The sequence below is a fragment of the Lytechinus variegatus genome, chromosome 2 (genome assembly GCF_018143015.1).
Source record: "Lytechinus variegatus isolate NC3 chromosome 2, Lvar_3.0, whole genome shotgun sequence".
Taxonomy (NCBI): Eukaryota; Metazoa; Echinodermata; class Echinoidea; order Temnopleuroida; family Toxopneustidae; genus Lytechinus; species Lytechinus variegatus.
In genome coordinates this window covers 14,850,834-14,995,012 of record NC_054741.1, presented here as the reverse complement: position 1 = coordinate 14,995,012, position 144,179 = coordinate 14,850,834, and the positions used below count along the sequence as shown (strand labels likewise).

Sequence of the window (144,179 nt, the reverse complement as noted above, 5' to 3'; positions counted from 1 at the left end):
CAATCTCAAGTTCTATTATAAGATAATCGTTTTTAATTTCACTCTGACGTAAAGTTGATTTCAATGAAAGCAAAGAAAAAGGTTATTACAAATGGTCGGGGAAAATTTACACAGAATTACAGCTCCCCCATGTGTCATGATACAAATTCCATAAAATTCCTTAAATGCCATACAATTTGAAATATTACTTGCGCAATAAATATTGTAATTAAAAATATTCTAAACTCGCTTCGTTAGAAAATTATTTTTTATCATCTTGAACCATATAAAAATAAAATAAAAATCTGTATTTCTTACAACGTCACATGTGACACTATATGATACAGTGGTTCGCATGTGACGTCACAAAATCAGAACTATGAAAATCCATAATTCTGCCAATCTTCGATTGATTTCGCCCAACTGTTATGGATATATATCTCTTTTCTACATTAATCGAAACCAACTTGACGTCAAGGTGGATTTTAACGAGAAATAAATCGTAGTTACCTTGATGGAAATTGTCCCTGATGTGTTATCACTTCCGGTGTCCGTCTTCATCCACTGGTCAAGAGCATTTGCTTCAATCACGTGCTTGCAATCTTCTAACTCCACGAATCTGAACAAGGTATAATGATTTGGACACAGTTACCAATAGATAATGATTCCCTACTTTCAAACACTCCGGAACATCTTTCTAAAAAGAAACGTTTATTGACTCTTTCAAAGGGGGGGGGGGGACTAGGTGGAATGTTTTCGAAATGTATAGTAAACAGGAGAACATTTTAGACGAAATACATGTAGAAGTAATTGATAGTTTAAAAGGTGACAACCAATATTTGGGGGTTTACCAACGTACCCGAGAGCACCTAACGGGTAGATCCCATGGGTAGCCATGCAGAGTAGTATGTGACACACGGAAACGATGCCCATAAGAAGAGCAGACGAGTTTTAGTACCATGATTATTATCTTATTTTTATTTTCCACTCATGAACATTTCAGTAAGCATGATAATCTACAACCACGTTGAAGTATGTATCCCCTTTTCTTCATTAATTATCTGTACCTATGACAACTGGGCATTCTTATTATTTTTCTCTTTAGGAGATATTAACAGAAAAAAAATCGAATCTCACCGAGCATCATCGTCATCTTCGTCGCCAAACAGGATCCTTGTCACTTCATCCTTATCACAGATTCTGCACTTCTTGGGGCAGGGTTCGCCACAGAGTCCAATGCAAGGATGGCCACACTTTAACTTGACTGTGCAAGGTTCATTACACGGTTGTCTATCGCAAGGTTGTCCACACTCTGCCCGACAGCGGAAATGTTGGCACCACCAGGTGCACTTCTCTGCACAGGGGACACATGGTTCTCCACATTTCTTCTTGCATTTACTATGTTGACATCTGTTATCGCACTTTCTTGTACATGGTGGGCAATCTGCAGCACATGTCGACAGGCATGGATGTCCGCAAACAAGTGTGCGATCGCATTTTTCTCTGCAGAATGCATGAAGACGTCCTTGATGGCACTTTCCGCACGTACCCCTGCACTGATGCTCGCAGCTCAGCATCTTTGAGCAAGGTGCTGGACAAGACTCGGGACCATCAGAGCACTTGACTTTGACATTATGACCACAGGGCCAGTTAGATTGACGAACCATTTCCTCACATTTCTCTGTACATTTCTTTCCACATGGCTCCTTGCATCGATGCCCGCAATCCAATATCCTACGGCATTGCGATTCGCAGATAACATTTGATGCATTTTTGGAGCAGGGCACTTTCTGGGAGTGGCCACAAGGCAGTTCCTTGTTGACCATTCGTTGGCATTGAGTATCACAAGGCTGGTAGCACAGCTTCATACATCTATGACCCGACGTACAGATAATCTTCGTACACTTTTGACGACACTTGTAGTTTTCATGGTTCATGTCCGAAGGGTGGCATGGCATTCGACAAACATGACCACAGATAAGACGCGCCTCACATGGTAGAGAACATCCGCCTTCCGGGACTTTCGCGAAATCATCTTCATTTGATACCTCATTCTGTGTCCCAGGATGGTTTCTGCACTGGAGTTTCAAGGTCTTCCCAATGTTGCCATACACCTCAGCATCCTTTACGATTTCTCTCCACAAGCTTTGCCCTGTAATGTTCTGTTCTGCAAGGAGTTTAAAATTTCCAATGCAGTAGAGCCCTTTTCTTGCTCTTGAGAGCGCTACACAGATTCTGTTGTCGATCTTCAAGAAACCAGCGCTTCCCTCCTTGTTGCTGCGAACGAGAGAGAGTAGAATTATGTCGTTTTCTTCTCCTTGAAAGTTGTCAACAGTAGCAACCCTGATGCCTTCAAAGTCGGTCTTTTTCATCCTCCTCTTGAAGGCAAAGAGTTGACCAGAATATGTCGTCAAGATGGTGATCTGCTCTGGTAGGTATCCTTGCTGCAAAAAATACCTACAAAGCCCTACTAAGAATTTGGCCTCGTGAATGTTTGAGTGACTCTTCATTTCATCCACAGAGTCTTCTTCCTTTTCATGGTGAAGAAAGAAGATGTTCTTTGTAACACCTAGGATATCGTCGAATCTCTTCACAGAATTCGCATCTTTAAGATATGGGTACAATCGTTCCATCCTCATGAGGCGGGAAATTTCAGGTCTCATTCTATGTTGTAGGATCAGTTGCTGGTGAGGAACTCCATTATTTATCATACGTTCAAATAAAGATATGTCCAGGTGATACTGCGTAGCTAACTTGAAGACAGTAGGACTTGGCCGAAGTTGTTGGTGATCTCCGATCAGAACGAGATGTTGGCATGACTCGGTCAATGCAGTCACGATGTGGGCTTCTAATACCTCTGCAGCTTCCTCGACTACAGTTATTCTCGGTTGGATTCTTTGAAGAAGCATATGGAACTTTGCAGCTCCAGTTGTTGTCATACCTATGACTGAAGCATTTTTAAGTATCTCAAAATCTTCTTGGCTGCGAGCCTCGCGGAGTTCCTGACAAACTTTCGTGAAACGTCGTTGCATTTCCACGAGCTGATAGTGAGATTCATTGCGGTGTAAGTGGGCCCAATATCGGTACAGTCTCCATCGCCCTGCTTCTTCAAGACGCCAAATGTTCCTAACTGCTCGCGCCTCTTGGTCGTCCATTCTTTCATTGCTCCTCAGCTTTCTCTCTAAGTTGCGCTTTCTGTTTTTTAATTGCCTTCTGTCCTGGTGCCACTCTCCGGCTTCCAGGTTGTCAATATCGTTAAGTCTGAATGCCAAAGTATCATCATCGAAGTTGACATTGGTATCTCCTGTGAATATTCTATTTCGTAAGTCGTCAACATCTAGGCGTCTCATCTCTTCAAGAATATCTGCATCTTCTAAGATATCCAGCTGTTCTCCTTCATCATCTCCTTCTTCATCTTGCGCTTCCTGATATTCACGAATATCGAGGTCACCAGTTACAAATCCCATCTGTACATCACCAAGGAGCCAATGTACCAAAAGGGACTGGCCTTTTATCATAGAGAAGTTACCTTGACTGAGACTTTGTTCTTGTGCGTCGGTCATGTGCTTCTTGAGGACTCTTTCATGAAGAAGACCTTTCCTTGTTTGGTTAATCTTGTCTTGAAGGCCTTTGACTTCTCTCCCTAGACTTTCGATTTCTCCACGAACCTCACCGATCCTTCGTCTCACATGTCGAGGTGTCTCTTCCCGAAGCTTTGAGCTCCTGAGTGAATTTAAGTTGAATCGCTTCAGAGCCTCACTGGAACTTCGACCTCCAACTCTAACTATTCCGTCACTATTATACGATGCAACCCCTTCCAGAAATTGATCTAAAGCGTGGTTTGTGTAGCAAACGAGAAGGATTGGTTTGTTCGTTCGCCGTGTAGTTCCGGCAAGTGCAAAATCTCGATCTTCCTTCCAAATATGCTTGTTTTGGAGAAGAGTGTGTACTATCTTTAACCCAATGTAAGTTTTCCCAGTGCCAGGTGGGCCTTGTACGACTGTCATTTCTTGAGTCAGCGCTGCTTTTACGGCGCGAAGCTGAGATTCGTCAAGGCCAGTGTTTCCTAGCCTTTTCCATTCGCGATCATCAAGAATCCTCACGTTCTTCATACGCATTGCAGTTTGCTTTGCGTGAGGAACGTCATCAGAGACGAGGGGTGATAGGTCGTATTCGATGGACACGTTGTTCCGTATGTAAGCAGGTGCATGTACCATTGGTGATGCCGATATAATGTAATCAGTTAGGGGTAGTGACTGCTCAGTGACATATTGTATGCGGCTCAGGACATGTCTGTAAGCTTCGAAGTAAGCGGAAGACTCTGCCATTATGAATGTCTTTTCAGTGAATATCTCTGCAATTTCCTCGTCCCTTTCCAGTTTAATTTCTATGAAACCTTTTGCCAAATCATCAGGCTTTCGGTTTGCAACTGTACCGAAGACGAGGGTCTTAAAATCATCAGGTGACAAGATGACGAGTGAACCATAGATCAATCGCTTCGATGATTGCCAACGAACACCTTTAAGCTTTGTCTCATCAAAGTGAATTCTGAATGTAACTCCGCTTTGGGAATAGAGTGGTTCATCTAATGTTACATCGTAGTACAGACGAATGTCTTGAAAGCGTTTGTCTCGCTTCCCTGGACGAGCTGTGGATATCTTGTACTCACTTATGCCTTCTCTTAGTGGAAGGACAAAGTCTTCGCGAAGAAGACGGAATTGAACGTCGAGATAATGCTCAACGCTCTCGTATTTCCCCTTTATTATGTTTGCTCGAAGGTAAGTACGAAGAGAATTATCTGTCAATTCGTCGGAGGTTGGAAACACACTGAGTTCACGGAAGTTATCGGGCGGGGGTTCTTTGGGTTCGGTGTCGGTACGTTGCTTCTTCAGCTTTTCTTGTTGAATTGCATCATGAAATCTTATAAGTTGCCGTACCTCTTCTTGGACTGTGTCATCGACAATTATGTTCCTTTTCTCTGCATATTTGACAGCGTCTTCAAGGAGTGTTGCAGCAACTTCCACATCTGTAAGGTAACTCGGTAGACGTTGCTGCAGCTCTGACAAGACTCGAGCAATGTCCTTAATGGATCGGGGCATGACCCGTAGTTTGGTGCTACTCCTTTCTGTACGCATCGCGATAAGATGGAGAGTGAGATGTCTGCTAATGAAGCCATTTCTTCCGAGCATATCTAAAAGCATATTGATAGTTTCATTGGACACCTGTGCCTGGCAGACATGGTGATAGACCTGAAGCAATAGTGATATCAGGTCATAACGTATATCCGACATATCTAGAAGCTTGCCAAGACCTTGTTTCAGAGAACCTAGTTCTTGAGCTGCCTCATCTGGGTCTTTTGAAAGGAGCGATTCCAATGCTTTGTAGCCTAGTGGATGCACTGTACGAGGTCTCCTTTGTTGGTCTTGGTGAGATACACCACGACGGTTCCTTGTTTATAAAACAAACAAAAAGAGCAAGAACATATTATTTTAAATCATTAATATTAATACAAGAATGAGAAATAAAAAGAAACATGAGTTTTTTTCTGTAAAAGAAATGTTGGGTTTGTTCAATCTATATTCATCATTTTGCAATCACACATGTATACTGGAGGTTGGATTGTGTTTGTTGTTATCAGAGGTTCATTTATATATGAATTCTATCCGATTGGCATATATCTCGTGATTTTGTGTTACTTTTCATAAATAATCAACTCTTCAACAATACACTCGATGACTCATATAAAATTGCAAAAGGGGCAGGAAAGTGGCACACCATGTGAAAATGTGATTGTGTTATGTTCATGGTCTACTGGGGAGCGGTATATCATTTCTGTTTCTGTTTATGGTAACTACCGTAAGAACTCGGCAGGACAGCGTTCTGCTGGTATCTAACCATTTAGCCAGGAAACATTTTATGTCCAAATTAATCAGTCATTGTGGCTGACCTTATAGACAACAGATATTACTCTCGGGCCTTTTTATCAAAGTGGAGATAGTGGCAGAGTGACGATTATGAGTAAAATGATCTAACCACTGGACCACACGACCCACATTGAAATGTCAACAAGTCTTTACAGATTCATAGTCTGGCTCATTCGTTTTACCTTATTCTTGGATCATTTCTGACACGAAAAGTATCTTCTGATCCCTTCAGAATCATTCTAATGGAGCACAACCTGGCTTGACTTTTTGGAATAGCTGACTTGTGAACTCATTTGAAACTTTATCTCACCCATTTTCGTCATCTCCGCCATCGTTGTGTTCACGATCTTCTCCTCGTGGACGGTTGCCTCTCCATCCACCACCACCTCCTCCTCCTCTTCCTGCTCCTCTTCCTGCTCCTCTTCCCCTTCTCCAATCTCCTCCGTCTTCATTTCTTCCCCTTCTCCAATCTCCTCCATCTTCATCTCTATCCCTTCTCCCTTCTCCTCTGTCATTTCCTCTCCCTCCACCCCTTCCTCGTCCCCCTCGGTGGCCTTCTCGCCCCCTTCTATCCCTCCAACCTTGATAGCCGCCCCTCTGTCCGCCACGTTCCATCTTTCAAGAAGGGTTTTCCTGTTCACAGTTTCTAGAGTAAAATACAACCAGCAGCATCATCAAATTTAGGGATATTGGTTGTTGTTGGTGGGGTGCGAGTTTAAATTTGTATTTCAGTAAAACTAAAGAACGTTGTTGTGACAGTCCATTAGATAACAATAACATCATGTATTGCCCCATACCTCTCTGTTTTATGTACTGTTTTAGCCAGAAGACGCTAAAACCCTTGGAGTTTGTAAGGAAAAATTATAAAAAAGTAACTTCAATGTGAAGAAAATGGACAAACATTAAGAACATTATGAGCATTACCTTTAATGTAAAGAGCGCCTATTGTATGGGAATGAGACAAATTAATATGTCACTTATCAACACATCCCCCCTCCCCTTTGACAGAAAATATCCTCAAAACTTCTTATTATTATTATTTATTTTTTTGCTAACGATGCATGGGGCATAACCTGATCGTCCATCATATATTTTGTAAAATCTGTGTTGCATATCTCGCAATAAAGCAACCTAGGACAAAGAGACAAGTGGCACATATACCAGAGTAATCAGTGGATTGGGCACGTGCCCCCCAATCGGCTGGCAAAAAAAAAACGGGGAAAAGGAGAAAAAGAGGGAGAAAGGGAGAGAAGAGAAACGTCGGGGGGGAAGGAGAAATTATTGTTCATTAAAATGTTATATTATGTTATGTTATATTATATAAGAAGCATTTTTTCATACCTTTATAAAACATTATTTGCTCAGAGCCTATCTTCATTGTTCCTGGTGCTAGCATAGACCGTTTAACGAGATGTACAATCCTGTTAATCGTGCTGTACTACAACCTCCCGTTTTCAAATCAATATACACCAAATATATTTCCTCGCAATTCGAGTTATTATTGTTTTATGTAGTGACATTTGCTTCTTTTTCATGACCACTTAAAGTGATTACCCTATTTTAAGGTCTTAATATAAAACAATTCCTGTCCGTGCTAACGTTCACATTAGTTGATTGGTGAGATGTCTCTCTTCATGAATTCCTAAAATCAGTCCTTAAAATATCAATTTTTCTGATTTCAATATCAAAAAATTTCTGTTCGCGGTTCGCGCTCGCATCATTTTGGTTAGTGAAATTCGCACGGTCTTAGTGAATTTCTGCAAACAAGCCTTAGAATGTCCCTCTTCAGTTCTGAATTTCCTAAATTTTCAGCTCGCGCTTCGCGCCCGCAGTATTTGATTCGTGAGATGCGTATGACTATGACAACAAAATGTGCTTCATGTGTTTAGATGCAATTCTAACATAATCAGAAAGTGCTTGACACTCGCATTAGATGACAATGGTGAGATACTCTTAATGGATCCCCCCCAAAAAAAAATAGTCCTTAAAATATCCAGGTTTGGGTCAATATGTACAAAAAAAAAATTAGCTGGCGCTTTGCGCTCGCATCATTTGGTTAGTGAAATAGTACGGTCTAAGTGAATTCCTAGAAACGAGCCTTTTAGTGCCCCTCTTCAGGTCTAAATTTTCAGCTCGCGCTTCGCGCTCGCATTATTTGATTAGTGAGATGCGTATGATTATCATGATTACAATGACGACAAAAAGTGTTTAATGTGTTATGTAATTCTATGAAAAGCAGCAAAGGATGGCACTTAGATGACTACGCTAAGATATGTATACTCTTAATGGATTCCTAAAATATTGGCTTAAAATGTCCCTGTTTGGGGTCAATTTATACAAAAATTTCAGCTCGCGCTTCGCGCTCGTATTGTTTGCTTAGCAAGACATGTACGTATCATTGCTACAAAAAATTTGCTTATAATGTCCCTTTTTAGGTCTCAATATCAAAAATTTCAAGCTCGCGCTTCGCGCTCGCATTATTTAATCAGTGAGATACATATCCGTTTAAAAAACAAACTAAAGACCTATTTATTTTCTTTGTAATATCCATTTGATTAATATTGTTAGCACTTGGAGAGCAGAATATTCAACTTAATTATAATATGATACTGTAAAGCGCTTTGAGCATGTTTACATGGAAAAGCGCTAAATAAATATTAAATGTATGTATGTATGTAATGGCACTGCATGTCCTTAAAATGTCTCCAATAGGTCAGTATAGCTGGCAACTGAGCGCGCTTTGCGCGCTCTCTAAGGGACTCAAATTTTTTGCTGGTGCCCCCCCAATGCCGTGACCCACGGTACGCCACTGAGAGTAATGGTGAAGTTTTTCCTGTGTGACATCACCACCGATCTGCATTTTAATATGTTTGTTGATATACAGTTAAGTCAGTGTCACATATCCTAGTTCAATGCCGGTGGGAGGATTTCCAGGGCATTTTTATCTTAACTTTCAAATGCTCATATAACATTCTTATCTATTCAATTTCATCGTCTTTTCATTGATATTCTTTTATCTTATGTTTTATACAATTCAACTTCTTTTTCATTTAAGCTACACATAAAAATCCGAGACTGCATAAACTGGATAATTGTTTTCTCCAAGAAAAAAAATAGTAATAGAAACATATATACTGGGGAGTAGACATTCTACAATATGATATTGTATGATGGTGATTTATAGCAAAGGTTCTATTCTGAAAATTATCTATCATCTCAATAAAGAAAGATAAATCAATCATTTTAGCCTAGAGGGAAGGGTTGCATCTTGGTCTAAGATACCCACCCTCATCATCCCAATGTCTATATATTGTTGGATCTGAGTAGGTGGCAATTGTTATCTAAATAAAAGTAATTGGAAATTTATTAAATCAATATGAACAATTCTAATTCTCCAGTATTCATCATGAGAAGAAAGGATATAAGAACATTTTAACATGTTAAAAGAGGGGTACGAGTTACTGGCGCGCACATTATGGGAGGCTTGGTGGCAATGGCCCCTTAAAGTTTCACGACGAAGAAAAGGGAGAACGGGAAAGAAAAGGAAAGGGAAAAGGGTGAAATATTATATAATTTTCTCAATAATTTGACAAACTCAAAAAAAATATTATATTTTTTTTTTTTTGAAAATATTTGCTCGTTCGCTATGCTTGTTCCGCTCTCTCGCACATTTTCTTATTTATTTCTGCTGCGCCATGTCTGGCACCCCCAATTTTTTGGGCTAATAATTAACGCTACTGGTAAAAGTAATATTTTGTTGAAAGATTGCGATTATGATATAATTCCTTCCTAAAAATGCGGTATTGTTTGAGAATTGCTTGAAATGTTCAGATCGCATACCATGCATATGGGACATCACATGTTGCCAGATTACATTTTACCTTGAATCTGTTATATTTCAATATTCTGACCCGGATGCAATCGGGGGTGCGGGGCGGAAGACCTGCCGGTTATGATAAAGTTACATTTTTCCAAACAAAATTTTGACAGCTTTTCTCATTCTTATCCCAGTGTTATTTTCCTTATAGAATGCACCGTCCTGTAGTTATTGTTTCCCTCTTTAATCTGATTATGCAGATACTAGTGTTTTAGTGTTTATAAATGTCAAATTAAATTTAAAAAAATAGAAAAAATAGGAATAATAATGATAATGGTAATGGTTACAACGATAGTTAACAACAATAGTAATACTAATAACAATAACAATCATGATGACAATAATAAGAGAAAAGTTAACAAAATCATGAAAGTTAAACTTAACGGGCATGCAATGCATTATAGCGTTTATAAGTGCCAAATGAAATTCAAAAAATAGGAATGAAGATGATAATGAATATAATCATAACGATAAAAATGATAACAATAACACAATTATAATAATGACAACATTACGAGTAAAGTTAACAAAATCTTGACTGTTAGAATTAACGGGGCGTGCAATGTCATTTAAAAAGCACATGACATGAGTGTTGATCCGTCTTGATCAGATATCATAGTTTTTTTTTTATTTGTTTAGGTGATAACGGGTTTTCCCAGGTTTTAAAGGGAGTATCAATATCATTAATCCAGCTATCTAGTATCTTTCGATGTCACCCACTCACCATCTCTTTGGGTTTTATTTACTGTTTAATCTATACAGTATTGAAAATAATGTTTACAGATTTGACGATAAAAACCCTTATGATTGAAACAAAGATATTAAAGCAATGGCAATTCCACATGATCAGGGAAGAACATAAACCTTTGTTTTACATCACAATGAGAAGAAAATCAAAATATTTCATTTTTCAAAAATTATAGGATGTACATATAACCGTTTTGTGAAATCAACCAAAACTTTAAAATGTCATAACTTTCTGATTTCACGTTTTATTTTTATGATTTTTCAGTGTTATCGGTGTTGGGTTTTTCTCTTTTTATTCAAAATATATTTGTTTTTGCTGGGGTGGACTTGTCCTTTGAATATTGATTAAATAATGTGTAAACTGACCCAGAATGTAAAAAGGTTGGTGTTAGATTCCATACTCCTGGTATTAAATATGACACAAAACCGGTGTCATTGTTGATAAAGGACTAAACCGACACGAATAGAAACTAATGCGTGTTCGTAAGAAGTGTTCATGTGGTTTTTATTGGTGTTAATTTGACACTAATCTGGAGTTATACGAGGAGGATGACGAGTGAATAAAACAAGATGAGGGGAGACTTACAAAATAATTATTAAAAAATCTCATGTCACTATATAAAATTTTCGCTCGCGCTTCGCGCTCGCATTGCCTTTTGGGTGATTTACATATCTTGCTCAATATGAGCTTAAAATATCAAATTTTGAAGTCAACACACCAAACATATTTCAGCTCTGAAATCGAACTTTTATTATTTTTTTTTATTTACAAGTGGATTTTTTTGTTAAAATGTATATGTTTTAAGGTCTTGATATTAACATTTCTGCTCGCGCTGCGCGCACGCAAAATTAGATTTGTCAGGTACCTATTATTTTCCTGTATTCCATATAGTTCTTAAAGTATCCCTATTCAGGTCAGATTGTCAAAACGTATCAGCGAGGGCTGCACGCTCGCATTTTGATTGGTGAGTGATGTATATCTCAACACTAATGATTCTATAACAAACTAATTAAAATTCCTATTTCATGACAGTTTATAAAAAAATTCGGCTTGCGATTTGCGCTCGCATTGATTGTTGAAAATATATTAACCAATGCATCTTATTCATAATTACAAAAGTGCTTTAAATGTCCAGTTTTCAGGCAATGATATTAACAGATTTCGCGCTCTCATTAGGCATACTAGATTGATAAAAAAGATATTAATTTAATAATCAAATTTTCCCTTTTCCAGATTAGAATATCGACAAGTTTCAACTCGCGCTTAGGAAGGGAAATGGGAAGATATTCATCAGTTTTGTAATTATGACATAATGTCCTTTGAATGTCCCGGTCCTATATGACAGAAACTCAAAGTAATAATAATGAAACGTATCAGCTCTTTTTTTACTGTGATCCATGTCTACCTCACAATTTTCCTAAAAAGTGCTTGAAATACAGAGCTTAAATTGACCCCTTTTCAGACATGTCAGATCGGAATATCATATAGTTTAAGCTCGCACTTCGCGCTCGCTTTATTGATTTTTCATGACAAAAATAGTATTTAGAATGCCCAGATTTTAGGTCGAAATCTGAAACACGCGCGCGCATGTTTATTCAGATACAAAGCTTGTTCTCTATTCAATCATTATCCAATTTCAGATCAAAAGTTTTCTGCTCGCGCTTTACGCTCGCATTAATGTAGGAAGATTTCCAAATACTCATACTTTTCATGATTTAAAAACATGAATAGAGTGTCCGATTTTCATGTAAATCTCGATTTTTTCCGCTCTTCCTTCCGCGCTTCGCTCTCGAATCATTATTGTTTATTAATATACTTATCCTTTTCACGGTTACAAAAAGTGCTAAGAATTTCTATTCTTCAGGTATAGAAATATCTAAAATTCTAACTCGCGCTTCGAACTCGCATTATTTGAGTGTTGATATATGTAACCTCTTCATGGCTAACTGCAAGCAGCCGTTAACAGATCTTTTTTTGATCAGATCAAAGCATATATAAAAAATGTTTTGTTTAGTTGGTTTCATATTTCGTTAAGGATCACAAACATTGCCCAGAATGTTTTAATATTAGGGCAAAATACATGACAAAAAAGGTCGCGCTTCGCACTCACACTATTTACATAGATATGTGATTACTGCTTTAAATATTCATGTTCTGAATAAAGCTTAGAAGTGACCAAGAATTTTTGCTCTGATACTAACTTGAAAAAAAAACGAAGTCCTTTGATATTTCTTAAGATAACAACAAAAATGAAACTGAAAATATAGTCACCTCCGAGCTAGATATTTTCCCTATTGAGATTACTCATAAAAATGTATTACATGTATACCCATAAACAACTTAAAGGTTTAATTGAAAGTTTTGACAAATCAAAGGCGTTGAAATATTAATTCAGGAGTCACGATACACCAAAAGTTGACGTTTGAATGTTTCTATTTTAATTCTCTGAAACCAAACAAATGAGGTGTCATTGTTCGCCCAGTCGGATGATGTTTGCTGATATTCATTTTAATGCACCTTATTTGCATATCATCTCCTTGAAATTGTATATCTCAGTGCTTTATGTTGTCATTTTCATTTCATGTACTCATCAATTCCTCATCTAAAGTGACCTTTGACCTTGATCATGTGACAGAGACATGTGCAAAACAATCATTCATACTTGACTAGTCTATGGTTCATGAAAAAGATCCATAAAATTTCTGTTTCTGTTTCTTTCAAAGTTGTGACACACCAACTCAACAAATACCCCCAACATGATCAAAGTTAATTGACCCTAAATGACCTTTGATCTAGGTCATGTGACGTGAATCCTGCACAGGATGTTCAAGGATACATGGCTGCTCATAATATGTCCAAGTTTCATGAACTAGATCCATAAACTTTTAACATTATGACAATTCCACAAATACCCCCAACAAAAGCTCGTTGAAATAGATCCATAAACTTTTGTTTCTGTTTCTTTCAAAGTTATGACGCCAACACAACAAAGACCCCCAACAAGTTCCAAGTTAATTGACCTTAAATGACCTTTGATCTAGGTCATGTGACCTGAAACTCATACAGGATATACCTACTTGATTGCTCTTATATCCAAGTTTCATGAACTAGATCCATAAAATTTAAAAGTTTTGATGACAATTCCACAAATACCCCCAACATGACCAAAGTTCATTGACCCTAAATGACATTTGACCTTGATCATGTGGCCTAAAACTCAGGCAGTTTTTCAGTGATACACCATTACCCTAAAGTGTTATGGACTCATTAGATAAATAAACTTTTAAAGTTATGATGACATCTAAAAAACTTAACCTTGTTTAAGATTTCGATAATGATTACCCCACATGGCCTCAGTTCATTGACCATAAATGACCTTTGACCTGGGTCATGTGACCTGACACTTGAGTAGGATGATTGGTAATACATGATTACCCTTCTGTCCACGTTTCATGAACGAGGTCCTGTACTAAGTTATGATGGCATTTCAAAAAATTAACCTTAATTGTTTACGATTTCAATGTGGACGAGGCCGCCAACGCCGCCGCGCGCCGTCGCCACCGTCGGAAAAGCGGCGCCTATATACAGTTTCGCTATGCTATACAGGCGAGACAAAAACTGACCCTGACAGAAACTCATCAAAACACTCAACCAATCCTATCCTTGGTAAATAGGGCCTACTGATAAAATTTTACCTAAGTTGAATTGGTGATCGATAAAGCTGTTTTATGTCTAAATTAAACAATGCTCTTGTGTAATAACAAACGCATAACCCACGACTCAAAAGTTGTCAAGACACATTGACACCCAACTGTCCTCAACAGGTGAACATAATTTCATGGTTTCAATAACTAATTTACAAGCTCAGCCTAATTACATGGTTTTAATAACTAATTTACACGCTCATTTGAAAGGTATTCCACCAATGGTGGACCACGTGAATTTGGTCTACACTCACTTCGTCTACTTTCTATTTGGTGTCTTCTCGAATAGTTCGGCTACAACCAGTTCGTCTAAATATTTTTGTGAAATCCCTATTCAGCCTATTTACCATTTTGTTCCATTTCAAGTTGTACTGTATGAACCAGGTCCACGACTTATATGTTGGAAAATATTTATTACAATGCCTGTTTTAAAGGGGAATTAAACATGTGGAACAAGGAACAAAGAACAAAGAATAGGAACAACTAAGCAATGGAGATCCTCCCATTGGCAATGTGACACGGATGTCTGATGTCACATGTGAACAACTTTCCCTTTGATTGACTAAAAATACCCTAAAAATGTATTTTTTATGTAGATACAAACTTTTTATCCATGATGTATTCTTTAAAAATCTGTATTACATGCCCTCCTACAGAAAGAACACAATGACCTACTGATAGATGTGATAAAAGAGGCAATTTAAGTGTGATATATACAATATAGTAATGGGAAGAGTTGTTGACAAGTGAGTGGACATCACACATCTTTGTCGCATTGCCAATTTAAGGATGTCGTTAGCATTAGTGATCGCAATATTCAAATGCTCATAACTTTCTCATTATTTGTCCGATTTTCCTCAAACTTTCGTTGATCTGTTTCTTTGCTTTTTCTGTTTTCACACATTCAAGCTATCTTGTTCCAAAGGTTTCATTCTCCTTTAAACTCACCTGATTGGTTATCATTTGACCAGTTGTCAAATACCAAACATGACTCAGCACTTGGAGGAAAATATGAATAATCATACGATGCGTACAATATGTTTTAAGCGGATAAATAACCAGATTGCAGTGTTGTAGTCAAGGCATAAACCACCAAGGCCAAGGCTTTAATACCCAAGGCCAAGGCTTCAATACCTAAGGCTGAGGCCAAGGCATGGAAACCCAAGGCCAAGACCAAGGCCTGAAAACTTCAAGGTATTTCATTTTAAAAGGGCATATTTCATTTGGAAAAAAAGAGCATTTTCGATTTTGGAAAAGGGGCATTTTTTCCAACAAGTATTTTTTCGGGGGGGAGGCAAGAGAGCACAAGTTGAAATTTTCAAATGATGACCTGAAAATGAGTCACTTTTAGGACTCGTGTCCATTTTCATGTTGTTTTCCTGCACACAACCCCTTTTAGATTTTAATTCTCATTTCTTCTACATGTATCTTCTACACTTATTTTAGCTAAAAAAATCGGAATAAAGAATACTAACAAAATCGAGTTATATTCCCACTTTCTCACCTGTTTACAAATATCAGAACCCCCTCCCCCCCCCCCCCAAAAAAAAGAGAGAGAAGTTCCACCACCAAGAATAATCTTAGAAAAGGAAAAAATGAAAGGTAAAGGAGTAAGTGTGATATTACTTTCTTTACATATTGTCACAATCTATCACAAAATTAGCTTTTCTTATAGTAAGAAAGTGAAAAAACTTTGCTCACTCGCTCACTTCAATTGCTTTAAACTTTTTGGCAGAAATTTTGCTCTATATATATATATGCCATGCTTGGCCCCTCAAAACTTTTGGTTCATCATGCCATTGACATAGCCCATTTGGATATGACAAAATTGAAGATTGTGTTCAAGTTTACCAAATCTTTTCAAAATATCATTAAGACTTAAAAAACATTCTTCTTGGCCAAAGAAAATATAATACTAGGAAAATCCTTGTTATCATTCTTTATGAAAATTGTTGTCAAAATTAGCTGTCAGATCTGTCAGAATTAATCCTGCCATCAAATCACTCTAATCTTTATCAAAATGATTATTACTATCATTATTATCATCATTAGTCATGATTACAATACGTTACCAATAAATAATGTTATTTTTCATCATATACTGTTTTCTTTGTCACATAAATGAATGTGATGATGATAATTCTTGATGATGGTGATAATCACAATTTATGGCACTGCTAGTACACTTACTACTGCTGACTGCATGGAAGTAGTGCCATTGAATATACAGAACAATTACTCATTAAATAATAACATTTATAATTACTTATATAAAAATAAATGAAAGTACAAAAAATGCCTTGAAAAAGCCTTGAAAATGCCTTGAAATTTCAAGGCTCAAAATCCTCAAGGCCAAGGCCAAGGCTTGAATGTTCAAGGCCAAGGCTTTGAAAAAGTAGGCCTTAAGGCGCCTTAAGGCCAAGGCCGAGCATCAAGGGCAAGGCACTACAACACAGCTGCCAGATTGTAATCATCATTCTCATACATTTCTCACTTAAGGGATGGCCCGGGCTGAAAGTATTTATAGCTTAATAGATAGAGTAGAATTAACTAAGCAAAATGCCCAAAATTTCATCAAAATCGGATAACAAATAACAAAGTTATTGAGTTTTAAATGTTGGCAATATTTTGTGAAAACAGTCGTCATGAATATTCATTAGGTTGGCTGATGGTGTCACATCTCCACTTGTTATTTTGCATTTTATTATATGAAATTAGTATTATTTTAACTTTTTTCTTCAAGATCTAGAAAAACTGGATTGATAACTGAGTTTGTGATGCATTAGATATTTATTGCAGCAACTTATTTCATCATAAGGGAAACATATTATTCTGAAATAATGAAAAAAAATATGATTTTATGTAATAACATACGAAAACGAAAAGTGGGAATGTGACATTATCAGCCCACCTAATTAATAATCATGACGACTGTTTTCACAAAATATTGCTAAACTTTAAACTCTATTATTTGTTATCCGATTTTGATGAAATTTTCGGAATTCTACTCTATGGATTAAGATATAAATATTTTCAGCCCGGACCATCCCTGTAAGAACATACACACACATTATTGCATCTGACTGTATCAGAAACATAAACCTTGCATTTCCAAGTGAAAAAAATGCTTTAATTGATTAACTTACCATGTAAAACACGACGCAAACCGCACCCTTCCCGTCGAGCCTGGTGTAGATTTAGGATTAACGTTGAAATGGAACATGAGATCTTTGCTCTGAGACAACGCTGACACTAAAACAGTAGATTAGAATTCTGTCTGGAGATAACTAAGACAAACCTGTAAGATGACTGCAGTTTTAATTTACTCGCTTACAAAGTCCTGATTTAGGCGTAATATGTTTCAGACAAAATTCAATGTTCCCATTGCATTGTTCGTTTTTAATAGAAGTGCTCTCCGATCCGCGGGGATCACTCCTCATCACACAGTACATGCATGAGATGTCACTCGAGCGCCGCCGTCGCGCGCGCGCGCGAGGTGACATCATCGCACTTCGAGCTGGGGATTCCCAGAGGCTGGGTTTTCCCAGTTTCTACATAATGATGATAATTTGTCCGTTGCAACAAGGCCGAAATGTATATTATTTCAACAGAAAGTTCAAAGTTCCCATGTTTCAATCCAGGCGCGGAACCAGGGCAGGCGCCCCCACCCTGACCGGTTTGTGTGCATGTGTGTGTGTATTTTGTTTTGTTTTGTTATACGAGGAAAGGGTCAACATGAATGGTGATTCTATTTTTATATTATTTGTTATTATCATCAGCTCTTCGACCACGACAGGTTAAATTGCCGGCCTATACCAGTCGCAGATCCAAGGAATTCCTGTCAGGCCTACACGAATTGCCCCCACTGTTTTTCTACAGTGAGGCAATCAGTACTAAGATCCTCCTCCCAGGGGCGGATCTAGCATTTTCGCAAAGGGGGCGGGGCAAATTTGAAATTGTCAGAGCAGACTTTTTGTTGGTGTATATAGGCCTGCCAGGTATAACGTGTAAGGAAAGTTAGACTGATGATAAGCAAGTATACACGTAGGGGCGGATCAGCAAATGGAAACAGGGAGCTGGAAATTTAATCCATATTTCGCCGCTCGGAGAGCAAATTTTCTATTTCTATATTTTTTGAGGGGGTATTCCTCGATCATTTAACTTTAATTTTACAAGCAAGATAATGTATCCCGTGGAGCCTAATAATGTACTCGCGAAGCGCGAGCTGAAAATAAAACAGGACATTCACATTTTAGACACGTTTTATGATTTTAAAAAATGCGTGTGAAAACATATCGTGAACTATTTTTCAATCGTCCCTAAAATTGAGTTTTTATAAGCACCATAACTTTTTTTATATGACTGACGGAAATGGTTAACAACATTATTGGTATCTCATTGCTAGTGCGAAGCACGAGCTGAAGATTTCATTCATAATAGTTTATACCTGAAGCAATTTTTGCATTTATGAGCAGGATGTTGGTGAATATATAAACACACAATAATGCAAGCGTGAAGCGAGAGTGGAATATATATATATATGTGTGTGTGTGCGTGTGTGTGTGTGTGTGAGGGTGTGTGTGTGTATATATATATATATACATATATATTTTCCTGATGAAGCCCTATGGGCGAAAATTCGATCTAACTTTTCTCGCCATCCTCCCCTCTCCGAGAAAAGTTTATATATATACATATACATGTATATATATATATATATATATATATATATAGTTATTTTCCTCATAGGCGCCGGAAGCGGGGGACAGGGTTGCACCCCTCCCCCCCCCCTTAAAGTAGAAAAGTTATAAATTATTTTACACGGACCCGATATCACTTTAACGCGCCTGAACGCAGGCTATAGTTACTCGAGCGAAATATGGAATCTATGTCATAACTGTCAAGCCCAGAAACCATAACATCTAGAGGTCGTCAACTCTAGGACATACTCTCAATCATCCAATATCTAGCCTATCAATTTTACTTCTTCCGAAGAAGCAAAATTGATATGCGAGAAATTGGAAGATAAACATTGAGAGTAGGTCCTAGAGTAATATTTCTTAAAAATGTGTGTAGTTCTGAAAATGACTGTAAAACAGAAAAGGTTACCGAGTTAGAGAGGCTTGAGTAGTTGGATTATTGGATAAATGAGAAGGTGCTAGTTTGAGTTGGCGAATGGAGTGCAGACCAGGAGTACTCATTTATCAACTACTCAAGCCTCTTCAACTCTTCAACCTTTTCTGGTTTACTGTCATTTTTAGGACTATGCTCATTTAAACAAAAAATTACTCGACTATCAATTTCACGTCTTCCTCTATCCAGTTTTTCGAATACTCCACATGGTGTACCGTCAACCACATCCGCTATTGGAATGTAATATTGTTTTCTTCTAAATAATGTTACATAATGTACATTATGAATTGTGGTAGTTTGTTAATCAGTTCATAAATATTTTTTTTTTATTGATGTGCTACTCTTTTAGGACCCCATTTGAAATAAGCCTTTGGGCTTACATGGGCTATCCTGTCAAGGTATTCTTCAATTCATTGTAAATCTTGTGATATTCTTGACGAATAAAATCAATCAATCAAAAATCAATCAATCTGTTTACTAGTGAATACTTCCTGGAATTTGATATTCATCATTTCCTAGTTATGGTCACATTTTCCCCAGAAAATATGTAAAGAAAAAAGAAGATTTTGAAGGAGTCATCCAAAAGTGCTTCCCAGCCATCCAAAACATGCAAAAGGAAACACATAAATCGAGAAATGTATTAAACTTTAATGATTTTCAGAAAAATTTTACATTGTTAGACAATTAAGCTTGTCAAATTTCTTTCCCCTCTATTTACAAAATATGAAACGTATTGCCAATGCATGGATAATCAGGGACTATCTCCAATGCTGATGTCAGAAATTATTTGCATAGAATGGAGATTTAAGTGCTTATCGACGTCTGCCACCTCAGAACAGTGTGACATTTTGAATTTGAAAATACATTCATTAGAATTTCTCTTGTTTCTGTTGTTACGCTCATTCAACTTAATACACTCCTTGTGACAGGAATTACTTGAAACTTATGATGATTGTGCTCTCTCGCGTCGTCCGTGTATGTAAATGTACATAAATAAATGTTTCTGAAAGGATATTGCATGAATAATGTAATTTCTGTCATTTTGAGTCAGTATAAGCGTATACTACGTAATTGATCAGACATGAAAACCACATTTCGAAGCGATTGTTTTGCGCGTAGATTTCATAGGTTCTCATAAATTATTGATATAGTCTTTCGCAGTGAATTCTATGTTTAATTCTCAAGAAATTTATTTTTTAATGCTCTTGGAAACGCAACTTTTATACTCCATTTTTACACAAAGTCCTTGCCATGGGGGCGCCACACCCTCTCGCGCTCGATCGCTTTGGTACCTCACGCTGTCAAAAATATTGTGCCCCCTTCGGGATTTTGCCCCCCCCCCAAAAAAAAAAAAAAAACTGAAAGTGTTCCGGCGCACCTGATTATCCTTCTCTCATAATTAATTTTTTTTTTATTTTGCTGGGGGAGGTTTTCATTACGCATAAAAGCACAGCACCTGCACTTGTAATGCATCCACTTGGCCAGTAAATATCAATCTTAGTCACGAATCTTTTATGAGGCCGCCATCAATTCAAGCCTAACCGCTCACGATGGCGGTCTCCTGCGTTCATTTATTACATTATTTATATATATATGTTTACATTTATAAAAGATTATTTATACTCACATCCTTATTTGTATTTATTATGTAATATGACCACATTGTTTATATTGTGAATTATTTTGTATATTGTAATTATAAATAATTTTGTATTGTGTTTTTGAACGCAGAAATAAATGCAAACAAACAAACAAAAATGAGACTTATCCGGTTAATTTTCGTGACATAGATGTGCCTGTAGGCCTAAAAGTTTATTTATTCATGATACCTGGTAGTACACATGAAATTATCAGACTCAATATTTAGCTCATAAAAATAATGTTGCATAACAATGAATTCCAGGAAATTTTAGATTCCGGATTGAAAAAATAATAGGCCTTTATTTGCTGTGGAGACTGCCATATGGAAACGTAACAGTCATGCTAAAAAAAAACAATGCGAATACTGTATTTTAGCTTACCATAGACTGCGAAGTTTGGTCTGACTCTGAGAAGGGAGTTGTTGGAGGTAAGAATAAGATACTGGTGTTAAATATTGTAAATTTCAATATTTTCGTTGATTTACCTTGACTATGATATAGCTTGAACCTTTCTTTCGTATGAGTAATTTCGGGAGCAAATTTCTTACTTGAAATATGAATCGTAAAATTATTAGATCTAGTCCGTTACCGGTAGCGTATTCTACCGTGCCCGCACTCAGGCGGCCATACCTCATCACCTGCATGTGCAGGTTATATTGCACACAAGTCAATTGGTGATCTCACGAATCCCTGATAGATGTGTTCAATTGGCACGTGAGCAAAGTCACCGGCGGCAGTGGGCTGGTAAAACGCGACCATTAATTTTGAATTAGTAAAATTATTGAATCAATAAAGATTCTGCCACATCAGGCTATCCATAACTGGATTTGTTTTTTACTTTTTTTGTCTTCAGACCCATAGGCATAAATTAAAAACATTTTGATATTCTGTTTCTAAACTTTTGCATAATGCATTAGTCAAATTGTATGTTCCGGGCCTTGGGGCACATGCCCCCCCCCCCCCAGAAAAAAAATTGGCAGAGCAAAAAAAAGAAGGTGAAAGATAGAAGGGAAAAAAAGAAGAGGAAGGTTAGAGGAGGAAGAAGAGTGAATGAAATAAACTGAGTGAAGGGGAAAACTTGCAAAAAAAACTTTCATGTCACTAGCACCCATGGGTTCATATCGTCTCGCGAGTGAAGGATTATCAGTCATACGCACGCGACACACCACTACACTTCGAAAATACAGTGGGCTTTTGCCCACATAAAATATTATGTTTAAATACATATTCCACATCCTGCTATGACACTTACCGAATCATTTAGATCCTTCCGTGACTTCTCCTTGAAGTTTCTTTCTAAAAATATGTATATTTTCTTGATCTTTAGTGAAGATTTTACGGAGATAGAAATCAGTCAGCGTTGATATCAATTTTCTCCTGAAGAGGGCGCGCGATTTATATTCATATCAAAGACACGACAAGGGAAAGAATAGGCACCTACACTATTTTACACGCATATCGACGCAAGGCATTACGCAAAGTCCGTGAAGTGTCCAATCTTTTCATTGTATAGACTTTGGTATACCGTATACGTATTATTGACGTTCGTCAAAGCTTGTACTGCTGGTTTCTTTCCAGGCACGTATATTATTTTCATTTTTTTTTTATCAGTCATCTTTTTAAATTAATGCAAATGAGTGTTATCATCACCAATAATAATCATTAATTATGTTTTTTGAAGGCATTTCATTAATTGGTGCCCATAATTAGTAAATTAATCATGAGGATTGCGCATTCAAAGAATTTAGATACAGTTATAAAATTACCGAGGAGCTGAATCAAGGTTGTGAAATTATTAGCGCCACCAACGGGCTTCCTTGTATTTCCGTGGAAGAGACAAGCGAAGTCACTTTCGAGCCGAGGTAAGCAAAATGTGCTTTTTTTATCGGATTATTATTTTATTATTATTTTTACATTCAACAAACTCTTGCTACTTACCGGCAAGAGCCCCGGTGCGTAGCGAGAAGGAGCTTCGGCAAATATTACTTCAGCAATGAAGCGATGTTTGCCGACTACTTCGAAATCCAGGGTCAAACACGGTCTATTGTACGAGGTTAGTACATACTAACCTCGTACAATGTGTGAGTGATGTCACTAGTAGAGATCTGTATAAAAGTTTTGCTCTCGCATTTCCTGTTCGATGAGATTCATGTATCTTGCTCAATAGGCTGATATGGAACTTAAGATATCAAGTTTTGAAGTGAACATACATTTCAGCTCAGACATTGAGCTTTCATGTTTCTTTTCTTGAGCTTACATTATTTTTTATATACCAATTGATCTTTATAAGTGAACGTGCCTTCCCCCCCCCAGCTGAGATTTGGTGTGCCCCCCTCCTGAAAAAAAAATGGGGAGCAAAAGAAAGAAAGGAAAAAAGAAGAGGAAAGTTAGAGGAGGAAGACGAGTGAATACAATAAAGCTGAGGGGAAGAATTGCAAAAAAAAAACTTGCAAACTTTCATGTCATTATATAAAATTTTTGGTCATGCTTTAGGCTGATATGGATCTTAAAACATTAAGTTCTGCTATATATTTAGCGAAAAACAAGAAATTCATAAAACAATAAAAATAAATACATGAATTTATTTTCAAACAAGGATCTTTTTCATTTGTAATTGTTAGCAATGTAAAGAATATTTACACCAAAATTGACATTCTAAGTGAATTATAGTGAATTAAAAAGTATGATTAACACAAAATTAGCACAATTAATTCATATTAAAATATGTTGGAAAAATTAACCATACGGCCTTGTTTTACATGTCACACTATCATGCCAATCTACACAGCGATCACGTGATGAGCAGCCAAGATCTCAAGGGGAGGGGGGGTTGATTCAACAATTTATATTACGGTAAAATATTTTGTAAAACTGAACCATACAGCATTGTGCAGACATGCCAACCATTTCCTTTTTAGAGTATTTTTTCCTCTCTTTGCTATGAATACGCCAATACTTTTTTTTTTGCATGATTTGTTACTTTTTTTTAATTTCCTATCATGGAGTATGTATTATACACAGCGCGCGACACTAGCGACGGTCCCAGACCAGTAATAATCACTGTAGGGCCAGTAACTTGTTGCATTCAAAGAACAAGTAAATTCTACGAGCACATGTTTAAAATGGTGAATTATCAAGTTTTCAAGTAGAGTTATTTCACACGTTTTTTCACTGATCTCATTACAACAGGCTGGCGAATGTTATATTGAGAAAAAAAAATTAATACTCTTTTTTTTTGTCAAAAAATACTTTTTTTCTTCTAAGAATACTTGTTTTTGTTGTAGATTGTTGGCAGTTCTGCTTGTGGATTACATAATGCAGGGCTCGACACTAGCGGTGGTCCGACGCTCCCAGACCAGTAAAAATCGCTGTCAGGCCGGTAGATTTTCAGAAATGGGAAGATTTACTGGTCCTACATGACCAGTAAAAAATATCATTGTCGGGCCAGTAATTTTTCCAAAAATAGCGAGATGTTAAGGGTCCGACATGACCAGTAATAAAAACCATTGTTGGGCAATTAACTTTTCCAGAAATGGTCAAATTCACTGCAAACCATTTCCCCCCGATAAATTCTGTCATTCACACACAGAATATACACAGAATGTATTGCACATAGTCTAGAGCAGATACATGTAGCTAGCCAGCCACACAACTCATGGGGTAAATTCTTTACTGGCTGCGCGAACGAAGCTTGGCTAAACTCTGGCAGAAATCTCTCACAGCTCACAGAACTGTCAAAATTCACGGTTCATACTCATGAAAGGCTCTTATAATGTCCATATTTCCTAAAAATTGGAGTAACTCTGTCATTTGTAAGCAGTAAAAGGATAAATTTTCACTTCTGTTTGGTTCAAACAGATCGGGTTTCGGGTGATATCGTCTGAATACATATTAGCACCACATATGCATTTATGTGTGTGTTGATACACTTGGTTTCTGACTTTCTTTCGTAGCTACTAGTATTTTAATTGAGCCAAAAAGAAATTGATAAATTATTTATGATAGTTTTAGCTTTCTTCCTCTGTTTTCTTCCTATCTTTCTTTCCTTCTTTCTTTTCAGTCTTTCTTTGTTTCTTCCCTCTCTTCTTTCATTTTTTTGGTTAATGTCTTTCTTTTTTATTTTCCCTTTTTTTCTTTAATTCGTTCTTTCATTCTTTCTATCCTTTTAAAAGATATTTTTCTCAATTTCTTTTTTTTTTCTCTTTCTTTCTTTCTTCCTTCCTTCCTTCATTCCCTCCTTCCTTCCTTCCTTTCTTTCTTTTTGATGTTTTTCTTTCTTTAATTCTTGAGTCCATCCATCCTATATTCATATCTTCTTTTCTTCCTTTTACCCTTTTCATTCCTTCATTCTTTGTTTCTTTCTTTCTTCCTTTCTTTCTTCCTTCCTTCTTCCTTTCTTCCCTCCCTTTCTTTCTTTTTGATGTTTTCTTTCTTTAATTCTTGAGTCCATCCATCCTATATTCATCTCTTCTCTTCTCTTCTTCCTTTCCTTCCTTTTACCCTTTTCTTTCCTTCATTTATTTACCTCTTTTATTTCTTCTTTCTTTGTCTCTCAGTCTTTCTTTTTTTCTTCCTTTCATCTATTTTACCTTTTCTTTTTTTATATTGCCTGCATCTTTCCTTCCTTCCCTTCCTTCATTTATTTCTTTCCTTCTATCATTTTACCTTTCCTTTCTTCCTTCTTTCAATTCTTCCTCTCTTTCTTTTGTCCTTCTTTCCATCTCTCCATTAACTCTTTCTTTTTTATTGCTTCTTCTTTCTTTCCTTTACTACTTTCTGGATTTGTTCTTTCTTTCTGTATTGCTTGCTTCATTTCTTTCCTTCAATTCTTTTTTCTTTTCTTTCTTTCTCTCTCTCTCTTCCTCTCTCTTTCTTTCTTTCTTTCTTTCTTATATCTGTTCATTCTTTATTCCTTCCTTCCTTAGTTCTTTCTTTTTTCCTTCCTTCACATCTATCCTTTCTTTACCTTTTCTTCTTTTCCTTCCTTCCTTCCTTTTTTATTCTGTCTTTTCCTCCCTTTCCTTCCTTTCTCTTATTCTTTCTTTTCCGTCCTTTTCTATCTTTCTTTCTTCTTTCCTTTTTCGTTTCTGTCTTGCTTTCTTTTTGTCCTTCATTTCAGGGGGGGGGAGGGTAACAAAAGGCTACAAAAATAAACTTGCGCCTTTTTTTAATGTTTTTATTTTTCGGGACCAGTAGATTTTAGGTTCGGACCAGTAAAAATTTGAAAAAATAGGTATCTTCTGGTCCGACATGAATAGGTTGGACCAGAAGAAAAAATGGGTTAGTGTGGAGCCCTGCATAATGACACTATTATCATGCCAAATTTCACGGCGATTAACAACCGAGATCTCAAGGGAGTTGATCCAACCGCTCCCCCATCATAACACCCCAAACTCCTGGCTTGTTGGGGTTAATATTAGCCAAAGGTAAAATTTAGGCGGAAAATGCAATTAAAACAATGAAGAGAACACCAGATGCTAATGTTGTATTACTGTTTTCTTGAATTTCAGAGCATGCTCTTTACATCAAGTGATATCTACTGAGCTACACTGTGCAACTATGGGTGATAAAGACTCATCAGGTGAGTTTTCAAAAAAAGTCAAAGACTTTAGATTTAGACCCTGGACTGTTCAAATTTTTTGGCATACCCATAGTAGGTATGCCTTAATTTGTGTTACTATCACTGAATTATCCAACGATTCCTTATGAATAATATGTGTGTAATATATTCTAGATTTGCGCTTGTTCTCCATGCATTCTTTTTAGTACAATATGCCCAAACCTGCATTTGCTAATGGTTAAAGAAAGACATAACAACGAGCATAAATGTACATGTAGTGCATGTAATCAAAAGCATTCTTGGATTCTTCTCAATTCTTATAGTGAACACTAAATTGAATGTACTCATGCCACAAAATTTTAATGGTCCACGGTATTGAATCCACCTTTGGAATTCTACACGAAGTGTCCATACTGAATGAAAAAAAAAAGAATCGGGAGAAAGCAATTTCGGAGTCACACTGAAGAACTGTCATCTTAAAAATGTTCTGAGTCAAGAGAAAATTTTGCTTCATCTGAGAATTGTGACTAGAATTTTCATGATGATATCTCTTGTTATAGATCGAATAAGTAAGAGCATTATTTTTATTATCATTATTATCAATAGTAGTTGTAGTAATGTTTTTGTTATCGTCATCATAACTATTATTACCATATTGTTATTATCATTATAGATGAGGAGGATGTTTTCGAATGTGGGAGGTGCAAGGAAAAGTTCACCGATATGACCATTTTCATGCACCATAAGAAGGAGAAAACCTGCAACAAGGTGAAGAAACAGAAGGAAATGACTGCAAAGGAAAGAGCCCAAGAATTAGGTAAGATGATTCACCTATTTGTTGGAAGGCAGTTATGTAAGCAATTACTTGATGCAGAAATGAAAATGTTGAACTGCAAGTATTATTGATGGTGAGACTTTAAATGATGATGTCCAGACTCTTTTTTGGGGTACCAAGTGTGACATCCAAAATGGTCATTTTCAGTTGAAGATATCTAATCAAAAGATAAACTTAGTCAAATTCAAATGGCCATGGTTGATAAAGCAACATTTGTTTAATAACTAAACAGTAATGGGATAGCAAATGAAAAGAGACGTCATATCATAAATCATTCCTACAACTCGGCATACCACCGTTACATGCGATGTCCGCTTTATCATTTGAATAGAATATTTACCTTCTGTTGCATCCCATACAACTTAACAACAAAGGAGTGATAAAAGGTCTGCTGGAGGATATTGGAAGATGCAAATTTTACAAAACAATTTTCTCATATCAACACAGTTAAAAAACAGATATGCACACCTATATAATACATAAATGTTGATATGTCATAAGGTATTTGAGATAGAGTTAGGAAAATTTGAGGATTTGCTTACTGGTATTATAAGATTTTCTCACAACATGCATGCCAACTTGCCAAGTTTCAAAAGTTTTATTCCCTCCGTGGCTGGAGGTTTACACCTATTGGACAGGTACCTAGTTAAATATATTCTTTAGTGATAGGTTAAAGTCAAGATTTGAAGCCTCGGTCGTCTATTTACATGGAATGGGTGATATGGTTTGGAAGTGTCTGAATAAGAAGGAATTTAGAATACCTCTTTTTCAAGAAAAAAAATGGGAAATCCACTAATTTCTTCTTTCTTGTAAAGTCATGAAAGTATTTAACATTTGGTCTTTGTTAGAATTACACAGAATTATAACTCCAAAATTCCAAATTCTGTGACAGGTCTCACAGACATCTAAAAAAGTTGACACAAACTTCTACCACTGGTACTCAGAACTAAATATTTTGAAGTCAACGGCACTTTTGTACAGAGCACATTTTTATATCGCAGCACAAATGTGGGGAATTCAAAGGGGCACAAAAAGTATTCAATGCTAATGATAGGGGCACTGAGGCCAAACCCTCTCTCGCCAGTCTAATTTCATGGTCAATTAATATCCGGGTGGAGAGTGGTAATTGTGGATAAGTGCTTTGGTAAAAGACATTAGTCCCAGGCAAGATTCGAACCCCAGCCTTTATTAAAGTAAAAGATTAAATATTTTTAGTATTTCAATACAAGTCTTCAAAAACTACTGCATGTGTACATGCTAGGAGTATATTTAAACACTCTGTTATATTCCATCTGAAAATATTCTGTATATTATTCTAATGATTTTGGGGTTGTCACATTCTTGAATCTCCAGGTGAAGTTCTCACCAGCATCCTGAACAGCAGTACAAATCCAATGACTGGCGAAGGTGAGGCTAACACTACTGTGGCAAGTATCTCCCCAACTATAGGTGACTTTTTCACAAAAGGGGGGGACAAGGAGATTGATCAAGGTCACATTAGCCTGGACATCTTAACTTCACTAGAACATCCCGTCAAGCAGGAGCAAATATCCACAAGTGCTTCCTGTGATCCATGTCAGGAATGGTTTCCGGACCAACCGGTCCTTGACAATAGCTTGCAGGAAAAGTCCACCATTGACACCAGCCAGTTAGATCAGGTCGAGATTGAAGCCACAGTAGAGTCAAAGACACAAGATGTTAATATTAAGCCTCCACTGGATAGCCCAGTTGCTTCTAGTGATTCGCCAGTTGAGAAGTCATCAAGGAGGACGCGTCAGCAGCATTCGTGTAGTGTATGTAATTTGAAGTTCCTCAGCAGATTCAAGCTTGAACAACACTGTGCTGGTAGGAAGCATCGTAATACAGTCAGAAAATTGAAAACCAACACGGGGCAGGAAGAAGTTCCAAAACGCAGACCAGGTCGTCCATCCAAGAAGAGGGTGTGTAAGGTTTGTGGCATTTCAACAGATTCTGTTAAGGACTTACAGAATCATTTAAAAGAGCAACACAAGGGTGCAACTGGAAAAGAAAATGGTGATAAGGGTGCTCAGTCTGATGAGACGACAAATCTTTGCAGGGAGTGTGGCGCCTTGGTACCAAGAAGATCACTCAGAAGACACGAGAGAAGATGTGCCAATAAGAAAAAATTTGAATGTCCATTATGCGGACACCAGTCTAGGGAAAGAACTGACTATAAATCTCATATTGACAACCATAAAGTGTGGATTGAAGTTGATAAATCTGTAGTGCCTTGGGATGGTCAATCTACCAATACCAGTTCTCGAAACGAGGATGCAACAATATCAAGTACTGAACAAGAGAAGATAGCTGATGTAAGTGATGATGCTGACAAAGACGAAGGTGTTATCTTATCCACATCTGATTTAGCCGTCTTGGGTCTCATGCCAAAACCCAAATTTTCAACTGTACAGGAGTGTTTAGACGCATTGACATCAGGTCTGAAGGGAACATACGATGAGCAAATTACTTCTGATAAAGAAACTCAGGGTGAGAGTGAAGTTATGAATCTTGATAACGGAGCCGAGCCAAGCTCTGTAAAAATGAATTCCAAACAATTGAAATGTAAAGCGTGTAAGAAGTGGTTTCCACGCAGGAGCCTTTCCAAGCACATGTATGATGTTCACAGTATGACCAAGCAGTTTCAATGTCGTGATGTGGAGTGCCTGCAAGCTTTTATTGATATGGAAAGCTTTAGAAGTCATATCACATCTCACTCTGATAAACTAATGTTCCAGTGTGGGTGCCGTCTTTGCTTCTCAAACAAGACTGCAGTGGAAGAGGAGTATGCAGATGAGATTCGGAAGTGGAAGATGAGGAAGTATTATTCCCAGTTGTCTTACAAGTGCAAGCTGTGTTGGATGAAGTTCCCATCGGAGAGTAGTTTGAGCAAGCACCAGCAGTCTGATTCTCACAACCATAGATGTGAACAGTGTGGGAAGGTGTCGGTCAGCAAGCGTCAGCTGCGGTTGCATCAAGAGACCCATCAAGAGGAGAGGGGTTATCTCTGTGACATCTGTGGCAGTGGGTTCAAGACAGACAGAGACCTCAGGAGACACATTGCTTCACATAGTTCCAACAAACCCTTCGCATGCAAGGAGTGTGATAAAGCTTTTCATTTCAAGAACAAACTAACCAGGCATATAAACACTGTCCATGCAACTTACAAACCGTTTGCCTGTAACTATGAGGGCTGTAGGAAGTCATTTGCACGGAGAGATAAACTAACTGATCATGAGAACACCCACAAAGCTCCAATTTATGCCTGTCAGTACTGCTCAAAAACCTTCTATCGTAAGGATGTCATGAGGGAGCATGAAATTGCCAACCACACCAAGGAGTTTCCGTATAATTGCAAGATGTGTAAGAAGGGGTTCTTGAGGCCAAAGGCTCTCCTGAATCACCAAGCAGCTGAGCATAACACCTCAGTCAGTCCATCCACTTTGGACAAGCTTCTGAAGGCATCGGCTGCTGTCCAACAGCGGGCTCAGAACACACCGTTATCTGCTGCAGCCTGTCTTGCTGGTTATGTCATTTATGATCAGAGCATATCATCCGTCTTGCAAGGCACCACAGATAATGATCCTCAGTCATTACCAATCCAACCTATGAACTTGCCACCATCAGCATCCTCCAGTAGTGACCTTTCCTACCAAATGACAGATATTACTGGTGCAGGAGGGACAAATCTTACCTATCAGGTGTCGGGAGGCAGCCTGCCTGTTGGTTCTAATGCTCTCCATGTCTCCCTTTCTCAGCCTCTGGTCGAGCATGATGTTTGATATCAGATGCAAAGATGAAATAAAGTGGTTTCTTGATGCTGATGACATTGGTTACATGTACATCATAAGACAACAGAATAAATATTACATGTAAATGCAAATTAAATTCCTGCACACACACTGCGCTTATTCACAGAGTGGAACAAATTATCACTTTAAGCCTCGGATGTCCAGGGTTTATTCAATTTAATATTTTACATGCTTTTTTAGATATAATCAGCACTACATTGGTTTTTTGTCAAACCCTCAAATGTGATGGTAGGACCTATCAGTGATTGATGAGGTACTGTCTTGGTTACAGTCACACTCTTAGCCATAGGGCTGAAAAAAAATCAAAGTGAAGGGTAGGGCATCAACCTACATAAAATTTACAAATTTGATGGGCATGTCACACACAATGTTAAACATACTTGGAAAAAAAAGTAGGGGACTGAATAAAACTTCACAGGTAGTCTCAGTATACAATTCAAATTTATCAATTTATTTTTGCACAAGTTGAAAGCTATTTTGTCATTACATTCACATTGGGTGAATGAGTTTTCGTGTTAAATGATATTTTCATGATTTTATTCACCTTGGTTTTCAGAATTTCAGGTAATATTGATATGTAGTATTGATCACACAGAATTGGGTTATTTTTTTCCTCATAATTTTTCTCACTTATATGTAATTTTTCTCACGTATGACTCATGGGAATTACACGACATGCGATTTCACCCTCATGACAACCCAGATCGCCCCTATAATTTCCCCAAAATAGATGGATTCTTTGGGGCAACCATTCTTACTAGAATCGCCCCAAGATCTGTCACAACATTCAAGATTATTTAGAAAATCACTTTTTGAAATATGGCAGAATAATGATTTTTTGCATTCACTGCGTAATTTCTTGTTGCCCTTATAAAATTAGCCCTTCAAAAGAAAGAATAAGCACCCAAAATTCTGCAGTCACCCCTTGTGTAAAAAAAGGCGCTTAAAAAGAAAGAAATTGCCTACCCTGGTATGACTTAGATGTAGGGCCTTTGAAAAAATGAAAATGTTGCAATTAATGAAAATATGAATGTTGCCACTATCAACAAGAATATTGAACAAAATTTGTGACGAATAATACCTTGACACAGATAAGTAAATCAGTTTTTACTGTAATTGTAAACTTTTTGAATTATTTTATTCCTGTTGCATGTCTTTGGTTTGTATGGATAGTCCATATGCTTGATAAAGTGAACCATTGTTTGAAGGTTCAGTAAACTATTGCAAAGGACTTATTTGTAGTCTTTGGTCATTTTTCTTTTTCATAATTGTGTTGCATTGTTGTGTAGTAGCAGCTCGCAGTAAACCCTTCTATGTGGTTATAATATTCTCTGATATTTAGAGGGCTATAACTTTCATTTAAACGTTTTGAAAGGAAATGTGTGGTAAACTTGTAGTGTTTTATGGGCTCTCTTGTCATGTGTAAATTAATTGGATAACTGATGTAATAATGCATAGTAAATTTAAAGTCATGTGTATTAAATGCAAAGGCACATACCGTATTTTAAGAAGTAGTTTGATTGGTTGACTGTTCAATTGGGCATGTCCCCAATGCATGATATGACCAATGGAATGATGTGTCAAATAATACACACAAGTATGTGTAGTATTTCATATGTACAGATACAGGCAAGGGCATTGGTCCCATCCCACAATGTTTAATCCTATTTCTTCTACAACCGGTTTGTCTACTAACCATTTGGTCTCATTGTCATTTAGCTCATATACCAATTTTGTCCTACCTTCAGTATTAAAGACTATACCAGTTTCTTCTACTAACCACTAGGTCTAACATAAAAGACTTGCAACTGTTGTAAGTTTGCCATAATGGCAACTGCCATGGTAACAGGGCTCAGCAGCCAATCAAAATCAAGTTTCCATGGTAGTTGCCATAATGGCAAAGTTAATAGAACAGTCGCAAGTCCTTTATGAAACGGGCCCCTGGTCTGTAGGATTAAATGGACTGTTTATGAACCAAATTTTCATTTTACAAAATGAAAAATATTACGAGTGGAGATTAAAATCACTGGGCATTAGACTGGATGTGAATTAGACCAAGTGGCTATTAGTCTATTAGACCAAGTATAGCAGACCAAGACAGAGGCAAGTATACTTTATCAATAGTAGACCAAATTGGTTTAGACCAAGTGGTATTTTAAGTAAATATAAAGTAAATCCAACTAATTGCAACTAAATCCCCTCTTTCTATTTGTGAAACGCTCGTCCATTTCTCCAATAGACCCACACCAATCCTTTTATGACTTATTTCAGAGAAGTAAATGTGTATATTGTGATATATCTGTGGAGACATTAACATATTGTCTCTCTTTTTGTGGTTTTATCAAAGAAGGTTTTAGATATGTTGCGGTGAGCATGAAGACATGCTGTATTCCTATTTTGTAATAGTATTGTAAATATGTATGAACTCTGTTCAGGGTTTCATTTTCTATTTCATTGAACTTTACCAGGCAAGTGCAATTTTTCTTCAAGAGCAATGCTGCTTGCTTTTTCATGAAGGTTGGTTGGTTTGTTTTTGTTTGTAAGTCGTTTTCATTTTACCCACATTGAATTTGCTTCAATTTACATATTTACAACTCCATTGTTGATAGCCATTGTATGCCCACTAATTGATGTCTCGTTGGAAATGAAATTAATAAAGTGTACAAAAAAATCAACTAAAATCTATTTATCCAGTCCACTTTTTGGTCCAAAAAATGGGACAACCCTGGTATACTGTATATTTATATGCAGTTTAGGGGCCCATTGCAGAAAGAGTTGCAATCAATCGCGACTCTATAAATCATGCGAAACGTGATTTTCAACCAATCAACAGCGTGCATTTGGGACTTGCGATTGATTTTTTTTTACTTGCGTTTAAACAAAACTCTTTCTGCAACGTACCCCTGGTCAAGTTGATACAAATTTCCCTTGAAAAGTCCCAAGTTTTCAGCAAGCATAACACTGAAAATTTCATTGAAATCGAATGTAAAATAAGAAAGTTATGACATTTTAAAGTTTCGCTTCATTCCACAAAACATTTATATGCACATCTCTGTCGGTATGCAAATGAGGGAACTGATGACATCACTCACTATTTATTTTGTATTTTATTATATGAAATATGAAATATTTTTATTTTCTTGTCATTGTCATGTGAAATTAAGTTTCATTCCTCCCTGAACATGTGGAATTCCATTGCTTTAACATTCTGTGCTTCAGGCAAGGAGGTCCTAATCATCAAATCGTAAAAATTGAAATATTGTATAATTCAAACAATAAAAAACAAAAGAAATATTGAGTGAGTGACATCATCGACTCTCTCATTTGGATGTAACTGGCTCATTCATATAACTATTTTGTTAAAAATAAGCGAAACTTTGAAATGTCATAACTTTCTTATTTTACGTCCGATTTTGATGAAATTTTCAGCATTGTGCTTGTCTGATTTTTCTCTATTGATTCAAATCAACATTTTTCTGAGGTGGACTTGACCTTTAAACGCAAATTACATCTCCTTTGGTGTTATAAACATCAAATTACATATGTTTTTCAGTGACATGTTAAAAAAAAATTCATAAATTTACTTTTAACTTTTCATGTATGCACGATCATTTCATAGCTTTAATATTAAAATGTTAAATAAGCTTTTCATGCAAAACAACAGGTCACAACTTGCTCATTAAGTTGTTTGTAACTTACAGACAGCTTTATGAAACAGTCCCCAGGGGCCTGTTTCATAAAGCTCTTTATGTTGGCTTTGCCCTGGTAACTAATATAACATGGTAACACTGGCAGGGCTCAACAGCCAGTGAAAATAAAACTTTCCATGAGAAAGTAACTTTTGGCTAAGTTACCATTATCTTGAATATTATGATTATTAAGAGTAGCGTCATTCATGATTTCACACCAAAATCAGTGTAATTAAATAAAAATTGAAAATTTCAACAATTAATTTCAGAAGGCACTCTGTGAAAGTGATGCACAATGGTGCTCAATAGTTAGTGCATCCCACCAGAAAATTAACATTAAAATATTTTCCAAGTTCTGCAATGTTTTGGATATTTCATTGCGAATTCAGGTGATAAAATATTACATTCAATAAAGTTTGTTTCTTTGGGCTCACTGAACATTGTTGTGTTTTCTGCGTTCATCACTCGGCATGAAGGAGTGCATTTTGTGAAGGGGTCCATCACTAACTTTTGAGCACAACTATGTTGATGATATATAATGCACATGTAGCACTGGATAAACCAAGTGAGTGAGTGGGATCCTGTTTCATAGAGACTTACAACTAATTTAACTTCATCAGTCATCACCATGGCAACAGGGCTCAGGAGCCAATCATAAAGTTTCCGTGGAAGTTACAATGATGGTAAATTTACACGAGTCTTGTCATGAAAAAGAATGTTGATATTATGATTCCCAATTTTATTTCCAGTTTATGATTATTTGAAATTACTGTTACCTGTATATGTTCAGTATTTTTCAGTCATTTCTATTGGTTCTGGAAAATAATGCAAAGCAGTTTTTAATCATCAACCAATTATAATTACATCTTTGACATTTTCACTAAATTGTCAATTTAATGACCCTATAATTCTTGAAGTCAACTTAAAATTTGGGTGACCATGGACATTACTTCTTGAGATGACAATGATAGCCCTTTAAAAATGCAGATAACTTGTTTTTTTCCTCTCTCTCATTACATCTATCTTTTTTTTCATGCCATCTCCATGATAGCCCTTTAGAAATGCAGATAACTTGTTTTCTTCCTCTGCCCTTTCTTTCCTCCCTCTCTTTTTCCTCTCTTTCTCATTACATCTATCTTTTTTTTCTTTCATACCATCTTCTCCATCTTTTTCTCATTCGCCTCCATCTCTCCCCTTCATGTCATCCCTTCTTTTCTCTCGAAACAAAGCAAACCTGCCGGATAACAAAAATTATTTCAACTTGAAAAATGAATTCTTGACTAGGCAACATTTTTAATTCATTTATATACAAAATTAATTGTACATGAGGACACATAAAGTGAGGAATATTAAATTCCCAACTCACGCAAAATAAATATATATAATTCTCTATTCCAAAAATAGAAATGTAATAAATTGAAACATAAGTATCTGCAAAATAGGTGTTAATAGCATAACCAGCCAATTAGAAAACGAAGAACAGACGACTGAAATGTGATGTTTGTCGGCTCCATTTTAACATTATGAAATTAATTTAACAGTCTCTGTTATAAGCAGTATTAACACTACTATTTCCCCGGTTCTAGGCTGATAATATAAAGAGGCAGTGGTTTCATTAAACTATTAATACAGTTACACATTACCAGGGATGGAGTCAAGGCCACATTTTGCCAGCCTTGGCATCAACAGCGTTAACTTTAGCGACCATGTGACTCCCAGCCACGACTACATCACTGCATATCTTGTTACAAATAAGCGGAGTATTGCAAGTCAGATGTATGCTGTGAATTATTCTAATTGCATTTCTTTAAGTTGAAATATCATTTATTATTCATTTGGCACTTCTACAAAAAAAATCTTGATATTGAATTTACTAAAATAATCAAATCATGAAATTCAAGTTTTGTAGCAGTCTACCTAGTACGTCAGGGTCCCGTAACACAAAGGTTTGCGATTAATAGCTAAATGAAATAACTTATCAAGATCATCTTTGCATGAGCGTTTTGCTCAGTAGACTGATGAGGAACCAATCAGAATTGCTCTTTCAACTTGGCGAGTAATACGAAGAAATCAATAATCAACATTTTGACACTGGCAAAACATTTTGACTATCATGAAATTATACACAGTAAAAGTTTGCAATAAATTAGTCAAGGGGATGTTAAACTGGTCAAATCTTAAATTTGTCTGTCCCAAAGTCATGCTTAAGTGCCAATATGCACATGATAATTGACATGTGATATCACTGATGATACAGTCCCCCCCCCAAAAGCACATGATCCGACTAATAACATGATGCATATCCCACATGCAACTGGAATTTTAATTGTGATTTCAAGTTAGACCGATATCTTTATGAAACACCCACAGAAAACACATGTTGGCACTTCATGTTTGCCAAGGTACACAGGCAATGGTCCTGCAGAAATTCAGGGGAAATCCCCGTAAGCTCTCAAGCTTCGGTCATTTTGATCCTTGAATGTGACCATCATGACATGACATTGGCAAGCATATATGTGGACATCATACACATATGCCATTGCAAATCTTAGTAACGATGGAGTCGGAGGGTAAACATCCTCATGAGTTAGAACCCTTAGGCCTGTATTCTGAAGTCAGGTTTAACTTAGACCATGGTCTAACTCTGTGCTAATATTATGTAAAGCCAAAAGTGTCATCATTTTTTCATAAAAGTTGCACATTTCTTATGTTTATTGTGCTCTTTCCTGATTCATCGATGGTGAAGACAATCATCTATTTATACTTCCTAGACAATAATGAATGATTTGAGAGCCAAATGAACTGAAATAGTATATCTCTACTGTTACTGATTTATGTCACGGTTGGCTATCCATAGTTAAACCACAACTTTTATACTGATTTTAAGTTAAACCAGACTTCAGAATACGAGCCTTAGAGTTACAGTGACAGAGCCTTGATATCGGTGGCCCCAGATGTTCTTGGCATCTCAGTGTTTGTAACCAATTTTGTGTGTAAAATTGAAGACAGTTGCCTCTATGTTATACATCATGTTAGCCAGTGGTGTAATGGGAAAAAATTCTGAGGGGCACACCATGACTTGATACAGGAATGTAGGAAAGATTCTGAAATGTTGCAAGCCAGCTAGGAGAGCAAGAAAAGGATAGTTTGATTCTAACTTCATTCTACCCTTATTCTCTCCCTTTCCCTTACCCATTGCCATTACAGTATGCCTTCCTTAGTTTATTCCCTCCTCTCTCCCTCACACCTTAGAATTCATAGATGTTCCTTTCCCATATTGTTATATACTTCTATCTTCTTTCTTTCCCTTTCCTTGTACCGTTTCCTGTTATGGCTCCATTTTATTTTTTTTCATTTTCTTCCTCCTGTTTTTCTTCTTTATTATACCTTTTCCTTCCTTTTTCCTTTCCCCTTTTCCTATACTCATTTTTAATTTTCCCTCCTTTTCCTCTGTTTGTCCTCTCCTTTCATTTTTCCAGTTTAATTTCCTCACAAAACCCTCCATCCTCCAGAGCAATGTATTTTTCATCCCCCTCTGGGGCCCATTTCATAAAACTAGCTAGAACGCTTTCCAATGAGTTAAAATCTACTGAAATCCTCCAGTCTGATTGGCTGATAGGGCATAATAACAAGTCTTTATGAAACTGAGCCTGATCTCTTTCCAAGTGATTCATTCCTTGGCCACTTCAAGTTGGACTTCTCTGATTTCCAGCTCTCCTGACTGAGATATGGCAATGGTATGGCCATTTGAAAGATGAATCTCACTGTCTTTGCCAGCTTGGGCTATTACCTGGGTGTAAAAGAAAGTATAGACTATAGAGAGAAAACAAAATTGTTCAGATAATTATTCAGTTGGTACGTGGAGCATTGTAGCCCAGTGGATTAGTCTTCGGACTTTGAAACAGAGGGTCATGGGTTCCAATCCCAGCCATGGTGTACTTTCCTTCACCACAATGTGCTGCACTCAGCCAAGGTGAGGTAAATGGGTACCGGTAGAAGTAAGTAATTCCTTGAAAAGCTGTGTGCGCTATGAATGCCTAGCTTAGCCGGGTAATATAGGAGCGCCTTGAGCACCTAACAAGGTGGATATGTGCGCAATATAAATACCCTATATTATTATTATTACTTGGGTTCATGTCTATTTCATCTGTTCATCTGATTCACTTTCTCACCTCTCTCTATCCATATCTTTTTCTCCCAATCAATTTCAGTCCCTGTGATATTACCCATCACTCTTTATTTCAAACTTTCCAAAACACATTCTATTTATTTCTTCTGTCTTTAATTTCTTCACTGTCCTTCCTCTCATCCCCTTCTATCTCTCTACATACTATCCTTATTTTTTCATGTCTGTTTAGTTTTTTTTCTAAAATTCATAAATCTGAATAGCTCTTGCAACAATTCCTGAAAATACTTTTTCCAAAACACACTCCAGAAATATAGCTGTAACTTCTTCCAAGAATGCAGGACAGGATCTACAGGAGAGCCTGTAAAGCCTGGCGCACAAAATGCGATGCAATTGCACTATTAAAGATCCGATTGGTTCAAATTGCTAATTAAAATAATGTAAGTGCAATTGCATTGCAGGCCAGTGCACACATTGCAACAGTCCTGCAATCGCACTGCAAAATGGTCATGACATCATCGTATACGCCAAATCTGATTTTTTTTTAACAAATCTGATCTTGGTGCAATCTCGTCGGATAGTGTGTGGGCTTAAGAGAGAAGGGTGACAGGGGAGGTGATGTACCTGTTTCAATTGATAAGGATGGATTTTGCCCCTATCTGAGTTGAATATGTAATCTACTAATGATGAGGATGAGACATCAATCTATTGGGGAATCTGCTTAAAGGTAAATGATAGTTTTGGTAACGATATCAAAATGAGTTTGTACAGAATCCAATGAAATGACCACCAAAGTGTCTGTTTGTATAAATGAAATGCATGTGCCAAAGGATTCTGGAAGAAATTGTGTAATTGCTGAGAAATCAGCAAATAAGCACAGGATTCAGGTAGGGTGTCAGGCCCGACGCTCTAAGCAATAATTATACATTGTCCCACGTGCGCTTATCTGTGTTGGGTACTTTCGGTGTGAATATTTTTCAGCGTAGATTTCAAGATTCACAAAGTTCAGTTAATGTAACTGTACCAGATCTAGATCCTCGATGATATACTGACAATTAAGCTTTATTTTACAGACTTTCTCATGAAATCAGTGTTTACTGCAACTACTGGAATTTCTCTTTAATGGGGAGGGGGTCGTAACGTACCTCTTTCAGCAGATCGTGTTGGATTTCACTCCTATATGGATTGAGGATGTACCCTCAAGAGAATGAGGCAATCTATTTGGGAGTCTGCTTTATACAGGAGGGGGACATAATGTACCTCTTTGATCTGATCATGTTGGATTATGCCCCCTTATAGATTGAGGATGTGTCCTATGAAGAATAAGGATGAGACAATCTATTAAGGAGTCTGCTCAATAGGGGAAGGGGACCTAACGTACCTCTTTCAACTGGTCGTGATTGATTTCACCCCAGTTGAGAATGAGGATACCTCCGACCAGTGATAAGGATGAGACAATCTATAGGGGAAGAAGGGAGCGGGAAGGGGGAAAGAACATACCTCTTTAAGCTGGTCAGGTTGTATTTCGCCCCCGTCTGGATTCAGGATGTGTCCTACCAATGAGGGTGTGGAGGTTGTTTCTATGGTGCTCCCATCAGGTTGTTCCTGGATGATGGTGATGCCTGTCAAGCCTTCTTCTGTTGGTACATGTATGGTCTGTAGCTCATTTACAACCTGCTGGAGGTGCTGTACACTTTGGCTCTGCTGATACGCCTATACATGAAGCAATTTATCAATAATAGTAGAACAGGTCCTCGACCATTTTGAGATTTGATATTTGAATAGGCAGTAAAACACCTACAGATTCTGAAAATCAGAAAACTTGAACTCGAGGATATTTTGTTCAAAAGGCATCTGAAAATACTTCTAGATATCTATAAATATGAACTTACTACATGCCTGAAGCATTGCTTTGTATCCTCTAGAAAACATGCTATATACAAAATCCAATTATCATTATTATTGCAATAAAACAGACAGCAATGTTTACAACCTTCTTGCTATAAGGGAGGTGATCACTGCCATTTTAATGTAGGCATCATGCTTATACACAAAAAAGCATAGAAAAGAGTTATTTCCCCGGCCGCACAGTCATAAGGGTATCAAATTGCCAAAATAAGAAGGGGAAAAAAAGGATGCATTCAACACCCTGGATTAGTGTATGTGATAAATATTTTTCACCCTGTCATGAAAATAAAATATTTTAGGAATCATTTAGAGTGGAGAAATCATTTCAAATTACTTGTTTAGGATAGTACGAGAATGATTACCGGTACTTATTTTGGGTCAATTTTATAAGTCCATGAATAAACATGGTGTCCAAATTGATATGATAGGGGGGAGGGATTATTGAATTAATTGATTAATTAATTAATTGATTGATTAAAGAATGAAAAGAAACCTTGTATTACCTGTGTTGTGTATATACTACTCGAACAAACTCTTTCCTTCTTGATCTGTTTGGGGTAGAGTTCCAGACCCTTTTGTTTACGTCTAAATGCTGTGCGGCACTTGGAATCTATGTTTAGTCTGATCCGATACCAGTCTTCATTTGTAATCCCACAATGCTTCACTAGATGACCTGTACAAGAATATAATTGTTTTTCAAATGCACTATTAGCAATCACATGTTTTAATGTGATTCATACCTGTACATGTAAGTCATTGGTCGAATGTACACATGGAAGACTTAGAGGGTGATACAATAATCTTATTATTTGCAATCATCAATTGCGACTTCTTCTTTATAATCAATACATCACTTGAACCTATCAAGTAAATTAAATTCCACACGCACACCAGTGAGTAAGTGTAAATTTGCAAACAATTGAGAGACTGATGGTTAAATTTGTAAAAAAAATATGAATGGAAGTTGATAAAATCCTTTTAAAAGCTCCCTACTCCCCCCCCAAAAAAAAAAAAGATCAAAGCTTTGCCCACACTCACAGTGAATGCCATAGATGAGTAATGGATCAAGTTTCTTCTTTTTATGTTTGCCGGTACCAGAGAGATTCGAGACTGCCTGGGTCTCCTTGTCAAACAGGAAATCCAACAACTTGAGAGCAAGCTTGTCAGCTGACTTGTACATGTTCATAATGTGAACCATCTCACTGTAAAGAATGAGAAAATATCACCTCCATTATTAAATTTATTGGATTTAACTAAAATGAGGAAATACCTGTTATTTTGTTTGTTTGTTTTTTTCCATTAAAATAGTAACATGCTTATTCAACCCTATATGGCTCATTTGGTAAAGAAATGGGGAAAATATTTCCTCAGTAACTTATTTTGGATTTAAATAAAATGAGGAAAGAATTTTCTTTTTTCCTTCAAATTAGAATGGTAATATGTTTACGTACCCGTACATGCAGTAGTTCATATCAACAATATAAATAATACCTTTTTCTAACCAACCCTGGTATATGAAATATTGTTTTGACTTTGAACAAATGTTTCTATTAAACCAAATACACTGACAAGAACCAAATGAGGAAAAGGTTGTTTCATATTCAGCTTCAGAGAATTTTACTTACTTCCCACATTTGGTAATTGGATATCAAGAAGCTACATAAAAAGACTATATCCTGAAAGTTTCAACGAATTCCATACTTGAAGAGCATCATATGAACAAGATAAAATACACAGATATTTCATTTTGACTGGGCGCCCAATAAAAATACATTTTGATGTAATTGTAAAATGTGTAAATTAATACAATAAAACTCATTTGTGCTTTATATTCTTAATTATTTCAGGTCATAAACATTATACATTAAATCTAGTAATGAATAGGAATAGCGGCAAACCTAAATATAGGTTGTATACTCACGTTGGGTTTATTTTACACCTGACTCTCATCGCTGGACTGTTCACATCACCTAACCAACTTCCATTTGGATAATCCTCTGTTCAAAATAATCCAATATGGAAATGATATGAACAACTCTAATCTATTTCATTAGTTTTCAAATGGAAGAGATGTCTTATGGCATGAATCATCGCATAAGTGGGACACCATCAGTATGTTTTGTCATCAAGTTCTCAGATCTGACAACTTACCATGGTTTTGATGGGTCCATGAAATTTACTCCGGCGACAATTGCTCTGCTGTAAATTCCATACATTAATAGAATAATCAACTTCAACCCTGGATTTAACACTATACCCTAAACCCAACATAAAACCCTTTCGCAACCCTAACCTCAAACAAGATAAAGCCTGGAGAAATTGTCGCCGGAGCAAATGTCGTGTCACCGATTTTGATTGGCTGAGAAGCACTATTACCATGGGAACTGTAGGATAAAACAGGACTTGATCAGGTAAAATATCTGACATGTAAAAAACAACATGAGCATGAGTATTTACTTGTTATCTATAAAGTGTAGAGTAGGATAAGCTTTGCCTGGCTAGAAAGAGACTCAAACTTTTTAGTGTAAATTTTATAACAAGGCAGTGTCTACTGTTATTTGGGAGAAAATATCAGGCACTTAAAGCAACATCAACAATAAATAATTGGGAGACTATCATAAAGGTGTTTGGAAAATGCCGATACTGCAAATGTTAAAACTACATTGCAGGTTGTGAAGAGGGGGGGGGTCAACCATTTTTGTAATGGGGATAAAAAAGAATAGGAATTAATAAAGGAAAATCTAAATTATTGTACATTTCCCAATTGATCTTACTAATCAAATATTTTGAAAATCCATACTTTTTATTTTATTGTTAAAAACAGAAATATAAAATGGAAATATTCTGAAAATTGATTTTGCCTAATTGATTGTGGGCCTGGCTGCCCCGCTGTGCAGCACCAGATCGACATTGCTATATCCCTTCAATTGTTGAATGCCAAACATGGTAGCATCCACTCCCATCTTTAAATGTCTTTTTGTACTGACCCAACTGGGGCTCTAAATCCGAACTCTCACTTGTGAGAGGGACGCTCTCCAAACTGAGAAAAATCATTATAGAAATATGATCACCATCATCATCCTCATAAAATAATAATAATAATGTCATATTTTACTTGAGGTAGCCACTTCAGTTCCGAAAACTGTTCTCCCAGTGGGTCTTGCTGAACATCATTATGTTATTACTACACCGGCTTTAGCATGGCTACCTTGATTGGGCGCTCAAGCATCCAAGTAATTTCTTCCTACCGGTACCCACTCACCTCACCTGGGTTGAGTGCAGCACAATGAGGGTAAATTTCTTGCTGAAGGAAAACATGCCATGGCCTAGGAATCGAACCTACATCCATTAGATTGACAGACGAGTCGTAACCATTAAGACCACAATGCCCCCACATCATCATAGTCATCACCTCCACCATCATCATCACCACTATCATCTCCATCATCATGAAAAAACAAAATTTTGATGATAATCATCAAAAGGTTGGACACTAACCTTCAGAATTGAGAGTGATGAAAGTGAAGTTTCCATCCGTGTTGTGTGTTTGCTTAGGCTCCACCTCAAAATTCTCTTCCTTATGATCAACGGTCAACTCATCTTGCACTTCTGGAAAGATAACAATACAAATTTCATGACAAATCTTTATTACAGGTGAACATCAAAGCAAATCCCAAACATGGCAAATCATCATGCAGGACATTCATCTATCATCATCTTAACCAATGGAAGCTATGACATTAGGTTTAGAAATACCTCTAAGAATGCTTCAAACTTGGAATGGATAAATTAATCACTCAACAAAAAAGATATATAAATACAAATATAAATAAATTTGTCAATGGATAGATTTATAAAGTAAATAGATAAACTACAAATAAATCAATCAAATGAATGAATGATGGGATGGACAGACGGATGCACAGACAAACAAACAAATGAATGAATGTATACAAGAATAACATATTGTACCCATTTCATTCTGCTTCACATCAGCTTGAATCTCCACAGTATTCTGAGCATCACATTCCTTCTGAACTTCAGCTTTCAATGTCCTTAGCTGATCATCTAGCTGTTCATCTGGTAACGTCACAATGACAGTGTGAGGTCTGGGACCCTTGACATGATTAGCAGGTCTGTCAGATTGACTCTTCTTCTTTGGTCTATATAGGCAAGAAATTGGTGGAAGTGGTAACACATGCGAGCTCACACTAACGAACTACCATCGGTGAATGGGGATTATAGTGAAATGTCAGAAATTGTTAAGGAAATCTCCAGAAATGATGGATTTTTCCTATCTACCATATACTATAGGACTAGCAACTGCTTACCGTGGTGTCCTCTTCTGTCCAAGATCTCTTTTAAGTTCTTCTATCTCCTTTTCAAGCCTCTTGTTTGATCTCTGACAGGCATGCAATTTAGATATCACTGTCTTGAAGTGTGAGTCCAATGATTTCTTCAAAGCGGCCATAGATTCCTGTGAGGTTCAATTTTAATTTTAAAAAACATATTTTATTCCAACAAAAAATCTGCCAATAAACTGTGTTCTGTACACCATCAATAGTATCAGGACAAAAATATTATACTTCTGAATATGAATATGATTCCTATCTGAAAATATAAACTCTTGGTAATTGGAATTTCGAACATGGTTACATCAATATTACAACATAAACATACAGCGATACATGTGGAAGGAGGAAATAAGACATAAAAGAGAGTATTACAGAAACATTTGAGACAGAGAGAGGGGGAGAGAATTGGATTTGTGTTTTAAAATACATACAGTGGTTTAATGAGCAAAATATATTAAGGGGGCCAGATATGGCATATTGTGGGGGAAATTATATTTAAAAAGTTGTAAGAAAGCAAAGCAAGTGAGCAAAAATTTCAACATTTTTATTACAAAAATCGAAATTTGTGACAGATTTTGACATAATAGTCACCCTTCTCTCTTTCCTATTTCATCTTTTTTTTCTTGGCCGTTCAATTTTTTTCCATCTGTACACCACTAAATACAAGCATTCAAGTTGCATCCTTATTGCAATGTCATTCGTCCCTGAGAGATTGGACAGCCAAATGAATTCAACATCATACTCTGATGAACCAGGGCCTACTGCATAAAAGTTACCATTATGGTGACTTTGCTATCCAATGGCAACTACCATGGAATCCTTGATTCTGATTGGCTGTTGATCGTTACCATGGTAGTTACCATTGGATGACAAAGTTACCATAATAGTGATTTTATGCAACAGGGCCCTGTTTTGACATCGAAAGGATTCAAAACACCTAGAATTCAAACCCTACACTTGGCCTGGGATCACAGTAGTTCTCATCATATATATGTATACCTTGTGCTAGGGATACATAATTCAGTTAAATATTCCTCTGATTTTTTTTCTCAATTCTCACTAGCAGTGTGCTATAATAAGCCTATCAGGAAAAGTAATGTCGGCCAGGCCTATCATAAAAATGAACATTGGTGTTGCATGTATTATGAAAAGCACAAATTTGTGTGACAGTGAGCCACACACATACAGCTACAGGGCGATTCCACACTAGAACTTCAAAAATATCATAAATTTTTTCAACATGCTTTCAATAAGTCATAAGTAGTGTAGTATTTTACTATGATACCTAAATTTTATGAAAATTATGAGTTTTAACCAAAAGTGAAGACAGATATTGTTTTTGGGGGGGAGAACAATGGAATTTTAAATTTTCAATAATTTTGCTTATTGAATAGTCAAGTACAAATTCCGCCTGAAACAATTATTTGCAAAGCATGAGAAGATTGAAAATATTGCAGGTCAATAGAATAATATATCAATGATGGTTCCAAATAATATCTACAACATTTTCATGATCCATAATAGGGGCAGCCCTGATTTTTCCGAACCTATTTTTGGCAATGTCCCGTACGACACATGACAATGCAAAAGTTTTTCCTACAATTTTATTTTTGATGATGCAATTTCATAAAATCAGTTTCTCTTTGTTTGACCCATGGGGGATCGATTTATTCCATAAGGATCTAATTACTGCCCTTCATTTTTCAATTATTGTCCTATTAAAAGTTGTCCCGTACGACACACGCTGTGTCGTACGGGACATGTCCCGTACGACACACAATATAATAATGCATTTAATTGCAGGATTTGGATTCAGAAACCATAAATAGTAGGCATATTTAAATTCATTTAATTGATTTAACATAAAGTGAACTGAAAAAGGACTTTATTTATCTCCATAGAACATGAAATAGGTGATTCTAAACATTTTAATTGATTTCATGTAGGCTTATTCTTTTGTGAATCCCTTCAGCTAAACTGGTGATTTTCACTGATCAGAGCAAGGTTAATTTCTTTTCATTGAGCATGAAAAGAAAACTTTTATAATCATTTCAACCTAGCCTGGAAGATGACTTCCTCTTGCATGCTAATGTGGAATTATTATAAGATGTAAAAAATACACATCAATCATCATGATCATCTATTTGGACTTCCCTTGATGATCACTATTTTTTTAATACAGTATTGAAACTCCTTACTTTTTTCAAGTTGTAAAAAAAAATTTGGAAACTAAGACAAACCATATGGTTTCATGAAATGCAGATGGGTTTGAAAAAGTAGAACCGCATTTCTTTAGAAAAAAAATTGTGACTAAAAAAAGCAAAAAAAGTGACAGTTGTGACATATATCATGTAGATATACATTTTATTAAAAAAATTATAACATTTTAGCCCCATAATTTACACAAAGTTTCATTCATTCATTGTTTAGTGTTTGGAAATCATCAATTAATTCCCTAAAATATAACTTCACACAAAACCTGAAGTTTTTCGGCTCGTAAAATGCTGTGAACACTTGTACATTTCCCATCATGAAAAAATTATAACATATTGTTCCCAATTGTATATATTGAGGTTACTTAATTGTATTGTCCTGAATGACTACTTATTAAAAGATTTTTTCATAAATAAGCAAGAATTTAGGGGCAATGCTCCTTCTGATTGATAAAAAGTTCATGTTTATTTATTCAGGCTGCCCAGTACAACACGCAAGTGCCTGTACAACACACAAGTGTCCCGTACGACACACAAGTGTCCCGTACGACACAGAAGTGTCCTGTACGACACACAATTGTCCCGTACGACACATTATTTTGTTTATGATATATTGACAGAAATATTCACCTAATAGCGGTTTCTAACCTAATGAATGTCTTAGTTTGATAGGATTATCATTACCATCAGCCAAATAATGTGATTGAAGAAGTCAAAGTGACATAAAGTAAGAAAGTTTGGCTTCAATTTAGAGATGTCCCGTACGACACATTTTGAATGTCCCGTACGCCACAATGTTCTCGAAAATTATAATTTGCTTTATTTATTCATGAATGTTTATTTTGCTTTCTTTTATAAATGTGTTTGTTCTTGGGTAATTGAGTGTCAATTTGAGTTCAGTTTCTATGAAATTTATCTGCCCAACTCACAGACTTTTGAGTACAAACTTGAGGTTTCTAAAAAAGCCACTTTTTCTGCGTCCGTACGACACATTACTATTTTTAATCTGTATTATACAGGATGTGAATTCAAGTCATGTTAAGTCTTGGTTTTTCTTACACTCTGGTAGTAGTTGATGACCACCTATAGTTACTGGAATATTTTTTGTTTTTTCTTGTCAAAAACTGTCAAATGTTCTCTAAATGTCCCGTACGACACGTATGGAATCACCCTATTGTATTTTTGTGGATGATTTGGTATAGTTAAAGATACCTTCATAGTAGAAGTACTACGCCTTTGTCTGATCGATTCATTTAACCTTCTCCGTGCATCTTTAGAACGTTTTTCAATCTCTGAAAAACTGGATCTGAAGTTACCTGGTGATGTAAAAAAAAGAAATAGGGGACAAGAGAATGTTTGAAAAGGAAGGGTACAGTGTAGTCAAACACAATTAGTCTTCATACTATGTACTCTTATCTGCAAATGTAACACTCCTTTTCTTGTCAGTGTGAATATCATTTTGCATTGCGAAAATCATGTGCAAACTGTAAAATAGCATCATTCAGAATTTCTAACAGAGAAATATTTACATGTATTCGCTCTACATAGATTGCAGACTTTGCTGTACTTACTCGGTTCTGTTTGTGTGCTCTCATCAGTTCGCTCACGCATCTAAGATTTAAGTAATAAATACATATGAAACAAATTAAAATGAATTCAAACTGATACATGACATAAGCCTTAAGTATAAAGAAAAATGTGTGCCTCTGCTGATGCCTCCGTCGTTACCAGAATATACTGCTGGTATACAACTTAAAGTTACTTCTAAAATTATCAAATAATGGCCTCAAAATACACTCAGATCATCTCAAACAGTCTAAAAGACATATGAAGCAAGATTGAGGCTGATCCCTCAAAAGGTAAGAGGTAATGTCATGTTTGACTTTTGACCTCATGACCCCACACCTAATGGATGAATCAAGTTTTAAGTTAAACCCTGACACAATTCTATTTTGTAATCAGAGGCTACACTGCACAATGCATTAAAGGGGAATCCAGCCTTGGTCATAATAATATGTTGTGTTTAAAAGGGGAAAATATAAAACAGAATGGCGAAAGTTTGTAAGAAATCGGACAGGCAATAAGAAAGTTATGGCTGTTTTAAAAAATGAGATCTCTGTTAAGACTATGTAGATTTCAAATTGGCAACTGGATAATTATGACAAGGGACAAGGACAAATTTGCCCTATAGGCCATGTAATTTATTATCAGTGATTTGCGGTTTTCTCCTAAGTACCCATTCCCCTTGGGCTGTAACCTAGATATAGCCCAGGTATACTAGTATGTTGTTTTATGTCCTCATGGAAGAAAAATATAATTTGAAGCGAAACTTTTGAAAAAAAATATGTAATTTTAGCCATTTTAATGTATTGGAGTACATGGAAACGTGGTAGTCCTTGCCTTACATCACTATGACATCATATTAGTGGCCAATTTGAAGTCTCCATGGGTATAGTGATTACCAAAATTAATTCACAACTTTTAAAAATTTCATAACTTTCTTATTGTTTGTCCGATATTGTTCAAACTTTCACCAATCAATTTGTCTGATTTTCCTTAAGGTTGGATTCCCCTTTCAAAGGGGGGAAAAAACTTTAGACCAATAGACTGGTCTGACACGTGTACATTAATAACACTACTAACATTTGATTGGGAAGAAATATAAATCAAAATAAAAAGTAAATGTACTATAGTGCAACATCTATAATTTTAATCCATCTATTAAGACTTAATATTCACTTGACAAACATGCGAAGTTGCCAAGTCCTCTCCAGACTTCTTTCTACCCTTCTTAATCTTTGCTGGGGGCTCGTCAGGTTTACCAGATGTTGCAAGGTCTTCATCAGCATTCCCGCGTTTCTGACCAGCGCTTAACCTGAGGGTCCTCAATGTGCGCAAAGACATTCTTGCAATTCAGTCCACCTACTTACAAGAAATACAACAAATAAAATCATCAGTGGGACCAGATGTTTCATTGTGTGATTTCACAAAAGAATTTTATGAATATCTATCCAACAAGTTTCCATTTGATGACACTATCACAGAAAATTTCAGACAAATTAAAGTCTTAACTTTGACAACAGATTTCATGTAATCTGTCAGATTTCCTTCTCCTGCAGACAGATGTAATTTCATCAAACAAATTCATTATAGATCACTATTGACACACAGCTCTTAGAGTGGCCCACCACCATGCATAGTACCTGAATTGTGCCCCCTCAACAAATGATAGCTGGAATATGAATCAGAAGGGGGGTGATATGATATAACCTTGAAAAGATTGTCAGAATGTCTTTGAAGATAATTGACGAAACTGAATTCACTCTTTTTATATTCACGTTATTTGTGGGTATTTCATAAGTTGCGCCCTTTATTAAAATGATGTCGCTCATACATGCTAATCCCAAAAATCTAGGCTAATAAATTCAAAGTAAGACTAGCAACTTTTAAAAATGAACTAAAAATTATATTAAAGTCAAGAGAAAAAAGAGAATGGAGTTGGAAAGAAAATCAGAATGATCATCACTCGTATAGGCCTACTATTAAAGCAAAAACAGCCAAAATTGTGGTTTTGGGAACCACTCGTAGATTTGTGTACGCGCACTTGTGTACAAAGTGAATGGAGGTGGAAATAGGCACTTGTTCACTGCCACCCTGCCTGTGAGGAATCTAGAGGTAGGACTATCTATGGTATGCCAATGTTGTACAGAGCACACACTTTAAAAATCATTAAATATCACTTTTGTGACCAAAATTACTAATTTCCATACAGTTGCAATTTATTTTTCAATAGTAACTTGGGAATAATTTTTTCCATTCACTAGATTGCAGAGCGCTCAAAAACTTGAATTTTGGGCATATATTTGTGTACGCCCTCTATTGGTGGAAAGTTATATGGCAAGAAAATTTTCATTTTTTGATCTCCATTTTTAAGAAAAAAATGATTTAAAGAAGCAAATTTAAATAAGTGCCAAGTTGTATGAATAATAGGTGTAATGGAAACTGTCAGTGTAAAAAAATCAAGCATTTTCCCCAAAGAAAAAGAGAAAATAAGCCAAACATTGCCACCCTTATTTCGCCACACATGGAAATAAAACTGAGAACAAGGTTATATTATAACCTTGTTCATTGAATGAGTGGAAATAGGGAAGTGCGTGTGACTGAATTAACTAAGCGCTGCTGTGTGAAGTGAACGGTAGTTCCATAGGCAATATCACGATAATGCCACAAAAACAAATTTAAAAAAAAAATGGGTGCAAGAGTAAGACTGCAAGTGAAAGAGATAGTATTGGAACTTGTTGTTATATCTCTGTCTGACTGTACTAACAAGAGTTGCACCGCACCGTGCACCACACAGTCAGGGGGTTGAAGCCGGTGACTGGGCCGACGCAGCCGGGCGATGGGGTCACAGAAGCCGAGAACAGAGAACACTTCGCACCTTAGCAGCCGCTACGAAATTACACAAACCGTTACAGCGCGCGTCTCCTACATCGACAGCCTCACAATGCATTGGCATCTGTTGGGAAAACGTTAAACTTAATGAATATATCAAGCTATCCCGAATTTATCAAACTACAAATATCAAAAACATTGAAATAACATAAATTTCGACATTGATTTGGTAGGGAGACTTACTATTTTTCGCGAAAACAACGAGAATAAGAACAGTGTGCGAGAATTTTGGAAACAAGAACAACGCGGATCCCGATAAAATGGCGACGTGATGGGAATGCGAAGATGACGTCATAATGTCAGAAGTGCAAATCGATGAGGCGCCCAGCTCCCAGAGGTCGAGGTCGAGGGAGGGGCACGATATGACACTAGTGAAATTTTTCTCTTTTTCATATTTTGAGAAATATATATAAGAAAAATGAAGGATACCGTACTGAATATTTGGATGCTGCATCTCATTTATTACGCCTTGATAAAAATTTTCATCCCTTTCAAATCCGGGGGGGGGGGCCACTTCCATTCACGAGTGGATACCATGCGCGACCATTGGGTCTCGAAAAGCACCCTAAACACGTAATTTCCATATTCTGAAAATGCACCCCTTAACAAGTATTGGAAACAAATTAAACGATACTCTTGGCAAATATTCCCTGAAATGAACCCCTAAACAAGTACAGGAATGTTTTATTGTTGGTCCTTCGTTCGTTGGCTTATACCTTATTTGGTTTAGTACGACCCCACCTTCTATACCTCGCGCAAATCGGACTCTAAACACGAAGTTTTGGGGCAAAAAGGACATCCTTTATAAAACATTTTAATTTTGTTCTATCATCCCCGCAAATTTGACCCTAAACACGTAATTTTCCTAGCGAAATATAGATACCCTTTTTTTCATTATTTTTGTGTTTTTGACACCCTTATCACGTTACGTACGTAACGTGCCCTATCGTGAAAAGACATCCTTTTTACGTGCTTTTTGGTCGCGCATGGTATCCACTCGTCAATGTAAGTGCCCCCCCCCCCCGGGTTTCAAATGCAGAGAAGAACTAGAAGAACTGCGTCCTCGTTAACTTTAGGTCCCTCCAGAGTATATGTTGATCATAAGTAACAATTTGTCTGAAGGCCGGCAGTGGGGTAGTGGGGCAGTCATGATGTCATTATTAAGGCCAAAAACTTGAAATTGAAACATTTTTACTGTCTTATTTAGATACTGGGACTGTGTATGGGCAGTTTTTATATGATACCACAATTGAGCAAAGTTTTGATATCTTTGGGGGAATAATTAAGTTTTCTATCATATGACTTGCATGGAGCCCTGAATGTTAAAATAGGCCTATTACTAGTAAATAAGCAGCATTTTTGTTCACATGAAGATTGAAAAATTATTACATTTGTACTGAAACGTATGTTTCTATGTCGGGCTGTGCCTGCTGTCCCTATGGTAAAATTAATGGAGTGACAACGAAATATAAATGAAATCACGTGCTGTACTTTAACCTTTGTGGCGACTTGATGGCTAGTTTCTTAAAGGGGAATCCAACCAAAATAAAAACGTGTGTCTATAGAGGGAAAAGAATATCAGACAAGTTGATTGGTGAAAGTTTGAAAAATATATTATCTGGGTTATGTTAAGATTAAAAACACACTAAAAAATCCCTGATAATTAAGTACATGGCCTATGGGAAAGTTGTCCTTGACCTTTGTCATAATTTACTTACCCAGTTGCCAATTTGAAATCTACATAGTCTTGGATCTCAATTTTAAAACAGCCATTACCATTGTTTGTCCGATTTCTTTCAAGCTTTCACCATTCTGTCCTTTTTCCCCCATTCCAACACAATACATGACCAAGGCTGGATTCCCTTTAAGAAAACCGAAAAAAGTGATTTGTGTTGCAAATACTATAACTCGGACTGTCATTTTATTTGACAAAACTAATGCTAAAAAACAGTCATGGCAAAATATAATTCAAAGCCTCATTGTGTCCTGATATTGGGCGAAATATTATATGATAATAGTTTCAAAATGTGAAAACCCCTTAAAATTTTTAAATCAACATTTAACAAATTTCCACACACTTCCACATTATATACAAAAAAATAACACTAGCTATATGAGGGATTATATATTTTTGATGTTATTGTCGCAGTCGCGGCCACATGCATGCTGCCAGTCAAGCAATTTGAAATCCTATTTTAATAAATCTTGCAACATCTATATTTGTTGCTTCCCGGGGGCACTTACATTGACAAGTGGATACCGTGCGCCACCAAAAAACACATAAAAAGGATGTCTTTTGAAGATAGGGCACGTTACGTACCCGGGGGCCACTTCCAATCACGAGTGGATACCATGCGCGACCATGCATGGGGTCTCGAAAAGCACCCTAAACACATAATTTTCATATTCTGAAAATACACTCCTTAACAAGTATTGGCGTGTGAAACCCTACCCTTAACAAGTATTAGATACAAAACGATACTCTTGGCAAATATTCCCTGAAATGAAACCCCGGGGGGGGCACTCGACCAGAAAAGTGATAGGGTGTGCCGCGGGAGAGACAAAATACGGGGCCTTGGAGCGGGCTTATTGTAAAAAGGAGGGTCCTCGGAACGGGCTTCGGAACTACAATTTTGTGAAAACGGGGGTCCCTGGAACGGATCGTCAGCGTGTGAGTACGTGCACATGCACCCCTATGGAACGGGCAAGCGTGCATGATGCAGCTAGCGCGGCCTCCGCCGGGTGCGCTCTCGCAGAGACGATGGTTGGACAGCGCTCTGCGGCCGCTTTTCACCAAACTTGCAGAAGATGATCAATGCGACCGGAACGGCGTAACGAAAAATATGCGAAGCCTTGGAGCGGATTTCTTTCTTCTTTTTTCTCGTTAAGAACAAAATGCTATGCCTTGGAGCGGCTTTCTTTGTTTTTTTTCTCAATAACACAAAAATGCTATGCCTTGGAACGGAAATTTGGGTGTGAAAATGGGGGTCCCCTCCGCGGCACATACCCACTATGCATTATATACTGAGTGCCCCCCCCCCGGAATGAACCCCTATAAGTAGAGGAATGTTTTATTGTAACGGTCCTTCGGTCGTCGGCTTTACCTAATTTGGTTTAGTACGACCCCATCGTCTACACCTCGCGCAAATCGGACTCTAAACACGAAGTGTTGGGGCAAAAAGGATATCCTTTATAAAACATTTTAATTTTGTTTTATCCTAGACTTATTTTATTTTACCCTAGACCTGTAATTTGATGAAGTGTCAAATATGAGTCTGTGCTTGCAGACTAGTTCGAGCGAATGCAGTACTAACAATTGCATAGAGTGAAATTCTATGAAGCTTTTCCGGAAACTCGATATAGCGCCATCTTTTGGTTGTTCCTTTCAAAATAATTGGGGCGTAGGGTAACTTTCTGAAGTCCAATGATTTGTTTGGCATTTGCTTTTGATATAGGGTTTACCCCGGGGTTATCCAGGGGCGATTGCAAGATATATTAAAGGATAAAAGACGTGTGCCCCCCCCCCCCTCCCAATGAAAATCATGTGGGTATACATACGGCTTAGCCTTAAACCTTCCCTTTTTGGTACGTTCTATCTTCATTCCCCCCTTTTCTCTCTCATTTTCATTTTTTTTCTCTGTTTCCTCTCCATGTTTTCCCCTTATTGCTTGAAAATCATAGCTAGGGTTGATCCCCCCCCCCCCCCGACTTCATACTAACCCTGTATATCGCAGCGCAAGTATTATCTACCCCCAGTGACGTAACTACGGGGGGTATGGGGGGCACGTGCCCCCCCCCCCCCCCCTCCAATCGGGTGGCAAAAAAGGGAAAGGGAGAAAAAGAGGGAGAAAGGAAGAGAAACGTAGTGGAAAGAAGAAATATTAATTTCATATTATATTATAATTATGTTATATTACTGTATATTACATAAATACATTTTTTTGTAATAACTTAACATGCTTAATGAAACATAATTTGCCCAGGGCCTATGTCTTCATTGTTCTTGGTGCTCGCATTGTCTGTTTAACTATAATAGATCAAATACTTTTTTCGGAATACTATAGTTTTCAAGTATATTTGAGAGACGTGACGTAATCAAATCAAGTCAATATACACCAAATATATTTCCTCGCACCTCGAGCTATTATTGTTTTATGTAGTGACATATGCTTCTCTTTCATGACTACTTAAAGAGATCGCCCCATTTTAAGGTCTTAATATCAAACATTTCCTTCCGTGTTTATGTTCGCATTAAAGGATTGGTGAGATATGTGTGCTCTTTCATGAATTCCTAAAATCAGTCCTTAAAAGTCCCTTTTTCTTATCTGAATATCAAAAATTTTCAGCCCGCGCTTCTTTCCACCAATTATTGGTTAGTGAAATACGTATAGTCTTAGTGAATTTTCTACAAACAGGCCTTAGAATGCCCCTCTTCAGGTCTGAATTTCCTATATTTTCAGCTCGTGCTTCGCGCTCGCAATATTCATTAGTGAGATGCGTATGATAATCATGATTACAATGACTACAAAGAGTGAATCATGTGTTTAGATGTAATTCTAACCAAATCAGCAAGCACTTGGCCCTCGCATTAGATGACTATGGTGAGATATGTATACTCTTAATGGATTCCTTGAAAAATAGTTCTCAAAATATCCTTATCCAGGTCTGAATTTCCTAAATTTCAGCTCGCGCTCGCAATTTGATTAGTGCGATGCGTAATCATGATTACAATGACTACAAGAGTGCTTCCTGTGTTTAGATATAATTCTAACAAAATCAACAAGCGCTTGGCACTAGCATTAGATGAATATGGTGAAATATGTTAATTGATTACTGAACCAAATTCCTTAAAATGTCCATGTTTGGGGTCAATATATACAAAAAAAATCAGCTTGTGCTCGATCGCGCTCGTAAGTTTGTTTAGCGAGACAGGATTGTAACATGATAACAAAAATGTGCTTATAATGCCCCTTCCTAGGTCTGAATGTCAAAAATGTTCAGCTCGCTCTTCACGCTCGCATTATCAGTGAGATACATATCCGTTTAATGGCACTGTCCTTAAAATATATCTTTTAGGTCAGTGTACCTAGCAACTGAGCGCGCTTCGCGCGCACACTAGGTGACTCAAAATTTTTGATGGTGCCCCCCAATGCCGTGACCAACGGTACGCCACTGTCTACCCCCACTCCCATAATATTTGGAGCTATTATTGCTCCATGATTATATTCGTGTACAGTGTGAAAAGGGGCAGCAGTTAAATAACTTAGTTGGAGTTAAAGATTTTTACTTAATACTTTTATTTAAAAAATGACAGATTTCCAATGAAACAAAGCAGTGATTTCGAAATCAATTAGCAAGTGCATAAATGCGGCAACTAACGATTTAACAAAATCATTAGTTCAGGCCAGAATTATGATCAATGCAGATGTATTTCCTCGTACATACAAGTAATTTGTAATCTCCTTTAATTTGCCGGCACAAAATATTGTTTACCAGTTTTATTTTTGTTTAAGGTCAATGTCCAAACCTCTCCGCATACCAGAGAGAATTAGAAAGCACACGCCAGGCATGTGGCTACATAACCTGCGTAGAATTTTATTTTTTTAATTGGAACACAATCGTAAAATATTTTATCGTTGTTTTTGTTGATGAAGTTATCTTATGAGGAAACAGTGGCTTGGTCAGTCAGCCCATATTATGCAAGTGGTCAGGGGTCGCGGAAGCGGGGGGGGGGGGAGGGCTTCAGCCTCCTAATTTTTTCCAAAACCTAATACGTAAAAATGACCATAATTATGATTGTGATTTTTTGCACGGTCATCCCTCCCCCCCCCCCCTTGAAAACTGTTCTGCGGCCCCTGGTGATGTTATGAGCTCCATTTAAAACGAAAACGTTGTTTTTGGTTTCATTTTGCACATTTTCCTTCAAATTGCCAAATCAAAAAATGAAACTTTACACGATTTCTGTTTAAAGAGTGTAAATAAAATATGAATGTAAGATCAAGATTAGGCTAATATTCAAAGTAGAAATGTAATTTCCTCTGTGATTTAAAGAAAAAAAGAATGCAAGAAACAATATATATATTTCATCATGTTTCGTCACTCGAGTCTGGAGAGTTAATTCATTACGTCAGTTCTCGTACAAAGAGAAACTTTGCACATTAACTGTAGGCCTATAAGTCTAATCTTTAAACGGTTGTAGTTTCAGAAAAATTAACAAAAAATAAGATACGTATATTTTGCCCAAATAAGATTTTTTCCGATAAGGGTATCACTGGCGGCTCTAGGGGGGGGGGGCACAAACGGCCCGTGCCCTGATTTGAGAAACAAAATTAAAACTGAAGTGTGCCCCCTAGAAAGTGAAATCTCTTTCTTTTTTTTTTTTGCTTGTCAAATTTTTCCTCGGAAAAATGTGCCCCCCCCTTTGGAAAACCCTGGATCCGCCCCTGTAGGGTACAGGTTACAATAAAATTTTCAATCTTATCTGTTAATTTGAAATAATTTAATATCCATTTAGCTAGCTTGATGATCTATTCATGCAAACAAATTGTCAATATTTGACAATGTGGGAGGCTGGAAGCGAACCCTGGAAAAGGGAACATTAATTTTCACGATTTTTTCTTTTATTTTCAAAATGTTGTCCTAGATGAATATGGTAGATTGTCTGTTGCATTTTGTTATTCATAGGACCGAGAAAAATACTTTGTTCTATAGTTTACGTGTAAGTTTTCATTAAATTTCAAATTGTTCCTTTTTAAACTATAAGTATCGCGTCAAACAGTAAGATAGTGATCTAGACATTTTGAGGGGCCATATAGGACAACAAAATAAATAAATGAATATAAAAAGATAAGAAGTCGTCAGACAGCGAAGCGAGCGAAAATAAAAATTACTAGCCATTTCAAAATGATTTTTTTTTAACCTAATCTTTAAAAAAACACACACAATACATTCCCCTTGTTTCCTACCCTTTCCTGTCTGTTTTGCTTTTTCCTTTTACATCTCTTCATCGTGAAACTTTTCAGGTTGGGGAAAACCCCCCCTCCCTCTCCCGGGCCAGAGGCGGCAGACCTGCGTAATGTCAATCATGTATCTAAGGGTCCCACCCTGCCTATGCCAATGAACAAAATAATTATAATTTAGTCCTATATTTTTTTCTTTTGGTGATTAATGCGGGAACAAGACAAACTTCATTTGATTTTCAAGCGAAATGTCAACGCTTGAAATTTCAAGAATGATAGCTAAAGATGGTCACTGACCATTCGCGTGACCCTTCTTTTATTGTGACGTCGCAAATCAATAAACATTTGCTACGGGAAGTCCCTTTTTACCACTACCAATAGTTTTCCCCTCCTTCGATTGATTCGTGCGTAAACGCATGCGGAGTTTACTGAGAACGCCGTCATAATACATGTATGTTTGTCGATTGAGTCGCAGTGTGCGAACAATTTTTTACCAGCATAGGCTCCAATGTCGTTGCAGACGACGCCAGGCCGGAGTTAATCGACGAATGTTTTGGAAAATCTACTGGTGGAAATACAATTATACCATATCGCTTTGACGATCACTGAGGATTCATGTAGCCGTGATTATACCTAATTTAGGTTTGGAGTTGAAGGTCGCAGTTTATAACTCTATGTTTAGGAGGCTTCATAGAACTGTAGCGCATAGACTGATAACTCGAGCGATCATCCCACTTTCTCAGCAGCGGAAGGAGCCAAGGCTAAGCGAGGGGAATTTGTTTCATTCTTTTCTGATCCTTTAAGAGGTCCCAAAATGAATCGACGTGGCAAAACAAAGGAAGGTTTTCTGTATGTGAAGCAACCATCACGTTTTGGAAAGGTGAGTACATTGTGAGAATGATTCTGGTTTTCAGGGAGTGACGGTATAATAATTGGTAGACAAAAACTGACAACTTTTATTCCAGCGGAGAATACACGTATGCCGTACGAGAGACGTACAGACTTTGGGTGTGTCGTCGGGGCATCCCGCCGGTCCGGTTTGGTGTATTTCGAACAGCTACCTGTACCTGTCGATATCATGGATTATTAGAATGAATGGATCGTAATCGAAGTGGGAGGCATAGGGAGAGGACATTCCTGGAATTGTTTGGGGCATCAGTCGTCTGGTAGTCCCTTTCATTCGCTTTTTCTTTTGCATTTGAATGGTTTAAGCTGCATCGTTTTATTTGTTAGCCGAAATCCATGAAAATGAAGGTATGTTTTGACGGTCATCACAACTTCGCACAATCACAAACTGCAATCAACAATTCACAATTCATAATTTTATTGTGTGATACTCGACGTGTGTTGAGTGCTGAGCACATATACTACTATGGGAATTAAAACCAGTCGGTGGAGCTGGAGGACGGCTGGTTGCCATGGCGAATCGCCCATGATCCATCCATGAAAATTGTACGTGGTAGATTTTAGCAGTAAAGCCTTGCACCTGTTGTATACCAGCGGGAAGGGCCTTTACGGGTGACATTTTATAATTTGGCAAATCTGAGCAGGTTAAAAAAAACTAATGATTGTAGTATTTACCATCTTTCCTCTCTGTGATCGCATTGTCAGATCGTGATTATGTGGGGCTTTATGAGAGGTATATTGTGTAATTTGTTCATTAGGGCCAGCAAGCCTCCCCCCCCCACACACAAACATTCCCGTGTGATGAAATTATAGCAACAGAGAGAGATAAAAAAAATAGAGAGTAGTAATATTCTAAAAAAAATATTTCAGTAGAAGAAAATCCCGTTTTTCAATTAATTTCCAGGGAGATGTAGAAAAGATATTTTGGGGAACAATTTATTCATTTCTCCAAAGTGGTATTTGGGGAAACGGGGGGGGGGGGGGACAGGACGGGGTAATGATAGCCATATTGTAAATGATAGCCATATTGTAAATCTTGCGACACTACGTACATCTAATCAATATGGAGTATGGATTGAATTATGACCCAAATGTGTACATTTATTTTCCAGGATATAAAGTAAACCTGTTTTGTTTCCATGGTAACATGGATGGACTGGTATCATTAACAGTAATTGCCTGGATCTCCCTCTTGCGTCCCTCTGAATAATGTCAACAGACAGTATGCCTGTTGCATACACAGAATCGGTTATGATAATGATGATCAATTAAATGACACCTGGGAACCCCAATGCATTCATACTAACATGGGCAGTGTTGGTGCTGGTGTCAGCAAAAATAATTATCTATTGTATACCTATTCATTTAATTCATCATTTTGTCAGCCTCGGATGATAAAAATGAGGAGGACGGCTGGTTGCCATGGCGAATCGCCCATGATCCATCCGTGAAAATTGTACGTAGGTTTTTCATGATGAAAGACAATGAAATAGACTGAAATCGCGATAATCTACCAGTATTAACCACAGGCAGTTCATGAAAAGTTTAAGCTTTGGGGGGATGGGGGCGGTTAAAAAAAGTAGTCTTGAAATTCTATTTACTATTTTTTTTAAGATTCCTTTCGAGATCAGTGATGAAAGGCCTGGCGAGTATATAAATAGGTCCACATCGAATGGGTGAATTGAGTATACAGTACACCATGTATGTGAAGCTTTCAGTGCATGGGTAATTGGATGTTATGTAATACACTAAGGACTTTCTATGCCTCTTGAGCGAATATAAAATGATATTGGATTAATACAGGGTATTACTCTGTGCAAGGAGATATCTCCTTGCTCTGTGTAACTGTATTCGTGCAGCTTTGAGCGAAGAAAGACAAGTAAAAAATTATATAGGCCTATGTAACCATATTCACTGGTGCGTTATTACAATAATTATCTATATTACTTCTTTTCTAATGATCTAAGCAGTCTCCCGCTTAAACAAGATTGCTGTTTCACAATCCGGAAAGATGGCATAGTCTGGGATTTTTTCTGGATTACACAATCTGTTATTTACAAGTGGGAATCCCAATACAGAGACTTTCCTGTTTTATGAAGTCATTTAATACTGCCTTGCCTTGTTCGACGTCCGTGACGAAACTCTACACCCTATTTTATTTCATTGTTTTGTCAGTATGGGTGGAGTGTGTTATGAAAGTCATTTCTATGATGATGGGCTTAGAGGGTGAAAGTCCAAAATTAGAATCATGCTGCATGCCTGCAGTTTATTTTGCACTGCCTTTGGCCTACTAGGCCTACTGATCAAAGTATATATCCCTGTCCATAATCCCAGCTCTAACTAAAAAGATTTGTCACTTAAATGTCAATCAGAAAATTCACATTTTCTTGGTTGTTGTATCCTCTCTCTTGTCAATATAGTGGAAATATCTTTTTGGAAACAAAACCTATTTTATTGTGAACGTTGTGAATGAGAATTAATGGCATTGATAACCCTTCTTGCAATTAAAGCCTAAGTTCGTGTAGTGGTTTCTTTGAAGAGTTATTTTTGCTGGGGGAGGGTGAAATAAAAAAAAACATTTGAATGCTTTTGTAACATTGATAAAATCATAACAGTTGAATTGATAATTGGTAAAAAAATCCCACTTTTTTAATAAATGACGATTTAGAGTTGTTTGCCTTTCCGTTGCGTCATTTTTTTCTGTCTGTTTCTGTCATTATGAAATAAAAAAAAATGATATAAGCCTAATGTGATTGCAGAAAAAAAGAGACCTTGAATTATTAGTATTACTTCTGGTAATCCTAGCATGAGTCTGTCATTTTCCTCAATATCGTTGGTCAAGTCATTGTATAGAACAATAACAACAAAATGGCAGCGTAACTATGATCTTAAAGAATCAGACGCAATATCGGTCACTAACCTATCCAAAATCCGGTTTTATAACTAAAGAAAAAACCTTGATGAAACCCTAAGTCAATTCCAATGTTGTAAAATAAAAATACAGTGAACTTTTGACCATGACTGAGCATGAAACTGGACAAGTATTTAGGGTCGGCTATATTGCTTTCTTGCACGAGAGAATGGACTAGCTCATAAACAAAACTTTGCATGTGAATATCTAATATGAAAATGCCAGCATAAATCGGAAAGAAAATGTCCGGGTCATTCATCTCCGCAGCGGCCCCTTCCATAGTATAGGGCGATGACACGCCCCTCGAAACGAATTATTACCCACATCATGTTCTATTACATTTGGTGCAGGGGCAGTGAAACAGGGGGCTACCCCCCCCCCCCACCTGTTTTTCAATACACGTGTACAACACCATCTGGTTGTGATTTTTATATGGTCACCCCCACTCCACCCTTCCCTTCCACTTTTCAAATCGCGCCGAGGGTCCCCTGTGATAAAACCGAATCATGCGTGTACCATGGAGCAATAGCTCTATGCATGTACCCTACTCCATTTTGGTTTTAAAAAAAATAGTGCACTTCTGTGCCTAAATTCTTTTCTTTATATGCCTATATACTGCGGGTCAAAATGGGAGTTTGGCATATGGTTAAAATTGTATAAATGAAATGATCATTGGAAATATTCTCATGGAAAATCACCTGTAGGCCTATATGCTCTGCAAGCTGAATTGTCTTTGGTGCGCACACACGTACAGTCATCGTATTATGGGATGTTTCAATGCATGCTGCAGTTGAGTTTTAACACCGAGATGGTTCCAGCTCGATACATTCATTGTATATTGAGCGGCTATAACATATTTTCAAGGTCATATATTGGATATTATAGGAGAGAAATTATCAATATCTAAGCCTATATGAAAGTGCATGAACCTATTCAACGCGTGATGTATAGATAGAGAAGCAGTATATAGTAGGGAGTCGATAGGTGATCAGGGGTGTGGTCCTAAGCTATCCCCCCATAATACATCATCAGTTAAATGACTGGCTGTCCATTGCCCCCTTGTAGAGAATCGAATGTATACCCTCTTGAATTAATATTAATGAATAAACCAACCAACCAAAATAAAACAAAAACAAGAATGACGAATTTTTCACCCCCCCCCCCCCCTCTCCCCCTCTCTCTCTCTCTCCGCGTTTCTAATTTATGCCCACACAATAATTACAGAAAGGTAGTAGTAGTTGGCCTTGGAATATCCACTTCGAACAAAGTGAAAGTCTTGTATATGGTTGTCATTACCGAAGATTATCATGATTGGGGACATTTTCATTGCGGCAATCATTTTGAATTTTCTCTATTTAAAAGTGTGTTTGTCACCATCAGAGCTTTGTGCCGAAACGGCCCATACTTTCTATTCATCACGGGTATTGTTATGAATTATGTTGAGTCCAATAATGCGGGGCTGACTCATAGATTATGTTTCAATGGATCAAGGAACTTCATTTTAGAAATACTTCTTTGTTCAGAATAAAGTTTCGAATCCCTTGTGATATGCAAATTCAAGTATGTTTCAGATTATTTTGATTACCCGACATAGCACCATTAGTGAAAGGTGTATGTGTATTTTTTTTCGTGGGGAAAGCTCAAGGGAGCGTTTAATCAACATTTGACTTGTCAGATTTCACAACTTTATTTGGTTCTGATTGGTTGAGAGGCACACGTGACTGTGACTGACTGTTGCTATGGTAACTACCCGACAAAAGATACTTTGTCAGATAAAACATCCCGCAGGCGACAAGTGCTTTTATGAAATATTCTCCACCCAGGGCTTTGCATGATTATCAACGAATGTGAAGAGAATTTAGTGATTAGGGCCTACATAATTCTATCTTACCATACACTTTAAGACAGCGGTGATCCATTACAGAAGTTTTTTTCTTGTGCCCTTATACTTCTAGCCTATGATATTCCCCCGAAAGGCGAAATGATGTCAGAATACGACTTATATCGATCAGTTTGGTATGACACGACATATCCTTTTCATCGCGACTCCAAATCGGATTTGTTTAACCCGATTTCAGAATTTCCGCTGGATCCACCCCTACTTTCTATCTCCCCCATCGTTCGTGGAAGACGATGAAAGCTGCATGAATTCTTTTGACATGTTTAGAGCGAGAATCATGGAGAGTGGAATGATGGCATCATGGTATAGAAGAACAGTCCATTCATAAACATAAGTTTTAAAAAAAAGGTAATCGGCATGTCTCTTAACTTCTGGAAAGTAAAAGTTTCATATACTTCCTATAAACTTTGGCTAAAGTCATATTTGCCGGGTGAAAATAATACAATTTCTTCATGAAAGCACCGAACGTGGGTGTGTATGCTGAACATTTAGAATGAGAAGCATGACTCATCTTTGAATTTGAAAATACAGTCATGTATACACTTGCATGCCAGCATAAGTATATTCTTCGAGACTTCGACACTTATGTTTAATTGACCACAAAATAATTATATCAGTTATGGTTATACAATATGGCTGTCAGTGTGGTAATTAATGATGATCATGGAGCCAAAAAAACATATAGCCCTGTCCAAAATGGTTATGAATTCACTTAAATCCAAATAATCAAGGTTTGTAAATTGGGCGGGGTATTATATCAAGATGTTGTTTCGCCATAAAAATTCTTCTGAAATATCTAATCATGCATCATATACAATAAACATCTGTTGCCTTGTGTCTTGGGTACCCAATACATATATTTGAATTAATAATCAAAATATTTCATTTGAAATTAAGTGATTACTCCAAGCTGAAAACAGTATGTTTTGGACAGATAAAGTAAAATCAGACAAAAAAAAAGCACTGGAAATGTCATCAAAATCGGACTAGAAATAACTAAGTTATGTTATTTTAAAGTTTTTATAATATTTTGGTGAAATATTCTGCTCATGAATATACATTGAGAAAGTTGATGTTATATCCCATTTTGTTCTTCTGTATTTTATTTTATGAAATAATATGTATTCAAATTTAATCAGTTGAATGAAATAATGGAATAACTACTTATTTTAATAATAATGATAAAGATAATTGTCGATGCAGGTTATTTTGTTACAAGGGAGACATCTGTTATCATATTCATGACTGCGTGCATAACTATTTGTACAAAACATTGCTAAAATTACAAATTCAATAACTTTTTGATTTATCAGATTCTGATATTTTCAGGGTTTTGTTCAATTTATTTATTGATTCATATAATTATTATCAGTCCGGAGTTCCCCTTTAATATTTCACATAGTGCACATACAGGAACTTCTGAAAACTTTTTTCTTTTATATTTTGCCTTGTTGTAAACACATATTATTGCTGACTTTACATGGACGTGTATATTGCTGCCAACGTGCATTTGTAGGTAGGCTCGATGTATAAATTGCGGTTGGTTTTGACAATTAATTTGCTTGCTTTGGATTTCGACATTCCTAATATCTTTGGAAAATTATTTGAGTGGAACCCCCTTTCTCCATGACAATTGTGTATCCCGAGCCCAGTTGAATAGTGTAGTCTGAAGCCGAAACCTCGACTTTGACCCGCAGTTTAAATCGAAGACCTGGATAATAACTACACAAATGAAACTAAGAATATTTTCATTATTCTATCGACACTGAGTTTAGATTTACATTCAGTGGGAACATTTCGCTGAGATCATAGTAAATCAACCGTAAACTTCATGATCCTAAATGAATTGTTGAGCAATCTAAATGATAATAATATAGGTCTATTTTGGCAGACTATGAACGAGTTGAAAAAGTAAACTGTGCAGTATTTCTGTATGTTTCTGTGGTAGCTCCATGGTGTATGGGTTCTCGCGTATAGAGATTAAAAGTTAGTTTGTTTAATATTAACGCTTTTAGAAATTATATTATTTGGATGTAGATGATAGATCTGGGTTATACAATACTGGCCGATGAGAGTTATCGGCACAATTAACGTACATAATGTAAATTTCTGACCCCCCCCCCCCCTGTACTGTGCGACTGTTTGACCTCTGAGTTTTATTTTTAATATTAGTACAAAAATAGCCTACATCATTTTTAACACTAATGAGAATTTGGTCAGATGGAAGGAGATTAGATGAAATTAAACCCTAAAAAAAACTCACGCTTCGCATTTGCAATAATTGTTTATTCGATATACTAGTAAAATATCTTGTTCTTTATTTAAAACTGTCATATTTTCAGCTGGAAATATCACCGGAACTGATCATACTGGAAAGGACTCTTCATTAGTCGGAACCACCTCATAGGAAATCCCGGTTACGGGTCTGCTTGCAGAAAATTGGGTTCCCATCGAGGGAAATAATAGTAAATGACGCAAAGCGATTTATGCCAATTACATGTTAAAGAACACCTTACATTGTTAAAGCAATAATAGTTTTAAAAATGATGTTTAAAATCGTGTTAATAGAAATATCCTTGAATAGTGTCGGAAGAATGAAAACTAAAACTTTTTTCCCTCTGTAAGGCTCTATAGTCGGTGTATTATATTTGTTGATGGATGAATAATCATTTTTTTGCTAGGTTTAGTATAACCACACGCAGGGCAAACGGCATTGTATGGTTCAATAGTGCTTTGGTACCTCTCGTAGATTATTGGACACCCCCCCCCCTTCCCACACACACTTTTTTTTTTTTTAATAATATTTTATTTTCTTCCTCTTTCAAAACAATAAGTTGACAATCACAATATAAATAAAGATTCTTTGCAAGTATACAATCAATAAACAAACAAATAAATGTATCAATATCAAGGAGATTACAAATATTTTTGAAATGATTACAAAAAAAATTTAACTGCCAAATTTCTCTTCTATAACAATGTGAAACATTTTTTTTGTGAAAGAAAAAAAATTACCTCAATCACACACACACACATTTTCATTTCATGGGGCTCCTCCACTCTCATCCTCCCTCGCTTTAAAGGGATGCCCCGGGCTGAAAATGATATGATTTAAACAGATAAAGTAAACTCAGACAAAAAACACTGAAAATTTTGATCTAAATCGAACAAGGAATAACAAAGTTACAGCATTTTAAAGATTTGCATTATTCCTGTGAAATGGTTCTTGGCATGTCTTCATGAATATTCAATGAGCAAATTGATGATGTCATATCACCACTTGTCCTTTTGTGTTTTATTATATGAATTTAGGTGTATTCAAATTATTTCTCCCCAGAACTGAAAAAATTGGATTGATAACTAATTATTTGCTGCAACTTATTTCATTATAAATGAGACACATTATCACACATGTATGAAAAAAATGAAACAATTATGATCTTATGTAATAACATCAGAAAAGGAAAGTGAGGATGTGACATCATCAGCCCACCTAATGAATATTCATGAGGATGTGCATATAACTATTTAAAAAAAACATTGCTAAACTTTGAAATTCAATATTTTTGTTAGTTGTTATACGATTTTGATGGAAATTTTCATTATTTTGTTCTGTGAAAATTACTATATTTATTTAGATATAAATATTTTCAGCCCGGAGTACCCCTTTTAAAAGGGTATCGTAATGCAATTAAAGGAAGTACCATATTTGCATTGAAGTATCGGTCTGTTAAAACGAGGTAAAGCCTTCAATTTCAACAAGCCACCCCCCCCCCTTCCAAAAAGGGGAGATAAATCGATAAAAACACCAAAAGAAATTCCTCTCCATCATGCACCGTGCCTAACAGGGCTCGAAGCTATACAAAATCAGCGTAGTATTATTGTTGTATTGTTGTTCATAATCAAAAGAGAACACAGACTCCGTGTACCTATGAGCTGGAACACGAATATCCCAAAGAGTATAATACAATTACACTTTGCACTTAGTGGACCATACATTCCATGACAAAATTAGAACTAAAAAGTTATTGTTGTTATTCCGAGATGAGTAACAAATTTCAGGCACATTTTCTGAAGTATGTACCCTTATAACCCATCTTTCTCCTTGAATAATAATTAAATTATAAAATCAACAGTAGGAGATGAGAATATATTAAAAAAACAACATTGGAAGAGAACGGAAAACAAAGAGAATGAAAACAAGATAAGAAATATAGCATAGAAGTTACAGAACAGGGGATCAGAAAAAGAATTGGAGATTAAAAAAATAAGAAAATTAATAGAAAAGAATTACATTGAATAGGAAATTGTGGGATAGAAGAGGAGAGCATTAGAAAATAGAGCTAAATATTCAATGGACAATTTTGCAAATGAATAAAACAAACTTGAATAAAGTAAAACAAAATTAAATAGTTAATTGCAGTCGTTTCACGCCTAGATTCAAGATTAAGGTAAATTCTCAAGGGCTTGGCTTTTTGCCTGTAGCGTACCAGTATTTATCCCGATACCATCATCACACGAGATCCTGTTTCTAAATAAATTTGTTTTTTCTGTACAGTATGATGTAAAATGTTGTATATTTGATTACATACAAATGAATAAACCACAGACACTACTATGTTTTACCATGGACCTACTAGCAAATGGTTTTACTCAGGTCAGTGGGATTACCGTGGGTCACGGCATTGAGGGGGCACCAGCAAAAATTTTGAATCACTTACTGGGCGCACAAAGCGCTCTCAATTGCCATTTATACTGGCCTAATAGAAGCATTTTAAAGGTCAAGTCCACCCCAGAAAAATGTGTATTTGAATAGATATAGAAAACAAAAAGAGCATAACGCTGAAAATTTCATCCAAATCGGATGTAAAATAAGAAAGTTATGACATTTAAAAGTTTCGCTTATTTTTCGCAAAACAGTGATATGCACAACTCAGTGACATGAGACAGTCTACTATGTCCCTCACTCACTATTTCTTTTTTGTGTGTGTTATTGTTTGAATTATACATTATTTAATTTCTTACAGATATAACAATACGGGCCAACGTAACTGAACCAAATAGTATTTTACAGTGCTATTTCCACATGTTCAGGGAGGAATTTATAGTTGTTTCACTTGACAATGAGGAGAAAATTAGAATATTTAATATTACATATACAAGAGAAATAGTGAGTGGATGACGTCATCAATTTCCTCATTTGCATACCAACCAGGATATGCAAACTATTTCATGAAATTAAGCGAAACTTTATAATGTCATAACTTTCTTATTTTACATCCGATTACGATGAATTTTTCAGTTTTATGCTAGTTGGATTTTTTCTTTTTATTCAAATCAACTTTTTGTTGGGGTGGACTTGTCCTTTAAGGACTGTGCCATTAAACAGATATGTATAGCACTCATTGAATAATGCGATCGCGAAGGGTAAGCTGAAAATTTTTGACATTCAGACCTAAAAAAGGGACATTATAATCAATTTTTTGTAATCACGATATGTGCTTGTCTCACTAAACAAACGATGCGAGCGCGAAGCGCAAGCTGGAATTGTATCTATTGACCCCAACAGGGACAAATGACTAGTTTTTTTTTTAATTAATGAAGAGCATAAATATCTAACCGGTCATTTAATGCGTGCGCTTCCTGTTTTTTTTTAAGAATTACACCTAAACACATGAAGCACTTTTTATATTTATTGTAATCATGAACATTATATGTATCTCACTAATCAAGTACTGCGAGCGCGAAGCGCGAGCTGACCATTCGTATTTCATACGTATTTCGTATATATACGTATTCGTATTTCACTTACTAAATCGCGCGAGTTGAAATTTTTTGATAGAGTATGTATTAAGATCAGTAAAGGGGAAATTTTATGCCACTACATAAAACAATAATTCGAAGTGCGAGCAAATATTATATCGACTTGAAAGCTGGATGTTTTTAGTACAACAGGATTATATATTTCATTAAACAAAAAATACGAGCACTAGGAATGATGAACACATAGGCCCTCAGCAAAATATGTTTCATAATGTTATGAAAAATATATTTGTATACTATATATAAGTTGATATAATAGAATATACACTAGTCTCTTAAATACGCCTCTCCCTCTTTTTCACCTTTTCCCCCGGTTTTTTTTTCTTTTGCCAGCCGACGATGGTGGGGGGGCACGCCTCCCCCCCCCCCGTAGTCACGCCACTGACTCCGGAAGAGATAAACGATTATCTGTATCTGTTTTAAGACCCCGGTTTAAGACATAAAAATTATCGAGTATACTACGAAAAGTAAAACGCAATCTTAACATTTGTTTTACACTTTTACCATTGCTGTTTCATACGACTCGACACTTGTCACATTATCCCTCTGGCAAGAAAATTCTTGACGGACCATGTATGCTAATTTTTTGATTCGTGACAGATCAAGTTGTCTTGAACATGTCACATTATCTTGGGCTAATACGTAGAGAACCTTGATGGAAATACACAATCGAATATCCTCCACTTACATCAAATTGAAAACGATTTGGCCAAACAATTCTGGCTGAACTTCAAGCGAGAGAACAATTTGAACCATGGAGCTACTTTAATAACTATATGATCCGAACATTTCGTGGGAACCTGAATAAAAGTACATGGTTTATAGGCCTACATCCTAAAAAGAGAAAGAATAACTTTGTTATGTTTGATGTGATTGTCATGTTGATGTCTGCGCGGAAATGTGAACCGATGTCAGACAACGATAAGAATTATCAACGTTTATACATCGCTCTACACAATTTATATTAAATTTCAATCACGACTTGCCCTCCCAAAGGCCAATCCGAGAATTTTCTTGCCATTGTATTTGTCAACTTTTTGGGGGTTGGTGCATGTACTCTGGCTCTTGTTCAAGGCGAACTAATCGGACGCACGTAGGCAGCGAATCAGCATGTTGTCTTTGAGTAAGCAGAATTAATTTAAGAATTTCCTCCAACTAAGACAAATTTAAATTGATGCCTCAAATAATGCCTTTTGCCTAATTATAATCGCTTTTGAAATGACCCAAAGTTTACAAACAATAATGTTGTTGACTTTAATATGCAAGCGAGGGTGATGCGATCGAGTGGTGTTTTTGCATAAATTACAGTTGAAACTGAAGGATTTTATTTTGGTGTACTTTTTATTTGGGGGGGTGGCGGTGCTGGAAAAAGATTGGTTTGACAATGCATGGGGATGACTGCCCTTCCCCCCCCCCTGATAGTTACTACCTGATACTCTTGTCTAGATATAACCTTTCATATTGGTATATTGATCTATAATTGGACCTATTCGTTCCTCATTACCGTCATTCTGATACCACATCCTTGCCAAGGTTGCACACAGCGTCGATGCAGGGGATCAGTCCCCCCCCCCCCACCAAAAAAATATTAAAAAAAACACCCTATTAGGGCACAAAAAATAATGCACCATAAGTGCCCAAGAAATGCGATAATATCGGCCTCTTTGCTCCCTCGCTATATTTTGAAAGATTTTTTACGTATGCTTACCATGTAATAGGTCCATGTTCTTACCCACCCCACATAATGAAAATGCGTACGTTTTAACGCTTCTTGGACTTGAAGCCCTATGCCCACTGACAGATCCAGGTAGGGGCAGGGGCGCGCACCCCTTTATATTTTGACAATTGTCCATTGAACACACATATTGTCGTAGCGTACCTCATTGAATAAGCCATTATGCTGAGTGTTTCATCTGTTCGTGAGTTAAGAACGACTTTAAGAACGACTGCATGGTGAACCTTTCATACGCGCTAAACCATCGCCAATGAACAGTTTGGTGTATACCATTTACCACAAGAAAGGATTTTGTTCTTAAAGTCGCTCTTAACTTGCAAACAGCTTTATAAAACGGCCCCTCCCCCCCCCCCCCCAACCATTCCAACCATCACACCACCACCACAATCTCTGCTGTGGCTCCTCGTTCAAACCTTGTGAAAATGACTCATCTTTTGTTCTTCAATTTATTCTTCATCCACTTCTTGCTCGTACATTCTTCCATTAATTATGATATCCTATCTTCAGAATATTCCCACATTTCCGGTTTGACAGCGAATTGTAATTTTGTGTTCTTTTGTATACAATTTGTGGTTGCCCTTTGGTACTACTGTGTATAGAAAATACATGTATAAACTATCCTAATCAGTAGATCCTTTTTAGTATATTGGACAAGAGAAATTTGGGGAGGGGGTTCTCAAAGGAATGTATGATTTTGCCGTTTTCTATATGAAATAACAAATATTACTCAGAAAAAGTAAAACTTTCACTTTTCTCGCGATTGTTTTGGACCACACCCAGATTTATCATATACGTCATAACTTTCCATGCATTGTTTATATACCGCAACTGTTCAAAGTCTTGTCTCTGCTTTCTTCCAATGTTTGCAGGCGTTGTCATTTTGGTATACTTCCAATGGAGAGCCCCCCCCCCCCCCCGTCAAATGAGATTTTACACGGATGTTATTTTATCTTCTCTGATATCGCTTTCCGAAAATTGATCTTACTGAACTTTCCGATTTGAGAATTCTCAGGAAAAAACAATTGCTTCCCCATTAATATTGCTACAAAAATGCAAGCCATCTTATTACACTGTTTATATCTACTTTGTCTCCACAGACACACCAAACAAGTATTTCAAAATCGGGGTAATTATTTGCTGACTCGCGCAATAGAAGTAAATATTATTATTATTATCATGGTATTTTTTCTTCGTGCGTGATGATAGTCCAAAATTAGAAAGCAAAGCAAGGGGGAAAGTATTGTAATGATTTCGGAGTGATCATCTGGGATTACTTTTGTCAATACTTGCCTACGAACATGGGCAATGGTGGGTTATTCACTTGTTTTGATTGGGACACGAATATAGTTATGGAATGTGTGGTGTCATATTGGGGTAGGCGCTACATTCATATGTGTATCTCCTGTGGGACCAAGTTCTCCAACAAGTAAAGGGGAGAATGAAAGGGACCCGGTCACGACCTCAAACATTGTACCCCGTCGAGTCATTTCAGTTATGGGATTTGACAAAAGACGGTGGGGTGTATTGTTACCGGGTCAAGTAGGTTTGTTTATCCGTTGGGTTTGGGAGTTTGTGAATAGTTTTTGCGCTATGCGAGTCAATGCATGAATATTGTGCCTACAGTGCTGGTATTGTGGAAGTCTGGTTTTGAATTGTACACAGGTTGTTGTAGTATTGTAAACATGGGTTTTACTCTGGTATCCCCGAGTCGTATGACTTTACAGGCTAAATCAACAGATTTCTCACACTGCTCTATAGGTTTGGGCAGGGAGTGTATATAGTATGCATGCATGGGGCAAATTGGCCGCCACCATTTGTGTTTCCCCCCAAGTAGGGGACCCCACCCCCCCCCAAAAAAAAAAAATAAAGAGTAGGCCTCTATCACAAAGAGAGATTCGGGTCGTACATCTAACTGGATCGGGAACTTTATCAAGAGGATTGACATCACCCTTAAGTCGCCCCCCCCCGCATGATAATATCCTGGCGTGGCGCCTATAGCCCTTAGGTGGACGGTAATGAGTTGAAAATTACTTGTATCGTATTTCCAAACTTCGGATCCTTCCCATTCTTCTCCTCCTCACCCCTCCCCCCCCCCGTCCCCCTTCAACCAACTCATTTCTCGATTCATTAATGATATAGAAATATCCCCATCAATGAATATTCTCCTGTTCCCTTCGGCCCGACAACGATACGAATTTCATAATATAACCTTTCCATTACTTTGATTGTTGTTGTCTTTGTTTTCGTTAATTGGCTTGATAATCTAATGGGGCGTTTCAAGATTCTTGCGATCACAATATATATGCGAGACTTTTGGGGATCCTAAAATCAACGGGTCCAAATTCGCTATATGATCACTTACGAAGTTTTTGTAACCTCCTAAAGCAATAAAGCGTGCAATAAGAGTAATTTCTGTTTCATGATAAAAGTAGATGCAGTGCATCTAGTGTCTTTTGCTCTTGAGAAATCTGTCCTTCCGCGCAGTTTCTATTCATACGTGAAGTTATCCTGACAAATTAATTAATTGAATTGAATTTGGCAAGTAATTTGTAACATCATTATTCTACAAGAATTCACTTTGTCCTCACTACACTTACACGTATTCAAATGACACTTTCATCCACCCATTGTATGTATTTACCCCTATTACTCATGCTGTTTGTACTTTGTAGGCATATTCAAACAATAGTAAACAAATTGAAAATCCACTGCCATGCATATAAACAAATTCAAGGGAACAAACCTATGTACAACTACATTGACCTATATTTACATTTTACAACCACGTCATTGACCGCAAGTAGCTTCTAGTCAATATTTCGAATCTCTGAAAAGTAATTTTAATCACCAACTCAATTAATTTCTTTATTTTTGTGATCCAAATGGTCAAGGTAGCAGTCCTCGTCATTGTGGACACTTTAAACAATGGTATCAATCAGTATAAATAAAGTAGAAATACCAGCGAGATATAGCCGTATGTAAATAAGCAGTGGCGTATTAAACTGTACAAGGACGGTGGGGGGGGGGGCTTGAGAACACGTGCCCAACCCCAAACGGTTGGCAACGAAAAAGGGGGTTAGAAGAAGAGAGGAAGATTAAAAAGAATAATGAAAATGTCGATTGCATGCAGGTAAAAATAATTGTATCATCAATATCTTTCTTGAAAGTGTCATGCGAAGTTCTCTCGCAATTTAGATGTAATCGAAATTGATTGAAATTTGCATCACTCCATCCAGTTCTCACTCCAGTGTATTAAGAAAATAATCTTATATTTGGACACAGCATGTTATTTCCTCCCTTTCTTATATAGCATCTCTAGTAGGTCCATGATTATAGGATGGCATAAGCTAGATGTTGGAGGCAAACTAATCTGGTGATGGCTCGAATATCTATTTTTCCGGAAGCAAGGGGTTCCCCAAACTAGAAAATTTATAGTCGTACACACTCTAAAAGAGGGCTGGTCAAAATGACCAATACGTCGAGGAATATGTGCCCGACCGACAGAAATTGTCAAAAATTAACATTTATTGATTATAATCTACCATAATTTTGGTTGATATTAACCATTTTTATCACAAATTCACCAAACATGCCAACATATTGTACATTATTGCCCCCTGTAATACCGTGTTCTCACCCCTGTAGGCTAACATAATGCATGAATGAAACAAAATAAGGCTTATGCTAATTTCTATTTTCAATAACAATGACTTCTTGTATAGGCCTATATACATCTTGGCCCATAAAGTCCCTACAAGTGAAAGTGATACTCATTCAGAAAGCACTATACCCAGATATACCCTCGTACTTCCGTAATATCTAACCCGTAAATAAGGGTGGAGGTGGGGTCCGGTTTCACGGTCGGGGTCATTTTCTAATGGTATTACCGAGGGGCTTATCCGTGTATTGTTTTATACAGGCCTAGGCGTTCTTCAATATTTTGACTTGATTGCGGGCTGTATAGTTTCTTTGATCAATGATTTGTCATAGATTTGCCTTGCTAATTTCAAGCTCGGTTTTTCAATGGTATCTTCAAAACCGTTTTTATTCACACGTCATTGACTAAAATTATATAGTCAACATGTAACAGAAGGCCTACTTGTAATTAGTTTGAGAGGATTTCGATTGTGAACCACAAACGAAAATATATATTTTGGCCTTTTTAAAATAAAAATAATTATAATGTTGTGATATGCCTTATGGTTCGACATTATTAATATTAATACCATCATATTTCAACCCTTCTCCTTTCCGTTAAATTCTATAATTTTCTCACATTATCTGTTTTTTATGGAACTTTTTTTTTTTTGGGGGGGGCAGTCACGCATCCCCAACCCCCTCATCTATTACGACAGTGGATGAAATATAGATCCAGGCTCTTTTCAGCCAACTGTAATCTGTAATGAACCAGATACTGACATGTATAGTTTAGGACAAACACTAGTATATATTATACATTCCATTGAAAACCACAAAGATAAATACCGATACGAGAATCCCTGACGATTGTTAAAAGTAACTAATTTTGGTTTTATTTCTCCCTTTTTGTGTGTGTTTACATGCTTGATGACGCGTGAAGGGAAGTGGTAAAATTTAGGATTTTCGTGGGACGTATTTCAACAAACAATATGTTTTTCTAAATGTACAAATGTATATATGGACTATTAAGTGCCAAGTGTGAACTATACTTGTCTTATATAGATTGTAGCTAATGATTTTGTATTTCCGTTTCGCATCGTATTATGAATTCTTCTTGTTTCACATCTCTGTATTAAGTTGATTGTTCACCATTAATGTTCTATTGATTTTGTTTTTATAGGGGTACTTTTCATTACTCAATGTTCGTATGGTTTATATTTTTCTATCTAATGAGACTTATGATTAGAATTCATTTCGAGAATACTCTTTAAAAGTTTCATTATAGTACAGCTTTAAGCCGATCATTTCCTTGTTATTGGTTTCTATTATCATGCGATTATAAGATTTAGGAACAAATTTGTAAATTCATTTTCAGACATCCTAGTAATTCGCTGAAATGTTATTTAATAGAAAATATCATTGATACGTATACGCTCTTCCGAATAAAAAAATATTGATTTGCATGTGGATTAAAACGACTTTATCATTATCATTATCAGTGGAATTGCAGTCGACTTGTTTTATCCTCTTTTTTTTCTCAGATATCACTAATTACTGGATGATTCACGTTGATATTCAGCGTTTAATTTGATTAAAATTCCATTGTAAAATAAACAGCTACCAATTGTTTGTTGTCAAATATGTGCGACCCTTAATTCGTCTTATCTTTGTTTGGTATTGCGCTAAATACCATGAATCCAGTCTTGTAAAGGCATGCAGTGATTTAAAGGTTTCGCATATCTGACTCCTTTAACTTCATGTGCAGGTCTAAAACATAGAACTACAATACCATGAATATTACAGGATGATACCCATTCCGTTCCCAACTATAGGGGTGTAGCGGCAGATCTGGTTCATCCGGCGGATACGGTATCCGCCGGCAGAGGTCGTTCTTTACTCGGAATCATGTCTGCCCGGTTGACGCATTTTTATTTTCCTATTAAGTAGTAAATAAAAATGATAGGTCCTGTGTGATTTTGAAGGAATGGTTACCGTGTGCATGTAGATCAAGAAACGATAGCAAGAACGATATCTGCCGAAGAGAAATCGGTCCTGAATCCGCCGGAGTTGGAACACGATTCGTCGGCAGATAGTGTTCCTAGAACCGTATATTCCCAGCACGGGATCCGCCGGTACACCGTAATAGGGAGGGGCTGTGCCAGGGTGTCTTGATGAAGGGGGGGGGGGCAATGACGTCTTATTGTTTTCAAGTGCAGTCGAATACAGCAACGTAAAGTTTCATGACTCTGATTTCTCATTTGTATGCTCTACATCCTTATTTTACATTTTCTCCCCTTTTCCACTTTTTTCTGCATCCCTTTGCACTACCTGAAAACTCATAGAGGGGTGGTCGCCTCCCTACCCCCCCCCCTCCTCCTTCATGTATGTAGAACCACGTTGCATCTGTGCCAGCACCTAACAAACTGCTGTGTGTGAATTACATTGTAGTGGGCCAATATAAAAATAGACAGGGACGACTTCATATTCCTTCTCACTAGGAATTCGAAATCGGTCATAAAATTGAAGAAGCATTGCCGTTCTTCAGATAATTCCAAAATTTACAAACAGTTGACTTCATGTTGGATTGATTAAATTAGAATATGCAGCTGCTGTATATTTTTTTTTTTCATCAATAACGATTTCAAAATATTTCTAATGCCAACAATACCCCTTCTCATCCTGTCTTTCAAGGTTTCTGCCTTCCTCCACCCTCCTCTCTCTCTCTCTCTCTCTTTTTCTGTCCATCTCATCACTCCACCCCTCAATATTTCCCAATCTCCCCAGCTCCAACGTCGGTGCTCGCTACCCTCGTAGTATTAATGCTCTACATGATAATTTAATGTGTTTGATTACAGCGATGCCAGCCCCCAATTTCAAATTTCACTTCACTCGGGTGTATGCATTACGTACAATGCAGGATATCTTTTATAAGACTGTAAAAATGTGAAACTCTCTTCGTAATAAAGTACTTTGGCCTCCCTTTGGCCTCTCCACGATATAAGGTTGTGACTATGATATGACCCGACTGTTCGAGTTAGAACATAGATAATCAAATGCCACCATTTCACATACTTACTGTGACGTGATGAGATAACGAATTATCAAAATGTCTGATCAGCTGTATAAGCACCCAGTGATTATATTACAGTTTTGTTGATTTCCTCTAACTGGTTTCACAGTGATATTACCATTTACAATAAAAATACTGATTATCGGAATAAGATAGAAATAAAGGATTTAGAAAAGTGATCTGTACTTTTCTTACGGTTTTCCAATTACAATATCTGTTGGTATCTGAATATATACATATAACACCCTTTGCTTACATTGTCATGTTAAAGGTATGAATCGTCAAAATGATGATGATGACGAAGGTGGACGAAAATGATAATGATTGATGATGATGATGATTGATGATGATGATGATGGTGATGGTGATGATGATGATGATGATGACGATGATGATGAAGATGAAGATGATGATATTCGTCATTCACTTGCGAAGACGATCACAATTTCTTTTTATCACAAATTTTTATGGGTTTGAAGATTGTATTTTTGGTTTGTTTTTTTTCGCTCGCCCCATCTATTATCTCTGGTTATATCAATGCCGTATTTCAATCCAAAAGGGTGAGTCCCTGGTAGTCAGTTATGATAATATCCTTCCGAATTGCTGAATTAATTTTTAACATCGGCATACCACTCAGCAACATGAACAGCTTCGCTACGATGAATTTAAATTCACCATATTTCATTATTGAATCATAGAGCTACAATTGTGAAACCTGTAAACGCTGTGATTAAAAAAAAACACCGACGGTACCGTAACAACACGATATCTGTTTTATTTTCTATTTTGCTGTAAGGCATGGAAACGGAAATGGGTTGTGATTCGACCGAATACCACCAAGGGCTCGGAACAATCCTCAGTCCTCCTGGAACTGTACCTAGAGAAAGGTGCCTACAACAAGACCGTGACCAGTCTCCTGCTCGAAGGCATCACCCAGATCAAGAGGGTCATCTCCAAGAGTCAGCCCAGGGCTTTCGAGTTCGTCAAGGGTTCGACTGTGTCCTTGACGCTGGCTGGTGATAGCGAGACAGATACGCAGGAATGGATCGAGATCTTCAAGAAACTGTTGCTTCCTGCTTCAGAGCAGAAGGAACTAGACGCCATCCAAGGCTACGGTAAAGGTCGGTAGATGAATCCATGCGAATTTCCATGAACACTTGAATAATGATAGACAATCATCAATTCGTGTCCCTTGCTCTGAAAACAAATGTTCTAAAAATTCTCAAAATCGCAAATAATACATTGATCCCTTTGTCAAGATATGCTTTTTTGCTCTTTCAATATATTTAAAAGTATATGGATAAGCTCACAACACGACTTACTCATCAAAAGAAAATTAGTCAAGACAATCTTTTGAAGGGTATGACTTGAAAATTTTCACCCTCATGACTTTTTAGTGTGATACCATAGATGGATATACCAAAAAGCTAATGATATGTTTGCTTTTTTATATTCCCTAGATGTAATACGCGTCACGGTGGTGCCCAACAAGGATTCTGAAAGGCTGAAGTTGTGTGGGACGTATCTGGCCGGAGTGTCCCGTCTTCAGGTGACTCTACACAATGTCCACACCGGGGAGAAAGCAATTGAGTGGGACCTCAGACACATGAAGAGGTTCATGCTGCCTAGCAAAGGACCCCAGCAAGACCTAGAAAAGATCGCCTGTTTGCAGATCAGCAAGTGGGTATATTTGTTACATGTATACTTTTTGCTCAGCCTCTACCTCCTCATCCCTCACTCATTTCACCATCTCCAGTCTTTTCCTTATTCACCACCGTCACCAAAAGATAACTGGGATTTGATAAACAGTCTCACCAAGTGATTATTATTACTTTATATTAAATTACTTTACTTTATACTTTATTATATTGATTTTACGTATAATCCATTGTAAAAGACAAATTATTTGATCGATTTGATATGCAAGTCTGTGAGAGTAATACAAGCTTTATCCAATGAGAAAACGTGCGACGATTATGCCATCATACTTCAGATCACAGAAACGTTGTATTAAGCACTCTAATAAAATATTGCATGTTGATGTTATTCTCATTATTTTAATCCGTCTATATATTATTATAGTTTATTTGTGTGTTTTTTTTTCAGTCGGAGTCCGCAAGGAGAAGGCGAGTACCTGTTTCACAGTCCGAATGCCAAACCGCTTGTAGAGGCGATCTACGACCGTCTGAGCTCGGCTATCACCGTCAAGGAGCGACGATCAAGAACGTCCTCAATGCTCTTCGAGATCCCACCTAAAGAACTGGAGCAGCTAGCCAAGGCGATCCAAGAGGGTGGCGATCCAGGGTTCGTCATGGTCAACGCCGACGGCAGCCTCGAAGATGAAACGTTCGAGAGCGAAGGAGAGAAGAAGGAAAACGGCGAAGCTAGTACTAACGGGAAAGCGAGTACTAATGGAGATGTAGAAGTAAAGGCAAATAGAGAAAGCACGGAAATTCATGTCGATAATTCGTCTGCAGAGGAAGCTAAATTGGAAAATGGAGAAATAAATGAGGCAAAGCTAGAAAATGGACAGAGTGAAGAATTAAAGACTGATGCAGAGGCTCTTCCAAAGGAAAGTATGGTAGATGAGACTCCCATTGGCGGTGGCACAACAGAGGCTGCACAAGAGAATAGGCTGACAGCGAATGGCGACGATAACTCGCCAAAGGTTGCCACAAATGAATCGCCCGTAGCAAATAGTGCAGATGTCACTGCGGATAACAATGCTGTGTCCGCCGACAATGTCACCGAAGAAGTCGCTCAAAGTGAAAAGACTGGTGACGAGCAAATCGGAAATTCAGAAGATGCAAAGGATAAGGGGAGTGAACAACCAGAACCTGAAAGTTTACCCACCAATAATGCAAGCGCTGATGATTCATCAAGTACAGCACCGGTAGAGACACAGGACTTTGCCGCTGGTCCTATCGATGCAGAAGATGAGACGGAAGAACTTGGAGAGGGCACAGCAGAGGTTCAACCACGAATGCCTCCAAGTTCTGATGAACCGGAAGAACTTGAGGCAAGTGAAAAAACGGCATCTAACGATGTTAGCGAAGTAATTGATGAAAGAACAGTTGAGACAGTAGACAGTGTAGTATCAGCTGAGAGAAATAGCGAAGAGGTAGCAGAAGAACCACAAACGCAGTCCTTGACTGAGGATAATAATCAGGTTGAAATAAGCACAGACACTCAAGACATTGAAACGGAAAGTGCCGCTATTGATGAATCAAGTGCATTAAATGAGCAGTCGGTCACAACCTTGGAAAATAACCAACAAGAAGTAGTCCCTGCAGAAGAACCGGAAGGTTCAGAGCCGAGTGAGGAAACCAGTACAGAGTCTCCACGACAAGTCGAGGAGACGACAGCAGAGGCTGCCTTGACGCCATCTGAATCCGGAAAGACCGAGATTGCCGACGCGGAGGAATCGCCAGCATCGAAAGAAACGTCGAAAAGTGAAAACGAGTCACAAGAGCAGAATGAGAAGGTTGCCGATGGGGAGAACATCCCAACAGAGCAGACACAAGATAGTCCGTCACAACAAGTCGACATAGCTCCTGACAGCTCGACAACGACGTCCGATGAAGTAGCGCAAGATGCAAAACCTGCGATTCCGGTAGTCGAAACCGTGGAATCGGTTGTCGTAGCTGAACCTGTTGTTTCAAAACCTGCGACTCCGGTAGTCGAAACCGCGGAATCGGTTGTCGTAGCTGAACCTGTTGTTTCAAAACCTGCGACTCCGGTAGTCGAAACCGTGGAATCGGTTGTCGTAGCTGAACCTGTTGTAGATGCCCAAGAGAAACATGAAGAGCCCACCGGCGAAAATGCTAATGATGAAGATACTGCAATGTGAAGTAATCGATTTGGAATACATTGTAAGTTTCCATCCCGTTAGATGTGCCAAGAAAGACGGTTCAAATGAAAGCATTTTAAACCTTGATCGCTAGATATTGAATCCTTCACGTAATGGGCATAAAGACGAATGACAGATATAAATAAGGTTTATTTAATCTATTCAATAGAAACAGTGAAAGTATTTTCAAATTGAGTCCATGATGGTTGAAAGAAACTTAAATCATCGCCGTAAACTTGCATTGCAATCAGCATCATCCATTGTGATTTTGCTCAAGGCATTGAAAATTCTCCTTGTTTTCAGGCTATTCCTGAGTGTATGACATGGTAGAGTCGTAGCTAACGATTTATAAAGTGTACGGCATATGACATCCCATATGAATTGATATCATGACTATTGAATCAATATCGTCAATATCAACGCTCTAATTAGCAGCACAATTGCTGCAAACACGTGCGCCGTTAAGACCGCAGCAACTTTCTTGCATAATATTGTAGAGCATTTGTATTGAGATTTGCGATGAAGTAAGTGTCAAGCGCAATACAAACAAGTATAATTGTTATTCTTATACCAAACGAGATGGACCTGTTATGAAGTCGTTTGAGTCACGACGAGATCTCTCTTTCAACAAGAGGTTGATGGCATGGATGAAAGACATTGTGAGCTATAAGAATAACTGTCATCTTAGGTGTAAACCCTTTGCGGATATTGCTCCTAATACGTTCCGGTAAAGGCGCATGCCGGAAAGCACAATTTGCCAAATGAATTGCATCATAGAGAACAATCACACCCTACTTGCGATAGAGAGAGGTATGAGTGTGAAGCTTGGCGTGACGATCGTATCATGAGGCCTCATTCAGTTTACTTTTTAAAGGAAAGTAGTTTGTTAATCTCGCTTCCTAATCTTTGAAATCATGAACACGTGCGTTATTATTTTGGGGGGTTGCTTTCTTACGATATTCGAAAAAATGTTCAAATTTTGGTTTTGGTTTGGTATTTTATTACAAATAATTCCCTTTACCAGTCGTGTAATGCAAACGAATCCATTTGAGATGAGCTTCTACTTTTGTAATCATGCCAACAATTAAATTGTTATTTTATAACATGATCTCTTTAATATGATGAATTTACAATAGATGTTTTATTAACAGCATGTAACAGAATGGCATCTGACGAAGATGAGGAAGAAGTTGATGTTCCCTTTAACCTACATGTATCTCCGACATTATGGTGCCACATTAATAGGCAACATTAGTTGGCGAGGTCTCATGGAAAGTGCCAGCTATCATTGATAACAGATTACCAAAATGCAATTCACAGTGAATCATTCAAATCTCTTGTATAAACACTAATCTACAGCAAGCCGCATGTAATATCATTTATATACCATCAGTGAATTAAAGATTAGACTTTAATCCCTCACTTTTCTAGTTTTCTTCCATCCACCCCTCCCTCTTCCGCGATATTATGGACCTTACATCATGTTACAGGACAGAAAAGTTACGTAGAAAGCCAAAGTAAATTTCATTAATATTGTTGTTTTTTCTCCAGAGAACATGACTTTCAGTTTATGCAGAGACGTGAGATGTAATCTGTTTGCAAATATGAACCTGTTGACAAAAAAATGACGTTGCTGTCTCTGTCAAACCTCAGACAAACTGCCGAGATATCGTAAATAGTTTCCAAAGTCTGCAAAGATTTTGAATAGGCCTATGTCAGTAAAAGGTCATTTATAGTTGGTCTAAAACAAAGTTTGTTTAAAAAAAAAAAGACTGGTATTAGTATATAAAGTTGAATCAGTATCGGATCCAGGTATAAGGGCACATCCGGTCCGTGCCCCCCCCCCCCCCCCTTTTGTGAGTCCCCGAATTTTTTTAGGGGAATATATCATGCATATGCAAATAAGGACCTTTCCCCCCTCTTTTTCTTTATTTTTATTTTGTTTATTCATTTTTTTTTCTGCTTGTCAAAATTCTCATGGAACAAAATGACCTCCATTAAGTATTGAAATTTTTTTTGCTTGTTATTTTTTTCCTGTACAAAATGCCCCCTTTTAAAAAAAATATTGGACCCGCCCGCGCATGGGTTGAATGTCTATCTCATAACGTATGTTACAGTCTCATCAACGGACTCGACTCCAGCCCGATCATTGCTACAACGTTATTTCAAATGGTATACCATCGATCAGTTAGGAGTCTGTAACTTTAGCGACACTTCCTTTCTGTTCTTATTTACCCTTCGAGATTTTCTGAAGTAACATTCTGCGGGACAAAATGCCACAAAAAGACCAAAAAGGGCTATAATTACAAATATGCACGAAAAACTTTATGTAAGGGCTGCTTTGCTTCTCTCTGTGCTGCTGTAAAGGTAAACATATTGTTTCGTTTCAGCATTGTCGCTCTTCGAGAATGATGAATTGTTCGAATACCCTTTTGAGTGGCAAAACAAAAGTACGTACTCGAGCATAACTAATGTTGTATGCTGCTCATGCATTATGGTTTCTTCGCTGGTTATGATTAGTTTAGAGTGCCTATTATGAAAAATACACAATAGTTTTTATGCAGCGCGATGACGAGTGTTGTCATTGGCTTGTGTGTATCTATTTGCCATATAGAATTTGTTATATAAATTCAACAGATTGCAAACATTTAGTGATTACTATATTAGTTATTCCATGTTATTATTTAGACGATATACTCGTAATACTGTACTGTAGTTCATCTAGATACTGTTTTCATTGTACATTGATGACGGCATGTACGATGATTAGAATACTAATTCCTGCCACCTTTTTCAAGAACCGTCACAAAAGCTAGGGTTTCATGTGCAGATCGAAATACTTTTACGTTAAGCTTCTTGTCGGGCCACAAATACATGACATAACTTACATTTTTATTATAATAAGATATGCTAGTATTCGGATGAGACCATTTAAGACTCCGAAACTTTATTATTATTATCTGGTTCAAAATATTCAAAATACCAAGAGTTTGTTATATTTCGTCGATATAGGCTGTTTGTCTGTACCCTTGCTGAAAATGTAGACCAGTTCAGATTTTAATAAAGGGGACCTTGCTGGATATATGACTGAAAACTTCGGTGACATATATTCAATATATGGGGGGAAAACATTGTTAGACTGAGATATCAAAATCCTGATTTATATTTCGTTAAAAAAGTAATCATACAATAATCTGTTATATTTAGATCAATATCTAGTTTATATGTTATGGTTAATTGTTATCGCATTCTATTATATTTATATTTTACGTTTATTCACTATTATTTCATTTGTAATTTCATCTTGTACAAACTGTTAGTATCAGTATACTTCTGTACATTATAATACAGTTTAACTGCGGCATTTTTCTTTGTGTATGTAAAGTAGTAAATCGTCAGCAAATGTGTACGAATTGTAAACTGAAAGATTTAACTTCAATTCGGTAATTGCCGATTCAGGTTCAATTTCCAGATAAGACCAGTCCTCTACGAAACGTTTCGTAATGACAGACTTGATAACTTTATTCTACTAATTTTTGAATGAAATGCTGTAACTTTGAGTGGCAGTTGGTAAATTATCTGCGCATTTTTAATGTTCAAAAACAAGGCTTCTTCATATTCCATGAACACGGAATACGTTAATGCACAAACTTTTACTCCTCGACATTTCTCACATTTACATTTGCTTATTTCCGATAAACATTTTGTGTACATTTGATGTATTTTTACGCTGCATGTTATTCTTGCCCTTGATTTGTTTATCAACTCGTTATTATTTTTTATGACGTCGAGCTCGAGAAAAATGTGCTACCTGTGTACATTTCAAGATGACCATACGCACTGCAGTTTAATGTTTATTTCAGTATGTTGTGTGCTCTATGATTAATCTTTTTCACACTGATGTGAAGGGGGGCGGGGGGCTCTTGACTCTATTTTTTCCTTTCTCGCTCTCTTTCCTCTCTCCCTCACTTCCCTCTCTTCTCCCTTATAGATTTGGCATGGTGTGCTTTATTTATTCCCCTTCGCGTTTTTCAATATATGACTTTTTTAATTGACCTCGTCACACAGTTGCACAAGAATATTTAGGATTGGCATTGATGCAGATTATTTCTCTTCTGTTTTTACGTTTTCATTATCCACATGGTGGACTGTGATGAACATATTGTTGTGCATTTTCATATTGAAGTTCGTTATCATGTTTGTGTAATAATTGGCATTGGTTTGGGGATTTGCTTTTATTTGAAAATACTCTTTAATTTTTCTTATTCTTAATCCCTGCAATGCACACTGGATCAAGGACCTGTACTGCACAGAATGCTTTAAAACCTTTTTTTCCTGAAGAAAAAAAAATAATGATAATGTGCACATGGGGAAGGTTTCTTTTTACCATTTATTCCTACCTTGTGTTGAAATGTCGGCAAAATAATTAATCTTATTTAGAAATGGTTATATCTATACGCATTCTTATTACATTCTGTGAATCATATTTATGTTCTTGAATAGACAAAAGTAACCTTAACAAGTTTACAATTTTATCATTATTTACTTAAGCAAGCTATAATTGCCCATTATAGCAGCATAAGTTCCTTTGTATATTTATTAATAATGGCTGATATAGTCATTTTAAGTTGATTTTTGTTGGAAAGACATTAAATAAATTTCTTTGACATCTTTTCCAAACTTTGCTTTAAATTTCGTTTAATGGAATGTGCTATCATGGTGTGATTCATGAGCTTGTGCTGTTTGAGTGAAATATACATTACTTCACCGATGACTGGAATAGGCCTAGTATGGCAAGCCATTGGGGTGCCAACTTCACATGTTCGTTATTGAGTAGTTTCAATCAAATAGTAAGAAAGTACTGGCCTGCTTTGCTCTAAAATCATTTAACAAAAATGAATTTCAACATCAACAATGTTCATCATCACACATCTATATATTTCAACATTACTTGATGCGAATGTGATAAGAAATATGGAATTCCATTCTGCAAAAGTTGTTGATGAAATCATGCTGAAATGTACAAACATCTAAATGAAACACCCAAATTCCACTTAATCTATCATTAACAAGGTATTTTATTTTACTATGATTTTTCTTTCCATGTATTCGAACCGGTTTTTCGCGAGTGAATATATTGTTCTTGTCGATTATTGGCATTTATATGAAAAGAGATCTTATATTGCATTAAATAATACAGATATATCTGTGAATAGCATTTTCTTGTCGTGTTTTTTGTGGTGTTTTAGATTTTCTATTATGCACCTTAATTTCCTTTTTCTACCATGGTCCACCACAATTTATCATTGCCTCTCTCTCCCCCCCCCCCCCCCCTCTCACTCTCTGTCTCTATCTCACTGTCTATCTCACTTTCTACATCTTCCTCTCTGCATAACTCCCATCCTGAAACCTATGAAAGTGGGGCAAATGTGAAGACAGAGGCTGAAAATAGGGATATTACTGAGTTTTCAATAGTACAGACAAGTTTGTCAAAGAAATATGGACCTGGTTGTTTCTCACCCCCCCCCCAAAAAAAAAAAATGGGGCTCTGTCCCTCTTTATTAAAGAGAAAAATATTATTAATCTTTTTCACTTTCTTCCACACAAAAACAGATAAGCCAAGTCGGAAATCATAAATCTAATAAGCGAAGGGAGTGCTTGATAATTGAAAACAAGATTTTTATCTTCATTTATTTTATCATCTTAGCTTGTAATTCCAGCTTTTTCTTTATCAATGTACTGACACTGTCACTCTTGAAAAGTACAGTAATGATTACATATCACTTTCTGTCTTGCACAGTAACATAAACACGTGGATCTCGAATGTACTATGTAAACATAGATAATATCTGAAACTGTTAAATCAATAACTGCTGCACTAAAAGATTGTTAGCAAGAAGGCTACTTCAAACACCAATGGCAGGTGTACTAAGATGAAGAAAACACTGAATGAATCAAATCAAAGCTCACAATCGTGAATCACATGCTTTTACAAGACACACTTAAATCAAAACCTTGAAATCAAGACATCCGAATGACAATGCTGGTTTGAAAAAGAAACAAAAACAGACTTTCTAGCTAACAATTTCTATTAATTCTTCATAATTTCTCTCATCTAACTATACACCATCTTTAGAATTTCTTGTATGTAGAAAGCATTGCAAGTTTGGAAGAACTATACAAAAAGAGACCATCAAGTAGTTTAAAATTATCAGTTTGTCCTTCTTTGTACATAAATTTACGTTCTCTGAATCCAACACACTTCATTACATTCCTCTATTTTCATGTCAATTTCTGCTTTATTGTCATCTCAAAAAATATAACAAAAATTAGCTACAGTACTTAGCTAAAAGTAATATAAATTAAATAATGAATATGTTACATAAGCTTTCCAACAGAAACATTTTTCTACATACAGATGTAATATCTACAATGAATCATAGCACATTTCTTAAAACATATTTACTAAATACAGAAGATCCTTCGCATGACCACGTTACTTTACCTGCGGATGAACTATAGAGCATGAGGGCTTATCTGTTAATACATTATTAATGCCTTTTTAGTTTAAGCAGTTGTCACACTCCAAGTTTTAAACAGTCAAGATTAGAATTAGTACACATTTATACTGCCAAGGAACAAAATGGTGTGACTTTCCTCATTCATGATTTGATTAGATCAAACAACCTAGATTGATATTTTGATTTCAAATGACCCTTTGAGCACTTAACTTAAAATGTTAGTAAATGAACATCAGAGAGCTACTGACAAAGATATATACTAAAATGTTCAGTTCCTTCTATGCTAAGAAGTAGTTTTATATCGAAAAGGAAACCAAACTAACCTGATATATTGACTTTGATCAGGCACCCATGCAAAAGTAATCATGCAAAATCACACATTTATCCAATAAAACATTGAGGGCATCAACATTCATATAATCTACTAATGAATTTGAATAGCAACATTCACTTTTAGATGGACTTACCAACATTACAATAAAAAAAAGGTTCAGAAGGGTTGCTGTCCTGTTGCCAAAGAGATGAATTTTTCATTTCTTCATATTTGTATTCTTTGTTTAATTAGCATTAATCAGTATGAATTCATAAGTTAATGAAGGATATTTTGAACATAATTCTTTGTTTTCTTCCTATTGACACCTCAAAAGCATTGATAAATGAAAGCCTTCAACAAGCAAAGTACCACTCTCGATGCAAGAGTGCTGACTTTCTTTGCATAAATCTGTCTAGAAACTTCACAGCTAACAATGCCCTTTCCAAATGACAAGAAGATTTACCTCACATTATAAGATTACGTCCATAGGGTGTTTTCAGACCGCATCGGATTTTCAAGAAACTATGTATTCTCCGATTAGAAAATATACCCTGATGAAATGGAAATGCTTACAAAAGCATCAACTTCATTAAACAAGATCTAATGCATCAGCTATACAGCAATGCACATTTCATCAACCCATGTGTGCTAATATCTGAACAAGGCTATTTTAACTAATCAGTGATTTAATTAAATCCTTCATGCAAAAAATGGAATGCACTGAACGAACATGAACTTGAAAAACTGACCCTGTGAGCAATCTACTTTGAGTAATAACAAATTTTGGTCATAGTGGGTGGAAAACAAGGAATTTCCAGTAGCTAATTCACCAAATTTATTTTGTCCTATGCATTTTTCTCGATGCAACCAAGGAACTGTCCGTGGTGCAACATTCATGCATTATCTAAAAGCATACTCGTACTACATGCACAAGCGAAATGTTAATGGCAACAACTACTGCTACTGAATATTGTTTTGAGCTTGAGAGAATAGCAATGGGCAGGCAGTTTATGATGTGATAAATAATGATGACTACAAAAGTACAACTGTGCAGGAAACAAAAATGTGAATGATTTGGGGGGAAATATAACGAATTGGCCGACCCTCACATCCAGAACAGTATACATGTAAATGGGTTAGATATCTGTCAATGAAAAGTAAAGTTTTATGTGCAGGAAGTTTTGTGAGTGGCTTCATCTATTAGGGCAGCTTTGTTTTAGTATATTGGGGAATGTAGCATTCTTGTGAATACACCTGATAATGGATACAAATTAAATTCAAGCACTTCTCATTATTGTGGGATATTAGAAGATATAGAATCCTGTTTATACATTTAATTGAACATTATTTCTTGGTTATTTATCTTAAGAAATTGTCATGCTCTATATTGCCCAAACTAACCCCCTCCCAAAAGCCAACAAGGCATGTGTCATGTTGTAACTGGCAGTCAAGTGGAGGTTATATATCTATATAGCAATAAAAAAATTTAGTCCCATTCACATTGAAAGGGCAGTCACAGGCTCAATATTAATCATCACAAAATTAGTCGAATCTATATAATAAATAAATATGAACAGAATGAAAATAACATTTTATTTTTGCCGTTAAAAACTCAAATTAGTTAATAATTGGTTATTTTAAAAAATGAAGTCACAATCATCAAAACACAGAAAAATCAATTTATTACATCCAATCGTACATAGTTTTGAGTGATGACAGACTTGTTATTTCATGGAAAATTTTACATTTAAGGATGAGATGATTGCCTCATGCAAAAGAAAAAGAAAATGCAGACATAAATGGCAGCAATTAGACATAAGTCTGGTTTGTTTGTTTATGATGGGCTCAAATGAAAAAAAAAAAAATAAACATCCATATCATTTTCAATTAGTCTCTCTTGAATACTGATCAAATTTCAGTTTATTGCTTCCATACTAGCAAAGTATATCTTATCTACAAGTTAGTGCTCCACGCCACATGTAATGGCCAGGCTCTTCAAAGCAATGATCTTAAAATACTAGATGGTGTAAAGACCCCGCTCATCAAATTCATGGTTTTCAAACCACATGGTGTCAGAACCCTGCTGGTCTAAGCAACTGAAGTGTTAAAGTGTTAAAATCCAGCTCATAAAAACCATAGTCCTAACACCACAATAAGACCCAGCATTTATAAAGCCATGGATGCTTAAATCCAGGACGTGTACACCACAGCCTTAAAATCACTTGGGTGTTAAAACTTGGCTTAACTTGTAGTCCTAACAACACCTGGTGCTAAGACCCAGCTCATCCAAACCAGTCCTAAAATCCCAAAGTGCTATAAGACCAAGCTCATTCACACCATAGTCCCAAAGCCACATGGTGTTAAGTCCCAGTTTATTTCAACAATAGCCTCAAATATGTATTTCCTTAAAAACTTTTGGGGGTTAATACCAGATGAGGAGCAACACCAACACCCCTCCAGTTTCAGACTTGCCCAACAGATAAAATGGCTTCCATTCCATTCAAATACATCCAACGTTTTTCCTATAAAGCAGTTTAAAAGACTGCGACTCCATTGCACTGTACATACAAAATATATCATCACACAAAACCTGCCTCCTTCTAAGACCTCCTTTCACAAAATAAATACCATTTCTTCTTCTAAATATTATCATACATACACTCCTCCATACCATTCCCCTATCCAACCAATGCCTATCGCTCTCATTTATACAATATTATACATTTTTCAGCATTCACCTACTCTTGCCACCAAAATATCTTGCACATCCATCTTACTGGCCAGTGCTACATGTACGTGATGATTATCATCGTCAACATGATCGATAGTCACAGGAAATATATTGACAGAGGTAATATTCACTGTTTAGAACTTAAGAGGCATATGATAATCAGGGTTTTTTACACATGAAAAAAAACTGAAAAACAAGCAATCAGGATTGTTCTTTCCATTGATTGTGAACATTCATATTTTGTTATGCGGTCAATATACAATATATCAACCCTGCTTTCTATCTCAGCATGGTTTTGTTACAATGGCGGCAATGTGTTCTTCAATAGAAACACTATAAGATCATTTTCCCTTCCCCTAATTCCACACTCCCTTTCATATGATTATCTACAGCATGCTATATTGTCTACAATTTGCTCTTGCAAGGAATGATGATAAATAAATAGAAGAGTACATACATGTACAAGAGCGACACTGCACTGTTAGGCAAGACTTTCAGACTCTTAGGGGGTTTTGCAAGAAAATATTTGCAATCAAATTCCTGTTGTAATTTTGCAATTAATATCAGCTATAGCAAATGATTTAATACTCCTTGATGGAGAAGCAGATCAGCGATATTTGCAATTAATTGTAAGATATATCATTGATTTGGGAGCCTAAACAGACTTGTAATAGATTTTAAGTTTCTTTCAATGCCCCATTAATTTTCTATGAGTTAAAAAGTGAATATAACATAAAAAAGTGATTGGGTTTAATTGATTACTAGTTATTGTCAAAGCACCATTTAATATCAAATCATATTACCATAAATGGGTGGCAAAATAGTGAGAAAATTATAAAATGGATAGTAAGGAGATAAAATAATGAGTCTTAAAACAAATATTTCAGTACAGGATATAACATAACTAGGAAAAATGCACCAGCATTTCAAAATTAATTTTGCATAACTTTGGCGAAAGGAGGTTGACCAAAAATTAAACGCACCATTAGAATACCCTGAATTAAAAAAACAAAAAAATGAGTTCATGGTCAGAGATGTTTGAGAGTGAACATTCTAGGAATACATGCAGTCCTTTCAAAGAATAATGCAAAAAAAAGAAGACATAAAATGAGACGAGAGGCTAAGCACATCCCTAAAGTTAATATTCTTTGGTTTTAGTCAATTTTTGTGATATTTTTAAGGCGAAGCAAAAGGGGAATATTTTTCAATGGTTGTTTTCTAACCAGATTACAAAAAACTACAATATTTTTTTTTCAAAAGAATAACTTTGACCATACTCCCACTTAACATAGATATGTATCTATATAGAACACTACCACCACAATGCAACATACGCAAAGTAGGGCACAACATACATGTAAATATCAACTAACATTTGGTGAACACAACTTCTCAACAATTTTCTCCAACAGCCTGTGTGTTCATACCAATACTGTGAGTACAATGTGAATTCATATCATATTACACTAAACTATGTTGAGATGTGTGAAACGTGAGCTAAAACATGATTATTGATCTGATTTAAACAATTTCAAAACAACATCAAGAATGCACAATGTCTGTTGTGGTCCATTGGATACAAAGTGGCTCTTTTTGCGTCTCGTGGCTTTAATATATTGTCCGACTATTTACAATGCGGCTAGCACTCAAGGGGACGTTAACCTCGGTGCCGAGCGGTCATTCACTGCGGTGGTTTTCCTCAGCTTGACTCCCCGTCTGATCTCAGCCATCGCCCCGACCCCCGTCTCTTCCTCCTCCTCTGATTCGCTCTCTACCGGAGCTGGTTGCTGCTGCTGGTGGGATGGCGGAGTCAACATGGACATTGGAGGAGGGGGGAGAGGGCTGCCCTCTGCTGGTGGAGTAGGGGGGTTGAAAGATGGGGGTTGGGGTATACATTTACCGTCTGGTGTGGTGTAACCATACCCTTGTGGGGGAGGGTACTGCTGTGACTGCTGCGGAGTCTTGGGTTGCGGGGGCAGAGTCTGATAGTGATTTTGTTGAGCCTGTGGTTGGTATGATTGCTGCTGCTGCTGTTGCTGTTGTTCGTACTGGTACTGCATATATTGTTGCTGTGGCTGGGACTGTACTTGCTGCTGATTTTGTTGTTGTTGATACTGTGGCTGTTGTTGTAGCTGGAGTTGCTTATGTTGCTGCTGAAGTTGCTGTTGATGCTTCTGCTGTTGGAGTTGTAGATGATATTGCAGTTCTTGCTGTTGTTGTTGCTGCTGAGCATACGACTGTTGTTGAAAAGATGAAGGGGGATGTGCGATGCTATGCCTGGAACCAGGTGTAGACATGCCATATTGTGATTGTCCATCTTGACCATTGCTACCTACAGTAAAGACAGGTTGTTTGTTGCCAAGATCACTGGGTGGAGTCCTTGGTGAATTACGTCTCTCTGCCAGTTTAGCATCCAAACTTTCTTTCAACGCAACCCTACTCATAGCTTGGGCCATATTATCATCAATCCCTATCCGAAGGCTCTGGCTACGCGCAACCTTGGCTGGGGTGTCTTTAGCTGGCATCGTCGGAGGGGGCACCTTGAACTTGCCAGACTCATCAAACTGTGGGGCGCTGTTGGATTCCGTAAGGCTGAACGAGAGCGAGTTACCAGACGGCGTCCTGCGGATTGGTGGCGGCGGTTTCCTGCGGCGTACAGTGCCGTGGATGGACATATCATTGTTGGTGAAAGCACCGATTGAGGAGTGACGGCGGTGCATCTGGGTGTGAGAGGTTGACGCCGATGAAGAGGAGGAGGAGGATGACGACGAGGACGAAGAAGACGATGACGATGATGAAGCTGTTGATACAGCCTGAAAGATTGAGGATGGATTGAAATGTCGCGGGAGAGTTGCAGATTTACTTATGTCAGGATAGTTGACGTTGCTGTCACAGACTGAGTAGGGGTCGTATTCTGTAGAAAATATCAAACAAATAATGCAGAGTGTGAACATAACAGTAACACATCAAATGAACGTTAAACTCTACATTATGAGATAACAGGATATTTTATCTTGCCATGTTAACATAATAACCCTATTATTTATCGTATGTCAAAATGGCAAGATTTGTTATCTTGTCAAGTAGAATAAGTGCCTTATGAATAATAAGGCATTAAGTCGACTTGACAAGATAACTTAATAAAATAAGGCAATAAATCGACTTGCCAAAATAACTTCATAACCTTATAAATAATAAGGCATTGAGTCGACTGGACAAGATAACCAGGCCTGTGAGTGGGGTTTCAAAAAAATAGCTGAAAAAAGCTGAAAATTTACTTTACTATTTACTTCTTGTCTTTTGCTTTTTAGAGGTATCTTGCTTATCATTCTTCCGCGTGATCCATACTTGATTTCTTTTTCACAAAGAATACACAAGGCAACTCCGGCCTTTTTAATCTTCCTGATGCTATCGCCAAGCCGCTGCATATGCCCATCACGATCACGGTGTATTCCATCCAGGACCATTTCCACGGATTAGAAATGTCGCTGCACTTTTTATCTTCATCGGTATCCAAAGGCGACCCTCTCTGAACGATCACACATTTATGTTCAACAGACATTTTGAAAGTCATAGAAATATTTCCAATGATTCAAGAATATAAACAACAAAGTCCAAACTCCAAAGTCAGAAAGTTCAAAACACTAACTTCGTAAACATCCCGAACACGTGAACTGGCTCATTCACTAGCGAGTCTCGATCGTATGTACATGTACGTAACCAACAACGTGCACACGCAATGATTTCCCTGTGTTGTATACGGTTTCCGTCCGCTGACAATGCATACAGATTGAAGGGCTTTGCGCTTGTATGCTAACAACTGCAACGGTGCACGGTGTGATCCGCAGCAGTTTCATAGAGTTACATATACTATTAAAAAATTCAAAACTTCGTGAAGGCAAATACAAGGCCCTGTAACGTGTATATTCACAACACACACATTCTGCTCGCATCCATTTACCTAGACTTGTTTTCCAGCCGTTTTGGATAAAATAGCGGAATTTTTACTTAGAAAAAAAGGAAATCGAACACAGGAAAAAAGCGGAAATTGAAATCGGTCTTAAAAATGAAAATAGCGGATTTACGCTAAATAGCAGAGATTTCACAGGCCTGGATAACTTATCTTGCCATTTTTACATATGATAAATATATTGACATGGCGAGGTACGCTATATTACTTATTCTACTTATTCAATAATTAAATGCCGTCAAGATGAGAAACATAATAGATAACGATAATGTAACTGGCCATGACTCGCCATGTCCATTTATTACTTTTTATAAATCGTCTTGGCAGGATAACATATCTCGCAATGACGGCAAACAACTTTTTTAAGTCAAATAGGCGAGAAATTGTTTGTCGCCATCACGTTGAGGTTAGTGAACTTATATAGACTTCTGTCCAAACTCCATATTTCAAACTTCTTTATAAAACAGTCATATACATTTCTGTATAGACATGGAACAATAAAATAGGTTTAGGAAATTTTCTCATCTTTCTTTCATGAAATCCTCAGTAGGCTACACATCTTTTACCCTGATGTAATATATATATATGCAATGATACACCTTCGGTATCTTGTTTAAAAGTCATATTTTACCCTGGCTAGCAGAAGGGCAGTAGGACCTACATGTACATTCCTGTTGGTCAAGCAGAAGTACATTAACTCTAGTACACAGTGTACACTTCACAAAGTGCATTCTCAAGCTAATGCCCTTATACCAGCCACAAAGGAAATGAAAATCATTGCTCACACGTAGCCTACTGCCCTTCTGCCACATAGCCAATGATATCATGAATGTAAAGGAAACATTGTGGAATGAAAGAGATCAGGTCTTCAAACAGACATATTTATTTCATGGCGAAAATCACTATCAGATGGTCATGTTTTTTATGTTTTGTACACATCATTTTAAAAATATGGAAACAAGGGGTAAAGAAAGCACACAGGTTTAAAAAAAATCACATTGCTATTTGGATTTTCCCAAATAAAAGGTGACTGGTGACATACCTGATGAGTTGACAGTGTCGCTGGACGTATTTGGAGAGCTGGCCTGAGTGCCGTATCCACTTGACCCCGCTGACCTTTGACTCATGGGGGTCATGTTAGGAGCCACATCCAGCTTAGAGGGCTTACCCCGGACCGGTCCTGGTGTGGCATAGATTGGGTCCGCATCCACCTTCCTCTCTGCTGCACCTCTTGCAAGAACTGCCTCAAGGTCAAGGGGAGCTGAACCCTGAATATGACAAACGTACAAGTTTACAGTTACATTTTCCACCATTTCATCAATCAATACTTGCACATGAGTTGTGCTTTATTGTGCCAAAGCTCCTTCGCATTAATCCTGAGAGCTTGGTTGACATCTGTGAACTCAACACCATGCATTAATCAAAGTGTTTCTCTTTCAAAGTGATGAAATAAATACTAAGAATACCAGTTTTCCTGGATTTCACTTGTACGATTAATCTTTATCTTTCACTATATATGGCCTTTCACATTTAATTAAATATTTCTTTAATTTTCAAATTTTCACTTGCAGTGGGTGCTATCAAGGAAGTTTACAACCAACAAGGAAAAATTGTTGACCAACAAGGAAAAGTTATGAACTTTGGTAGCACATAACATGAAAGGCACAAATTGATAAGCTGTTTGAAATCAATGTAAAATCCCGGGATAGCTTTGACGCTGCTGAAAGGGATTACTCGTCAAGGTTTAAGGAGGGATTGACCTGTCTGAAATCAGGAGCATGGGTGCTACTACTGCACACATGATATTTAACGCTCAATTTTATCAATTAATATGCATGTGTCCCCTAGTACTGGTCAATATTTTATTTCAATGTTAGTCCATTATCGCAAGCAATAATCACAGATTATGAAAATTCAATGAGCTGCAATTCTGTAAGAGCAGCAGACCTGCAAACCTCTGGGAATGAAAAACTGTATTCTATGATTAAAAAAGTGTATTTTCCTCAAAAAAAGTTTATTTCATAATTAAATGCGTGGCGCAAACGCTCATCGCAGCGCTCAAGCTGCATGCCAGCTAAAGCGTGCACTGCTCTTTCAGATGAAAAAAAACAAACATTTGAACATGTGTATATCTCACCCTGGTTTTAATAAAATGATTGAAAAGAACAAGTTACCTGTATTAACATTGATCTAATAACCATATTTGTGTAAGATGTATGAAATAGAGACATATAGAGATGATTTCTCAATAAATAACGTTTATGTGAAAAATAAAAAAATTAAAAAAATATTTTTGAAAGAAAAAAAGGACTGCCGTATTTTGGTTGCAAAAACATACTTAATACGCCAAAAATGTACTGGTTGGCAGGTCTGGAGCAGTGAAGGGGGAAATGAAATTAAGGCTTCTATCTGTACTTGTTTGCAAAAAGTGGGCACTTCAGTACCAATTTACGAAGTTCGGAGTTTAAATCAATACAGAATAACACTTTTGGTCAGTAAATATTGACCAACTTTGCAAAACTGACAATGTTTTGGTTATATCGTGTTACTAAAATATATCAACATTATCATAAAACCATGGTCAATATTCAATCATTTTTTTTTTCAAATATCACCCAGCACTAGTATCCTGAGGTGACTCTACCAATGCGGTGATGTATTTTATACCAGACACTACTTGGATTTGAGTGCAACATAAAGTCACATTTGAATATTTGTGAAACAATGCCCCTGATGGTGTTTACACTTACTTGAGAAGCTCTCCTTGTAGCAGAGTGATTGGTTGGTTGGTCAGTTCCGTTAGTTGAAGACAAGGGTTGAGGCACAACTGCAATGAAAAAACAACAAAAAGAAAATTCATTTATTCAGTGAACGTAACCAGTATGTTTGCTCAGTTGATAGAGGGTCCACCTCACAACCGGGAGGTCAGGGGAGCGTTTCATGAAAGGACTTGTCAGACGTTTTGTCCGACAAGTATTGTTTTATCCGACAGTTACTATGGTAACAGTGCCTCTCAGCCAATCATAATCAAGGGAAGTTGTCAGACCTGACAACTTGTCGGACGAAAATATTGATGAAACGCTCCCCAGGAGTTCAGGCCCCTGCCGCGTTAGACCAAAAGACATTGAGATAGTAACTGCTAATGATTCAAGGGATAAAGCAATGTCTATCTGGCGCAGCTCAGGGGCTGCCAGGCCAAAAATCAATTGGGCAAAATGAATTTTCAGAGGATTTCTATTTCTGATTTTCTATATTATACACGAAATTATGGATTTTCATTTTCATATTCCATCAACATATGTAACATGAAAGGTATTGCTGTTGTGTGGAGCCTATTATTCTCTGCATTTTAGCCCTTTTCTTCTAATCAACAAATGTCAAGTAGCAATTTTTGGTTAAAAAATCCTGCACCACATCATAGTCCATGAAATGAAAGCATTAACTACAGCAAGATGTGAGGGTATAAGCGGTGATTGCTATGCAATCCTCTGTAGTCTTGCCAAATCAGATGCACCATTTATGTTAAGGGTAACAGCATAGCTATAGCTGCAGCCTCCCCCTATAAATGAGAGGCTCAGGTTGTGATGAAAGTTGGTAATTGTAATTATTATTTATCATCTATCCTTCAAAACTTGATGAACCAAAATTCTTACTCTGGTTGGGCTGTGTCATATTGAAATCTGGCAGGACTTGTTTTCCGGGCTTGCCGTTCTTGAGGGGAGTCTGTTTGGCGCCCTCGCCTGTCGGGGGCTTCATGAAGGACACCATGGGCGTGGGTACCGGCTTTGGCTGCTTCTTGGGACCTGGCACAGAAGGCGTGGTGGATGTGATGGCTGTGGGGACTTTGTTCTCTAACCAGGGTGGGGTAGGGGCCATTTGTGAGGATGGTGGGGCGGGGTAGGCAGGGGATGGGGATGAGGAAGGGGTACTTCCCTCGCTTGATGACTGGTCGCTGGATGATAATCTACCATGCTGTTTGGAAAGAAGAAAGGATGAGAACAAAATTTTAAATATACACCAACATAAAACTTAACCCAACTTATATCAACTTCAAATAAGCCATACATGCTTCTTGGTGTCCCATATTCTAAAACATAGTTCAAGTAAAACAATGGTCTAAATCTGTAGTTAAAATATTGATAGTCAAATGTGACACCAATCTTGTTCCAGAGAGATTTAATTTATCACCACCTCTATCACTAGGGCTTGACCTGAATCTATTACAAACTGTTTGGTTTCAGAACAGAATAGAATGCCAAGGGAGAACCATCTTGATCAAGAAGTATCTAATATGATTTTGCACACCAATCTCATAAACAGTACTTTTTAAGTCAACAACATATTAGATTTGCATTCACTGGTAGACCTCACCAGGAGGCAGTTTGATTTAATTATCCGTAAGATGAATATGACTTTGCGCTCGACTGGTGATCCATTCTTGTAGGTGACTTTGCACCTAAGAACATGTTCTGGTTGTATGTGAAGCTGTATACAACTTAAAACAGCTTTATGATAAACCAACATGACACTTTACCTGGGCATACTCATTAGCCATCTGCAGCATGAGACTGTAAGCCATGGTCTCATCCACTGGATCCCCGTCCTCCTCCACCCTCAGGGAGGGAGCTGCTGGGGTGCCTGGCTCCCACCGCTGCTGGTCGACGATGACGGAGGCGATCCCGGCCTGGTGAAGAGCGTGTCCTGGGAGGTGAAACCGGAATCCTGGGATGAGACGCTGGAGAGTCGGCAGGCGGGGTTGCTGGGCTGCGAGAGGCTGCGATGCCGGTGGTAGCTGTGGAGAGAGGAGCCGTTGGGACCTCCGGTACTGGGATGAGAGTGGTTGGAGTGGGCCGAAGCCATGGAACCACTGGAGCGAGAGTCAGAGCTGTTCAGGCTACTCAGGCTGCACATGCTGGACTTGCGGGAGCCATTTGATGGGGTTGGAGAACTTGGTGGAGTCTACACAGCATGAAATATGTATATCACAGTTATGGTAACTTTGTCAAAACCACTATGGTAACATGGCCGGGAAGCAATTAAAAATCAAGGTTTACATGGTAGTTCACCACATGGGCCAAGAAATAATACTGTGTGAGGTCTTTTTTAATCAATGACAATAAAAGGCAGAACCTAAAACTTGGTGCTAAGGATTTTATGAAATTATTATTAAGTGCTGAACAAAAAACACCTGCATATCACAAAACTTAAATTTGGAAATAATGGAATTTGAAATCATATGAATTCGCCACTGTTTAGAGCTGAACGAAAGACTGTATGAACAGCAAAGTCCAGTAAATGCAATGCTACCATGAGGGGAAAGAGAAGGGGGAGGATTTGAGAGAAGAATACAGGACTTACATATGACCACTGGACATCTTGACCCTTCAGATCTAAGATGACCTGTTCACTGGCTGGTGGTAGAATGTGAGGGTCTTTACTCTGGGTGCTCAGATCCTCCATGACGGTCTGAAGATGCACAACCTCAGAGAGCAAGGAGATCTCATCCTCCTAAAAAATAATATTCAATAGATGAAGACAATATTTACTGAGATGATGTTTGAAGGTTTTTGCATCCTTTATCCTTGGCACAACCCTCCTACTTTCCTTATAGGTCAAGCCTTCGCTCCTGCTCTACAACTCCACTCCTTGACTCAATACAACCTTCTCTCATCTTTCCAACCACTCAAGTCTCTCACCTTTTCTTGTTTACAGTCCTTATAAGAATTACTCATTTCAGAAAAGAATATTATATACCTTCCAACCTTCCCCTTTCTTGCCTCTCCATTTCACCCATTCCTCTGTCCACTTTTCTTAGTCTTTCTAGGAGTCACCACATGGTACACCATAAGCCTTTTAACGTAAATATTCAGTCAGTTAGTCCAAAGTTGCAAGTTTAGTGTTGTCCCTGTTGAGCAGGAGTGGTCGGATTCATCTCACACTCCAAGCAATCCCCCTAATACCCCCCCCCCCTCCCTCAACTCTGCATAATTTAGTGCATCCTCCTACTTTTCTTTCATTCAGGGTAGGAATTAAGAAGTGATAAGAAATAGCGTTTACCTGACCGGCTCGTACAAGTCTAATTCCATTATATCACAAGATTTTTTCTTGCACAATAGCTTAGGTACATTACAACGGCCGTACGGAGTAAAGACATCTCATTGAACGGCCGGATCTGGCCGTTGACAGTCCTGTCCGGCCTGAGAAAACTCGACCAGCCGAAACTTAAGGTAAAAAAAATGAAAAAGCCAGAATTCCGGCTATAGCCGGAACTCTGGCATCCCTGAATAATACAAAAATTAAGTAATGGGTCCTTGTATTGAATGTTCAATATGTGGCAAATTTACCCTAAAATCTAATTACTTTGAAGCTAACCACTCAATTTTTTTTTTCTTCAATTTTTTAGAAAAGCAATATACTTACAACAACTGGTCTAAGGAATCCGACCAAAGTGCAGAATCGACTTCTCTCCTCGATGAGGGCATTACGGCAAGCACTCTTCTCTGCTTCCTCAAGCAAGACGAACATATCATTGACATCCTGCATGGCGCTGTCTAGTTGGTATTGCACATGGGGTTTTCCTGCAGAAAAGGAAAGAAAAATAAAAACAAACAATAGGATATTAAAGGCATTCATGAGACAACCTTGGCAAAAGAAGAACAATTTGCTTTGATGAAAGGAGGTATACTGACCTCCTAGTGTATTAGTGTATCATGTTCTGTAATTGTTCAAAGAAATAGAAATTATCATAGTTGTGCTTCGTATTCTCAGGCAAATAGCACTACATAAATCCAATAATCATTGTTATCATTGACTATATACAAAGGCCATACTTTGCTTGAGAGCAAAGACTATGCCTGCCTTAAGATTTCTTTACTGTATAATGGTACCCTTATCACAGCATCAGCCAATCAGAGGCAAAGAATTCTAGTAGCTTGATAGTAAGTAAAAAAAAGATATTAAATATTCCTTGAGTTGCTCCTGAAAACATCATCTCTTGTCATTTAAACTTCTTTTATCTTTTTCATGCAGTACTATCAGCAGTGCTACTATACTACATTCATACCCAGGGACTTGCATGTGTCAATAAATCTCAAACCCATGATGTGAAGATGTCTTGGTGTGAAAAGGGTTAACTTAATTATCACCATCCCATTCTCTCCCACTCTTATGACAACATTTTGCTTCCTTTATTTTGATTATAAGGAATATACACCTAGGATGGATCCTTGTGAAGACGGATAGAGCAACAATCAAAGGAGAATGAAACAGGACTTGGAAATGATAGGACATTAATATTTCAATACCAAGTAAGAGGAAAGAGGGTCTACAGGAAAGTTGAAATATACCCAAGGCTCTGGCTGTAACATAAAGATGTGCTTTTAAATCGGTGGATTCACAATACGGTTAGACATTTATCGGTTGCAAATTCGCAATGCCTCATGGAAAAGTCGACATCTGTTGCGTGCTAGTGCATGCATGCGATTATGCTGTGATGGCTGAAACGGCTTGACCGGCTTGCATGTAAGCCGTTCATTAGGGTCTAGGAGGTGGGAGAGAAATTGAGACTGTTTTGGGTAAATTTTTCTTCTGCTTTTACCAAATTGTTTTCATTTTTGAAGCATCATAGTCACATTACAGTAGTGTACTCGCACTGTGCGCTGCCTGCGCCTGTGCGCGATGTCGACCCCAAAGTTAGAAATTTGCTGCAACCGATAGATGGCGCACCATATTATGAATCCACCGAATTACAAATTTCAAACAATGAGTTTTGATTTGTAAAGTATAGGGTTTACTGAAAAGCATACACAGAAGATGTTAAGTGACCATTGTTATCTAGAATTGATTGCAACATAGTCCAATCTGCAAACACATTCAACGACAATATATTCTGTAAATATCACATTTCATACTCATTTATTTTTCAAAACTCAGTAAGTAGTATCTTTCATGATACAAATCAATAACACGTAGCTGGCCTGTGTGTGTTCACTGGTAGGGTGATAGCTCCATAAATAATCACAAGTTTCAATCTTTTATGATTAATGATGGCAAGGATCCATCGTCATTAATAGAAACCCGAGGTCTCAATCCAGATGCACTTTTATAATCCCTCTCCTTCGTCCTTATACATTTGATGGTCTAACTACTGTCATACTGTACAGTGACCTTCCATTAGTACATCTATATTCTCGGATGGTCAGTTTTCAAGATGACGCTTACAGCATTGAACGGTTGCCAATTTGATGTGCACAGAGGAACAGATCATTAATAGCAAACAAACACCTCCAGTGGAAAGACTTTTTTTTTACTTTAAAACATTAGATTTTTTAGATATTATTATCTAATCCACAAATCAAATTTCTATTTTTTAGTCAAAACAAACGTTGCTTACCTGGATGTTGCCAAACTTATATTAAGGCTATATCAGCTGAAGAGTAAGGAATGCATATCTAATTGAATATCTCATATCATACATTTTGATTATCTTCTTTTTACAGCCAAGGGAGTATTTCATGAAGAGTTTAGTCAGTTATTTCCGCTGACAAATTTGCTCTTAGCCAATCAGATACAAGGATTTTCAGGAGCTTTCAACAGCTTTTTATTTCATGACATTTTCCCTGTGTCTCCTACCACAGTTCAATCTATATGACTTTGGCCAACAAGTTTATTATATTATTATGATTCATATTGCTCTTCAAATAAATGCACCTGACTGCACCCCCATGGGGTTTATCTATTTTCTTGGCAGACAGCTGCATGAGAAACCGCATGATCTTTGTATATGCAGGTATAAGCTCAATGAACTTTACAAGCGATATTAAACGTATCCATCTCCATGTATGAGCCATTGCTGTCATTCTAACCCATTGTCTGAATAGAAGTGGGTGGTTCTTGTGCAAAGTCTACATAAATTATCAAATGTCAAAATAAAGTGGCTGATATGAAACTGTTCCAGTACACAACTGCTATGAGAGTGCAAACCACAGAAATATACTTTCATTTCTTGCACTCTCTTGCACATGACTGTGAAAGGAGTAATCAAAGTCTGTCAAGGAATTTCTCTGTATTGAGAAGCATCAGAGCCTTTGAAGATGATGATTCAAATCCAGAAATATGCATTGCTTGCATGACATGGTGGCAAGACAATGTGTGCTGCCCACTTCAGGAAGAGTAGATGACAGGGTCAAACCTCACAAGGCTTACTATTTCTCTGAAACTGCACTACTTTGTGGAAGCGATGTCTTCAAAACTCGAAAGACAACGTGACACTCGCATCTCACTGCATGATACATGTGACAGTCTATCACCTGTCCTGTATCTCTCTTTCCTCCACCTCACTCAGTTCTTCAATAGATCCTTCACCTCACTCAGTTCTTCAATAGATCCCCCCCCTGGCTGACATACAAGTGAATATTGCCAGTGCAGGACTACATGTTTATGCATGAGTTCATGCATATTAAAAAAAAAACATTTGACTGTAACATACTATTGTTTAATTTGTTTTTCTTTTGAATGTTTGTGCCTCTCATTGAAATTATCTCCTAACTGTAACACACCATCTCCCCCCCCCTCCCCATCTCCTCGTCCCCCTTCTCCCTCTCCCTTTCCAGCTCTTTCCTTGCCTCCTCCTTCTTCCCCTTTCACTTCCCCTATCTCTATTCTTTCTTCCTGCAACGCTTTCTGTCTATTCTCCTTTCCTAGACTCTCTCTTTCCTTATCTCCTTCCCCCATTCCCTAAACTTCTTTATCATCATCTTTTATTCATACTATTACTTCTCCTTCCACTCCTCTCTCACTCTAGCTACATTTGTATCAGACAAAGCCAAGGGAACTTCACTTATACCATTCACAGAGCACTTCTCCTTACTCAACGAGATCAATTTGTCTCAATTCATTATGACTAGCTTCATTTCCCCCTAGCTGAGCTGCCCTGACAATGCCAATACCTCTCTATCTGCCGTTTCCATTCAGCATTCAGGCCATTCACCCAACTTCATCTGCGGTTTGAGCAATGGGGTACTGGACTGACTACACCAGTCTCGTTCATTGTTTTCAATCTCAAAATAAAGATCTGCGGCACGTAACCAAAGCTTAGGAATCATCGTAGAAGAATATCTTCACGACTGCTTGTATTGACCACAATGTACAATCAAACATGAAAATCAAGCGTACGACCAATCGCTAACCTTTGGGTTACAGGACCTCGGACCCTGTAACAAAAAGCTTGGCATTTGGTACTATGGTTGAACTTGATTTCAACGATTGATTGCACTTATTACTGTGTGTGATCAATCACAAAAAATTTCCCCACGATCAGTCACTATACGTTATGCAACAGGGTCCTGGGCCCCATGGTAACTTTGCCATCTAATGGTAACTACCATGGAAACATGACCCAACAGCAAATCAAAATCAAGGATTTCATGAAAGATACCAATGGCTGGAAGAGTTAATAGTGAATTTTATGCAACAGGACCCTGGTCATGAAATGGAATTGGGGAAGAGAAGTGCCTGGGGAATATTGATTTTAATGCATCTATAAATCAATGGTTTTGCAATCAACTAAAATGATCAGATTTTTTTTTTCATGTGAAGGGAAGGGGCACATGCCCTATGTAGCTCTTTTAAGAGGTGCAATAAGGGACAGAAAGGGGAAAAAGAGAGAAAATTGAAGGTTTAATGTGAATAACAGTACCAAAGAAATACTGTGAAAGATGGAGGGGTGATTCCCGTGTTGGCAGTGTCAGAAAACTTTGGAAGAACAATTTTGGCACTTTCTGCAAGCATTATAAGGTGAAGATGGGCCCAATATTGTAGAAATTCTTTGCCACTTCTACAATGGAAAAGAAGTTAATTCTTAATGCCATGTATCAAAAGCTTGCATGCCAATTTGCCCTTATAATGTAAATATCCCTGCAACAAGGAAGAAGTCACCGCAAAAGATCCTGTAATTTTGACAAATTGACTAACATGTTATTTAAAGGAAAATCGAAATAAATCTACTTACTTTCACATTGGTGACAAAAAATGGCATTGTCACCTGATATGTCAGGTGTGAACATTCATTATAGGATTTTCACTGAATAGGTACATTTAATAAAATAATAAAATAATAATAAACCCACATACATCTGTTATGACATTAGTCAAGGATATGACCAAGTAACTCCTTAAAGACCCAATCTGCCATTCACTTACAATGTTGATAATACCATTTATGGTGATGAATCAAATATAATCCTTGATTTGACTAAGCTACATGTACATTACTTATTCAGATCCTGAAAAATTATAATAAAGGATTCAGAGAAGGGCCAGCTCACCAGGGATTCATCGCTGTATGAATTCCTTGCAAGACAGCTCTTGCTTACCATCAATGTCCGCTACAAAGGAGTTGCTTGGAAGTAAACAGCAGAGCAGGATTCATGGAAGAGGGGGTACCAAGCATTGAATAAAAAGAAGAAGAAAGTCTTTCCAGGTAGACAGGATGAGTTGGGAAGAGGGGATGGGGGTACGCTGTCAAAACATAACATGGCGGTAAGACTACTCTGCTGTTCGCGTAGGTTTGCATTAGGCATTTAACACTAACACTGAATTTCTGGTATTAATAACTGTGGTATCACAGGATATCTTCCTAATCATAAAACAAATTGAAGGGTGTAATTTGAACACCGTAAGGTGTAGCCATCACATCACTGTCTGGTGTCCTTAAAGAGTATAGTTTGAAGGCATTCTTACCTATATGAATTGAAGAACACATACCAGTGCCACAATTTTTTTTTCAGGTAGCTGAAATTGGTAAACTAAATTTTGATTCTTCACAAAAACAAACAGAACAGTTTTGAACTGTCATATCCGAGTCTGTGTATATGCAGACTACAGAGGGATTGCCTGCAATAACAGTTATTGTTTCCTATTTTTCAAGAAAAAACCCACTCTGGTCACATTTGAATACAGATAATAAAGCATATTACAACGCTGCTCTTATTGACATTTAGTGTCAATGACAGGAGAGGACGTTTACCATGCTTAACTAGAATACTGTAGAACTGCAGATACTTTCGTGGAAACGGGACTCGGGAGTCCAGAGGGAGCGATGGTGAATTGTAATTTTATGCGTGGGTAACCTGCATCATCTCCTCATACAGTGGAATCCCAATCTGTCTCAGGAGGGCATTATGATTTATGTGATAACTTTGAGGCTCATAGTATTTTCTTTTATTGTATTATCTGGGCCTCTCTTTATTTCTCTCTGATGCACCATGGACCTACTTCCAGGGCCCCCTACCCAAAATAGTAGGGGGTACACAATATGAAATGTCCCCCTACTATTTTTGGTATTTTATGATAGAAAGAAATAAATCATTCAAAATCGAAATAAAACATGATTTTGGATGAGATGACCTTACTTTTGAGATGATAACCTTTTTACTTTTTCTTTTTTTTTACTTTTTTTTTTTTACTTGTCAAAAGCCCCTGGTCCCCCTATCTTTGGCAAAAGATTTCCGCCCTTGCCCACTTCTACACACACTCCATCCTAGTTAATCTATGATGTTCTCATTCTATCATTGTCACCCCTCCTCAAATACCTCAACCCCCCCCCCCCCTCCCCCTCAATCCCATCTTTCTAACAATATCCTTTGTTGCATCATCTTGCAACACCCATCTTTCTTTCTCCAACTTTTTTCTCAAACAACTCTTTCTGCCATTAATGTCATCCTGTAACAGTCCAGTGAATATCTTCCAACAGAGTCCACCCTCCTACTCATGCAGTATTTTGTATACAAAATTAATATAATAAATCTACATTATCCATAAAGCCTATATGCATGTATTCTTGTGGTACATGAAATAAATTCATACTTCCTATCTCTACGCCATTAAATAATCACAACATCATTGGAGTGTTTCACCCCTTTAAGCTATGTTCTGGTCCACTGCTATATCTGTAAGGTATACCCCTGACATGAGGGCATAGGAGAGCCATTTATCTAGCATGATATGAATTTTTGATTAACTTTTTGCCTCACATCCTCCGCTTTCTCACACCATCCAGGGGCAATGTTCATATTTAATCTTAATGCTAACCTCTCGATCTAAAAGGCCTATGCTTTTAATATGCTCCACATTCTCCCACCATTCAAAGGCAATGTTCATACTTTATCTTGATCCAAACATCTCTATCATCAGGGCCTACTAAGCATTTGCCAAATATGAAAAGGACAAATTAAACGGTATTATATAGGCATTTGAATTATCTGTATTCAGGATTAAAGATAAGTCGATAATTGTTACAAAGCATGATGTTGCATGAGAAATCAATATCCTTGTAAGTTCACATGTAATATTTGCTAGAAAGTGAATGTTTCAACTTTCAAGAGAATGACCCATAGTTTAAGACACCACTTTTGGTGGTAGTCTAATGCTTTTTACACATTTTGACCACCTTCATACATGTATTTTGCCTTTTCTTTTCAATAGAAAAACACAGTTTTTTTTTATATTTTCATTAAAATATTTTTAATACTGCTGAAAAATGGGGTGATTTATTCATTGTTTTTTGCCTTTTTTCCCCTCCTCCACTTTCTCACACCATCCAGAGGTAACATTCACACATAACCTTAACCCAAACCCCTCCACCTTAGAGGCCTATTGAGCACTTGCTGAACTATGAAAACAACAAATTAGCCCTTTGAAAAAGTATGAATTTCTGCATAACTTCATTTCCTTCACTATTGTTTCGATTTGTGCCATATGTTGCATGAGAGATAAATATGCTTCATACATGCTATATTAATAGCTTAAAAGTGTATGATGCAAATGACCTCACTTGCAAGTATTACATAAGTTTACCTAATCAACAGATGGCGCTATGTTGGATTAAAGTCAGAAAATTATATAATATAAATAATGGGGGTATATATGATGGTGATTTAAAAAGGATTTAAGCTGATCAGGTAGTAATGAATTAAGCTGGCATAAAGCATGTTGTAGGTCCATGCATAAAGGGAGGCTTATAACATCTTTGATGACACATTAATATATCTGGATGAATGTTGTTAGTATATAATTCGATCACCTGTTCAGAACATCAGGTATCCATAGCAAGATGGCCGTCAACTGTAGTGTCATCTTATGCCATTTGGCAAGGCATTAATTTATTTCACGTGTCATTCTCCACCCAATTGTTAAAAACAGTACAGACACAAACACAGTCCCACACATAAATGCATATAGACTAAAGTCTGATACACAAGATCAAAATGGCTATTTATCCCTAAAATTTAAACATAGCCATCATAAATACTTTGAAAAATATCACCCTCTTCCCTCAGTATGTAGTTAAGTGTAGATAAGTGCTCTAATTACAGGTGTTCACTAATTTTCCCCCTGATATATACAGTACCTGCAAATATGCTGTATTCAGGATAGATAAACATTTATAGCAAAGTGTGAACAAGGTCGATGTGCTGCCACAGCTGGTGGCATTCATTCTTATCAAATGAGATGCGCTCTACGGGATGAAATGAAAGTGTGAACATGCCTTTATGAAAGGAGAAAACAAGGCTGTTAGACGTATCATATAACTGAAATCATTTGTGAGAAAGTATGGATACAGATATCAACAATTCATGACCATTAGCAATGTGTTCCATCATTCTTCAGCTGAATGTGTCACATTAATGTTCTTCACGCATTGCTACAAAATGTCAAATGCGTGATCAACTGACCATTATTGTACACTCCTTTAATATTTAACAGCAATGGCATGGTGCAGAATGTTCAATTAATGATAACAATGGGAGAAAAAGATACCCAGTTCTAGATTCTGATAATCCTTTCGACAGAATAATTCATCATCTGATTCCAGAACAGATATAGTGATGTGTAGAAATGAAATAGGGCGATTGGTATGAACATAGACAGCTAAATTCATAGTCAGGTACATAAGCATGCCATCCAGATGGATTAAAAAGAAACTTGTGATCTGAATCCAGGAGACCAGATTAAGTATAAATGTGAATAGATGAAGCAGAGGTCATTGGTATAAACAATTAGACAGACAGACTATTACATGGTCAAGTACATTTATACAGAATGCAATCGAATAGGATTAATCAGCAATGTGAACAGGGTCCATTTGCTGAAAAAGTTGTGCTTTTTAAAGCAAAGTCCTAGTCCTAAATGCATGCTTTTGATATGCTGGGAATCATGTTGCATTTGATATGCAATGGGCCACTGGGATGTTTAAGTGTTTAAGTGTTTAGTATGTTCGGGTGTTTCTACATCTTCATTAGAAAGCAAATCATGGTGATACCATTATTTTTAATATATACATGTAACTTGGCTTGACTAGGTTTTACAGACAGTAAGTGGTAATGTATGGACACAAGGGCTGTCTGGTCTAGAGGTAAGAACATTGGAATCTTAATCGGTAGGCCGTGAGTTCCAATCCCACCCCAACCATTATCTTCACTTTAACCAAAAGGCCCAAAGGTAATTAATACTGCCTACAAGTTCAGCCACTATCTTAGACATGAATTGTTTTCTGATTGGTTATATACCATATTGGTGTTAATGCTGCGAGATGTTTTGGTCAAGGTCCTATGGGAGTTACTTCCCCAGAAAATACAGAAACAGAAATCCTCTTGACGATCTTTTAAAATTTAAAATTATGTATTTTGAAAAAGGTCAGAGACTAATTAATTCTCATAGTCCAAGACTCCAAATGAGAATAGATAAACAGTGCAAGTTTGGATGACAAACTATAATGCAGAAAAACTTTCAGGTCCTTGATTGTGAAGCACAACCAACCACAAGAATATTTTGCAGCATGTGAACAAGGTCAAACCAAAGATGATCAGAAATGGACTGGACTGTGAGACGCCCATCCTAAGCCAAGGACATATCGATTTCAAGAAGCTAAGACACCAATCAGCCTTGAAACCATCACCATCATTATTCTTCTATGTAGACGATTGCCATTAATCATCGCAGACAAACAACCCACATAACATACTGTCACTTGTAAATGAGTGAAATAACAAGGTATCTTTAAATGGACGGTTTGATTTTAGACAAATATCAATTTGCAAATTTTGTAAGATTTTATTGGGAATGAACCTGCAAGCATTCACATCCAATTTGTTACAAAATTATGGAAATACTTGCATGTGACTTATAATTTTCTTCCTGATGGGATAACTTGTAAGTTCCAGTTGAGTTGTAAATGATACAATTGATGTTCCAGGCTTACTGATAAATATGTAGTAATATTGCAAGTATTTTGTTTAAAAAAGCAGTTTAGGCATATAAAAGGAAGATTAGGAAGTGGTAGTGGATAGGCATATCTCTCTTTTGTGAGGGATTTTTTTATTAAGATTTTGTAAGAGGGAAATTAAACATCCATGTGACCTAACAAAAAAAATGATAAATTTAAACTGTCATTTTGCCAGGGTTTATGATAACATAAACAATGAAAGTAGAATGTTATGGTAGATGGGGACATAATTACCTCATAAATTTATACTACTTCCATGTCATGGCCAAAACAATATACAAGTTCACAAAAACAAAGAATTGGGAAGACACTGTCACATGATAACAATCTTGATCATATCTAAAACTCTTAATTTAACAAATAACACTGTATAAAAAAGACACATGGTTATTTTTAGATTTTTCGGTCTGATTCCATGCTCCACAGCATTCGTAATATCAAATGTCACGAAACTGGAAGTGTCCATTCGAGCATGACAATATCGAGTCAAGCTGGGGCCACACACTCTTGAATGAAATGCCTGTTAATACTCCATCAAATGTTTGCTAACAAAACAATGTCTACAAGTCCTTTGATAAGCCAAAAGAAAAATGGAATCCATTTGGTAATGCACTCTTGTCGAAAAATTTGACAGTGTGTCAACAATGTAGAGTGGTGAGGAAGGTGCCAAAGAGTTGGGAAATCAGAGTTTGACATTTTGTAATAGAAGACTTTGTGATTCTAGTGTAAGATAATAGTCCCCATCAGGGGAAGAACCCCAAAATGTGTGTTATCCAAGGTAACAAACCTTTCAAACCAGTAGGCCCTCATCTCAATGATTTCATGAGCTGGTGAAATCAAAGTGCATTCTACAACACCCGTAGCCAACAGTTTGGACTCCTTCTTGTGGAAACCGTGTTGTAGGTCACAGTGTATCAGCTGACAATTCTTTGTAGATTTGATCAATCCCAAACCTACACAGAAAATTTGTACTCAAATAACTTGTAATTCAAATATTGACTGAAACAAATACCTGTACACAGGAAAAAGTCAATGTTCTAACCTTGGAAATCTCAAAGTTTCCTTAGAGCAATTTTCACCTGTCCTTGACATTGCCTCATGGACATGGTCAATTTCTGTGTTCACACTTTTGTCCCAGGGGATAAGACAGTCTCTCCCCATCTTAACTTTGTAGGAAAGATCATTTACACATTCACAAATGTTTCTAAGACTCAGAGTCAGTGTCCGAGCCAAATATAGAATGTGCAAACAGTGTACATCATCAAATCACAGCCATGATTGCTCTCTCCTCATGTTTTTTGCCCCGAAGGTGGTGTCAGGAGGGGCAGGGGTCTCCAAGTCTGTTCAGACTACAAGATTGGAGAATTTTCCACAGCTTGTAAAACCCTCCCTCCCCTATGCAATATCCTGAACAAGGAAGCATATTTTGGCATCCTTCATATTCCAGTCACGCATTGCGTACCAACTACAGTCAAGTTCTTCACAGAGTATTCCGTTGTGACAGTGAAGGCCCAGAAGACATCAGGAGAGTTCTTGGGCGATCATGTCACAGATTCTTTTATTTCTTTTTGGCCAAGAACCAGTGAACACAAATTCGATAACTTTCAGTCATCGATTGCATTCATCACTTGCACTGTTAAGTCCTAACCAACCATTTCTAGGCCATTCCACCAACACTATATGCTGTACAGGTCCACTTTGAGCCTGTTTCCCTCTTTCATTGGTGTGACTGGGCTATCTATCAAGTTCATGGTGATGTATTGCACATTCTCAAGCATGACAAATTGGTTTGAGCACAACGTCTCCTGCCAGGTTGTTCCACAAACATGGGCCTGCTTCCTGTCTCACTGGAAAATGGGTCTTCCATTTCAATCTAAAACCAACATCAATGACCTCCTCCTCACTAAATTCAACAGGGGGATTTTTATAAAGAGTTTTTCCAGCAATTTTCATCTAGTTATATGTTCTTGGCCAATTAGATGCAAGGATTTCAGTAGCTTGTAACATTTGTCAGTGAAAATCACTGAAAAGAATCCTCCTGAAATGGTTCCAAGATATTGCTACAATTTTGTTCTTTTATATTTTCATCACAACACCCATAGGCCTACATACAATATACACCATACATATTGCAATACTTTTACAATATTGGCCTCTCAAGTTATGTGTATATCTTCAATCACGAATATTGAGAAATTCTGCTCGCACATTGTCTTTGCATGTTTTGATTTTGCTCATGTAAGTTTTTAAGTTTGACATCATGTGAAAATATAATATGAAAAGTGAGATTTACAGAATGTATTAAAACAAGTTTACATTTTCCAATTATTCTTCACCTTTAACAATATCAATACATAGGGGCCTACCCCATAAGAAACAGGCCATATATCATCTCAACACTAGTTACCAAAATACTTTGGTAGTGCTGAGGTAAAATTTTTTCCTGTCTTATGCTATGAAAGTGAGCAGTAGAATTCTTCCGAAGTTACAAAATGTACGACTTTCACAACAACATGAGCAGGCTGACCCAAGCAAGATGTACACCTAGAAGTACATGTACATGCTACCATAATCTAATCTGGATGATATCCTATCCAAAGCATTGACACACATACATGGCAGATGGAGAGAGAGAGAGATAATCAACAGATAAAAGATTGATAGAGAAAAGATGGACATGAGATGGAAGGATGGATAGATAGGATGAATGGGAAGCCATGAAGAATGCCTGGTATGTATGGTATGCGAAGTATGATAGCTGGGGATACATCTTCACTATCCTATCATCACTGTAGTTGATAGTCTTTAATCCAAACATCATACATGAGAAACCATATGTGTAGTAGGCCTATCTAATACCCCTTTCATAAACCTATCCTCCAATTAGCCGCCTAAGAATAACGCCGATAATTCAATAAAAATTGCATTCACAAACTCTGAAAATAATCCGCACTATTTTTACGAGCGCCCGTCCTGAAAAAGGCGGATAATCGTCATGACAACTGCACACGCCCCCTCCGATGCGGCTAGTGTATGAAAAGGGTGACCTTGTCAATTATCTGCATTATTTGAAAATGCGTTTATAAAGTCAAAATCTGGTCTCGATGCCGCTATTATGCGAATAATTGCAGCATCAAAATAATGCGGATAACTCTGGTCCTCCTCCGATTTTATGACCAAATTATGCTGCTATTAGCTGCATAATTGGGTTTATGAAAGGGGTATTAGATTCGGGAACCAATATCTTAAAGGGGTAGATCATCCTTACAAAATAAGAATTTGAAAGGTACAGGAACGATGGTAGACGACAAGGTAAAATTCTCAGTAATGTCACCTGTAGGCTTGGTATAGGCCTATGTATGTTTCGACTGAATCAATGTTCGAAGGTCATGGGTACATAGTTTATTCTGCCTTTGAGCAAAGATGACCTCAGCCAAATGGAATAAACTAAATGAGTAATAATACAATTGTTTCACAGCATGGCTCTGACATTATGACTATCCTGGATGATTTGTTCAGCTGTTACAAGCTCACCAGATAGAAGAGTCATCAAAACTTTTGACTCCATCATTTAAACCAAACTGTAGGCCCTATATTTTGGCAAGTCCAATATATATATATATATATATATATATATATATATATAAATATATATATATATATAAATGTGTAAAGTAATACATGTACAACAGCTTTTGGCAACTCTTTTTTATTTAAATATTGTAAGAAATGGATGAAGAGAACAATGGTAGGCGTAGCTTAAATCAAGGTTCCCCAGAGCTATCTACCCTTTGGAAAAATTGGTGATACCGAAAAAATGTCTCTGCCGGGAGAGACATTTTTCCCGGCAGAGACATTTTTTCGGCATCACCAATTTTTCCAAGGGGTAGATAGCTCTGGGGAACCTTGATTTAAGCTACGCCTACCATTGTTCTCTTCATCCATTTCTTACAATATATATATATATATATATATATGTATATATATATATATACATATACATGTATAAATTTTCTGTTTCCCATTTCAAATTCTACACCCATTGTGCTCCTCTTTGTAAAATGTATATAAAATTCTTGTGAATGAATGGCTGAGACTATTTTCTACAAATGGAAGAGCATCAGATGAAAATCCATGGAAGAGCATCAGATGAAAATCCATAAAAGAGTAATGGACAGATGACTGTTCCAATGCTGACCTGGGGAAACTTTGCTCTCACAACAGAATGACCATGATCCTCTACTTCATGTGACCCAATACTATGGACAATAACAAACATACATTGGTGCACCTTCAAGTAGCACAACAAAACAACAGGGCATCACTAGGAGAAAAATCTCAAGAACATGGACATCAATTTTAACATGACATCCTCAAAATAGACTTGAAGACAGGTGATCAAGGTGCACAACTGATTCCCTCAGGGAAGTCGCATCCTTTGTTACCTCAAAAACCCCTCCATGCATCTACACATAGCTTGCTTTACATGAAATCGCAAGTCTGTCGTTCTACAGCGATAGGTTTGATTGATTTGGCTGTCTGCATTTATGCTAATGATTTAAGTATGTTCATGGGAAATTTTAGACTTTTTCAATATCAGTCAGGGGCATTATTCTTCCTAGTTATGCTCACTCCAAAGTAACTTTTGAATTGAACCCAATGGTAATTTATAAGGATGAATTTGCAACTCAATGTGTATTAAAAAGGGGACTGGGAGTGAAATAGCAGGGGATATGACCCTGCACTTGAGGGAAAAGGCTATTTTGACTTGAATATATCCTATCTTACCTGATTATACCCAATTCATAAGAAAGATAAATAAATCAAGGGTCTGTTTCTTGAAATAATAATGTATCTAACTTCTTGAAAAACCCATACCAACCTCTAATAAAATGTGTTAAACTATGAACTGTTCATGAGCTTTGACTAAAATCATTCCCCATGAAAATAACCCCTGGGTGACAGCCATAGACCTACATTCCTCAACATTAGTGACCTTCTTTCCCTCTCTCAAGATCAAGATGGAGTCTGACATCTGGCGAGTCAGTTCCATGAAAAGGGCTGGTCAAAAAAGTCATCTACCTATAAACAGAGCTAGGTTTTTATTACTTTCACAGCTGAGCATTTAGCAGGTCAACCCACCTGTGTGTGTATGAAGTCAGTTTCAAAACATGAGTCCTATGTTAAAGCCTCTCATATATTAATTGGCTAATCCATATCCCCTCCTCCCCCCTCCCAACCCCCCCCCCCCAAAAAAAAAAAAACATTTATTTCTACTTATATAGGCCTATATCATATGAATACATCTGCCATAAAAATGTTACAATGTGGATGATTTGAATATGTGCTTGGGGGGATAACTTTTTTAAATTTTGCCGAATGGGAATCTAATTTTGGTCTGGATCCAAACAAAAACCAAGTACAATTCTTTTTGGAATAAAAAAAAAATTGCAAGCATGCCCAAATAGCATGAAAATTGAACTGAATGTCATTGAAATCTGGTTTTTAATTTCGTATAAAGTGTTTTATTAAACAGTCCAAAGTAATCAGCAAAGAATCTTGACCAAATCACTTCTACATATACAGTTGAATCAAAACTGGTATTGAGATTTAACCCACAATTAAGCCAATATGAAGAAGGCGGAAACCCTGCAAAACTCCTGTTCACTGCACACCAAAGAACTCTGATTTCTGGGGGCGTTCGAGGCAAACGATAAGCTGTAAATCCTTCTAAGACTTCTGACCTTTCATTTGATACAAAATATGAATATTTTGTGAAGATAAATAGCACATAAAGTTGTCAGTAGAATTAGTGAGAAGTGGAGATCCAGGACATCCCCATCTCCTGGGCTATCTTATTACCTGAAACTCCTAGGCAGCCTTGTTCTCTTCAAAGATCGTCCTTGACATAAATCAACGGCCATGGGAAGAAAAATCTTTGAATATGTATGGGTATCATGAAATAATACTCAATCAGAATGGATTACAAGCTACGTGTGAAAATCACAAGCAGTTTGAAATGTTACAGAATGATAATTGTGATTGCTTGCCTATGAGTGGGAGAAGTGAATTGCCTTTTTACTTATTAAAGGATTTATGATGACTTGATATAATAGCCTTAACACTCTTGTGCCAATGCAAATTGCTCAAAATCAAATCTGCCTACAGGTTTGGTAAAGGATCAATAATGTGATCTTACAATGGAGAATTGAACATTATATTTTTTCAAATGCTGAAAATGTATTTTGAGAAAACTTTTTTATTTTAAGGATACTTTGAGGAAACTTGGCATACTCTCAGTAATTTCTAAAATATTTTTTTAGGGCCCTCAAAACTCTGCATATTTTTCAAACTTTTGAGAAATGCTTGATATATTTCTGCAAATCAAAAAGCAATTGGGTCACTTTATTAGATGGCACAAAAGCAGGGATAGCGATATACCTGATGTACATATAGTAAGGTGGAATACAGCACAAATCTTAGGAAGGAATGTTTTTAGCATACAATATGGGAAGCTGAATGGAGTCGAGTTGAGTCTTCATTTTCTCCGGTTGAAATGTGATTTCACATTTAGGGACGTCATTAGGGGCAACTGAATTTCACAGACCATTAACTTTTATTACTCCATAATACAAAATATTCCTACGCAAGACTACACATGCCTACATCATATGATTTTATATCATCATCATGTCAACTCTTTATCATAAAAGAAATCTGATTTTTTTTAATTGACATTTGGTTGTAGTTGTACAGCAGATGATAATCAACTGAAGAAAAATGTCATATTATTGAATGGAAAAAATACTAATCAAGAAAAAAAAATGTCATCGTAATTGCTTGTAGCACATATGAAGTCTCAAAACACACTTTAAAAATGTGGCAGAATCACCTTGGACTTTCTCAGAGCAGCTTTTATGTGCTTCTCCTTTTCAAGGAATTAATTCCGCCTGGGTCCGCAGTTACCTCACATGGGTTGAATGGATCTTTGAGAAATATATATCTTCCATAAGGTATACATAGTGCCTAGAGTAGGATTTGAACTGACAGCCCAATGATTGAGACACTTATGTGAGAATCAATGGTGCCACAATAAAGGCCATAACACAGACCAGGGGAGAGTTTCAAAAACACTTTTCATCGGTCAGATGTGACAACTTCCTAGATTTGATAGGCTGAGAAGCACTGTTTCCACGAACAACTTTCAGCTAAATCAGGGCAAGTCCTTTGTAGAAATGCTCCTCAGGTCTTTCACATTGGCCATGACTGTAAAAAAACAGTTCTTGTGTGTGAATGGACCAGACTGAACATCCGTAGCATAGCAAAGAGAACAACTGGAGGTGAGAAAAGCTTCATCTTATCCTTCAAGCTAGGATAATGGCCATTGAACAGCTGATGCTGATGCTGATACCCTCTTGGTATCAACAAAAATCCATCCCCCTCATGATGGGATGAATGCTTCATGAGAATACCATATGATCTGTCTGAATACCAGTCATACGACCCAACCAGAACTGCCACACCTCATTGTCTGAGCTCCAGATGATAAGGAGCACACTGAACACTAGAAAAATGCTTGAATATATATGTATTTATAGCTTATTTTCAATTTCGGTATCAAACCAAAACCAAAGAGCCAAATGCAGATTAAATAATAATTTCATTCTAAAAATTTAGAACTCTTGGTCATTTCTGATCCAAGTGTGAATAATCACAAAGTCAACTTTCTGATTTTCTAATTGGTTCTTACAGCTGAGGAGCATTCTATGAAAAAAACAGTGGTTTTCTGAGCCAATCAGCTGCAAGGATTTCAGTAGCTTATGACGAATAGTCATTCAAAATCACTGAATTGTCTCATGAAATGATCCCCTGATTCCCCGGAAACCTGTAGGTCCATGCAGAAACACACCTCAAACTGCCCACAATATGATCAGGTGGACATTTCATAAAGCTGCTCATATTAGTTACAAGAGACATTATAAACAACCAGTGACCCTTTTTTCCGCAAATGATGTACACCTGGGGTCCCGTATCATAAAGGACTTGCAACTCTTGTAACTTTGCCATTATGGCAACTACCATTGAAACCTTGATTATGATTGGCTGCTGAGCACTGTTACCATGGTAATTGCCATTATGGCAAAGTTACAACAGTTGCCTTTATGAAACGGGGCCCCAGATTTTCATCAGTGATGGTTTAAGTTCCTAAGAAAGGGTCACCAGTCATTTATAAAGTCACTTGTAAGTTAGGAACAACTTCGTGAAAAACCCACAAGAGAATAACCTAGTTCAAAAGATTATACAATTTCTTCATCTGACAACATTTAAGACAAGGTGAGTAAAGAACCAAAGCAAAGAGGACAAAAGCCATTCTCCTCTGTACCCTCCAGCAAAATGTCAGACTGAATAGACGAAGATAAAAAGCATTAGCATGTTCATAATGGATAGGAGCATGGGTACCACTGAAAATTACAAACAGACTGAAGCTGCATCAAACTGCAGTTTGCTGACTTTGTTCCTTTTCAATGTTTATAAATCCCTTTTATCGTTTCTGACCCAGAAACAGGGTAATTATTATTCAAGATTTCTTGACCAATATTTGTATTTATTTCACGAAATGATGTCACACATGCAGAAACTGTTGGAATGTAACTTTTACATATTGATTATCTTTTCTGGTGATTATATAAATTTGAATTGTAAGTCTTTAATCTTACCTGTCAGTATCATTTAAGAATGGTGTTGGTTATAGTGTTGGTGACTAAGAATTTATGTAATAGTCTTGCTGTCCAAAAAGTGTACTGCCAATCAATATTGCTTTTCATTTGAAAATTTGGGGGAGCATTTCATAAAAGGTTTTGACAGCGACTTTCACTGACAGCTACTGCAAATGCTTGCACCTAATTGGCTGAGAGCAATATAGTCAGAGAAAATTACTGATTAAAACTTTTCAAAAAACATGCCCCACGTCTTCTACCAGACCCTCAATATTCCACAGAATTTGATTACATATATCTTTATCAGTTTTCAATGTACAAATCAACCTTCATTTTCAATTACCTGGGCCTGTTTCATAAAGACTGTTAAAAATGACAATTTGCCAGTCGATTACGATTACCATAGAGGCAGTGCTTATCAACCATTCAAAACCCTCAGAGGACATTCGGGTATGGTATACTGGGAGGCAGTGTTGTAGTCAAGGCTCAAACCTCCAAGGCCAAGGCCAAGGCCAAGGCTTTAATACCCAAGGCCAAGGCTTCAATAACCAAGGCTGAGGCCAAGGCATGGAAACCCAAGGCCAAGGCCAAGGCCTGAAAACCTCAAGGCCAAGGCCAAGGCCAAGGCATTTCAATTGTACAATATATGGAGAAAAAAAATTAGACAGCAATGCTTAGGCGGCATACATGACACACAGGACCAAATGTATAAAAGGTGTGAGCGAGCAAAATTTTTGACCCTTGTACATTTAAAACGAAAATAATTTCATGATAGATCATGTAGATTTAGGCATAAAATTAAAATAAATATGTAGTTACCTTTGTACATTTAATTATTGTTCTAGGCGATTCACATTGCAATAATTATTACCAAGGCGATCTGATCCTGGCATGCCCATTCTCAACATATGTCTTTCTCCTCTACCTGGGACAGGGAGGCAGAATGTATTTTTTTTTTTTGGGGGGGGGGGAGGTCAAAGCCAAAAATGCACTTACAGTATAAGTCAAAATGAGAATTTTGGTGCAGTTCAGCAAAGCTTCTTTAAGTGATTTCTAATTGATAAGACATACATTTTGATTTAGGCTTTAATTTCCCGCTATAGAAAGCATAGCGAGCAAGTGGTTTTGAAAAAAAAATCAATTTTGAAGTTGTAAAACTCGATTTTGGGTCAATTATGGTGCTAATCACTGTTAAAAGGGCATCCTTGCGAGATGTTGTAATAAGATGCAATAAGAAATGAAATTTAAATATTTCGAGCTGTTTTTGTAATCATGAAAAAGGTGTGCATCTTACTAAACAAATTAACGCGAGCACAAAACACAAGCTGAAATTTTTACTGACCAGAAAAGGAGGCTGTTCTGGACTGCATTTAGTGACTCATAAATAGGATACATAACTCACCAATCAAATAATGCGAGCGCAAAGCGCGAGCTCAAAAATTTGTAATATTCCGACCTTAAAACTAGACATTCTAAGCATTTTTTTTGTAAATTGAATGCGAACCTTACTTAACAATAATTTATGCAAGCACAATCCAAAATTTGTTGATTTTGAAACCTAAAATTTTGCTCTGTATGCCATGCTTGGCCCCTCAAAATTGTTGGGCTCATCATGCCATTGATGCCATAGCCCATTTGGAAATGACGAAATTGAAGTTTGTGTTTAAGTTTACCGAATCTTTTCAGAATATCATTAAGACTTAAACATTCTTGTTGGTCAAAGAAAATAATATAAGGAAAACCTAATGGAATAGAAATCAACCTTGTTATCATTCTTTAGAGTAAGCTATTTTTAAGGTATGAAAATTGTTGTCAAAATTGCAGTCAAATCTGTCAGAATTATTCCAGTCATAAAATCACTATAATCAGTGGCGTACCGTGGGTCACGGCATTGGGGGGCACCAGCAAAAACTTAAAATTGCCTATGAGCGCGCGAAGCGCGCCCAGTTGCCAGGTATACTGACCTAATAGAGATATTTTTATAAGGACAGTGCCAATAAACGGACATGTATCTCACTTGTCAAATAATGCGAACGCGAAGCGCGAGCTTAAACTTTTTGATGTTCAAACCTAAAAAGGGATATTACAATCAATCTTTTGTAATCATGATACGTACCTGTCTCGCTAAATAATAAGAGCGCGAAGCGCAAACTGAAATTTTTGTAAATATTGACCCCAAACAGGAAGATTTTAAGGACTATATTTTAGGAATCTTTTATCTATTAAGATAATACACATCTCACCATAGTCATCTAATGGGAGTGCCAATAAGCGCTTGCTGATTTTGTTAGAATTACATCTAAACATGCACATAAAGCGCTTGTAATCATGATTAACATACCCATCTTACTAATCAAATCTTGCGAGCGCGAAGCGCGAGCTGAAAATTTAGGAAATTCAGATCTGAAGAGGGGCATTTTAAGGCTTGTTTGTAGGAATTCAAGAAGACATTACGTAGTTCACTAACCAAATGATGCGAGCGCAAAGCGCGAGCTGAAAATTTTTGATATTCAGATCAGAAAACAGAAAAAGGGACATTTTAAGGACTCATTCTAGGAATTGATGGAGAGCAGACATCTTTCAGAAATCCACTACTGCGAACGTAAGCACGGACAGGAAATGTTTTATATTAAGACCTTAAAATGGGACAATCACTTAAAGTATTCATGAAAAAGAAGCATACTATTGTACATGTAAAAGAATAACTCGAAGTGCGAGCAAATATATTTGGTAGTTTGGTGTATATATGTTTGGTGGTAAGCGCATAGAGAACTAGACCAGTTATTATGCGCTTAATAAGTATCCTCTATTATTATTATTATTATTGACTTGAAAACGGGAGGTTTTAGTATAACAGGATTATATATCTCGGTAAACAGACAATGGGAGCACCAGGAACAATGAAGACATATATATGCCCTGAGCAAGTTTCATTTATATGAAAGAAGTGTTTCTTATGTAATGTAACATAACATAATTATAACATATTATAATGAACATAAATGTCTTCTTTCCCACTACATTTCTCTTCCTTTCTCCCTCTTTTCCTCCTTTTTTTTAGTCAGCCGATGGGGGGGGGCACGTGCCCCCATTCCCCCTCCTGTAGTTACGCCACTGACTATAATCCTAATCATAATTATTATCATTATTATTGATATTGTCATTATCCTTATTAGTCATGATTACATCATATTACCAATAAATAATATTAATTTTCATCACTTCTCTTTGTTACATAATTATGTGATGATAATTGCAATTGATGGCACTGCTAAGTACACTTACTGCTTCTGCTGCTGCTGACTGGTAGTATTTAGTGTCATTAGATGTACAGAACAATTGAAACATTTATAATTACTTGTATAAAACAAATAAAAGTACAAAATACAAAATGCCTTGAAAAAGCCTTGAAAATGCCTTGAAAATGCCTTGAAATTTCAAGGCTCAAAATCCTCAAGGCCAAGGCCAAGGCCCTGTCAAGGCCAAGGCTTGAATGTTCAAGGCCAAGGCTTTGAAAAAATAGGCCTTAAGGCGCCTTAAGGCCAAGGCCGAGCATCAAGGCACTACAACAATGCTGGGAGGAGCCTTGCCCTCCCAGGGATTTTGGATACATGGGGGGGGGATATCCAGGGGATCGTCCTGTTGCATGTGCCCAAGAATACCTCTTGGAATCACCTACCTTTTCTTGCTTTCTTTTGAAGTCTGATAGTGTCCGAAGACTTCTTCTTGATATCCTGCCTAGCCTTCTTGTACTCTGTAGAAGATAAGAGCGGGAGAAAAAAAGCAAAGTCATAAATATATGTCAGATACTGATACCAAGGCCCCTGTTTCATAAAGCTTGATATCCACAGCAAGTGTCATGCTTCTGTTATAAGCTACTGAAATGGCATTGTCTGAGCGGCCAGCAACATATCTGGCATTGAATTCTATTGAAAGCAAAACTTATGAAACATGGGCTAGAAGGGTTGACAGGTGGAAGAGGGAAATTTGAGTACTAGGAACATCACAAAAGTTCAGATAATACATTCAAGTGTTTCTACTCTCATAGAAGCAATCTCAGATTTTGTCCCAATGCAAGTGTCACTCTTGAAAACAAATAATTTTGAACTTGTGTCTTGAATGTCAAAAAGGAGATCTAAAAACACATCCTTTCGCTCTTCATTTACAAAGTTCTAGTAATTGATAGTATTATGTCACAAGAAAGAGTTGAGGATAAAAAACACCGAAGTAAAGTACTTCAGATATTTGATGATTCAAATATAAATCAATCTCTATTTTTTGGGGGATCGTGGGTAATGCATGACACATCAAGATAATGGCCTCTGCTAATACATCTGAGGCCCATTAATTACTTGACTATGCTTCTCATAATTATGATAACATGCCATGTACATTCAATTGGGTTGCATGTCCACAGAGAAGCTACTATATAAATCTCCTTCCCTCCACCCTGACAGCTCGTCCCTTCTGTCCCACCAATGACGCACTGTTCATCATATGCCAAAGACATTACACGCTTCCCAACCTTTGATGCACGTTTTGAAGGAGGGCGGGCAGGTTCAGAGCACCTAAAATAGGACCAATACCAGACGCCATCTGGCACGGGCTGCTTTTGTCGCCCAACAGCCAAGACAGTTGAAGGTCCGTCTCGGATGAGCGGTCACATGATCATAAACTTGAGACACTTGACAGCTATGGATAGAGAGACATATGTCATTGCGTCCCTTTAGATAGGGCATGGCTATCGCCAAGATATTTCCGCTCTCCTGTAAAACTGTCAAGATAACGCGAGGATAGGAAAAGGAGGCATGAAAATTTGTTTAACCTTCTGTTGTCACTAGATTCCTCCCAAGACATAAGCATCATGCACATCCTAACAATTTTTTTTTGGTGAGGCTCAATTATAATCAGAACCACAGCTGCATCTCGTGTCCCTCTGAAACATATCTGCTACGGCTATAGTGCAAAAGAGCCAGGAAATGTTTCGGAAGGATTGAGAAATAGAAGCCTCATGAAGTGTCAATAGTAAAACATCCAGAGATGACTGAAGATAAAATAACAAAATGAACAAAGTCAGTTCTGAAATATATCAATCAATAAAATAAAGTCAAATATCTTGAAGATTACAAAGCTACCTTTCCAATCAATATAAATGCCTATTTCAACAGAACTTGTTAATTTCAGAGCTATCCAATCCCAGTAGCTACATGCACTTGTAGCAACTGTTTGTAATTTATCAACCTTGGAAGTGATATCAGTCTGCAAATTTTAATTTAGAGCCATAGAGGTTACAATTTGAGATAATCTCTACAGAACAGTAGTCAAAATTCCCCATGGAATTCTCTCACGTGAAACAGTAAGAGAACGGGAGCCCCTCATACCAACGAGATGAGTAAGAAAAAACCCATCGTACTGCTTCATACTATAACACTCTGCATTTCATATTTGTGTAAAACGGATTATACTTTTAAACACGCTTGGATGTTTGTGTAAACTCACAAACTCCAGATAGTAAATTGGTTGAAAGAAAGTTCAATGCTCCTTTCTCCATTGACACAGCTCCTTTTGTTTAAAGCAAAGATTGATGTGGTATCCTTGTCACTGTATACTTTATCCTCCATCGAAACTCCTTCCCAGATAATTGCTCCCTGAAGTCAGTTGCAAATAAACCTTCATTTTTGTTATGCTCCACCCTTCTTTCCTGATTAATTGATACATTGTTTAACTCCTCCCCCCTAATAGGCAAAACTAAGAGTTGTACCCCCAAAATAATAAAAGAAGGACTTCTCTTCTCCGTCTCTTGACGAGAGGACATCGTGTGCTTGGTCTCCCTCGCCATCCCTTTTTAGGGGCTACCATATGGCCTTTGTTGGGGAGTACCTATTATAACAGCTATAATTTATAACCAGCTATATTTCCTACTGTGTATATATCTTATATGATTAGTATTTATCATCATTAGAATAAATGCTAATGAACTATAATCACTGTGTGACAGACTATTGATTTGTCTTGGATCTTGACCTGTAACACTAACAATCACCACGCTACACCACTAGCATCTTTTTAAGTGTTACATTTGGTGGCAGCGGTTAAACTGGGAGCCATCTTTTACCGCTCCGGACAATATTTTGATCTGCAACTGTGTATCATCTTCCGGAATTAACCTTATACTTGGAGCTTTGCTTCCTTATATTTCTGTCTTGCTGTGGTTCTACAGTAACTGTGTTGCTTCGTTATTAGAGTTATATCGCTCCTGCTGTTTTGTCGCTGATTTGAACGCTTTGCTGTTTTTTACTATTACGTTTATCAACAACTACATGTATAAATATTCTTTCATTGGTGTGAGACTTCTTGGAGACGTGTCTTCTATGGGTGTATCATCATCTCGCTCTGTGCTACCATATTCTTGAATTCTTCTCATCTTGAGCCGTTAACCTCCTCTATCATTCTACCCCTGGATTCCATCACCGCTCAAGTGCTGAACTGGATGCCCTTACGATCTCCGTCGGGTCTCCAACACCTTCATCTTTTTCATCATAATTGTGGTCCTCATTATCATCGCCGTTGTCAACAGTTTCAACGTTGCTGTCATCTTCTTTGCCACCGGCCTCAACATTCATGTCTTCGCCGTTCCGTCATTATCGTCATCACCGTCGTCATCGTTCGCTCATTACGGGTTACAGTCTGTACTTCTCCATCTATTCACCGCTGGGTTGCTGACATTCAGGAGTGATAAAGGGACTCATCACGTCACATCTTCTTCTTTTGTTGAACTGTAATTCTTTCCTTTCGTATAATTCGAACTTTTGGACACTTGGTGATCCTTCAATTTTGTCTTCGTAGAATATAAAATTATATTGTCCGATTTCTTTTTGGACATTGGATGGGACTGTAGTCTATATCAATTTTAAGTATTTTGTGTGATTAGGAAGTGCTGTCGCCTATCTTTCTTTCGCCCATGCATGTAAGTCTTATTTAATTTTTTGTTTATTTTGTGTATAGAAATTGATTGTATCTTTTCTTGGTAGTTTTATGGCCCATTAATGGACCCGTTTGTACTAGATCACATTCAATATCCCACAACTCCTCACATTACTGTTTGTTTTGAAAATTCATCTACCCCAATTCCAGCAGCAATCGACCACAGACTACCAAACTCTTATATTAGCAAATACCTGGTTGATAACCTACCCTGTCTCCAGGGCTCACCAAAAGCATTAATCTCTCCTGAAGAAGCTCTCACTCATCCTTCTAGCATATTTGGTTGGATATTTGCCTCAGTCCGTCCTGAACTGACTTTGTATAATATATCATGTACATTTGATGTGGTTGACACACCTTATTTTCATGTTATTCTGGGGCGGGATTTTCTCCTACGCCTTGGACAACATGAACGCCTATCTCCAGCCTACATTCCGAGCCTTAATGATTATTTAAGCCGAAGTATCCCCTATATACCATGCGCTGTGATAGATCTGTTGAAGTGTATAGTCGACGGACTAGTACATCAAAAGGAAAGCGTTAACAGGTCATGTGATCAATCTGACCCTGTCCCCTCACCTCCATGTATAGAGCTCCCAACTGATACCTCTCTTACCCCTGATGACACCTCATCTCAATACCTTTCTGATTCTGACTCCTCTCAAACATCCCTTCTATCTCAACGTCCTGATCCATGTCATTTCGATGAGACTCCCCCTCTCTCTGACGTCCTCCCTGACACTCAGTGTGCATCCATAAGATCCATTACATCCCCTCCTCCTGCACTTCCTCCTCTCCCTCCCCCAACACATTGCATCATCATCATTGATACAGAGGATGACATTAACCCTGGTTTGGACGCATGTTCTCCACCTCTCCACACACCTGTGTCCCCTCGGCTCACTCCTCTGGATCAGCCTTTAGCCCCTCCTATCCTCACTCCTCCCCTATCAACCCCATCCTCACTTGAGCCTCAACGTTTGACCCAACCGCCCCTTTCCCATTCCTGTATATCTTCCGACAGTCTTCTTGTACCATCTCATACTCCACGAGCTACTCCTCCTCTTTCTCCTCAACCTCCACCCCCTCCCCCACCTCCTCCTCTTCCACCACTCAATCCTGGTATTCTATCTCCACCAGTTCCACCAACACAGGATGTCCTTGACAATGACCAAGGTTTGTGTCAAGATCTTGATCCTGTTACTGTCTCTCCCAAGGTTAATGGTCCACCTAATCTATCCCCGGCATTGTTTGGCAAACTCGATGTGAACACCTTGCTTAATCTCCATGAATCTAAATCCACCCACTCTAGCATTCAAGACAATGTTACCCTACCTGATACTCCCAGTTTCTTGCCACAAGCAAATTATATCTTTGATTCCCTTTGTCATCTCACTTCCGTCATTTCCCCTGACCCACTCCCCTTATCTGCTCTCCACCATGGGTTTACCCCCCTAATACTCCCTCATGGTCCTGGTCCCCCTCTTATCCCATGTTATTGATTACAAAATGATACTTCTGAATGATGAAAATTGAATTGATTTGGACCACGATTTATCCTGCACAAATGTTCATTCTAATAAGTTCAGTTTTAAGTTGCATCTACGTGTACCTCTGTATAGCCTATTTTTGATAACGAATTTGTTTAAATCTAAAGCAATTTTTACACAATTGGAGCAATGATTATGGTCCTGGTAATTTGGATGACTGGCCACCATCTTAATGCCTTGATAATTATTCTTCTCTTTCATAATTCACAGCGAGTTTTTCGACATGTTTTGCTGTTAAGTTCGTTGTTTTATCATACTGTCTTAAACACAAATTATATTTTTCCGTTTCATATGGTATATATTATCGAACGAAATTAACCTTTCTCTGAATCTTTCATTCTTTTGGTTAAATACCCCTAAATCCCTCCTGATCAATTAAAATATGTTCACTCTGTTTTCAAACCTTGCGTATGAACTGCACTTAGATTATAGGTTACTACATTATAAATTTGGGCACATTTTCTTTTCAATTATACGATCCTCAAATTTCGCAGACTTTTTCGTAACTAGTGCAGCTTCATTTTCATAAGTTGATGTTTGGTTCTTTCATTGTATTAGTTTTGTGTTCCTATTGTAGTTTAGTAATGTCTATTTGGTTAAGTGATGTATTTGCCCGTTTTATTTACCTTTATACTTACTTACTAATAGTAAGTTACTATCATGAATATCGTTATCACATAAGCCTATAATTTAATTTTGTTTATCGTTTCATACTGTTAATGTAGCTTACCACAATTCACATTCATATTTCGAACATAGTTTACACAAGTTATTGTGTATTTTACATGGTTTCCGAATACTGGATACATTTTGCACATTTTCGCAGAACAGTAATACCTCTTTTATGTTTATGGCTGCTCAAATTTCATGCCATCATCAATTTCATTATAAATTCTTTCAAACTGCTACAACATCCTAATCGGTATGAAATGTACATAATGTAAATATTTTGTTTGTATCTTATGATTTCTTTTTTTCTGTTATCATTTATGCCACATTAGTCATTTCCTGTAAATTGTCAGTTTATTCCTTATCGTTTTAGTTTTTTAGTATAGTATGCTTTATTCCTTCACTGTATTTCTCTATTTCACATTTCATGATATCTGCTCATTGTTGGTTCTAACATGCATAGTCAATTTGCAGTTCAATTTTGTTTGAATTTAATATTAAATCCACATTTTGTTTTCAGATCCTGTACAGTCAAAATATAGTTTTGGTTGATAACGATAGATTCTTGGTATTCATTTTTTTTTTCCCACTCTTCAAGATATACAATACTGCACTGAATGTTTTTTATTGCCAGTGCTCAACCACTGTCAAGCCAAGGACTCGTTTAGTGAGAATTCCCTGGTCAGACCTACCGAAATGGGTGCTTATGATGACATATGTGTTGCTAAATTGCAAACCATAGTCAATTTTTTTTAGATGCATTTCCCTATTCACTAGTGCAAAGACAATAATACCAGACTTTGTTTCTCTTTCACCATATCAAAACTATACATTGACTTTAATCATATTACTGTTTATGTTTAATTGATTTCACATATTCTCGTGAATAGATGTATTCCTTTTGATATTTGGATAGTATTCCAGCCCCATTTATAATTTTCAATTTGTTTAGAAACGAGGACGTTTCTTTTAGGAAGATGGGTCGAATATAACACTCTGCATTTCATATTTGTGTAAAACGGATTATACTTTTAAACACGCTTGGATGTTTGTGTAAACTCACAAACTCCAGATAGTAAATTGGTTGAAAGAAAGTTCAATGCTCCTTTCTCCATTGACACAGCTCCTTTTGTTTAAAGCAAAGATTGATGTGGTATCCTTGTCACTGTATACTTTATCCTCCATCGAAACTCCTTCCCAGATAATTGCTCCCTGAAGTCAGTTGCAAATAAACCTTCATTTTTGGTTATGCTCCACCCTTCTTTCCTGATTAATTGATACATTGTTTAACTCCTCCCCCCTAATAGGCAAAACTAAGAGTTGTACCCCCAAAATAATAAAAGAAGGACTTCTCTTCTCCGTCTCTTGACGAGAGGACATCGTGTGCTTGGTCTCCCTCGCCATCCCTTTTTAGGGGCTACCATATGGCCTTTGTTGGGGAGTACCTATTATAACAGCTATAATTTATAACCAGCTATATTTCCTACTGTGTATATATCTTATATGATTAGTATTTATCATCATTAGAATAAATGCTAATGAACTATAATCACTGTGTGACAGACTATTGATTTGTCTTGGATCTTGACCTGTAACACTAACAATCACCACGCTACACCACTAGCATCTTTTTAAGTGTTACAAAACCTTGCTTAAACCTGCTCCATCATTCCGTCTTACCAAACCTCTTATCCAGTGTAATTCAAGTTGGCATCGAGGCATACGTTTAGACAGATGTCGGTTAGAGAAGAGATAGAGTTTCTCTCATCTATTGCTCTAGTGGTTTACCCTCAGACCCATTAGGGTGACTCAGATGAGGCCTGGGCCCCTTGGAGGACATTCATGGATCTTTAGTAGATATTGAAGTCGTAAACTGTCAGTTCTTTAATTGTTGGTTCTAACAAGGGAGGCCACGTGGTGATTTCGCACCCCCTGCCCCCTAAAAAAGATTTCTTTTCAAACTGGTGATTTTCACCTCCCCTGCCCCCTCATCTTTAGCAGTTATTAGAGAAAGTATAGGCTAAGGGTTTTTTAAAATTTTAGTGCATTTTTTCACACTTCAGACCGATTTTCATCACTGCTTCATCATTGCTGATATGGGCACTCTCACACAGACCCTCCCCGATAATGATAATAATAATAGATAAACATGTTTAGCACAAAGTCTATGTATAAAGTGCTTATTCTTTGGTGAATTAGTATCTAATAGTTTGTATCTAATCTATTAGTATCTAATATCTAATAGTAGTATAATTGCACATGTTATCGGTAACTACCTATCTGTTTTAGATAATTAAAGTCTTATGATAGCTATGAGGACACTGCAATGATCGTGATCAGCCCCCCCCCCCCCCTATTTTGGGTATATAAACATATTGAAGGCAACCTTATGATAACCTTTCCCCCTCCCCAATATAAGAAGAGAAAAAAACACTTTCAGATCTATTATTATGTATGTATTAATGTATTTAAGAAATTAATGCTTTATTTGAGCAAGAGAAGTGTTTGCCCTAAATTTTGAATTCTTGAACCCCTCTTTAATCTCTAAAAAAAATTAGTACATGAAATGGTTCCTGCATGGAAATTCGAACCAGCCTGGGAATACATGTAGCTTGTTCAGCAAATGAACTATATCATTATAAATCTTTCATCATTAATCAAAAGATTAGGCCAGATGTCTATACAGAGATGATAATCTACTCCCTTTCGCACCAATGAAGCCTCTATATATTTCTAGCACTCACAAGTTGAGAAAACTAACTAAACAAGCGTTGAATCAGTTTCCACTTAGCATCAAATTAAAGCATTTCGAGGAAATACAAGTACGGGTGTGGATTATAATAGATGCTCTCCAAGGCACTTCATGAGACGGATACTGTTCCTATAATAAGATGAAATTTTTTTCACGTAGGTATTGACTCTAAAGTAAACCAATCCCTCATGAATACTGATGACATATAATTAATGCAATTGAACACACTGTGCAATTGTCAATGCCAATGTTGTGTTAACATTGTTTTATTGTTTTCCATCATTAAGGGACCGATATTACCATTCTTTCAAAAATCCCTCTTTATGACCACCAACCACCTCCACCTACACAGGATCAACCAGGGAACTACTGCACAATAATGGTCTAATCCTCAACAATATAAGTTAAACTTTTCTCTAATTCCCCACCGTAATTAAAGCTAATTATGAAAAAATAAAAATGAAAATGCAATAACACAGACGTTATGTACTGGAACAAATGCATTTGAATTTCTATGACTACAGACACTAAAATCTACAGCAATCAAGGGAGAGATCCTTCTATGTGGAATCTCTACAGTAGAAGACCTGGCCAAAATACACCATGAAACCATGGACCTACTAGAGTTGAACATACACTTGAACTATCAGTCTACATTTTCTGACATACCCCTTGAAACGTACACTCGAGGCACCAGTCTGCATTTTAACGCCTGCCATCTTATATTCCACCCATGTGCTAATGCAGCCCACCTTACACCATCCCCTCCTACTCCTCGGCCATCACACAGACAGCATATGGGATGCGCTAATCAAAACAGATCCCTACCACCTCATGAGGATTCTCCTAATTTCTGGTTTCTTTCACACTGGAAGAAAATCATCCAACGAAGCCGGAACAAACCACTATTTTCTGCCAAGTAGGGAAATATGGTTTACAGGCCAGAGAGCAGTCATGGGAGATTTAAAAAAATGTTGTCAGTGCATACAAGCACCAGTAATCCTCCATATTCAAAGTTGTATTTCTAATCACTTTAAGTATGAGAGAATGCAGGTTATGTTAGAAAAAACTGCTCATTTTTTTTGGTAACGATAGCAGATACGAACAGTATTGCAACATGCGATTGTTGTACATGCGTTGATTGATTTCAGCTCAAATAACATGCTGCAATGTGTGTCTTCTACAAGTACTTGTAGGCCCCCATAAGTAATATTACAATTCTAAAGTGAAATTCTAAAAATAAGTGGCACCTATGGCCCGCCCCTGTAAGTAGTTATCTGATCAGTATACCCTGGCACTACTTCTCAATATAACTTGTTGATACATGACTCCTAAATTTTAACTACAATTTCTGATTTGCTTCACTTGATAATATTAAAAATAAACAAACTATTTATATTTGGAGAAAGACTAACGTAATGAAATATGTCAATGGTCAACGGTCTGAATGGACCCCATTGATATCATTCTCAATTGCACATCCCCGTCTCCCGAGAGATAACCTCAGTGATGAGAGAAAATGTTCAGGGAGTGAGTGTGACACATGGTATCACTCCATAATTGGCAATTTCATTTCCAGTTAGAAATGACACAAAGCCCTGTAAAATTGATGCAATCCCTGCATAAATAGACAGCATTGATTACCGCGACTACAAGAAAACATTTATTCTTCTCATTCATCTTGGCGCTGATTATAGGTCCTTTGGGGATTATTTTCTTACATTTGAAATAACAATTTGTAGAACAGCAATTAAAGGGCAAATTAACCAGCAGCTGTATAATAGCTCCACCTCAAGTCCTCAACTCCTCGTATCTAGCCAGGATCATTACCCATAATGCAACATTCTGTGCAGAGTAGTCTTCTGATATCAGCACATTTAATGATAACACACAAATTCACCACTCGATACATTCATATCATAACTACTATACCAAGTAACAAAACAGGTACATTTCCTCTCCCCCCCAAAAAAAAAATGATTCCCTACAAAAATTAAAATTATAGGCTAATGTATCCTCTGGAGTACTCAGTTACATCAAAGGTATATTTTAAGACTAGCCATTTATAACAGTTCAGTTCACTCCCCTTTAAATTTCCTGTCATCTTTCCAAACTGGAAGAAAATAATGAGTTCTCTCCCAAACCCTCGTCCAACCTCAAATAGGTTTTAGACCAACTAAAGGTGGCTCATCTAGAAAAAAGACCGACTTGTTTTGCACCAAGGATGCATATTCCCCCTACCCCACCCCCCCCCCCCCCCCCCGAAAAAGGAATGTTCAAATAGGCATGTCCTTGTTGTGTATATTTCTTCCATTATTCTGTTTACAGTAATCTTGATGAAAAATTGAGAGACCTATTTGGCTTACCATAATTTCAATTATTTATAAAAGTCACAAGTAACTTTAAAGGTCAAGTGCACCACAAAATTTTTTTTTTTTGCATAAATAGAGAAAATTCAAACAAGCACACTGCTGTAAATTTTTATCAAAATTGGATGTAAAATAAGAAAGTTATGACATTATAAAGCTTCACTTATTTTTCACAATAGAATTAATATGCACAACTTGGTGAAATGCAAATGAGAGTTCATGATGTCCCTCACTCACTATGTCTTTTGGTTTTTATTGTTCGAAATATTCAATATTATAATTTTTACCTCAGTGACAATGAGGACCAACTTGACTGAACCATAAAATGTTAAACCAATGGTAATTCTTCATGTTCAGGGAGGAACAAAACTTTGTTTCAATGGACCATGAGGAGAAAAGTAGAATATTTCATACTTCATATAATAAAATAAAAAGGAAATAGTGAGTGGGTGACATCATCAGTCACCTCATTTGCATACCAACCAGGAGAACATAACTGTTTTATGAAATTAAGCTTAAGTATAAAATATTGTAACTTTCTTATTTTACATCAAATTTTGATGAAACTTTCAGTTATGCTTGCTGGATTTTTCTCTTTTTATTCAAATCAACTTTTTGTTGAGGTGGACTTGTCCTTTGATATGAGCTGCTTTATGAACACACACTCACCATCCTCGATACATACCTTTTGCATGATCCTTGTCAAGTTGAACTGTAACCTTCTTCCATTCTTCTGTCTTATCTTGAAGAGGGACCACCAAATATTCCATTATTGAACTTCACAAGGAAAGAACAAAGGAAGAAAAAAAAACATGGAAGAAAGAACATCATTAAATTATTCATAAACACACCATTCATATAATAATAAAATATTATGTTCATAAACCATAAATAGAAAGTTTAATAACAAATATTTTATTTTTCCTATTGATCGTTAAGTTTTGTTCTACTCTTATCTGCTATGTAGCTCCCTTGTTCTCATAAGACTGCTTCAGGTTTCGTAAATCATTTTTTACCATAAAAAACGAGTGGAACTTCCCCACATTAACCTGAATCACATCTAACAATCAACTAGAATTTAATTCGTCATGCGGACGAATTAGGTGGTCTGTCATGATTTGTCATTCAGTGTCGGCTGATGTATGAAATAAATCATTTAGATATCATTGATAATCTTGATCGTAGACATCCTAAGAATAAGTTTTGACCATTACTAAATGTGATTATTGATGTGGTGATGACAATCGTCAGACATACATCTTCAAACAGATACATACAAGATAGATGATTATACCTCACGGATCAACACGGCAACGCGGCATGATCCGGGGAGGTCGGGATAGTTTTGCCCCAGATGACTGTGAACACGGCATCAACACGGCAGCTTCACAGGATCTACACGGATCATGCGGCAGAGCACGTCGTCAACACGGACCAATCAATACGTCAGCAACACGGACCTACACGTCAGCTACACGGACCACCACGTCAGCAACACGGACCTACACGTCAGCAATACGGACGAACACGTCAAATGCGTTATCCATTAAGCTAGCATATTCCCCATAGAGATTACACGTAAGCAAATTTGAGAATTACAATTCCAATTTTGCAAGCGAAATACAGGCATGATCCTGGCATCTGATCAAAAAATGGTGGGCACATTTGCGAAAGCTTAGAATCTCAGCTACAACATACTCAAAGCTCAGGGAAAACTGACAAGAAAAAATGGAGATATGGCTCACGAAATAGAGGAATGTCGAATCTAGTTTTGAGAAAAGGTCATGTCCCATAGAGATTACACGCAAAATACATGTGATATGAAAAAAAGTAATTATAATCTGTTTTATCTTGCTAAATTTCAACTTTTATACTTTAAATTATCATAAAGGATCATGTAAGAAGTGGCAAAAAAGAAAAAAAAGTGGAAAAAAAAAATTCATCTTGTTCACCCCAGGACTCGAACCCGCGCCCTTTAAGAAGCAGTCAAAGCCACGATATTCCCCATAGAGAATACACGTAAGCAATTTTGAGAATTACAAGTCCAATTTTGCAAGTGAAATACGGGCATGATCCCGGCATCTGATAAAAAAATAAAGGGCACATTGCGATAGCGCAAAATCTCAGCTACAACATACTAAAAGCTTAAAGAAAACTGACGAGAAAAAATGGAGATATGGCTCACGAAATAGAGGAATGTCGAATCTGGTTTTGAGAAAAAGTCATGTCCCATAGAGATTACACGCAAAATGAGGAAAAATGACATGCCTCTTTTCATCGCTGTTTTACGCAATGATGCGTTTCTCAAAACGAATATTCATGTTTACTAAGGAGAAAGAGTACATTCTAAACTACAACATATCGAAATCTGGGCGAAAAAACAATCCATATTCGAGAAGTTACAACCAAATTTGCATAAATTTGATGACGTCATTTTTGAAAAAATGAAATTTTTAGTTTAGGCGCCATTTTGATGACGTCACGATATAATTTAGGGACAATGGTGACATGAAATCAAATGTACAACTCATACTCTATCGATATATCAAAAAAAAATTGGGGGTCAATGGACTATTTAAAGAGCTACAGTGAATTTTCAATAGGCATGTTTTTGCCCATATATGGCCTATAGTGAGAGCTCGCGCGCACACGTGCTGCAAACTTTAACGGGTGTTAATTTCGTTATTAATGGTCGTAGAAGGTTGATCAAGGTATCAAATTGTTCAGAACTTTATCATCAATGAAATGATGTAAAAAAAAACGGTGTTTTTGCACTGCGTTAAGGCATTACGCGCGGAAACGCGCGCGCATGCGTGTGCGCGCGCAAATTTTCGAAATGCTTAAAATGATCTGAAACGTACCCAAAAACTTTTATAGGCCATTTGGAGAATTTTTTTACCTTTGACGCGCGCGTACGCGCGCGTCATGACCTTTACATGACCTTTGATGACATTGACAGTTGACCCTTGACCTGAAGTTAATGTCATGTAAATATTGTTGATTTTTTATAATTGATAATGAAGATATGATAAAATGAAGAATTTTACAAAATGGCGCCTAGATGACGTCATCATGACCTGATGACCTTGAAAAGCTTATTTTGACGTGTCCATGACAGATCCTATAAATGACATTAAATTCAATGAAATTGATTAAGTCTATTTTGAGATAACTTGGCGACAAGAAAAATCCGTAAAATTAAATAAAGAAATAAATAAATAAGAAAATTCTAACGAAATTAAGAGGTGATCTGTCAAAGACAGACCACCTAATTAAATATGGTCTGCTTTAACTGTGATATGCTGGGCAAAGAGAAGGCAGGGGGTTACAACCATAACAATGCTATTTCTGCTTTCATTATCCAGTTATAGCAAGAAGGGAGTTCATTGCTAAAACCCTTGTGGATCTGAGGCACATTGTCAAAAAGTTATGATCAAATGCAACATGATTTTCACTCAATAAGAGACCTGCACTCAATTATTTTGCTCTTGTTAAATGCAATTCTTTCTCCAACTGACCCCTGAACACATTACATAATATATGAATGTGACTTAAGAGCATTGTAACTTATGGTGGATATAACTAGGAAGTGGGGGAAATTTCAAAGAAGAATTAAACACTTTTCAAAGAGCGAAGCAATAAAAACCACATGTGTTGCTATGTAATTGCAGCACATAAATAATCTTTTTGTTGGGAATACTTCCACTGCTTTACAAAAATAGCACCCAAACCAAATTGGCCCAAAGGCTTGAGATGGATTGGTAACACTTTGAAAGGGAGATATTGAATTGGTTTTGATGACAGACATTGGTAGCTTTAACTCTCCATGACCTTCTTGGCCATGGGGATGGCATCACTTGATTAATTAACTGTTGCATGGCAACTAATTGACGGAGGACCGTTTCCGACACGGCGGCTACGGTTCATCTGCCCACTGGAGGAAATGCATTCAAATAGCTGTCAAATATTGATACCAGGGAGGACCAGGTAGTGTTCACATTCTGGATTATGGAAAAGGTATGTGTTCACACTCAGAATCATGGACCTGGGGGTGTTTCACAAAGACTGAAGTATGACCTAGAGTCCCACTCAAATTCTGACATCTACATGATACGCAACATGCAATCTTATTGATCAATACACAGTAGTGCACATTCTCTTGGCATAATCGGACCAATGCGGTCATGCCTTTTATATTGCACGCAACTAGGCATTTAAGTGCGACTCCAAGTCATACTTAAATCTGTGTGAAACATCCCCCTGGTATGTGTTCACACTCTGGTTTACAATGTTTGCAGCAGGCTCTAAATACATTACCAGAAGTCTGAGCTCCATCTTATCCTACCTCCAGGAAACCTGCAAGTCTTTTTCATCTAATCTCAATATTTCAGCAAAAAAATAATGGAAACATCAAAATGGGAACAGGAAGGAAGTCTGACCTTTGTTCATGAATAAAAATATGTTTTGTTTATCGACTCTTCCATAAACGCACATATATCTCCCTCAAACATGAATAACATTGTAAAAATTTAAGAGCATCAAATCAGAGCAATATTATATCACGTCTGCAGTTGCAGCTGCGATTATCAAGGACCAAGAGTAGGCTAATAAATGTTTTGAAATGCTGATTAGAAGACTGAAATGCAATGTTAAATGCATCCAAAATTTCTTCACTCGTAAGTGAACCTATCACTGAGGTCTTCTACCAATGATATAATACACACAGTCACCATTAAAGTAGATCCACAATAGTCCTTGTTACTATCCTCTATTGAAAGACGGGTAAGATGACTCGGAAAATTTTTTGTAAAGATGTTTGGTGTCTGTCATACTTAATAAAGGGAAACATTATGTAGTCTTTCAAGGGAAGCCACTGTCCCAGTCTGACAACTTGGGCAAGGTTTATTCAATTAGCACATAACTCGATCTTGTTACGCTATCTCCACTTTCTGCAGATTGGCAAAGCACACACCACAAATTACTTGAATGGTATCTAGTTTGGTTTGCCATCAAAACATGGGTTAGATGTTGGATTGTATGGCTTCCATTAACTTCATATATATCTATGTCTGGGACCTGGGAATTGCAGATTTATTTGCTTTCTAGTTTGCCAGTCAAGATTTACTGTGCATCGGAAGAACACAGCTCCCTAAACCGAGGAGACTAAATACCATAGTGGCCATTTAGCATTATTAGATAAAAAGGTTGCCATTTTCACACCTGTGTGGTTCAAGCATGCATAATACAGCAGACTTGACTTGAATCAATTTGTGTGAGAAGCTTCATTGTATAGATAGAAAGCCCCTTTAAGTTGAAAATTAGAGGGTGTCAAAGTGGTCAAGGTTTATAGGCCTTACTGTCAGATCTAATTCATTTTTTTAATCAAATTAAATTTTCATTGATAGCATAACTTTTTCCACTTTGTGGAGTATGGAGATTTTATCAGTCAATGAATTTAAAACCTGAATGCATCCATGCAAATTCGATTAAGATCATAATTGGTATTCCTATTGTGAACAGAATACAGCTTTCAACCACATCGGTTCATAGGATATTTTAGGAGTGCAATTATTATGACGATGCTGCCTCTACTTTCTCTTTAAGACTGCAAAGCTTGGTCAATGTGAATATGGCCTTGCAGATTTGATTAAGATTGCAATGGGTATACCTTGAGAAGGACTTGAGCTTGAGTTCTATTGATTTGTGTCGAAGGCAGAGTCGTGTCAGGGAGGCTCCAAGCTCCTTTGATGCACCTGTAAAGACAGAAATAAAGAATAAAAAGTGAAGGTTATTCATTACTGGAAGATAAGATTTCAATTAAAATCATCAATGATAAAATATCGATTATATCTCTATCTTGTTTATTTTCCCATTATTATCATTAATTTATAATTTAATTTGTGTACATATATCATTTTTATTTTCCTGCAGTCTTGGAGGCCCATTGGTTATTCATAGACCTGATTATGGTGCTAACGGAACAAAAATATATTTGCATTTCTTTTCTTACTATTTTCTTTGTTCATTTGGGGCCAATGCAAGGATGTGAAAATTTCTCACATCTATCATACATTACCTTCCGAGGGAAAATAGGCAATTTCAAATTAAATTAATGAATTTATGCACATTCCTTTGCTATATGTACCGTAAGTAACGGTGTATTAACCGCACCTTTTTCTCGGCGGGATAGAAGCAAAAGTTGGGGGTGCGGTTTATACACGGTGACGGGTCTGAGCCGGCCCGCCGTAACCCTTCCCGTACATGTACGATGTCTGCCAGTTCACAAACACATCGAGTGGCCGGGCGTAGCCGCCCAGGCAATGTCGTTTAGAGGGGTATGAGCCGCGGGTAATAGGAAGCGACTACCGGTATTACGATCTTAATTAAATGTTGTCCATAACAAACGCACCCACCTTCATGACACTAATTTTGACTTTATTCTCGATTCAAAGTAGTGAGTTCCCTGGCTAATTTAAAAGAGACGCCAAGCATACTCGGTAATATTTTGTCACGATGAGCGAGAGTTGAATGAGCTTAGAGATTGCGTTGTAATGTGGTTATAGCGCGACTTAAGCTGGCGCTATTCAAAGTCCCGTTTCGCGCCAGCTTTTTTTTTCCTTCCTGTTTGCTTTTCATAAGATACCATGTAAACCACGCACGAGGGAGACGGCATGAAGCCGTAAAAAAAAACTAGAAAAAATGTCAATTTCTTTGTTTCTTGAACCTTCCTGTATTCCCATATCCAAAATTCATGCTAAGACATTAAATTTCTGAAAATGGTAGTGAGGTTGTGATGCAAGAAATGTGAATGTTTCTTCCTCCTACGCTGGGAAAGACACATCATAATTTGATGTACTGGCATGACTGGTACTGTATCGTAGTTTGCAATGTAATAGCAGTGCTGTGTGTGTGCGTGTACACTGTGACTGTGAGGTGAGTGAGTGTGTAAGTTGCCAATATTGTCCGGATTGTTCTTTCTTTCTAACATTTGTAGATGAATTGATAAAGAACAGCAGATTTCCGCATACCGGTAATCTCTTTGGATACTTTGAAATCTTAAAATCTTAGATTTTGTTTCTTCGTACCTCAAATATGCATGTAAATGTAAGATTTTTTTTTTTTTTTTTTTTTTTTTTAGTCCAAAGTTGGGGGTGCGGTTAATACACCGTTACTTACTGTAAATAGAAGAGAATGTGAAGTCCTTCTGAGGTACAGATCAGGTGATACATGAAAGATATAACTGTACATGTACTTTTAAAAAAATCAAAGTATGATTACATGTACACCAGTGACTGAAGTTAGTAGCTATGCAATGGAATTCACAACAACATTGTAGAATTCGCAACTACACTTCAATTTCAAATGCTATCTTCCACCAACTTTCACTGGGAATAATTGAAGCATGAGTAACGTGTAAACTGTCAAAATTCTGAACGTCAAGACTCAGCCAGGAAGATGCTTTGGTCACATGAGAAGTACTGGAGATTCAAAAACTGTGATTCCTCTACATTGGCAAACAGTGGGAAAGACTTGACTCAATTCAAGCATCTACTAATTCAGCATTCATTACAGAAAACGTGCTACGATGGATCGAATACGTGTAAATGTCAAAGACGTGGATGAGGCTATTGCTTTTCTACATTTTCTCATGAAGTGTATATCAATACCTAGAATAACACTCACTGTTTAAAAGCTGGTCTTGTAGGAGGAGAGGAATGTGAATTAATATGGCACTAATGGGAGAGGAGAAACTTTCCTGCTATCTCTGAGAAAGACATGAATTCTTTTTTTCTTTATCAGAGATGAATGATGGTGTGAAAGTATATCACCAAGATCGTAACGTAAGGAACTTTGAAAGCAAAGGAAGCACTAAGAATTCCATTCACATGATTAATCTAATCCTAAAGTCCCATTTCACATGATTATTAATCTATCAGACCTTCCCTTTTTACATGACAATAGGCCATCCTGTCTAAACTGATTTCCTACCCTTTCAACTCATCACATTGCCAATTTGTCTCAGGGAATACTCGGGAAAGCAGCATGTTTGTATTCTGTTATAAAAAAAGATTTTATCACCAATCTTAGGCCTATATATATTTATATAAAGCCCTAGCCTCCATACACATACATGTATGTTTCCCTTAGAAATATGATGGGATCAGAAGATATAGGTCCATCTTTTGTGAAAGTAGTCTACATACATTGACATGGGCCGATAGATTGTAGCCTATTTATTATGGTGTATTTCCCTTTGGGTAGTAGCATGACAATACATTGTCATTGGGCGAATTTTATTAGATCTTATTTTTTTTAAATAGGTTTAAATTTAGGGGCCTACAAATAGGCCTATGAAAGTGGCTGTTAAATATCTGAAATTGACATTAGATTTCCAATTCATTAAATCATGACATAGCGAATACAGTGTAGGCCTACACATGATGGCAACATGCTAGTCTAAAGTGCAATGATAAAATACCTGCAGTCACTCTGATTACAATAAAAATCATAATCAAGTAATTTTTTCGCTATATCAGCCTACATATATGCACATA

At 37.2% G+C, this 144,179-nt stretch overlaps 5 protein-coding genes across 10 annotated transcripts in view; 2 read left to right on the top strand and 3 right to left on the bottom strand.

The window, feature by feature from the left end:
* Nucleotides 1-17,671, bottom strand: part of LOC121407409 (NFX1-type zinc finger-containing protein 1-like) — a 21,253-nt gene extending 3,582 nt beyond the window's left edge. The window contains exons 1-4 of one of the 2 annotated variants that reach the window (XM_041598470.1): nucleotides 17,379-17,671; nucleotides 6,214-6,549; nucleotides 1,117-5,427; nucleotides 490-598 (exon numbers count right to left, since the gene is read on the bottom strand). In XM_041598470.1, the coding sequence (XP_041454404.1) occupies nucleotides 490-598; nucleotides 1,117-5,427; nucleotides 6,214-6,518 (4,725 nt within the window). In that variant the 5' untranslated portion in view covers nucleotides 6,519-6,549; nucleotides 17,379-17,671. Of the gene's footprint in view, nucleotides 1-489; nucleotides 599-1,116; nucleotides 5,428-6,213; nucleotides 6,561-17,378 lie in introns of those variants that run through there. The other variant, XM_041598471.1, reaches the window with a different exon arrangement.
* Nucleotides 17,672-21,355: 3,684 nt separating this feature from the next.
* On the top strand, nucleotides 21,356-32,732 carry LOC121407408 (zinc finger protein 11-like). Its single transcript, XM_041598469.1, has 4 exons — nucleotides 21,356-21,433; nucleotides 26,516-26,586; nucleotides 27,239-27,382; nucleotides 28,754-32,732. The coding sequence occupies exons 2-4, from the start codon at nucleotides 26,565-26,567 to the stop codon at nucleotides 31,198-31,200; spliced, it is 2,613 nt and encodes an 870-aa protein (XP_041454403.1). The 5' UTR covers nucleotides 21,356-21,433; nucleotides 26,516-26,564; the 3' UTR covers nucleotides 31,201-32,732.
* A 5,620-nt stretch (nucleotides 32,733-38,352) lies between these two features.
* Nucleotides 38,353-52,263, bottom strand: LOC121407407 (protein BANP-like). Of its 5 annotated transcripts, none has more exons than XM_041598465.1 (13): nucleotides 52,157-52,261; nucleotides 51,960-52,037; nucleotides 50,261-50,446; nucleotides 49,093-49,132; nucleotides 48,734-48,837; nucleotides 45,285-45,430; nucleotides 44,926-45,116; nucleotides 44,452-44,562; nucleotides 42,875-42,950; nucleotides 41,992-42,155; nucleotides 41,457-41,626; nucleotides 40,546-40,758; nucleotides 38,353-38,709 (listed from the first exon to the last, which is right to left on the bottom strand). In XM_041598465.1, the coding sequence occupies exons 3-13, from the start codon at nucleotides 50,423-50,425 to the stop codon at nucleotides 38,590-38,592; spliced, it is 1,500 nt and encodes a 499-aa protein (XP_041454399.1). In that variant the 5' UTR covers nucleotides 50,426-50,446; nucleotides 51,960-52,037; nucleotides 52,157-52,261; the 3' UTR covers nucleotides 38,353-38,589. The 5 variants fall into 5 exon arrangements, with proteins under 5 accessions (XP_041454399.1, XP_041454401.1, XP_041454397.1 ...); XM_041598467.1 differs by having other exon boundaries at nucleotides 50,261-50,443; XM_041598463.1 differs by lacking the exon at nucleotides 51,960-52,037 and having other exon boundaries at nucleotides 52,157-52,263.
* Nucleotides 52,264-59,357: 7,094 nt separating this feature from the next.
* LOC121407406 (papilin-like) lies at nucleotides 59,358-87,979 on the top strand. The gene is made up of 4 exons (XM_041598462.1): nucleotides 59,358-59,812; nucleotides 79,713-80,037; nucleotides 80,377-80,596; nucleotides 81,023-87,979. The coding sequence occupies exons 1-4, from the start codon at nucleotides 59,747-59,749 to the stop codon at nucleotides 82,764-82,766; spliced, it is 2,355 nt and encodes a 784-aa protein (XP_041454396.1). The 5' UTR covers nucleotides 59,358-59,746; the 3' UTR covers nucleotides 82,767-87,979.
* A 5,998-nt stretch (nucleotides 87,980-93,977) lies between these two features.
* Nucleotides 93,978-141,380, bottom strand: LOC121409663 (protein MTSS 1-like). The gene is made up of 10 exons (XM_041601573.1): nucleotides 141,293-141,380; nucleotides 136,310-136,401; nucleotides 124,980-125,054; nucleotides 102,722-102,879; nucleotides 101,660-101,809; nucleotides 100,922-101,260; nucleotides 99,955-100,273; nucleotides 99,052-99,128; nucleotides 97,344-97,569; nucleotides 93,978-95,245 (listed from the first exon to the last, which is right to left on the bottom strand). The coding sequence occupies exons 2-10, from the start codon at nucleotides 136,392-136,394 to the stop codon at nucleotides 93,978-93,980; spliced, it is 2,697 nt and encodes an 898-aa protein (XP_041457507.1). The 5' UTR covers nucleotides 136,395-136,401; nucleotides 141,293-141,380.
* Between the last annotated feature and the right edge of the window lie 2,799 nt (nucleotides 141,381-144,179).

Bases quoted from the DNA above. Each gene is read 5' to 3' on its own strand.
- LOC121407408 (XM_041598469.1), top strand. From the start codon at position 26,565: ATGGGTGATAAAGACTCATCAG. The intron at 26,587-27,238 runs GTGAGTTTTCAA...TTATCATTATAG, and splicing joins GGGTGATAAAGACTCATCAG to ATGAGGAGGATGTTTTCGAA. The intron at 27,383-28,753 runs GTAAGATGATTC...TTGAATCTCCAG, and splicing joins GGAAAGAGCCCAAGAATTAG to GTGAAGTTCTCACCAGCATC.
- LOC121407407 (XM_041598463.1), bottom strand. From the start codon at position 50,425: ATGTCTTTGCGCACATTGAGGACCCTCAGGTTAAGCGCTGGTCAGAAA. The intron at 42,156-42,874 runs GTGAGTATACAA...CATTCTTTACAG, and splicing joins AGGTGTAAAATAAACCCAAC to TGAGATGGTTCACATTATGA. The intron at 41,627-41,991 runs GTGAGTGTGGGC...ATTCTTGTACAG, and splicing joins ACTCATCTATGGCATTCACT to GTCATCTAGTGAAGCATTGT.
- LOC121407406 (XM_041598462.1), top strand. From the start codon at position 59,747: ATGAATCGACGTGGCAAAACAAAGGAAGGTTTTCTGTATGTGAAGCAA. The intron at 80,038-80,376 runs GTCGGTAGATGA...TATATTCCCTAG, and splicing joins CATCCAAGGCTACGGTAAAG to ATGTAATACGCGTCACGGTG. The intron at 80,597-81,022 runs GTGGGTATATTT...TTTTTTTTTCAG, and splicing joins GCCTGTTTGCAGATCAGCAA to TCGGAGTCCGCAAGGAGAAG.
- LOC121409663 (XM_041601573.1), bottom strand. From the start codon at position 136,394: ATGGAATATTTGGTGGTCCCTCTTCAAGATAAGACAGAAGAATGGAAG. The intron at 102,880-124,979 runs GTAGGTGATTCC...CCTTTTCTGCAG, and splicing joins TCAAAAGAAAGCAAGAAAAG to GAAAACCCCATGTGCAATAC. The intron at 101,261-101,659 runs GTAAGTCCTGTA...CATGCTGTGTAG, and splicing joins AAGATGTCCAGTGGTCATAT to ACTCCACCAAGTTCTCCAAC.